Source organism: Callionymus lyra, unplaced genomic scaffold (genome assembly GCF_982586985.1).
Source record: "Callionymus lyra unplaced genomic scaffold, fCalLyr1.hap1.1 HAP1_SCAFFOLD_49, whole genome shotgun sequence".
Lineage (NCBI taxonomy): Eukaryota > Metazoa > Chordata > Actinopteri > Syngnathiformes > Callionymidae > Callionymus > Callionymus lyra.
Genome location: NW_028258563.1, coordinates 248,516 through 392,694, shown reverse-complemented (window position 1 = coordinate 392,694; position 144,179 = coordinate 248,516).

Here is a 144,179-nt window from a genome sequence, read left to right as displayed (position 1 = left end):
ACATGAGGACACATGAGACATGAAGACACATGAGGAGACTTGAGGACAAACAAGGACACATGAGGAGACATGAGTACACACGAGGACACATGAGGTGACATGAGACATGAGTACACATGAGGAGACATGAGGACACATGAGAACACATGAGGAGACATGAAGACACATGAGGAGACATGAGGAGACATGAGGACACATGAGGACATATGAGGAGACACGAGGAGACACGAGGACACATGACACATGAGGACAAATGAGGACACATGAGGAGACACGAGGACACATGAGGACAAATGAGGAGACACGAGGACACATGAGGAGACACGAGGACACATGACACATGAGGACAAATGAGGACACATGAGGAGACACGAGGACATATGAGGAGACATGAGGACACATGAGGACACATGAGGAGACACGAGGACACATGAGGAGACACGAGGACACATGACACATGAGGACACATGAGGAGACATGAGGACACATGAGGACATATGAGGAGACACGAGGACACATGACACATGAGGACAAATGAGGACACATGAGGAGACACGAGGACACATGAGGACACATGAGGACATATGAGGAGACATGAGGACACATGAGGACACATGAGGAGACACGAGGACACATGAGGAGACACGAGGACACATGACACATGAGGACACATGAGACACGAGGACACAAGACACATGAGGACACATGAGAAGACATGAGGAGACATGAGGACACATGAGACACGAGGACACATGAGGACATATGAGGACACATGAGGAGACACGAGGACATATGCGGAGACATGAGGACACATGAGGACATATGAGGACACATGAGGACACATGAGGACACATGAGGACACATGAGACATGAAGACACATGAGGAGACATGAGGACACATGAGGACACACGAGGACACACAAGGACACATGAGGAGACAGGAGAACACATGAGGAGACATGAGGACACATGAGGAGACATGAGGACACATAAGACATGAAGACACATGAGGAGACATGAGGACACATGAGACATGAAGACACATGAGGAGACATGAGGACACATGAGGACACACGAGGAGACATGAAGACACATGAGGAGACATGAGGACACATGAGGACACACGAGGACACACAAGGACACATGAGGAGACATGAGAACACATGAGGAGACATGAGGACACATGAGGAGACATGAGGACACATAAGACATGAAGACACATGAGGACACACGAGGAGACATGAGGACACATGAGGAGACATATGTACACACGAGGACACATGAGGAGACATGAGACATGAGTACACATGAGTAGACATGAGGACACATGAGAACACATGAGAAGACATGAGGACACATGAGGAGACATGAGGACACATGAGACATGAAGACACATGAGGAGACATGAGGACACATGAGGACACATGAGGACACACGAGGACACACGAGGACACATGAGACACGAGGACACATGAGGAGACATGAGGACACATGAGGAGACATGAGACATGAAGACACATGAGGAGACATGAGGACAAATGAGAACACATGAGGACACATGAGGACACATGAGGAGACATGAGAACACATGAGGAGACATGAGAACACATGAGGACTCATGAGGACACATGAGGAGACATGAGGAGACATGAGGACACATGAGACAAGAAGACACATGAGGACACATGGGAGACACAAGGACACATGAGGAGACACGAGAACACATGACACATGAGGACACATGAGACATGAAGACACATGAGGAGACATGAGGACACATGAGGACACACGAGGAGACAGGAGGACACATGAGGAGACAAGAGGACACATGAGGACACACGAGGACACACAAGGACACATGAGGAGACATGAGGACACATGAGGACACACGAGGAGACATGAAGACACATGAGGAGACATGAGGACACATGAGGACACACAAGGACACACAAGGACACATGAGGAGACATGAGAACACATGAGGAGACATGAGGACACATGAAGATACATGAGGACACATGAGACATGAAGACACATGAGGAGACATGAGGACACATGAGGACACACGAGGACACACAAGGAGACATGAGGACACATGAGGAGACATGAGTACACATGAGGAGACAAGAGGACACATGAGACATGAAGACACATGAGGAGACATGAGGACACATGAGGACACACGAGGACACACAAGGACACATGAGGAGACATGAGAACACATGAGGAGACATGAGGACACATGAAGATACATGAGGACACATGAGACATGAAGACACATGAGGAGACATGAGGACACATGAGGACACACGAGGACACACAAGGAGACATGAGGACACATGAGGAGACATGAGTACACATGAGGACACATGAGGAGACATGAGACATGAGTACACATGAGGAGACATGAGGACACATGAGAACACATGAGGAGACATGAGGACACATGAGGAGACATGAGGACACATGAGACATTTAGACACATGAGGAGACATGAGGACACATGAGGACACATGAGGACACACGAGGACACACGAGGACACTTGAGACATGAGGACACATGAGGAGACATGAGGACACATGAGGAGACATGAGACATGAAGACACATGAGGACACATGAGGAGACATGAGGACACATGAGGAGACATGAGGAGACATGAGGACACATGAGGACACATAAGACATGAAGACACATGAGGAGACATGAGGACACATGAGGACACACGAGGACAAATGAGGACACATGAGTAGACATGAGGACACATGAGAACACATGAGAAGACATGAGGACACATGAGGAGACATGAGGACACATGAGACATGAAGACACATGAGGAGACATGAGGACACATGAGGACACATGAGGAGACATGAGAACACATGAGGAGACATGAGGACACATGAGGACACATAAGACATGAAGACACATGAGGAGACATGAGGACACATGAGGACACACGAGGACACATGAGGACACATGAGTAGACATGAGGACACATGAGAACACATGAGAAGACATGAGGACACATGAGGAGACATGAGGACACATGAGACATGAAGACACATGAGGAGACATGAGGACACATGAGGACACACGAGGACACACGAGGACACATGAGACACGAGGACACATGAGGAGACATGAGGACACATGAGGAGACATGAGACATGAAGACACATGAGGAGACATGAGGACACATGAGAACACATGAGGACACATGAGGACGCATGAGGACACATGAGGAGACATGAGAACACATGAGGAGACATGAGGACACATGAGGAGACATGAGGACACATGAGGAGACATGAGAACACATGGGGACTCATGAGGAGACATGAGAACACATGAGGACACATGAGGACACATGAGACATGAAGACACATGAGGACACATGGGAGACACAAGGACACATGAGGAGACACGAGAACACATGACACATGAGGACACATGAGGAGACATGAGGACACATGAGGAGACATGAGGACACATGAGGACACATGAGGACACATGAGGAGACATGAGGAGACAAGAGGACACATGAGACATGAAGACACATGAGGAGACATGAGGACACATGAGTACACACGAGGACACACAAGGACACATGAGGAGACATGAGAACACATGAGGAGACATGAGGACACATGAGGACACACGAGGACACACAAGGAGACATGAGGACACATGAGGAGACATGAGTACACACGAGGACACATGAGGAGACATGAGACATGAGTACACATGAGGAGACATGAGGACACATGAGAACACATGAGGAGACATGAGGACACATGAGACATTAAGACACATGAGGAGACATGAGGACACATGAGGACACACGAGGACACACGAGGACACATGAGACATGAGGACACATGAGGAGACATGAGACATGAAGACACATTAGGACACATGAGGAGACATGAGGACACATGAGGAGACATGAGACATGAAGACACATGAGGACAAATGAGGAGACATGAGGACGCATGAGACATGAGGACACATGAGACATGAAGACACATGAGGACACATGAGGAGACATGAGGACACATGAGGACACTCAAGGACACATGAGGAGACATGAGGACACATGAGGACACATGAGGAGACATGAGGACACATGAGACATGAAGACACATGAGGACACATGAGGACACATGAGGAGACATGAGGACACATGAGGACACTCAAGGACACATGAGGAGACATGAGGACACATGAGGACACATGAGGAGACATGAGGACACATGAGACATGAAGACACATGAGGACACATGAGGAGACATGAGGACACATGAGACATGAAGACACATGAGGAGACTTGAGGACACACAAGGACACATGAGGAGACATGAGTACACACGAGGACACATGAGGAGACATGAGACATGAGTACACATGACACATGAGGACACATGAGGAGACATGAGGACACATGAGGACACATGAGGACACATGAGACATGAAGACACATGAGGACACATGAGGACACATGAGGAGACATGAGGACACATGAGGACACTCAAGGACACATGAGGAGACATGAGGACACATGAGGACACATGAGGAGACATGAGGACACATGAGACATGAAGACACATGAGGACACATGAGGAGACATGAGGACACATGAGAACACATGAGGAGACAAGAGGACACATGAGGAGACACGAGGACACATGAGGACACATGAGGACACATGAGGAGACACGAGAACACATGACACATGAGGACACATGAGGAGACATGAGGACACATGAGGACACATGAGGACACATGTGGAGACATGAGGACACATGAGGAGACATGAGGAGACACGAGAACACATGACACATGAGGACACATGAGGAGACATGAGGACACATGAGGACACATGAGGACACATGAGACATGAAGACACATGAGGACACATGAGGACACATGAGGAGACATGAGGACACATGAGGACACTCAAGGACACATGAGGAGACATGAGGACACATGAGGACACATGAGGAGACATGAGGACACATGAGACATGAAGACACATGAGGACACATGAGGAGACATGAGGACACATGAGAACACATGAGGAGACAAGAGGACACATGAGGAGACATGAGACATGAGGACACATGAGGAGACATGAGGACACATGAGGAGACATGAGGACACATGAGGACACATGAGGACACATGAGACATGAAGACACATGAGGAGACACAAGGACACATGAGGAGACACGAGGACACATGACACATGAGGACACATGAGGAGACATGAGGACACATGAGGACATATGAGGAGAAACGAGGACACATGACACATGAGGACAAATGAGGACACATGAGGAGACACGAGGACACATGAGGACACATGAGGACACATGAGGAGACACGAGAACACATGACACATGAGGACACATGAGGAGACATGAGGACACATGAGGACACATGAGGACACATGTGGAGACATGAGGACACATGAGGAGACATGAGGAGACACGAGAACACATGACACATGAGGACACATGAGGAGACATGAGGACACATGAGGACACATGAGGACACATGAGACATGAAGACACATGAGGACACATGAGGACACATGAGGAGACATGAGGACACATGAGGACACTCAAGGACACATGAGGAGACATGAGGACACATGAGGACACATGAGGAGACATGAGGACACATGAGACATGAAGACACATGAGGACACATGAGGAGACATGAGGACACATGAGAACACATGAGGAGACAAGAGGACACATGAGGAGACATGAGGACTCATGAGACATGAAGACACATGAGGAGACATGAGGACACATGAGGACACATGAGGAGACATGAGACATGAGGACACATGAGGAGACATGAGGACACATGAGGAGACATGAGGACACATGAGGACACATGAGGACACATGAGACATGAAGATACATGAGGAGACACAAGGACACATGAGGAGACACGAGGACACATGACACATGAGGACACATGAGGAGACATGAGGACACATGAGGACATATGAGGAGAAACGAGGACACATGACACATGAGGACAAATGAGGACACATGAGGAGACACGAGGACACATGAGGACACATGAGGACACATGAGGAGACACGAGAACACATGACACATGAGGACACATGAGGAGACATGAGGACACATGAGGACACATGAGGACACATGTGGAGACATGAGGACACATGAGGAGACATGAGGAGACACGAGAACACATGACACATGAGGACACATGAGGAGACATGAGGACACATGAGGACACATGAGGACACATGAGACATGAAGACACATGAGGAGACATGAGGACACATGAGGACACACGAGGACACACAAGGAGACATGAGGACACATGAGGAGACATGAGTACACACGAGGACACATGAGGAGACATGAGACATGAGTACACATGAGGAGACATGAGGACACATGAGAACACATGAGGAGACATGAGGACACATGAGGAGACATGAGGACACATGAGGAGACATGAGGACACATGAGACATTAAGACACATGAGGAGACATGAGGACACATGAGGACACATGAGGACACACGAGGACACACGAGGACACATGAGACATGAGGACACATGAGGAGACATGAGGACACATGAGGAGACATGAGACATGAAGACACATTAGGACACATGAGGAGACATGAGGACACATGAGAAGACATGAGACATGAAGACACATGAGGACACATGAGGAGACATGAGGACACATGAGGAGACACGAGGACACATGAGGAGACATGAGGACACATGAGGACACTCAAGGACACATGAGGAGACATGAGGACACATGAGGAGACATGAGGACACATGAGACATGAAGACACATGAGGACACATGAGGAGACATGAGGAGACATGAGGACACATGAGGACACTCAAGGACACATGAGGAGACATGAGGACACATGAGGACACATGAGGAGACATGAGGACACATGAGACATGAAGACACATGAGACATGAGGACACATGAGGACACTCAAGGACACATGAGGAGACATGAGGACACATGAGGAGACATGAGGACACATGAGACATGAAGACACATGAGGACACATGAGGAGACATGAGGAGACATGAGGACACATGAGGACACTCAAGGACACATGAAGAGACATGAGGACACATGAGGACACATGAGGAGACATGAGGACACATGAGACATGAAGACACATGAGGACACATGAGGAGACATGAGGACACACAAGGACACATGAGGAGACATGAGTACACACGAGGACACATGAGGAGACATGAGACATGAGTACACATGAGGAGACATGAGGACACATGAGAACACATGAGGAGACATGAGGACACATGAGACATGAAGACACATGAGGAGACATGAGGACACATGAGGACACATGAGGAGACATGAGACATGAGGACACATGAGGAGACATGAGGACACATGAGGAGACATGAGGACACATGAGGACACATGAGGAGACATGAGACATGAGGACACATGAGGAGACATGAGGACACATGAGGAGACATGAGAACACATGAGGACACATGAGGACACATGAGACATGAAGACACATGAGGACACATGAGGAGACACAAGGACGCATGAGGAGACACGAGGACACATGACACATGAGGAGACATGAGGACACATGAGGACATATGAGGAGAAACGAGGACACATGACACATGAGGACAAATGAGGACACATGAGGAGACACGAGGACACATGAGGACACATGAGGAGACATGAGGACACATGAGGACAAATGAGGAGACACGAGGATACATGAGGAGACACGAGGACACATGAGACATGAAGACACATGAGGAGACATGAGGACACATGAGGACACACGAGGACACATGAGACACGAGGACACATGAGGAGACATGAGGACACATGAGGAGACATGAGACATGAGGACACATGAGGAGACATGAGGACACATGAGGAGACATGAGAACACATGAGGACACATGAGGACACATGAGACATGAAGACACATGAGGACACATGAGGAGACACAAGGACACTTGAGGAGACACGAGGACACATGACACATGAGGACACATGAGGAGACATGAGGACACATGAGGACATATGAGGAGAAACGAGGACACATGACACATGAGGACAAATGAGGACACATGAGGAGACACGAGGACACATGAGGACACATGAGGAGACATGAGGACACATGAGGACAAATGAGGAGACACGAGGACACATGAGACATGAAGACACATGAGGAGACATGAGGACACATGAGGACACACGAGGACACACGAGGACACATGAGACACGAGGACACATGAGGAGACATGAGGACACATGAGGAGACATGAGACATGAAGACACATGAGGAGACATGAGGACACATGAGAACACATGAGGACACATGAGGACGCATGAGACATGAGGACACATGAGGAGACATGAGGACACATGAGGACATATGAGGAGAAACGAGGACACATGACATATGAGGACAAATGAGGACACATGAGGAGACACGAGGACACATGAGGACACATGAGGACACTCAAGGACACATGAGGAGACATGAGGACACATGAGGACACATGAGGAGACATGAGGACACATGAGACATGAAGACACATGAGACATGAGGACACATGAGACATGAAGACACATGAGGACACATGAGGACACATGAGGAGACATGAGGACACATGAGGACACTCAAGGACACATGAGGAGACATGAGGACACATGAGGACACATGAGGAGACATGAGGACACATGAGACATGAAGACACATGAGGACACATGAGGAGACATGAGGAGACATGAGGACACATGAGGACACTCATGGACACATGAGGAGACATGAGGACACATGAGGACACATGAGGAGACATGAGGACACATGAGACATGAAGACACATGAGGACACATGAGGAGACATGAGGACACACAAGGACACATGAGGAGACATGAGTACACACGAGGACACATGAGGAGACATGAGACATGAGTACACATGAGGAGACATGAGGACACATGAGAACACATGAGGAGACATGAGGACACATGAGACATGAAGACACATGAGGAGACATGAGGACACATGAGGACACATGAGGAGACATGAGACATGAGGACACATGAGGAGACATGAGGACACATGAGGACAAATGAGGAGACACGAGGATACATGAGGAGACACGAGGACACATGAGACATGAAGACACATGAGGAGACATGAGGACACATGAGGACACACGAGGACACATGAGACACGAGGACACATGAGGAGACATGAGGATACATGAGGAGACATGAGACATGAGGACACATGAGGAGACATGAGGACACATGAGGAGACATGAGAACACATGAGGACACATGAGGACACATGAGACATGAAGACACATGAGGACACATGAGGAGACACAAGGACACATTTGGAGACACGAGGACACATGACACATGAGGACACATGAGGAGACATGAGGACACATGAGGACATATGAGGAGAAACGAGGACACATGACACATGAGGACAAATGAGGACACATGAGGAGACACGAGGACACATGAGGACACATGAGGAGACATGAGGACACATGAGGACAAATGAGGAGACACGAGGACAAATGAGACATGAAGACACATGAGGAGACATGAGGACACATGAGGACACACGAGGACACACGAGGACACATGAGACACGAGGACACATGAGGAGACATGAGGACACATGAGGAGACATGAGACATGAAGACACATGAGGAGACATTAGGACACATGAGAACACATGAGGACACATGAGGACGCATGAGACATGAGGACACATGAGGAGACATGAGGACACATGAGGACATATGAGGAGAAACGAGGACACATGACACATGAGGACAAATGAGGACACATGAGGAGACACGAGGACACATGAGGACACATGAGGACACATGAGGAGACACGAGAACACATGACACATGAGGACACATGAGGAGACATGAGGACACATGAGGAGACATGAGACATGAGGACACATGAGGAGACATGAGAACACATGAGGACTCATGAGGACACATGAGGAGACATGAGGAGACATGAGGACACATGAGGACACATGAGACATGAAGACACATGAGGACACATGGGAGACACAAGGACACATGAGGAGACACGAGAACACATGACACATGAGGACACATGAGGAGACATGAGGACACATGAGGAGACATGAGGACACATGAGGACACATGAGGACACATGAGGAGACATGAGGACACATGAGGAGACATGAGGAGACAAGAGGACACATGAGACATGAAGACACATGAGGAGACATGAGGACACATGAGGACACACGAGGACACACAAGGACACATGAGGAGACATGAGAACACATGAGGAGACATGAGGACACATGAGGACACATGAGGACAAATGAGACATGAAGACAGATGAGGAGACATGAGGACACATGAGGACACACGAGGACACACAAGGAGACATGAGGACACATGAGGAGACATGAGTACACACGAGGACACATGAGGAGACATGAGACATGAGTACACATGAGGAGACATGAGGACACATGAGAACACATGAGGAGACATGAGGACACATGAGGAGACATGAGGACACATGAGAAATTAAGACACATGAGGAGACATGAGGACACATGAGGACACACGAGGACACACGAGGACACATGAGACATGAGGACACATGAGGAGACATGAGGACACATGAGGAGACATGAGACATGAAGACACATGAGGACACATGAGGAGACATGAGGACACATGAGGAGACATGAGACATGAAGACACATGAGGAGACATGAGGAGACATGAGGACACATGAGGAGACATGAGGACGCATGAGACATGAGGACACATGAGACATGAAGACACATGAGGACACATGAGGACACATGAGGAGACATGAGGACACATGAGGACACTCAAGGACACATGAGGACACATGAGGACACATGAGGAGACATGAGGACACATGAGACATGAAGACACATGAGGAGACTTGAGGACACACAAGGACACATGAGGAGACATGAGGACACATGAGGAGACATGAGTACACACGAGGAGACATGAGTACACACGAGGACACATGAGGAGACATGAGTAGACATGAGGACACATGAGAACACATGAGAAGACATGAGGACACATGAGGAGACATGAGGACACATGAGACATGAAGACACATGAGGAGACATGAGAACACATGAGGACTCATGAGGACACATGAGGAGACATGAGGACACATGAGGACACATGAGGACACATGAGACATGAAGACACATGAGGACACATGGGAGACACAAGGACACATGAGGAGACACGAGAACACATGACACATGAGGACACATGAGGAGACATGAGGACACATGAGGACACATGAGGACACATGAGGAGACATGAGGAGACATGAGGAGACAAGAGGACACATGAGACATGAAGACACATGAGGAGACATGAGGACACATGAGGACACACGAGGACACACAAGGACACATGAGGAGACATGAGAACACATGAGGAGACATGAGGACACATGAGGACACATGAGGACACATGAGACATGAAGACACATGAGGAGACATGAGGACACATGAGGACACACGAGGACACACAAGGAGACATGAGGACACATGAGGAGACATGAGGACACATGAGGAGACATGAGGACACATGAGACATGAAGACACATGAGGACACATGAGGACACATGAGGACACTCAAGGACACATGAGGAGACATGAGGACACATGAGGACACATGAGGAGACATGAGGACACATGAGACATGAAGACACATGAGGACACATGAGGAGACATGAGGACACATGAGACATGAAGACACATGAGGAGACTTGAGGACACACAAGGACACATGAGGAGACATGAGTACACACGAGGACACATGAGGAGACATGAGACATGAGTACACATGAGGAGACATGAGGACACATGAGAACACATGAGGAGACATGAGGACACATGAGACATGAAGACACATGAGGAGACATGAGGACACATGAGGACACATGAGGAGACATGAGACATGAGGACACATGAGGAGACATGAGGACACATGAGGAGACATGAGAACACATGAGGACACATGAGGACACATGAGACATGAAGACACATGAGGAGACACGAGGACACATGAGGACACATGAGGAGACACGAAAACACATGAGGAGACATGAGGAGACATGAGGACACATGAGGAGACATGAGGACACATGAGGACACATGAGGAGACATGAGGACACATGAGGAGACATGAGGAGACAAGAGGACACATGAGACATGAAGACACATGAGGAGACATGAGGACACATGAGGACACACGAGGACACACAAGGACACATGAGGAGACATGAGAACACATGAGGACACATGAGGACACATGAGGAGATATGAGGACACATGAGGACACACGAGGACACACAAGGAGACATGAGGACACATGAGGAGACATGAGTACACACGAGGACACATGAGGAGACATGAGTACACATGAGGAGACATGAGGACACATGAGAACACATGAGGAGACATGAGAACACATGAGGAGACATGAGGACACATGAGACATTAAGACACATGAGGAGACATGAGGACACATGAGGACACATGAGGACACACGAGGACACACGAGGACACATGAGACATGAGGACACATGAGGAGACATGAGGACACATGAGGAGACATGAGAGATGAAGACACATGAGGAGATATGAGGACACATGAGGACACACGAGGACACACAAGGAGACATGAGGACACATGAGGAGACATGAGTACACACGAGGACACATGAGGAGACATGAGTACACATGAGGAGACATGAGGACACATGAGAACACATGAGGAGACATGAGGACGCATGAGACATGAGGACACATGAGACATGAAGACACATGAGGACACATGAGGACACATGAGGAGACATGAGGACACATGAGGACACTCAAGAACACATGAGGAGACATGAGGACACATGAGGACACATGAGGAGACATGAGGACACATGAGACATGAAGACACATGAGGACACATGAGGAGACATGAGGAGACATGAGGAAACATGAGACATGAAGACACATGAGGAGACTTGAGGACACACAAGGACACATGAGGAGACCTGAGGACACATGAGGAGACATGAGTACACACGAGGAGACATGAGTACATACGAGGACACATGAGGAGACATGAGTAGACATGAGGACACATGAGAACACATGAGAAGACATGAGGAGACATGAGGAGACATGAGGACACATGAGGAGACATGAGGACACATGAGGACACACGAGGACACACAAGGAGACATGAGGACACATGAGAACACATGAGGAGACATGAGGACGCATGAGACATGAGGACACATGAGACATGAAGACACATGAGGACACATGAGGACACATGAGGAGACATGAGGACACATGAGGACACTCAAGAACACATGAGGAGACATGAGGACACATGAGGACACATGAGGAGACATGAGGACACATGAGACATGAAGACACATGAGGACACATGAGGAGACATGAGGACACATGAGACATGAAGACACATGAGGAGACTTGAGGACACACAAGGACACATGAGGAGACATGAGGACACATGAGGAGACATGAGTACACACGAGGAGACATGAGTACACACGAGGACACATGAGGAGACATGAGTAGACATGAGGACACATGAGAACACATGAGAAGACATGAGGAGACATGAGGACACATGAGACATGAAGACACATGAGGAGACATGAAGACACATGAGGACACATGAGGAGACATGAGGACACATGAGACATGAAGACACATGAGGAGACTTGAGGACACACAAGGACACATGAGGAGACATGAGGACACATGAGGAGACATGAGTACACACGAGGAGACATGAGTACACACGAGGACACATGAGGAGACATGAGTAGACATGAGGACACATGAGAACACATGAGAAGACATGAGGAGACATGAGGAGACATGAGGACACATGAGACATGAAGACACATGAGGAGACATGAGAACACATGAGGACACATGAGGACACATGAGGACACATGAGGACACATGAGGACACATGAGGACACATGAGACATGAAGACACATGAGGACACATGGGAGACACAAGGACACATGAGGAGACACGAGAACACATGACACATGAGGACACATTAGGAGACATGAGGACACATGAGGAGACATGAGGACACATGAGGACACATGAGGAGACATGAGGAGACAAGAGGACACATGAGACATGAAGACACATGAGGAGACATGAGGACACACGAGGACACACGAGGACACACAAGGACACATGAGGAGACATGAGAACACATGAGGAGACATGAGGACACATGAGGACACATGAGGACACATGAGACATGAAGACACATGAGGAGACATGAGGACACATGAGGACACACGAGGACACACAAGGAGACATGAGAACACATAAGGAGACATGAGTACACACGAGGACACATGAGGAGACATGAGACATGAGTACACATGAGGAGACATGAGGACACATGAGAACACATGAGGAGACATGAGGACACATGAGGAGACATGAGGACACATGAGACATTAAGACACATGAAGAGACATGAGGACACATGAGGACACATGAGGACACACGAGGACACACGAGGACACATGAGACATGAGGACACATGAGGAGACAAGAGACATGAAGACACATTAGGACACATGAGGAGACATGAGGACACATGAGGAGACATGAGACATGAAGACACATGAGGACACATGAGGAGACATGAGGACACATGAGGAGACATGAGGACGCATGAGACATGAGGACACATGAGACATGAAGACACATGAGGACACATGAGGACACATGAGGAGACATGAGGACACATGAGGACACTCAAGGACACATGAGGAGACATGAGGACACATGAGGACACATGAGGAGACATGAGGACACATGAGACATGAAGACACATGAGGACACATGAGGAGACATGAGGACACATGAGGAGACATGAGGACACATGAGGACACATGAGGAGACATGAGGACACATGAGACATGAAGACACATGAGGAGACTTGAGGACACACAAGGACACATGAGGAGACATGAGTACACACGAGGACACATGAGGAGACATGAGACATGAGTACACATGAGGAGACATGAGGACACATGAGAACACATGAGGAGACATGAGGACACATGAGGAGACATGAGGACACATGAGACATGAAGACACATGAGGACACATGAGGACACATGAGGAGACATGAGACATGAGGACACATGAGGAGACATGAGGACACAGGAGGAGACATGAGAACACATGAGGACACATGAGGACACATGAGACATGAAGACACATGAGGAGACACAAGGACACATGAGGAGACACGAGGACACATGAGGACACATGAGGAGACACGAGAACACATGACACATGAGGACACATGAGGAGACATGAGGACACATGAGGAGACATGAGGACACATGAGACATGAAGACACATGAGGAGACATGAGGACACATGAGGACACATGAGGAGACATGAGACATGAGGACACATGAGGAGACATGAGAACACATGAGGACACATGAGGACACATGGGACATGAAGACACATGAGGACACATGAGGAGACACAAGGACACATGAGGAGACACGAGGACACATGACACATGAGGACACATGAGGAGACATGAGGACACATGAGGACATATGAGGACACATGAGGAGACATGAGTACACACGAGGACACATGAGTACACACGAGGACACATGAGGAGACATGAGACATGAGGACACATGAGGAGACATGAGGACACATGAGACATGAAGACACATGAGGAGAAATGAGGACACACAAGGACACATGAGGAGACATGAGTACACACGAGGACACATGAGGAGACATGAGACATGAGTACACATGAGGAGACATGAGGACACATGAGAACACATGAGGAGACATGAGGACACATGAGGACACATGAGGACACATGAGGAGACATGAGTACACACGAGGACACATGAGGAGACATGAGACATGAGGACACATGAGGAGACATGAGGACACATGAGACATGAAGACACATGAGGAGACATGAGGACACACAAGGACACATGAGTACACACGAGGACACATGAGGAGACATGAGACATGAGTACACATGAGGAGACATGAGGACACATGAGAACACATGAGGAGACATGAGGACACATGAGGAGACATGAGGACACATGAGACATGAAGACACATGAGGAGACATGAGGACACATGAGGACACACGAGGACACATGAGACATGAGGACACATGAGGAGACATGAGACATGAGGACACATGAGGAGACATGAGGAGACATGAAGACACATGAGGACACATGAGGACACATGAGGAGACATGAGAACACATGAGGAGACATGAGGACACATGAGGACACATGAGGAGACATGAGAACACATGAGGACACATGAGGAGACATGAGGACACATGAGGACACATGAGACATGAAGACACATGAGGACACATGAGGAGACACAAGGACACATGAGGAGACACGAGGACACATGACACATGAGGACACATGAGGAGACATGAGGACACATGAGGACATATGAGGAGACACGAGGACACATGACACATGAGGACAAATGAGGACACAAGAGGAGACACGAGGACACATGAGGACATATGAGGAGACATGAGGACATATGAGGACACATGAGGAGACACGAGGACACATGAGGAGACACGAGGACACATGACACATGAGGACACATGAGACACGAGGACACAAGACACATGAGGACACATGAGGAGACATGAGGAGACATGAGGACACATGAGACACGAGGACACATGAGGACATATGAGGACACATGAGGAGACACAAGGACATATGCGGAGACATGAGGACACATGAGGACATATGAGGACACATGAGGACACATGAGGAGACATGAGGACACATGAGGAGACATGAGGACACATGAGGACACATGAGACATGAAGACACATGAGGAGACATGAGGACACATGAGGACACACGAGGAGACATGAGGACACATGAGGAGACAAGAGGACACATGAGACATGAAGACACATGAGGAGACATGAGGACACATGAGGACACACGAGGACACATGAGGAGACATGAGAACACATGAGGAGACATGAGGACACATGAGGAGACACGAGGAGACATGAGGACACATGAGACATGAAGACACATGAGGAGACATGAGGACACATGAGGACACACGAGGACACACGAGGACACACGAGGACACATGAGACATGAGGACACATGAGGAGACATGAGGACACATGAGGAGACATGAGACATGAGGACACATGAGGAGACATGAGGACACATGAGAACACATGAGGACACATGAGGACGCATGAGACATGAGGACACATGAGGACACATGAGACATGAAGACACATGAGGAGACATGAGGAGACATGAGGACACATGAGGACACACGAGGACACATGAGACATGAGGACACATGAGGAGACATGAGGACACATGAGGAGACATGAGACATGAAGACACATGAGGAGACATGAGGACACATGAGAACACATGAGGACACATGAGGACACATGAGACATGAGGACACATGAGGACACATGAGACATGAAGACACATGAGGACACATGAGGAGACATGAGGACACATGAGGACACACGAGGAGACATGAGGACACATGAGGAGACATGAGACATGAAGACACATGAGGAGACATGAGGAGACATGAGTACACATGAGGAGACATGAGGACACATGAGGACACATGAGGAGACATGAGGACACATGAGACATGAAGACACATGAGGAGACATGAGGATACACGAGGACACACGAGGACACATGAGACATGAGGACACATGAGGAGACATGAGGACACATGAGGAGACATGAGACATGAAGACACATGAGGAGACATGAGGACACATGAGAACACATGAGGACACATGAGGACGCATGAGACATGAGGACATATGAGGACACATGAGACATGAAGACACATGAGGACACATGAGGAGACATGAGGACACATGAGGACACACGAGGACACACGAGTAGACATGAGGACAAATGAGGAGACATGAGTACACACGAGGACACATGAGGAGACATGAGGACACACGAGGACACACGAGGAGACATGAAGACACATGAGGAGACATGAGTACACACGAGGACACATGGAGACATGAGGACGCATGAGACATGAAGACACATGAGGAGACATGAGGACACATGAGGACACATGAGGACACACGAGGACACACGAGGACACATGAGACATGAGGACACATGAGGAGACATGAGGACACATGAGGAGACATGAGACATGAAGACACATGAGGAGACATGAGGACACATGAGAACACATGACGACACATGAGGACGCATGAGACATGAGGACACATGAGGACACATGAGACATGAAGACACATGAGGACACATGAGGAGACATGAGGAGACATGAGAACACATGAGGAGACATGAGGACACACGAGGACACATGAGGAGACATGAGACATGAGTACACATGAGGAGACATGAGGACACATGAGAACACATGAGGAGACATGAGGACTAATGAGGAGACATGAGGACACATGAGACATGAAGACAATTGAGGAGACATGAGGACACATGAGGACACATGAGGACACACGAGGACACACAAGGACACATGAGGACACATGAGGAGACATGAAGACACATGAGGACACATGAGACATGAAGACACATGAGGAGACATGAGGACACATGAGGACACACGAGGACACACAAGGAGACATGAGGACACATGAGGAGACATGAGTACACACGAGGACACATGAGGAGACATGAGACATGAGTACACATGAGGAGACATGAGGACACATGAGAACACATGAGGAGACATGAGGACACATGAGGAGACATGAGGACACATGAGACATTAAGACACATGAGGAGACATGAGGACACATGAGGACACATGAGGACACACGAGGACACACGAGGACACATGAGACATGAGGACACATGAGGAGACATGAGGACACATGAGGAGACATGAGACATGAAGACACATGAGGACACATGAGGAGACATGAGGACACATGAGGACACATGAGACATGAAGACACATGAGGAGACATGAGGACACATGAGGAGACATGAGGAGACATGAGGACGCATGAGACATGAGGACACATGAGACATGAAGACACATGAGGACACATGCGGACACATGAGGAGACATGAGGACACATGAGGACACATGAGACATGAAGACACATGAGGACACATGAGGAGACATGAGGAGACATGAGGACACATGAGGACACTCAAGGACACATGAGGAGACATGAGGACACATGAGGACACAAGAGGAGACATGAGGACACATGAGACATGAAGACACATGAGGACACATGAGGAGACATGAGGACACATGAGACATGAAGACACATGAGGAGACTTGAGGACACATGAGGAGACATAAGGACGCATGAGACATGAGGACACATGAGACATGAAGACACATGAGGACACATGAGGACACATGAGGAGACATGAGGAGACATGAAGACACATGAGGACACATGAGGACACATGAGGAGACATGAGGACACATGAGGAGACATGAGGACGCATGAGACATGAGGACACATGAGACATGAAGACACATGAGGAGACATGAGGACACACGAGGACACATGAGGAGACATGAGGACACATGAGACATGAAGACACATGAGGAGACTTGAGGACACACAAGGACACATGAGGAGACATGAGTACACACGAGGACACATGAGGAGACATGAGACATGAGTACATATGAGGACGCATGAGACATGAGGACACATGAGGACACATGAGACATGAGGACGCATGAGACATGAAGACACATGAGGAGACATGAGGACACATGAGGACACATGAGGACACACGAGGACACACGAGGACACATGAGACATGAGGACACATGAGGAGACATGAGGACACATGAGGAGACATGAGACATGAAGACACATGAGGAGACATGAGGACACATGAGAACACATGACGACACATGAGGACGCATGAGACATGAGGACACATGAGGACACATGAGACATGAAGACACATGAGGACACATGAGGAGACATGAGGAGACATGAGAACACATGAGGAGACATGAGGACACACGAGGACACATGAGGAGACATGAGACATGAGTACACATGAGGAGACATGAGGACACATGAGAACACATGAGGAGACATGAGGACTAATGAGGAGACATGAGGACACATGAGACATGAAGACAATTGAGGAGACATGAGGACACATGAGGACACATGAGGACACACGAGGACACACAAGGACACATGAGGACACATGAGGAGACATGAAGACACATGAGGACACATGAGACATGAAGACACATGAGGAGACATGAGGACACATGAGGACACACGAGGACACACAAGGAGACATGAGGACACATGAGGAGACATGAGTACACACGAGGACACATGAGGAGACATGAGACATGAGTACACATGAGGAGACATGAGGACACATGAGAACACATGAGGAGACATGAGGACACATGAGGAGACATGAGGACACATGAGGACACATGAGGACACACGAGGACACACGAGGACACATGAGACATGAGGACACATGAGGAGACATGAGGACACATGAGGAGACATGAGACATGAAGACACATGAGGACACATGAGGAGACATGAGGACACATGAGGACACATGAGACATGAAGACACATGAGGAGACATGAGGACACATGAGGAGACATGAGGAGACATGAGGACGCATGAGACATGAGGACACATGAGACATGAAGACACATGAGGACACATGCGGACACATGAGGAGACATGAGGACACATGAGGACACATGAGACATGAAGACACATGAGGACACATGAGGAGACATGAGGAGACATGAGGACACATGAGGACACTCAAGGACACATGAGGAGACATGAGGACACATGAGGACACAAGAGGAGACATGAGGACACATGAGACATGAAGACACATGAGGACACATGAGGAGACATGAGGACACATGAGACATGAAGACACATGAGGAGACTTGAGGACACATGAGGAGACATAAGGACGCATGAGACATGAGGACACATGAGACATGAAGACACATGAGGACACATGAGGACACATGAGGAGACATGAGGAGACATGAAGACACATGAGGACACATGAGGACACATGAGGAGACATGAGGACACATGAGGAGACATGAGGACGCATGAGACATGAGGACACATGAGACATGAAGACACATGAGGAGACATGAGGACACACGAGGACACATGAGGAGACATGAGGACACATGAGACATGAAGACACATGAGGAGACTTGAGGACACACAAGGACACATGAGGAGACATGAGTACACACGAGGACACATGAGGAGACATGAGACATGAGTACATATGAGGACGCATGAGACATGAGGACACATGAGGACACATGAGACATGAAGACACATGAGGACACATGAGGAGACATGAGGAGACATGAGAACACATGAGGAGACATGAGGACACACGAGGACACATGAGGAGACATGAGACATGAGTACACATGAGGAGACATGAGGACACATGAGAACACATGAGGAGACATGAGGACACATGAGGAGACATGAGGACACATGAGACATGAAGACAATTGAGGAGACATGAGGACACATGAGGACACATGAGGACACACGAGGACACACGAGGACACATGAGGACACATGAGGAGACATGAAAACACATGAGGACACATGAGGACACATGAGACATGAAGACACATGAGGAGACATGAGGACACATGAGGACACACGAGGACACACAAGGAGACATGAGGACACATGAGGAGACATGAGTACACACGAGGACACATGAGGAGACATGAGACATGAGTACACATGAGGAGACATGAGGACACACGCAGGCTTCCGGTGAGCCTTTGATCGGCTGCTTGAAACGTGAGCTCCTGCAATAATTGCCAAAAACAGTCGTTTTAACGACTACTTGTCCGGATATTATGCTCATATCACTTAAGATATGTCTCAAGCATCTCGGATCTATGATCGTGATGCTCTTTTCAACATCAGAGAGTCGATGGAGGACTTCACTCGCGACCGTTACCAACGTCCGGTGAACGTGTTTCCGGCTCCGCTTCTCATCGACTCGGACTCTGTGGAATATCGTTTGATCTCTCGAGTACCGGGCGATTTCCACAAGGGATCGAGTCGGGCTGGAGTACAGGTCAGGATGAGACGTGCAGTTGCGATCGCTCGGAACAACTCTGACGTCATCGAACGTCATCGATATTTGATCGACATTCCTCTCACTGTGAGTGACGACACATCAGCGCTGCCGTCTGTCCAGACCTCAACGAAAGGTGGTAAGATTTTTTCATTTCCTCTCTTTAATTCGACTTTTACAACCGAGTTGAACTTCAGTGACAGCTGGTACCCACGTGACCGCTGTTCGCTTCAAAAGATCCCGCTCTGCGCGCCTGTCAGTGACGCGGCGTCGTCAGTGACGTCATCGGTGCTGAATGTGGGACTTCTTAATGTTCGCTCCATTACTAATAAATCCTTTATTCTTAATGATCTTTTCACAAGAGTTAATTTGGATTTATTATGTCTTTCTGAGACTTGGCAGAGAGAGGAAGAGTTTATTCATCTGAACGAACTCTGTCCAGTAGGGAGCGCTGTCCTGGGGAAGCCTCGCCTCTCTGGTCGTGGAGGAGGTCTTGCTACTGTTTTTAGGGAGAGTTGTTCTTGCAAAGTGATTCAGACACAGGAATTCACTTCTTTTGAGTCTCAGATGATCTTGGTTGGTTCTACAAGACCTTTCTATTGTGTGTCAATCTACCGTCCGCCTGGTCCTGCGGCGGTGTTCTTGAAAGACTTTAGTGACTTCTTATCTTCCATTATTCAGATGGAATCTGTTCTTATTCTTGGAGACTTTAATCTTCATGTTGATGACGTCACATCTTGTTCTGCTAAAGAACTTTTAACTTTAACTGAAGCCTTTAATTTTGAGCAACATGTTTCTGAACCCACTCATCAAAAAGGCCACATTTTAGACTTAGTTTTTACTCTTGGCCTGAACATTTCTAATGTATCTGTACATGATGTCCATCTGAGTGATCATTCTCTTGTCTTGTTTAACCTGGACTTCATCCCTGAACCTAAGCCTTTGAAAGTTAGGTCTCAGAGGCGTGTCATCTCAGCTGATACTGCAGACAGCTTTTCTGCTATGTTTGACCGTCTTTCCTTTGATGACTGTCCAGATGTGGACAGTTTGATTCACTGTTTTACTGATCATTGTGTTGAAATACTGGATCAAGTGGCACCTGTTAAATCGAACTTGAAAATTCATAAAAAACGGTGCCCTTGGACAAATGAAGATCTCCTGAGTCTGAAGAGACTTTGTCGAAAGACTGAGCGTCTCTGGAAGTCTACTAAACTTGAGGTGCACAGACTTCACCTCAGGGATCTGTTGACTTCTTACAATGAGATGGTAGAAACTGCTAGATCTGATTACATCAGAAAACTGGTAGCAGCAAATAGGAAAAACCCCAAAGTTTTGTTTGACACGATTAATTCTCTCGTGTCTCCTGCTCCTCAAATCACGCCGGTCTTCTGTGAAGCTGACAGCAATGCATTGTTGAGATTTTTCATTGACAAAATTAAATTGATCAAAGAGAAAATCTCTCCCCCTTTGTTGGGAACCCCTACTGTCTCTGAGCCCATCTCCTCCTCTTGGTCCTCCTTCACTGCTGTATCTTTGGGTGATATTTCAGCACTAGTGAACATGATGAAACCCTCCTCTTGCTCAGATGACGTCCTTCCTTGTAGGCTTTTTATCAAAGTATTTGATGTAATTGGCCCCTGGGTTACCAATATGGTGAACCTCTCCCTTTCCACAGGGGTTTTTCCCAATGCATTTAAACATGCCATTGTGGAGCCTCTGCTCAAAAAACCAGGCTTAGACCCAACTGACCTCAGTAATTTCAGGCCTATTTCTAAGCTCCCTTTCTTGTCCAAGATCTTGGAGAAGGTGGTGTCTGAGCAGCTGTCTTTGTTCTTGGATCAGAGCGACATCCATGAGAAGTTTCAGTCTGGCTTCCGTAAACATCACTCTACGGAGACAGCTTTACTGAAAGTGTCCAGTGACATCATGATGTCGGCTGACTCTGGTAAATTCACTGTTCTGGTTCTCTTGGATCTGTCGTCAGCCTTTGACACAGTTGATCACCAGATCCTGCTGAGAAGACTAAGGGATGAAGTGGGACTGTCTGGGTCTGTGTTAGAATGGTTCTCATCTTACCTTTCTGGGCGCAGTTTTAGTGTATCTGCCAATCAAATGAGGTCTGAATCGGCAGATCTGTTGTGTGGAGTCCCTCAAGGTTCTGTTCTGGGTCCTTTATTGTTTTTGCTGTACTTGATTCCCCTTGGTAAAATCATTCAGAGATTTCCAGATGTTTCTTATCACATTTTTGCTGATGACATCCAGCTCTACTGCTCTTTTGACCCAACTGAGCCCCAAAGGCTGAACAGCTTAGTCAATTGTTTGCTAGAAATCAAACAATGGCTGAGTGAAAACACTTTACAGCTTAATGTGGACAAAACTGAAACTCTGGTGATTGCTCCTGATGATACGATTCCAGGGTTGAGTCAGTACTTGGGTGACTTAGGTCAGTCTGTCAAACTGAGCCTGAGAAACCTGGGTGTTGTATTTGATAAAGACATGTCTCTTGTTCAACACTGTAGAAAACTGACCAGAAACTGTTTCCTTCAACTGAGAAAAATCTCTAAACTTAGGAAAATGCTGTCACAACATGATCTGGAGCTTGTAATCCATGCGTTTGTTTCTTCTCGTCTGGACTATTGTAACAGTTTGTTTTCATGTCTTAACAAGAAGGAGTTGTCTCGCCTGCAGTTGATTCAGAACTCTGCAGCGAGAATTCTGACCCGCTCTAGTAGAAGAACTCACATTTCTCCGGTCCTTAAAACTCTTCACTGGCTTCCAGTTTCTTTCAGGATCAACTTTAAAATTCTGGTTCTTACTTTCAGAGCTATTCATGGTCAGGCTCCTCCTTACATCACTGATCTGATCCAGCCTTACACCCCAGCTCGGGCTCTGAGGTCTGTGGATCAGAATCTACTTATGGTTCCACGCACACGGCTCAGGACCAGAGGAGAGAAATCTTTTCAGGCTGTTGCTCCTAAGCTTTGGAACAATCTTCCTCTCTCTTTGCGCTTGATGGAGTCTACTGACTCCTTTAAGAAACATCTTAAGACGTTTCTATTTGTTCAGGCTTTTCCTTGAATTTCTCGAACTCCTGTGTTGTTCTCGGTGTTGTCTTGATCTTTGAAGTATGTACTGTTTTGAGTATTGTTTTGATTGTTAAAGCGCTTTGTGACCCTGGTCTCGAAAAGCGCTATATAAATATATATTACTTACTTACTTACTTGACATGAAGACACATGAGGACACATGAGGAGACACAAGGACACATGAGGAGACACGAGGACACATGACACATGAGGACACATGAGGAGACATGAGGACACATGAGGACATATGAGGAGACACGAGGACACATGACACATGAGGACAAATGAGGACACATGAGGAGACACGAGGACACATGAGGACACATGAGGACACATGAGGACACACGAGGACACACGAGGACACATGAGACATGAGAACACATGAGGAGACATGAGGACACATGAGGAGACATGAGACATGAAGACACATGAGGACACATGAGGAGACATGAGGACACATGAGGACACATGAGACATGAAGACACATGAGGAGACATGAGGACACATGAGGAGACATGAGGAGACATGAGGACGCATGAGACATGAGGACACATGAGACATGAAGACACATGAGGACACATGCGGACACATGAGGAGACATGAGGACACATGAGGACACATGAGACATGAAGACACATGAGGACACATGAGGAGACATGAGGAGACATGAGGACACATGAGGACACTCAAGGACACATGAGGAGACATGAGGACACATGAGGACACATGAGGAGACATGAGGACACATGAGACATGAAGACACATGAGGACACATGAGGAGACATGAGGACACATGAGACATGAAGACACATGAGGAGACTTGAGGACACATGAGGAGACATGAGGACGCATGAGACATGAGGACACATGAGACATGAAGACACATGAGGAGACATGAGGACACACGAGGACACATGAGGAGACATGAGGACACATGAGACATGAAGACACATGAGGAGACTTGAGGACACACAAGGACACATGAGGAGACATGAGTACACACGAGGACACATGAGGAGACATGAGACATGAGTACATATGAGGAGACATGAGGACACATGAGAACACATGAGGAGACATGAGGAGACATGAGGAGACATGAGGACACATGAGGACATATGAGGAGACACGAGGAGACACGAGGAGACACGAGGACACATGACACATGAGGACAAATGAGGACACATGAGGAGACACGAGGACACATGAGGACAAATGAGGAGACACGAGGACACATGAGGAGACACGAGGACACATGACACATGAGGACAAATGAGACACGAGGTCACAAGACACATGAGGACACATGAGGACACATGAGGACACATGAGACACGAGGACACATGAGGACATATGAGGACATATGAGGACACATGAGGAGACACGAGGACATATGAGGACACATGAGGACACATGAGGACACATGAGACATGAAGACACATGAGGACACATGAGGAGACACAAGGACACATGAGGAGACACGAGGACACATGACACATGAGGACACATGAGGAGACATGAGGACACATGAGGACATATGAGGAGACACGAGGACACATGACACATGAGGACAAATGAGGACACATGAGGAGACACGAGGACACATGAGGACACATGAGGACATATGAGGAGACATGAGGACACATGAGGACACATGAGGAGACACGAGGACACATGAGGAGACACGAGGACACATGACACATGAGGACACATGAGACACGAGGACACAAGACACATGAGGACACATGAGGAGACATGAGGAGACATGAGGACACATGAGACACGAGGACACATGAGGACATATGAGGACACATGAGGAGACACGAGGACGTATGCGGAGACATGAGGACACAAGAGGACATATGAGGACACATGAGGACACATGAGGAGACATGAGGAGACATGAGGACACATGAGGACACATGAGACATGAAGACACATGAGGAGACATGAGGACACACGAGGAGACATGAGGACACACGAGGAGACAACAGGACACATGAGGAGACAACAGGACACATGAGACATGAAGACACATGAGGAGACATGAGGACACATGAGGACACACGAGGACACACAAGAACACATGAGGAGACATGAGACATGAAGACACATGAGGACACATGAGGAGACATGAGGACACATGAGGAGACATGAGGACGCATGAGACATGAGGACACATGAGACATGAAGACACATGAGGACACATGAGGACACATGAGGAGACATGAGGAGACATGAGGACACATGAGGACACATGAGGACACATGAGGAGACATGAAGACACATGAGGAGACAAGAGGACACATGAGGACACATGAGGAGACATGAGGACACATGAGACATGAAGACACATGAGGAGACTTGAGGACACAAAAGGACACATGAGGAGACATGAGTACACACGAGGACACATGAGGAGACATGAGACATGAGTACACATGAGGAGACATGAGGACACATGAGAACACATGAGGAGACATGAGGACACATGAGGAGACATGAGGACACATGAGACATGAAGACACATGAGGAGACATGAGGAGACATGAGGACACATGAGGACATATGAGGAGACACGAGGACACATGAGGACAAATGAGGACACATGAGGAGACACGAGGACACATGAGGCCAAATGAGGAGACACGAGGACACATGAGGAGACACGAGGACACATGACACATGAGGACAAATGAGACACGAGGTCACAAGACACATGAGGACACATGAGGACACATGAGACACGAGGACACATGAGGACATATGAGGAGACACGAGGACACATGAGGAGACATGAGGACACATGAGGACACATGAGACATGAAGACACATGAGGACACATGAGGAGACACAAGGACACATGAGGAGACACGAGGACACATGACACATGAGGACACATGAGGAGACATGAGGACACATGAGGACATATGAGGAGACACGAGGACACATGACACATGAGGACAAATGAGGACACATGAGGACACATGAGGACATATGAGGAGACATGAGGACACATGAGGACACATTAGGACATATGAGACACGAGGACACAAGACACATGAGGACACATGAGGAGACATGAGGAGACATGAGGACACATGAGACACGAGGACACATGAGGACATATGAGGACATATGAGGACACATGAGGAGACACAAGGACATATGCGGAGACATGAGGACACATGAGGACATATGAGGACACATGAGGACACATGAGGAGACATGAGGACACATGAGGACACATGAGGACACATGAGACATGAAGACACATGAGGAGACATGAGGACACATGAGGACACACGAGGACACACAAGGACACATGAGGAGACATGAGAACACATGAGGAGACATGAGGACACATGAGGACACATGAGGAGACATGAGGACACATAAGACATGAAGACACATGAGGAGACATGAGGACACATGAGGACACACGAGGAGACATGAGGACACACGAGGACACATGAGGAGACATGAGACATGAGTACACATGAGTAGACATGAGGACACATGAGAACACATGAGAAGACATGAGGACACATGAGGAGACATGAGGACACATGAGACATGAAGACACATGAGGAGACATGAGGACACATGAGGACACATGAGGACACACGAGGACACACGAGGACACATGAGACACGAGGACACATGAGGAGACAAGGACACATGAGACATGAAGACACATGAGGAGACATGAGGACACACAAGGACACATGAGGAGACATGAGAACACATGAGGAGACATGAGGACACATGAGGACACATAAGACATGAAGACACATGAGGAGACATGAGGACACATGAGGACACACGAGGAGACATGAGGACACATGAGGAGACATGAGTACACACGAGGACACATGAGGAGACATGAGACATGAGTACACATGAGTAGACATGAGGACACATGAGAACACATGAGAAGACATGAGGACACATGAGGAGACATGAGGACACATGAGACATGAAGTCACATGAGGAGACATGAGGACACATGAGGACACACGAGGACACACGAGGACACATGAGACACGAGGACACATGAGGAGACATGAGGACACATGAGGAGACATGAGACATGAAGACACATGAGGAGACATGAGGACACATGAGAACACATGAGGACACATGAGGACGCATGAGACATGAGGACACATGAGGAGACATGAGGACACATGAGGAGACATGAGACATGAGGACACATGAGGAGACATGAGAACACATGAGGACTTATGAGGACACATGAGGAGACATGAGGAGACATGAGGAGACATGAGACATGAGGACACATGAGGAGACATGAGAACACATGAGGACTTATGAGGACACATGAGGAGACATGAGGAGACATGAGGACACATGAGGACACATGAGACATGAAGACACATGAGGACACATGGGAGACACAAGGACACATGAGGAGACACGAGAACACATGACACATGAGGACACATGAGGAGACATGAGGACACATGAGGAGACATGAGGACACATGAGGAGACATGAGGACACATGAGGAGACATGAGGACACATGAGACATTAAGACACATGAGGAGACATGAGGACACATGAGGACACATGAGGACACACGAGGACACACGAGGACACATGAGACATGAGGACACATGAGGAGACATGAGGACACATGAGGAGACATGAGACATGAAGACACATGAGGACACATGAGGAGACATGAGGAGACATGAGGACACATGAGGACACTCAAGGACACATGAGGAGACATGAGGACACATGAGGACACATGAGGAGACATGAGGACACATGAGACATGAAGACACATGAGGACACATGAGGAGACATGAGGACACATGAGACATGAAGACACATGAGGAGACTTGAGGACACACAAGGACACATGAGGAGACATGAGGACACATGAGGAGACAAGAGTACACACGAGGAGACATGAGTACACACGAGGACACACGAGGACACATGAGACATGAGGAGACACATGAGGAGACATGAGGACACATGAGGACACATGAGGACACACAAGGACACATGGGGAGACATGAGAACACATGAGGAGACATGAGGACACATGAGGACACATAAGACATGAAGACACATGAGGAGACATGAGGACACATGAGGACACACGAGGACACATGAGGACACATGAGTAGACATGAGGACACATGAGAACACATGAGAAGACATGAGGACACATGAGGAGACATGAGGACACATGAGATATGAAGACACATGAGGAGACATGAGGACACATGAGGACACATGAGGAGACATGAGAACACATGAGGAGACATGAGGACACATGAGGACACATACGACATGAAGACACATGAGGAGACATGAGGACACATGAGGACACACGAGGACACATGAGGACACATGAGTAGACATGAGGACACATGAGGAGACATGAGACATGAAGACACATGAGGAGACATGAGGACACATGAGTAGACATGAGGACACATGAGAACACATGAGAAGACATGAGGACACATGAGGAGACATGAGGACACATGAGACATGAGGACACATGAGGAGACATGAGGACACATGAGGACACACGAGGACACATGAGACACGAGGACACATGAGGAGACATGAGGACACATGAGGAGACATGAGACATGAAGACACATGAGGAGACATGAGGACACATGAGAACACATGAGGACACATGAGGACGCATGAGGACACATGAGGAGACATGAGAAGACATGAGGAGACATGAGGACACATGAGGAGACATGAGGACACATGAGGAGACATGAGAACACATGAGGACTCATGAGGACACATGAGGAGACATGAGGACACATGAGGACACATGAGACATGAAGACACATGAGGACACATGGGAGACACAAGGACACATGAGGAGACACGAGAACACATGACACATGAGGACACATGAGGAGACATGAGGACACATGAGGAGACATGAGGACACATGAGGACACATGAGGACACATGAGGAGACATGAGGAGACAAGAGGACACATGAGACATGAAGACACATGAGGAGACATGAGGACACATGAGTACACACAAGGACACACAAGGACACATGAGGAGACATGAGAACACATGAGGAGACATGAGGACACATGAGACATGAAGACACATGAGGAGACATGAGGACACATGAGGACACACGAGGACACACAAGGAGACATGAGGACACATAAACAATTTCCCAAAGGAGACCTCCTGAGGGATCAATAAAGTTTTACCTTACCTTACCTTACCTTACATGAGGAGACATGAGTACACACGAGGACACATGAGGAGACATGAGACATGAGTACACATGAGGAGACATGAGGACACATGAGAACACATGAGGAGACATGAGGACACATGAGGAGACATGAGGACACATGAGACATTAAGACACATGAGGAGACATGAGGACACATGAGGACACACGAGGACACACGAGGACACATGAGACATGAGGACACATGAGGAGACATGAGACATGAAGACACATTAGGACACATGAGGAGACATGAGGACACATGAGGAGACATGAGACATGAAGACACATGAGGACGCATGAGACATGAGGACACATGAGACATGAAGACACATGAGGACACATGAGGAGACATGAGGACACATGAGGACACTCAAGGACACATGAGGAGACATGAGGACACATGAGGACACATGAGGAGACATGAGGACACATGAGACATGAAGACACATGAGGACACATGAGGACACATGAGGAGACATGAGGACACATGAGGACACTCAAGGACACATGAGGACACATGAGGAGACATGAGGACACATGAGACATGAAGACACATGAAGACACATGAGGACACATGAGGAGACATGAGGACACATGAGACATGAAGACACATGAGGAGACTTGAGGACACACAAGGACACATGAGGAGACATGAGTACACACGAGGACACATGAGGAGACATGAGACATGAGTACACATGAGGAGACATGAGGACACATGAGAACACATGAGGAGACAAGAGGACACATGAGGAGACATGAGGACACATGAGACATGAAGACACATGAGGAGACATGAGGACACATGAGGACACATGAGGAGACATGAGACATGAGGACACATGAGGAGACATGAGGACACATGAGGAGACATGAGGACACATGAGGACACATGAGACATGAAGACACATGAGGAGACACAAGGACACATGAGGAGACACGAGGACACATGACACATGAGGACACATGAGGAGACATGAGGACATATGAGGAGAAACGAGGACACATGACACATGAGGACAAATGAGGACACATGAGGAGACACGAGGACACATGAGGACACATGAGGACACATGAGGAAACACGAGAACACATGACACATGAGGACACATGAGGAGACATGAGGACACATGAGGACACATGAGGACACATGAGGAGACATGAGGACACATGAGGAGACATGAGGAGACAAGAGGACACATGAGACATGAAGACACATGAGGAGACATGAGGACACATGAGGACACACGAGGACACATGAGACATGAAGACACATGAGGAGACATGAGGACACATGAGGACACATGAGGAGACATGAGACATGATTACACTAAAGGCGCCGACGAGGACGGCTGCCTCTTCCAGTAGCTCCGCAGCAATTTCTATAATTTTCTGTTTTTTATTAATTTTTTACTATAATCTTTTTAAATGGATACTTTTGAACATGGAAAGAATCGTCTTGTTTACTCAAGAGAGGATCTACTGTCGCTGAAGTCAATGGCACGGGCTGGAGATCGCCACGAGATCCCGATCGAACTTCAGCGCCGTTACAGAGGCTGTCGGGCAGGGAAGAGACTAAAGGCTAAGCTAACGGACAATCGGAGACGTCACAGACCAACGATCCCAACGATCACGATGGGGAACGTCAATTCACTGACGAATAAGATCGACGAGCTGTCTGCCCTCAACAACCAGCGGATCTACAGAGAGAGCAGCTTGTTGATCTTCACGGAGACGTGGCACACTCAGCTGACTCCGGACTCACACGTGGAGCTGCCGGGTTTCAGCACCGTCAGAGCGGACAGAGACGCGCGCGCGTGTGGGAAGCGCAGAGGAGGAGGTCTGATCATGTACGTGAATAAACGCTGGTGTAGCCCGGGACACGTTACTGTGAAGAAAGTCTCTTGTTGTCAAGATTTAGAACTGTTGGCTGTCAGCATGCGTCCATATTATCTACCGCGTGAGTTCAGTCACGTGATCGCGCTGTGTGTCTACATTCCTCCGAGCGCTGCGGCTGCATCTGCCTGTGAGAAGATCCACACAATGACAGCTCGACTTCAGAATCAACATCCTGACGCGTTTATCATCATCTCTGGAGACTTTAATCATGCCAACCTGGACTCTACTCTGCCTACTTTCCATCAGGCCGTGGATTGTCCCACCAGGAATAACAGGACAATTGACCTTCTTTATTCCAACTTGAAGGACGCCTACAGAGCCAAACCTCTTCCTCCACTTGGAAGGTCCGATCACAACCTGGTCCACCTTCAGTCACAGTACACTCCTCTGGTGCAGAGACAGACTGTGACCACTAAGACAATCAGAAAGTGGACACCAGCTGTGGAGGACGCCATCAGAGACTGCTTTGAAACAACAGACTGGGATGTGCTGCTGAGGTCTCATGGTGAGGACATCGAGGGACAGACACACTGTCTAACAGATTATTTAAATTTCTGCTTGGACGTTGTCGCCCCTACTAAGACTGTCCGCTGTTACCCTAATAATAAACCATGGGTAACAAAGGAGGTCAAGGATGTCCTTAACAGGAAGAAAGTGGCATTCAGGAGCAGAGACAGGGACGCCATGAGGTCAGCTCAGCAGGAGGTGAAGCGATGCTTGAAGGAGGCAAAGGACACCTACAGGAGGAGGTTGGAGGAGAAGCTGAGCCGAGAAGAAATAAGAGAGGTCTGGGATGGTGTTAAAACCATCACTGGACACAAGACCAAGGCCTCTCTGACTGCAGTGGACACGGTGGATGAGGCAAATGGATTGAACAACTTTTTCAACAGGTTTGAGCAGGTCACCTCACCCTCACTGCTGCCCGCCTCAGGACCTGCCCCACCTTCTTGTGTCCCCCCCAGCTCCACAGAACCACTTCCCAGCTTCACCTCACTCCAGGTACAGGATGTACTTCGGAGGATTCGTCCAGGGAAGGCTGCTGGTCCTGATAAGGTGTCTGCTCGACTGCTAAAGACCTGCGCTGCTGAACTAGCTGAGCCACTCCAGCATGTCTTCAACCTCAGTCTACGGCTGGGGAAAGTACCAACTCTGTGGAAGACTTCCTGTATCGTTCCAGTCCCTAAAAAGATCCGACCGAGTGTGCTGAACGATTACAGACCGGTGGCACTGACTTCGCAGCTGATGAAGACACTGGAGCGGCTGGTCCTCAAACATCTCACGCCACAAGTCCAGCACGCGCAAGACCCCCTGCAGTTTGCCTACCAGCCAGCAGTTGGTGTGGAAGATGCCATCCTTCACCTCCTGCATCGGACCTACTCCCACTTGGATAAAGGAAGCGGTTCAGTGAGAATCCTGTTCCTGGACTTTTCTAGTGCCTTCAACACTATCCAACCCACTCTGCTGCAGGACAAACTGACTAAGATGCATGTGGACCCTGGTCTGGTCTCCTGGATTACGGACTACCTTACTGATCGACCACAGTATGTCAGGCTGAAGGACATCAAGTCTGACACTATGGTGTGCAGTACAGGAGCACCTCAGGGGACATTACTGGCCCCTCTCCTCTTCACCATCTACACTTCAGACTTCTGCTACAACTCAGAGCTGAGTCTCGTCCAGAAGTATGCTGACGACACTGCCATTGTTGGATGCATCAGGGACAACAGCGAAGACGAGTACAGGAGTCTGATACGTGACTTTGTGGACTGGAGTGAGAGGAACCACTTGCAGCTGAACACCTCAAAAACCAAGGAGCTGGTCTTGGATTTCGGGAGGTCCAGGACAAAGCCACGTCCAGTGTCCATCAGAGGCGACGAGGTGGAGATAGTGGACAACTATAAGTACCTCGGTGTGTGGATGGACAGTAAACTGGACTGGTCCTGCAACACAGACCATGTGTATAAGAAGGTTCAGAGTAGACTGTACTTTCTGAGGAGGCTTCGATCATTTAACATCTGCAAGAAGCTCCTCTGCATGTTCTACCAGTCTGTGGTGGCCAGTGTCCTGTTCTATGCTGTGGTGTGTTGGGGTGGAAATGTGTCCAAGAGGAGTGTCAACAGGTTGGACAGGTTGATCAGGAGGGCTGGTTCTGTGGTTGGAATGAAGCTGGACTCACTGGTGACAGTTGCTGAGAGGATATCATTGAACAAACTACTGTCCATCATGGATGATGACAGTCATCCTCTGAACACTGTCATCAGTGAGCAGAGAAGCAGAATGAGTGCACGAATGCTCCTACCCAGGTGCAAAACAAATAGACTCAGGGACTCATTCATCCCTCGGGCTATTAAATTGTACAATTCTGAGTTCGGGGGCAGGAGTGGAGTGAAAGTATCTGGATGTTCTGTACCATGTTAGTCTTTGTATCTTTGTCTTTGTTGTTTTTTTGATTTTTTTGTTTGTTTTTTTTTCCTTGACCTATGTTCTTTGTCTTTGTCTTTAGACTTAGATTGTGTCATCTTGTTCTTCCTCTTTATGTTCTTCTTACTTTATTTTTTATGTATTATTTTTTATTGTTTATGAAAAATTGCTGGCTATTGGTAAAAAACAATTTCCCAAAGGAGACCTCCTGAGGGATCAATAAAGTTTTACCTTACCTTACCTTACCTTACACAAGGACACATGAGGAGACATGAGAACACATGAGGACACATGAGGACACATGAGACATGAAGACACATGAGGAGACATGAGGACACATGAGGACACACGAGGACACACAAGGAGACATGAGGACACATGAGGAGACATGAGTACACACGAGGACACATGAGGAGACATGAGACATGAGTACACATGAGGAGACATGAGGACACATGACAACACATGAGGAGACATGAGGACACATGAGGAGACATGAGGACACATGAGGAGACATGAGGACACATGAGACATTAAGACACATGAGGAGACATGAGGACACATGAGGACACATGAGGACACACGAGGACACACGAGGACACATGAGACATGAGGACACATGAGGAGACATGAGGACACATGAGGAGACATGAGACATGAAGACACATTAGGACACATGAGGAGACATGAGGACACATGAGAAGACATGAGACATGAAGACACATGAGGACACATGAGGAGACATGAGGACACATGAGGAGACATGAGGACACATGAGGACACTCAAGGACACATGAGGAGACATGAGGACAAATGAGGACACATGAGGAGACTTGAGGACACACAAGGACACATGAGGAGACATGAGGACACATGAGGAGACATGAGTACACACGAGGAGACATGAGTACACACGAGGACACACGAGGACACATGAGACATGAGGAGACACATGAGGAGACATGAGGACACATGAGGACACATGAGGACACACAAGGACACATGAGGAGACATGAGAACACATGAGGAGACATGAGGACACATGAGGACACATAAGACATGAAGACACATGAGGACACATGAGGACACACGAGGACACATGAGGACACATGAGTAGACATGAGGACACATGAGAACACATGAGAAGACATGAGGACACATGAGGAGACATGAGGACACATGAGACATGAAGACACATGAGGAGACATGAGGACACATGAGGACACATGAGGAGACATGAGAACACATGAGGAGACATGAGGACACATGAGGACACATAAGACAAGAAGACACATGAGGAGACATGAGGACACATGCGGACACACGAGGACACATGAGGACACATGAGTAGACATGAGGACACATGAGAACACATGAGAAGACATGAGGACACATGAGGAGACATGAGGACACATGAGACATGAAGACACATGAGGAGACATGAGGACACACGAGGACACACGAGGACACACGAGGACACATGAGACACGAGGACACATGAGGAGACATGAGGACACATGAGGAGACATGAGACATGAAGACACATGAGGAGACATGAGGACACATGAGAACACATGAGGACACATGAGGACGCATGAGGACACATGAGGAGACATGAGAAGACATGAGGAGACATGAGGACACATGAGGAGACATGAGGACACATGAGGAGACATGAGAACACATGAGGACTCATGAGGACACATGAGGAGACATGAGGACACATGAGGACACATGAGACATGAAGACACATGAGGACACATGGGAGACACAAGGACACATGAGGAGACACGAGAACACATGACACATGAGGACACATGAGGAGACATGAGGACACATGAGGAGACATGAGGACACATGAGGACACATGAGGACACATGAGGAGACATGAGGAGACAAGAGGACACATGAGACATGAAGACACATGAGGAGACATGAGGACACATGAGTACACACGAGGACACACAAGGACACATGAGGAGACATGAGAACACATGAGGAGACATGAGGACACATGAGACATGAAGACACATGAGGAGACATGAGGACACATGAGGACACACGAGGACACACAAGGAGACATGAGGACACATGAGGAGACATGAGTACACACGAGGACACATGAGGAGACATGAGACATGAGTACACATGAGGAGACATGAGGACACATGAGAACACATGAGGAGACATGAGGACACATGAGGAGACATGAGGACACATGAGACATTAAGACACATGAGGAGACATGAGGACACATGAGGACACACGAGGACACACGAGGACACATGAGACATGAGGACACATGAGGAGACATGAGACATGAAGACACATTAGGACACATGAGGAGACATGAGGACACATGAGGAGACATGAGACATGAAGACACATGAGGACACATGAGGAGACATGAGGACGCATGAGACATGAGGACACAAGAGACATGAAGACACATGAGGACACATGAGGAGACATGAGGACACATGAGGACACTCAAGGACACATGAGGAGACATGAGGACACATGAGGACACATGAGGAGACATGAGGACACATGAGACATGAAGACACATGAGGACACATGAGGACACATGAGGAGACATGAGGACACATGAGGACACTCAAGGACACATGAGGACACATGAGGACACATGAGGACACATGAGGAGACATGAGGACACATGAGACATGAAGACACATGAGGACACATGAGGAGACATGAGGACACATGAGACATGAAGACACATGAGGAGACTTGAGGACACACAAGGACACATGAGGAGACATGAGTACACACGAGGACACATGAGGAGACATGAGACATGAGTACACATGAGGAGACATGAGGACACATGAGAACACATGAGGAGACAAGAGGACACATGAGGAGACATGAGGACACATGAGACATGAAGACACATGAGGAGACATGAGGACACATGAGGACACATGAGGAGACATGAGACATGAGGACACATGAGGAGACATGAGGACACATGAGGAGACATGAGGACACATGAGGACACATGAGGACACATGAGACATGAAGACACATGAGGAGACACAAGGACACATGAGGAGACACGAGGACACATGACACATGAGGACACGTGAGGAGACATGAGGACACATGAGGACATATGAGGAGAAACGAGGACACATGACACATGAGGACAAATGAGGACACATGAGGAGACACGAGGACACATGAGGACACATGAGGACACATGAGGAGACACGAGAACACATGACACATGAGGACACATGAGGAGACATGAGGACACATGAGGACACATGAGGACACATGAGGAGACATGAGGACACATGAGGAGACATGAGGAGACAAGAGGACACATGAGACATGAAGACACATGAGGAGACATGAGGACACATGAGGACACACGAGGACACACAAGGACACATGAGGAGACATGAGAACACATGAGGAGACATGAGGACACATGAGGACACATGAGGACACATGAGACATGAAGACACATGAGGAGACATGAGGACACATGAGGACACACGAGGACACACAAGGAGACATGAGGACACATGAGGAGACATGAGTACACACGAGGACACATGAGGAGACATGAGACATGAGTACACATGAGGAGACATGAGGACACATGAGAACACATGAGGAGACATGAGGACACATGAGGAGACATGAGGACACATGAGGAGACATGAGGACACATGAGACATTAAGACACATTAAGACACATGAGGAGACATGAGGAGACATGAGGACACACGAGGACACACGAGGACACATGAGACATGAGGACACATGAGGAGACATGAGGACACATGAGGAGACATGAGACATGAAGACACATTAGGACACATGAGGAGACATGAGGACACATGAGAAGACATGAGACATGAAGACACATGAGGACACATGAGGAGACATGAGGACACATGAGGAGACATGAGGACACTCAAGGACACATGAGGAGACATGAGGACACATGAGGACACATGAGGAGACATGAGGACACATGAGACATGAAGACACATGAGGACACATGAGGAGACATGAGGAGACATGAGGACACATGAGGACACTCAAGGACACATGAGGAGACATGAGGACACATGAGGACACATGAGGAGACATGAGGACACATGAGACATGAAGACACATGAGACATGAGGACACATGAGACATGAAGACACATGAGGACACATGAGGACACATGAGGAGACATGAGGACACATGAGGACACTCAAGGACACATGAGGAGACATGAGGACACATGAGGACACATGAGGAGACATGAGGACACATGAGACATGAAGACACATGAGGACACATGAGGAGACATGAGGAGACATGAGGAGACATGAGGACACATGAGGACACTCAAGGACACATGAGGAGACATGAGGACACATGAGGACACATGAGGAGACATGAGGACACATGAGACATGAAGACACATGAGGACACATGAGGAGACATGAGGACACACAAGGACACATGAGGAGACATGAGTACACACGAGGACACATGAGGAGACATGAGACATGAGTACACATGAGGAGACATGAGGACACATGAGAACACATGAGGAGACATGAGGACACATGAGACATGAAGACACATGAGGAGACATGAGGACACATGAGGACACATGAGGAGACATGAGACATGAGGACACATGAGGAGACATGAGGACACATGAGGAGACATGAGAACACATGAGGACACATGAGACATGAAGACACATGAGGACACATGAGGAGACACAAGGACGCATGAGGAGACACGAGGACACATGACACATGAGGACACATGAGGAGACATGAGGACACATGAGGACATATGAGGAGAAACGAGGACACATGACACATGAGGACAAATGAGGACACATGAGGAGACACGAGGACACATGAGGACACATGAGGAGACATGAGGACACATGAGGACAAATGAGGAGACACGAGGATACATGAGGAGACACGAGGACACATGAGACATGAAGACACATGAGGAGACATGAGGACACATGAGGACACACGAGGACACATGAGACACGAGGACACATGAGGAGACATGAGGACACATGAGGAGACATGAGACATGAGGACACATGAGGAGACATGAGGACACATGAGGAGACATGAGAACACATGAGGACACATGAGGACACATGAGACATGAAGACACATGAGGACACATGAGGAGACACAAGGACACATGAGGAGACACGAGGACACATGACACATGAGGACACATGAGGAGACATGAGGACACATGAGGACATATGAGGAGAAACGAGGACACATGACACATGAGGACAAATGAGGACACATGAGGAGACACGAGGACACATGAGGACACATGAGGAGACATGAGGACACATGAGGACAAATGAGGAGACACGAGGACACATGAGACATGAAGACACATGAGGAGACATGAGGACACATGAGGACACACGAGGACACACGAGGACACATGAGACAAGAGGACACATGAGGAGACATGAGGACACATGAGGAGACATGAGACATGAAGACACATGAGGAGACATGAGGACACATGAGAACACATGAGGACACATGAGGACGCATGAGACATGAGGACACATGAGGAGACATGAGGACACATGAGGACATATGAGGAGAAACGAGGACACATGACACATGAGGACAAATGAGGACACATGAGGAGACACGAGGACACATGAGACACGAGGACACATGAGGAGACATGAGGACACATGAGGAGACATGAGACATGAGGACACATGAGGAGACATGAGGACACATGAGGAGACATGAGAACACATGAGGACACATGAGGACACATGAGACATGAAGACACATGAGGACACATGAGGAGACACAAGGACACATGAGGAGACACGAGGACACATGACACATGAGGACACATGAGGAGACATGAGGACACATGAGGACATATGAGGAGAAACGAGGACACATGACACATGAGGACAAATGAGGACACATGAGGAGACACGAGGACACATGAGGACACATGAGGAGACATGAGGACACATGAGGACAAATGAGGAGACACGAGGACACATGAGACATGAAGACACATGAGGAGACATGAGGACACATGAGGACACACGAGGACACACGAGGAAACATGAGACACGAGGACACATGAGGAGACATGAGGACACATGAGGAGACATGAGACATGAAGACACATGAGGAGACATGAGGACACATGAGAACACATGAGGACACATGAGGACGCATGAGACATGAGGACACATGAGGAGACATGAGGACACATGAGGACATATGAGGAGAAACGAGGACACATGACACATGAGGACAAATGAGGACACATGAGGAGACACGAGGACACATGAGGACACATGAGGACACATGAGGAGACACGAGAACACATGACACATGAGGACACATGAGGAGACATGAGGACACATGAGGAGACATGAGACATGAGGACACATGAGGAGACATGAGAACACATGAGGACTCATGAGGACACATGAGGAGACATGAGGAGACATGAGGAGACATGAGGACACATGAGGACACATGAGGACACACGAGGAGACATGAGGACACATGAGGAGACATGAGGAGACAAGAGGACACATGAGACATGAAGACACATGAGGAGACATGAGGACACATGAGGACACACGAGGACACACAAGGACACATGAGGAGACATGAGAACACATGAGGAGACATGAGGACACATGAGGACACACGAGGACACACAAGGAGACATGAGGACACATGAGGAGACATGAGTACACACGAGGACACACGAGGACACACAAGGAGACATGAGGACACATGAGGAGACATGAGTACACACGAGGACACATGAGGAGACATGAGACATGAGTACACATGAGGAGACATGAGGACACATGAGAACACATGAGGAGACATGAGGACACATGAGGAGACATGAGGACACATGAGACATTAAGACACATGAGGAGACATGAGGACACATGAGGACACATGAGGACACACGAGGACACACGAGGACACATGAGACATGAGGACACATGAGGAGACATGAGGACACATGAGGAGACATGAGACATGAAGACACATGAGGACACATGAGGAGACATGAGGACACATGAGGAGACATGAGGACACATGAGGAGACATGAGGACACATGAGGAGACATGAGGACGCATGAGACATGAGGACACATGAGACATGAAGACACATGAGGACACATGAGGAGACATGAGGACACATGAGGACACTCAAGGACACATGAGGACACATGAGGACACATGAGGAGACATGAGGACACATGAGACATGAAGACACATGAGGACACATGAGGAGACATGAGACATGAAGACACACAAGGAGACATGAGGAAACATGAGGAGACATGAGTACACACGAGGAGACATGAGTACACATGAGGAGACATGAGGACACATGAGGAGACATGAGGACACATGAGGAGACATGAGACATGAAGACACATTAGGACACATGAGGAGACATGAGGACACATGAGAAGACATGAGACATGAAGACACATGAGGACACATGAGGAGACATGAGGACACATGAGGAGACATGAGGACACATGAGGACACTCAAGGACACATGAGGAGACATGAGGACACATGAGGACACATGAGGAGACTTGAGGACACACAAGGACACATGAGGAGACATGAGGACACATGAGGAGACATGAGTACACACGAGGAGACATGAGTACACACGAGGACACACGAGGACACATGAGACATGAGGAGACACATGAGGAGACATGAGGACACATGAGGACACATGAGGACACACAAGGACACATGAGGAGACATGAGAACACATGAGGAGACATGAGGACACATGAGGACACATAAGACATGAAGACACATGAGGACACATGAGGACACACGAGGACACATGAGGACACATGAGTAGACATGAGGACACATGAGAACACATGAGAAGACATGAGGACACATGAGGAGACATGAGGACACATGAGACATGAAGACACATGAGGAGACATGAGGACACATGAGGACACATGAGGAGACATGAGAACACATGAGGAGACATGAGGACACATGAGGACACATAAGACAAGAAGACACATGAGGAGACATGAGGACACATGAGGACACACGAGGACACATGAGGACACATGAGTAGACATGAGGACACATGAGAACACATGAGAAGACATGAGGACACATGAGGAGACATGAGGACACATGAGACATGAAGACACATGAGGAGACATGAGGACACACGAGGACACACGAGGACACACGAGGACACATGAGACACGAGGACACATGAGGAGACATGAGGACACATGAGGAGACATGAGACATGAAGACACATGAGGAGACATGAGGACACATGAGAACACATGAGGACACATGAGGACGCATGAGGACACATGAGGAGACATGAGAAGACATGAGGAGACATGAGAACACATGAGGACTCATGAGGACACATGAGGAGACATGAGGACACATGAGGACACATGAGACATGAAGACACATGAGGACACATGGGAGACACAAGGACACATGAGGAGACACGAGAACACATGACACATGAGGACACATGAGGAGACATGAGGACACATGAGGAGACATGAGGACACATGAGGACACATGAGGACACATGAGGAGACAAGAGGACACATGAGACATGAAGACACATGAGGAGACATGAGGACACATGAGTACACACGAGGACACACAAGGACACATGAGGAGACATGAGAACACATGAGGAGACATGAGGACACATGAGACATGAAGACACATGAGGAGACATGAGGACACATGAGGACACACGAGGACACACAAGGAGACATGAGGACACATGAGGAGACATGAGTACACACGAGGACACATGAGGAGACATGAGACATGAGTACACATGAGGAGACATGAGGACACATGAGAACACATGAGGAGACATGAGGACACATGAGGAGACATGAGGACACATGAGACATTAAGACACATGAGGAGACATGAGGACACATGAGGACACACGAGGACACACGAGGACACATGAGACATGAGGACACATGAGGAGACATGAGACATGAAGACACATTAGGACACATGAGGAGACATGAGGACACATGAGGAGACATGAGACATGAAGACACATGAGGACACATGAGGAGACATGAGGACGCATGAGACATGAGGACACATGAGACATGAAGACACATGAGGACACATGAGGACACATGAGGACACTCAAGGACACATGAGGAGACATGAGGACACATGAGGACACATGAGGAGACATGAGGACACATGAGACATGAAGACACATGAGGACACATGAGGACACATGAGGAGACATGAGGACACATGAGGACACTCAAGGACAAATGAGGACACATGAGGACACATGAGGACACATGAGGAGACATGAGGACACATGAGACATGAAGACACATGAGGACACATGAGGAGACATGAGGACACATGAGACATGAAGACACATGAGGAGACTTGAGGACACACAAGGACACATGAGGAGACATGAGTACACACGAGGACACATGAGGAGACATGAGACATGAGTACACATGAGGAGACATGAGGACACATGAGAACACATGAGGAGACAAGAGGACACATGAGGAGACATGAGGACACATGAGACATGAAGACACATGAGGAGACATGAGGACACATGAGGACACATGAGGAGACATGAGACATGAGGACACATGAGGAGACATGAGGACACATGAGGAGACATGAGGACACATGAGGACACATGAGGACACATGAGACATGAAGACACATGAGGAGACACAAGGACACATGAGGAGACACGAGGACACATGACACATGAGGACACGTGAGGAGACATGAGGACACATGAGGACATATGAGGAGAAACGAGGACACATGACACATGAGGACAAATGAGGACACATGAGGAGACACGAGGACACATGAGGACACATGAGGACACATGAGGAGACACGAGAACACATGACACATGAGGACACATGAGGAGACATGAGGACACATGAGACATGAAGACACATGAGGAGACATGAGGACACATGAGGACACACGAGGACACACAAGGACACATGAGGAGACATGAGAACACATGAGGAGACATGAGGACACATGAGGACACATGAGGACACATGAGACATGAAGACACATGAGGAGACATGAGGACACATGAGGACACACGAGGACACATGACACATGAGGACACATGAGGAGACATGAGGACACATGAGACATGAAGACACATGAGGAGACATGAGGACACATGAGGACACACGAGGACACACAAGGACACATGAGGAGACATGAGAACACATGAGGAGACATGAGGACACATGAGGACACATGAGGACACATGAGACATGAAGACACATGAGGAGACATGAGGACACATGAGGACACACGAGGACACACAAGGAGACATGAGGACACATGAGGAGACATGAGTACACACGAGGACACATGAGGAGACATGAGACATGAGTACACATGAGGAGACATGAGGACACATGAGAACACATGAGGAGACATGAGGACACATGAGGAGACATGAGGACACATGAGGAGACATGAGGACACATGAGACATTAAGACACATTAAGACACATGAGGAGACATGAGGAGACATGAGGACACACGAGGACACACGAGGACACATGAGACATGAGGAAACATGAGGAGACATGAGGACACATGAGGAGACAGGAGACATGAAGACACATTAGGACACATGAGGAGACATGAGGACACATGAGAAGACATGAGACATGAAGACACATGAGGACACATGAGGAGACATGAGGACACATGAGGAGACATGAGGACACATGAGGACACTCAAGGACACATGAGGAGACATGAGGACACATGAGGACACATGAGGAGACATGAGGACACATGAGACATGAAGACACATGAGGACACATGAGGAGACATGAGGAGACATGAGGACACATGAGGACACTCAAGGACACATGAGGAGACATGAGGACACATGAGGACACATGAGGAGACATGAGGACACATGAGACATGAAGACACATGAGACATGAGGACACATGAGACATGAAGACACATGAGGACACATGAGGACACATGAGGAGACATGAGGACACTCAAGGACACATGAGGAGACATGAGGACACATGAGGACACATGAGGAGACATGAGGACACATGAGACATGAAGACACATGAGGACACATGAGGAGACATGAGGACACATGAGGACACTCAAGGACACATGAGGAGACATGAGGACACATGAGGACACATGAGGAGACATGAGGACACATGAGACATGAAGACACATGAGGACACATGAGGAGACATGAGGACACACAAGGACACATGAGGAGACATGAGTACACACGAGGACACATGAGGAGACATGAGACATGAGTACACATGAGGAGACATGAGGACACATGAGAACACATGAGGAGACATGAGGACACATGAGACATGAAGACACATGAGGAGACATGAGGACACATGAGGACACATGAGGAGACATGAGACATGAGGACACATGAGGAGACATGAGGACACATGAGGAGACATGAGAACACATGAGGACACATGAGGACACATGAGACATGAAGACACATGAGGACACATGAGGAGACACAAGGATGCATGAGGAGACACGAGGACACATGACACATGAGGACACATGAGGAGACATGAGGACACATGAGGACATATGAGGAGAAACGAGGACACATGACACATGAGGACAAATGAGGACACATGAGGAGACACGAGGACACATGAGGACACATGAGGAGACATGAGGACACATGAGGACAAATGAGGAGACACGAGGATACATGAGGAGACACGAGGACACATGAGACATGAAGACACATGAGGAGACATGAGGACACATGAGGACACACGAGGACACATGAGACACGAGGACACATGAGGAGACATGAGGACACATGAGGAGACATGAGACATGAGGACACATGAGGAGACATGAGGACACATGAGGAGACATGAGAACACATGAGGACACATGAGGACACATGAGACATGAAGACACATGAGGACACATGAGGAGACACAAGGACACATGAGGAGACACGAGGACACATGACACATGAGGACACATGAGGAGACATGAGGACACATGAGGACATATGAGGAGAAACGAGGACACATGACACATGAGGACAAATGAGGACACATGAGGAGACACGAGGACACATGAGGACACATGAGGAGACATGAGGACACATGAGGACAAATGAGGAGACACGAGGACACATGAGACATGAAGACACATGAGGAGACATGAGGACACATGAGGACACACGAGGACACACGAGGACACATGAGACACGAGGACACATGAGGAGACATGAGGACACATGAGGAGACATGAGACATGAAGACACATGAGGAGACATGAGGACACATGAGAACACATGAGGACACATGAGGACGCATGAGACATGAGGACACATGAGGAGACATGAGGACACATGAGGACATATGAGGAGAAACGAGGACACATGACACATGAGGACAAATGAGGACACATGAGGAGACACGAGGACACATGAGACACGAGGACACATGAGGAGACATGAGGACACATGAGGAGACATGAGACATGAGGACACATGAGGAGACATGAGGACACATGAGGAGACATGAGAACACATGAGGACACATGAGGACACATGAGACATGAAGACACATGAGGACACATGAGGAGACACAAGGACACATGAGGAGACACGAGGACACATGACACATGAGGACACATGAGGAGACATGAGGACACATGAGGACATATGAGGAGAAACGAGGACACATGACACATGAGGACAAATGAGGACACATGAGGAGACACGAGGACACATGAGGACACATGAGGAGACATGAGGACACATGAGGACAAATGAGGAGACACGAGGACACATGAGACATGAAGACACATGAGGAGACATGAGGACACATGAGGACACACGAGGACACATGAGGAGACATAAGACATGAAGACACATGAGGAGACATGAGGACACATGAGAACACATGAGGACACATGAGGACGCATGAGACATGAGGACACATGAGGAGACATGAGGACACATGAGGACATATGAGGAGAAACGAGGACACATGACACATGAGGACAAATGAGGACACATGAGGAGACACGAGGACACATGAGGACACATGAGGACACATGAGGAGACACGAGAACACATGACACATGAGGACACATGAGGAGACATGAGGACACATGAGGAGACATGAGACATGAGGACACATGAGGAGACATGAGAACACATGAGGACTCATGAGGACACATGAGGAGACATGAGGAGACATGAGGACACATGAGGACACATGAGGACACACGAGGAGACATGAGGACACATGAGGAGACATGAGGAGACAAGAGGACACATGAGACATGAAGACACATGAGGAGACATGAGGACACATGAGGACACACGAGGACACACAAGGACACATGAGGAGACATGAGAACACATGAGGAGACATGAGGACACATGAGGACACATGAGGACAAATGAGACATGAAGACACATGAGGAGACATGAGGACACATGAGGACACACGAGGACACACAAGGAGACATGAGGACACATGAGGAGACATGAGTACACACGAGGACACATGAGGAGACATGAGACATGAGTACACATGAGGAGACATGAGGACACATGAGAACACATGAGGAGACATGAGGACACATGAGGAGACATGAGGACACATGAGACATTAAGACACATGAGGAGACATGAGGACACATGAGGACACATGAGGACACACGAGGACACACGAGGACACATGAGACATGAGGACACATGAGGAGACATGAGGACACATGAGGAGACATGAGACATGAAGACACATGAGGACACATGAGGAGACATGAGGACACATGAGGAGACATGAGACATGAAGACACATGAGGACACATGAGGAGACATGAGGACACATGAGGAGACATGAGGACGCATGAGACATGAGGACACATGAGACATGAAGACACATGAGGACACATGAGGACACATGAGGAGACATGAGGACACATGAGGACACTCAAGGACACATGAGGACACATGAGGAGACATGAGGACACATGAGACATGAAGACACATGAGGACACATGAGGAGACATGAGACATGAAGACACATGAGGAGACTTGAGGACACACAAGGACACATGAGGAGACATGAGGACACATGAGGAGACATGAGTACACACGAGGAGACATGAGTACACACGAGGACACATGAGGAGACATGAGTAGACATGAGGACACATGAGAACACATGAGAAGACATGAGGACACATGAGGAGACATGAGGACACATGAGACATGAAGACACATGAGGAGACATGAGAACACATGAGGACTCATGAGGACACATGAGGAGACATGAGGACACATGAGGACACATGAGGACACATGAGACATGAAGACACATGAGGACACATGGGAGACACAAGGACACATGAGGAGACACGAGAACACATGACACATGAGGACACATGAGGAGACATGAGGACACATGAGGACACATGAGGACACATGAGGAGACATGAGGAGACATGAGGAGACAAGAGGACACATGAGACATGAAGACACATGAGGAGACATGAGGACACATGAAGACACACGAGGACACACAAGGACACATGAGGAGACATGAGAACACATGAGGAGACATGAGGACACATGAGGACACATGAGGACACATGAGACATGAAGACACATGAGGAGACATGAGGAAACATGAGGACACACGAGGACACACAAGGAGACATGAGGACACATGAGGAGACATGAGGACACATGAGGAGACATGAGGACACATGAGACATGAAGACACATGAGGACACATGAGGACACTCAAGGACACATGAGGAGACATGAGGACACATGAGGACACATGAGGAGACATGAGGACACATGAGACATGAAGACACATGAGGACACATGAGGAGGCATGAGGACACATGAGACATGAAGACACATGAGGAGACTTGAGGACACACAAGGACACATGAGGAGACATGAGTACACACAAGGACACATGAGGAGACATGAGACATGAGTACACATGAGGAGACATGAGGACACATGAGAACACATGAGGAGACATGAGGACACATGAGACATTAAGACACATGAGGAGACATGAGGACACATGAGGACACATGAGGAGACATGAGACATGAGGACACATGAGGAGACATGAGGACACATGAGGAGACATGAGAACACATGAGGACACATGAGGTCACATGAGACATGAAGACACATGAGGAGACACAAGGACACATGAGGAGACACGAGGACACATGAGGACACATGAGGAGACACGAGAACACATGAGGACACATGAGGAGACATGAGGACACATGAGGAGACATGAGGACACATGAGGACACATGAGGACACATGAGGAGACATGAGGAGACAAGAGGACACATGAGACATGAAGACACATGAGGAGACATGAGGACACATGTGGACACACGAGGACACACAAGGACACATGAGGAGACATGAGAACACATGAGGAGACATGAGGACACATGAGGACACATGAGACATGAAGACACATGAGGAGATATGAGGACACATGAGGACACACGAGGACACACAAGGAGACATGAGGAAACATGAGGAGACATGAGTACACACGAGGACACATGAGGAGACATGAGTACACATGAGGAGACATGAGGACACATGAGAACACATGAGGAGACATGAGGACACATGAGGAGACATGAGGACACATGAGACATTAAGACACATGAGGAGACATGAGGACACATGAGGACACATGAGGACACACGAGGACACACGAGGACACATGAGACATGAGGACACATGAGGACACATGAGGAGACATGAGACATGAAGACACATGAGGAGATATGAGGACACATGAGGACACACGAGGACACACAAGGAGACATGAGGACACATGAGGAGACATGAGTACACACGAGGACACATGAGGAGACATGAGTACACATGAGGAGACATGAGGACACATGAGAACACATGAGGAGACATGAGGACGCATGAGACATGAGGACACATGAGACATGAAGACACATGAGGACACATGAGGACACATGAGGAGACATGAGGACACATGAGGACACTCAAGGACACATGAGGAGACATGAGGACACATGAGGACACATGAGGAGACATGAGGACACATGAGACATGAAGACACATGAGGACACATGAGGAGACATGAGGACACATGAGACATGAAGACACATGAGGAGACTTGAGGACACACAAGGACACATGAGGAGACATGAGGACACATGAGGAGACATGAGTACACACGAGGAGACATGAGTACACACGAGGAAACATGAGGAGACATGAGTAGACATGAGGACACATGAGAACACATGAGAAGACATGAGGACACATGAGGAGACATGAGGACACATGAGACATGAAGACACATGAGGACACATGGGAGACACAAGGACACATGAGGAGACACGAGAACACATGACACATGAGGACACATGAGAAGACATGAGGACACATGAGGAGACATGAGGACACATGAGGACACATGAGGAGACATGAGGAGACAAGAGGACACATGAGACATGAAGACACATGAGGAGACATGAGGACACACGAGGACACACGAGGACACACAAGGACACATGAGGAGACATGAGAACACATGAGGAGACATGAGGACACATGAGGACACATGAGGACACATGAGACATGAAGACACATGAGGAGACATGAGGACACATGAGGACACACGAGGACACACAAGGAGACATGAGGACACATGAGGAGACATGAGTACACACGAGGACACATGAGGAGACATGAGACATGAGTACACATGAGGAGACATGAGAACACATGAGGAGACATGAGGACACATGAGGAGACATGAGGACACATGAGACATTAAGACACATGACGACACATGAGGACACACGAGGACACACGAGGACACATGAGACATGAGGACACATGAGGAGACATGAGACATGAAGACACATTAGGACACATGAGGAGACATGAGGACACATGAGGAGACATGAGACATGAAGACACATGAGGACACATGAGGAGACATGAGGACACATGAGGAGACATGAGGACGCATGAGACATGAGGACACATGAGACATGAAGACACATGAGGACACATGAGGACACATGAGGAGACATGAGGACACATGAGGACACTCAAGGACACATGAGGACACATGACGACACATGAGGAGACATGAGGACACATGAGACATGAAGACACATGAGGACACATGAGGAGACATGAGGACACATGAGGAGACATGAGGACACATGAGGAGACATGAGGACACATGAGACATGAAGACACATGAGGAGACTTGAGGACACACAAGGACACATGAGGAGACATGAGTACACACGAGGACACATGAGGAGACATGAGACATGAGTACACATGAGGAGACATGAGGACACATGAGAACACATGAGGAGACATGAGGACACATGAGGAGACATGAGGACACATGAGACATGAAGACACATGAGGAGACATGAGGACACATGAGGACACATGACGAGACATGAGACATGAGGACACATGAGGAGACATGAGGACACATGAGGAGACATGAGAACACATGAGGACACATGAGGACACATGAGACATGAAGACACATGAGGAGACACAAGGACACATGAGGAGACACGAGGACACATGAGGACACATGAGGAGACACGAGAACACATGACACATGAGGACACATGAGGAGACATGAGGACACATGAGGAGACATGAGGACACTTGAGGACACATGAGGAGACATGAGGACACATGAGGAGACATGAGGAGACAAGAGGACACATGAGACATGAAGACACATGAGGAGACATGAGGTCACATGAGGACACACGAGGACACACAAGGACACATGAGGAGACATGAGAACACATGAGGAGACATGAGGACACATGAGGACACATGAAGACACATGAGGAGATATGAGGACACATGAGGACACACGAGGACACACAAGGAGACATGAGGACACATGAGGAGACATGAGTACACACGAGGACACATGAGGAGACATGAGTACACATGAGGAGACATGAGGACACATGAGAACACATGAGGAGACATGAGGACACATGAGGACACATGAGGACACACGAGGACACACGAGGACACATGAGACATGAGGACACATGAGGAGACATGAGGACACATGAGGAGACATGAGACATGAAGACACATTAGGACACATGAGGACACATGAGGAGACATGAGACATGAAGACACATGAGGAGACATGAGGACACATGAGGAGACATGAGGACGCATGAGACATGAGGACACATGAGACATGAAGACACATGAGGACACATGAGGACACATGAGGAGACATGAGGACACATGAGGACACTCAAGAACACATGAGGAGACATGAGGACACATGAGGACACATGAGGAGACATGAGGACACATGAGACATGAAGACACATGAGGACACATGAGGACACATGAGGAGACATGAGGAGACATGAGGACACATGAGGACACTCAAGGACACATGAGGAGACATGAGGACACATGAGGACACATGAGGAGACATGAGGACACATGAGACATGAAGACACATGAGGACACATGAGGAGACATGAGGACACATGAGACATGAAGACACATGAGGAGACTTGAGGACACACAAGGACACATGAGGAGACATGAGTACACACGAGGACACATGAGGAGACATGAGACATGAGTACACATGAGGAGACATGAGGACACATGAGAACACATGAGGAGACATGAGGACACATGAGGAGACATGAGGACACATGAGACATGAAGACACATGAGGAGACATGAGGACACATGAGGACACATGAGGAGACATGAGACATGAGGACACATGAGGAGACATGAGGACACATGAGGAGACATGAGAACACATGAGGACACATGAGGACACATGAGACATGAAGACACATGAGGACACATGAGGAGACACAAGGACACATGAGGAGACACGAGGACACATGACACATGAGGACACATGAGGACACATGAGGACACATGAGGACATATGAGGACACATGAGGAGACATGAGTACACACGAGGACACATGAGTACACACGAGGACACATGAGGAGACATGAGACATGAGGACACATGAGGAGACATGAGGACACATGAGACATGAAGACACATGAGGAGAAATGAGGACACACAAGGACACATGAGGAGACATAAATACACACGAGGACACATGAGGAGACATAAGTAAGTAAGTAAGTAATATATATTTATATAGCGCTTTTCGAGACCAGGGTCACAAAGCGCTTTAACAATCAAAACAATACTCAAAACAGTACATACTTCAAAGATCAAGACAACACCGAGAACAACACAGGAGTTCGAGAAATTCAAGGAAAAGCCTGGACAAATAGAAACGTCTTAAGATGTTTCTTAAAGGAGTCGGTAGACTCCATCAAGCGTAAAGAGAGAGGAAGATTGTTCCAATGAGAATGAGGACACATGAGGAGACATGAGACATGAGGACACATGAGGAGACATGAGGACACATGAGACATGAAGACACATGAGGAGACATGAGGACACACAAGGACACATGAGGAGACATGAGTACACACGAGGACACATGAGGAGACATGAGACATGAGTACACATGAGGAGACATGAGGACACATGAGAACACATGAGCAGACATGAGGACACATGAGGAGACATGAGGACACATGAGGACACATGAGGAGACATGAGAACACATGAGGACACATGAGGACACATGAGGAGACATGAGGACACATGAGGACACATGAGACATGAAGACACATGAGGACACATGAGGAGACACAAGGACACATGAGGAGACACGAGGACACATGACACATGAGGACACATGAGGAGACATGAGGACACATGAGGACATATGAGGAGACACGAGGACACATGACACATGAGGACAAATGAGGACACAAGAGGAGACACAAGGACACATGAGGACATATGAGGAGACATGAGGACATATGAGGACACATGAGGAGACACGAGGACACATGAGGAGACACGAGGACACATGACACATGAGGACACATGAGACACGAGGACACAAGACACATGAGGACACATGAGGAGACATGAGGAGACATGAGGACACATGAGACACGAGGACACATGAGGACATATGAGGACACATGAGGAGACACGAGGACATATGCGGAGACATGAGGACACATGAGGACATATGAGGACACATGAGGACACATGAGGAGACATGAGGACACATGAGGAGACATGAGGACACATGAGGACACATGAGACATGAAGACACATGAGGAGACATGAGGACACATGAGGACACACGAGGAGACATGAGGACACATGAGGAGACAAGAGGACACATGAGACATGAGGACACATGAGGAGACATGAGGACACATGAGGACACACGAGGACACATGAGGAGACATGAGAACACATGAGGAGACATGAGGACACATGAGGAGACATGAGGACACATGAGACATGAAGACACATGAGGAGACATGAGGACACATGAGGACACACGAGGACACACGAGGACACATGAGACATGAGGACACATGAGGAGACATGAGGACACATGAGGAGACATGAGACATGAGGACACATGAGGAGACATGAGGACACATGAGAACACATGAGGACACATGAGGACGCATGAGACATGAGGACACATGAGGACACATGAGACATGAAGACACATGAGGAGACATGAGGAGACATGAGGACACATGAGGACACATGAGGACACACGAGGACACATGAGACATGAGGACACATGAGGAGACATGAGGACACATGAGGAGACATGAGACATGAAGACACATGAGGAGACATGAGGAGACATGAGGAGACATGAGGACACATGAGGAGACATGAGACATGAAGACACATGAGGAGACATGAGGAGACATGAGGACACATGAGGAGACATGAGTACACACGAGGACACATGAGGAGACATGAGGAGACATGAGTACACATGAGGAGACATGAGGACACATGAGGACACATGAGGAGACATGAGGACACATGAGACATGAAGACACATGAGGAGACATGAGGACACACGAGGACACACGAGGAGACATGAGGACACATGAGGAGACAAGAGGACACATGAGGACACACGAGGACACACAAGGACACATGAGGAGACATGAGAACACATGAGGAGACATGAGGACACATGAGGACACATGAGGAGACATGAGGACACAAAAGACATGAAGACACATGAGGACACATGAGGACACATGAGACATGAAGACACATGAGGAGACATGAGGACACATGAGGACACACGAGGAGACATGAAGACACATGAGGAGACATGAGGACACATGAGGACACACGAGGACACACAAGGACACATGAGGAGACATGAGAACACATGAGGAGACATAAGGACACATGAGGACACATGAGGAGACATGAGGACACATAAGACATGAAGACACATGAGGAGACATGAGGACACATGAGGACACACGAGGAGACATGAGTACACACGAGGACACATGAGGAGACATGAGACATGAGTACACATGAGTAGACATGAGGACACATGAGAACACAGGAGAAGACATGAGGACACATGAGGAGACATGAGGACACATGAGACATGAAGACACATGAGGAGACATGAGGACACATGAGGACACATGAGGACACACGAGGACACACGAGGACACATGAGACACGAGGACACATGAGGAGACATGAGGACACATGAGGAGACATGAGACATGAAGACACATGAGGAGACATGAGGACACATGAGAACACATGAGGACACATGAGGACGCATGAGACATGAGGACACATGAGGACACATGAGGAGACATGAGGACACATGAGGAGACATGAGGAGACATGAGGACACATGAGGACACATGAGGAGACATGAGGACACATGAGGAGACATGAGGAGACAAGAGGACACATGAGACATGAAGACACATGAGGAGACATGAGGACACATGAGGACACACGAGGACACACAAGGACACATGAGGAGACATGAGAACACATGAGGAGACATGAGGACACATGAAGATACATGAGGACACATGAGACATGAAGACACATGAGGAGACATGAGGACACATGAGGACACACGAGGACACACAAGGAGACATGAGGACACATGAGGAGACATGACTACACATGAGGACACATGAGGAGACATGAGACATGAGTACACATGAGGAGACATGAGGACACATGAGAACACATGAGGAGACATGAGGACACATGAGGAGACATGAGGAGACATGAGGACACATGAGACATTTAGACACATGAGGAGACATGAGGACACATGAGGACACATGAGGACACACGAGGACACACGAGGACACATGAGACATGAGGACACATGAGGAGACATGAGACATGAAGACACATGAGGACACATGAGGAGACATGAGGACACATGAGGAGACATGAGACATGAAGACACATGAGGACACATGAGGAGACATGAGGACACATGAGGAGACATGAGGACACATGAGACATGAAGACACATGAGGACACATGAGGAGACATGAGGAGACATGAGGACACTCAAGGACACATGAGGAGACATGAGGACACATGAGGACACATGAGGAGACATGAGGACACATGAGACATGAAGACACATGAGGAGACATGAGGACACATGAGGACACATGAGGAGACATGAGACATGAGGACACATGAGGAGACATGAGGACACATGAGGAGACATGAGAACACATGAGGACACATGAGGACACATGAGACATGAAGACACATGAGGACACATGAGGAGACACAAGGACACATGAGGAGACACGAGGACACATGACACATGAGGACACATGAGGAGACATGAGGACACATGAGGACATATGAGGAGAAACGAGGACACATGACACATGAGTACAAATGAGGACACATGAGGAGACATGAGACATGAGTACACATGAGGAGACATGAGGACACATGAGAACACATGAGGAGACATGAGGACACATGAGGAGACATGAGGACACGAGACATGAAGACACATGAGGAGACATGAGGACACATGAGGAAACATGAGGAGACATGAGACATGAGGACACATGAGGAGACATGAGGACACATGAGGAGACATGAGAACACATGAGGACACATGAGGACACATGAGACATGAAGACACATGAGGACACATGAGGAGACACAAGGACACATGAGGAGACACGAGGACACATGACACATGAGGACACATGAGGAGACATGAGGACACATGAGGACATATGAGGAGAAACGAGGACACATGACACATGAGGACAAATGAGGACACATGAGGAGACACGAGGACACATGAGGACACATGAGGACATATGAGGAGACATGAGGACACATGAGGACAAATGAGGAGACACAAGGACACATGAGGAGACACGAGGACACATGAGGACAAATGAGACACGAGGACACAAGACAAATGAGGACACATGAGGACATATGAGACACGAGGACACATGAGGACATATGAGGACACATGAGGAGACACGAGGACATATGAGGAGACATGAGGACACATGAGGAGACATGAGGACACATGAGGAGAGATGAGTACACACGAGGACACATGAGGAGACATGAGACATGAGGACACATGAGGAGACATGAGGACACATGAGACATGAAGACACATGAGGAGACATGAGGACACACAAGGACACATGAGGAGACATGAGTACACACGAGGACACATGAGGAGACATGAGACATGAGTACACATGAGGAGACATGAGGACACATGAGAACACATGAGGAGACATGAGGACACATGAGTAGACATGAGGACACATGAGACATGAAGACACATGAGGAGACATGAGGACACATGAGGACACATGAGGAGACATGAGGACACATGAGGAGACATGAGGACACATGAGGACACATGAGACATGAAGACACATGAGGACACATGAGGAGACACAAGGACACATGAGGAGACACGAGGACACATGACACATGAGGACACATGAGGAGACATGAGGACACATGAGGACATATGAGGAGACACGAGGACACATGAGGACAAATGAGGACACATGAGGAGACACGAAGACACATGAGGACATATGAGGACACATGACGATACACGAGGACACATGAGGAGACACGAGGACACATGACACATGAGGACACATGAGACACGAGGACACAAGACACATGAGGACACATGAGGAGACATGAGGAGACATGAGGACACATGAGACACGAGGACACATGAGGACATATGAGGACACATGAGGAGACACAAGGACATATGCGGAGACATGAGGACACATGAGGACATATGAGGACACATTTGGACACATGAGGAGACATGAGGACACATGAGGAGACATGAGGACACATGAGGACACATGAGGACACATGAGACATGAAGACACATGAGGAGACATGAGGACAACATGAGGACACACGAGGAGACATGAGGACACATGAGGAGACAAGAGGACACATGAGACATGAAGACAAATGAGGAGACATGAGGACACATGAGGACACACGAGGACACACAAGGACACATGAGGAGACATGAGAACACATGAGGACACATGAGGAGACATGAGGACACATGAGACATGAAGACACATGAGGAGACATGAGGACACACGAGGAGACATGAGGACACATGAGGAGACATGAGTACACACGAGGACACATGAGGAGACATGAGACATGAGTACACATGAGGAGACATGAGGACACATGAGAACACATGAGGAGACATGAGGACACATGAGGAGACATGAGGACACATGAGACATGAAGACACATGAGGAGACATGAGGACACATGAGGACACACGAGGACACACGAGGACACATGAGACATGAGGACACATGAGGAGACATGAGGACACATGAGGACATATGAGGACACATGAGTAGACACGAGGACATATGCGGAGACATGAGGACACATGAGGACATATGAGGACACATGAGGACACATGAGGAGACATGAGGACACATGAGGACACATGAGACATGAAGACACATGAGGAGACATGAGGACACATGAGGACACACGAGGAGACATGAGGACACATGAGGAGACAAGAGGACACATGAGACATGAAGACACATGAGGAGACATGAGGACACATGAGGACACACGAGGACACACAAGGACACATGAGGAGACATGAGAACACATGAGGAGACATGAGGACACATGAGGAGACATGAGGACACATGAGACATGAAGACACATGAGGAGACATGAGGACACACGAGGACACACGAGGAGACATGAGGACACATGAGGAGACATGAGACATGAGTACACATGAGGAGACATGAGGACACATGAGGACACATGAGGAGACATGAGGACACATGAGACATGAAGACACATGAGGAGACATGAGGACACATGAGGACACACGAGGACACACGAGGACACATGAGACATGAGGACACATGAGGAGACATGAGGACACATGAGGAGACATGAGACATGAAGACACATGAGGAAACATGAGGACACATGAGAACACTTGAGGACACATGAGGACGCATGAGACATGAGGACACATGAGGACACATGAGACATGAAGACACATGAGGACACATGAGGAGACATGAGGACACATGAGGACACACGAGGACACACGAGGAGACATGAGGACACATGAGGAGACATGAGGACACACGAGGACACACGAGGAGACATGAGGACACATGAGGAGACATGAGTACACACGAGGACACATCAGGAGACATGAGGACACATGAGACATGAAGACACATGAGGAGACATGAGGACACATGAGGACACACGAGGACACACGAGGACACACGAGGACACACGAGGACACATGAGACATGAGGACACATGAGGAGACATGAGACATGAAGACACATGAGGAGACATGAGGACACATGAGAACACATGACGACACATGAGGACTCATGAGACATGAGGACACATGAGGACACATGAGACATGAAGACACATGAGGACACATGAGGAGACATGAGGAGACATGAGGAGACATGAGAACACCTGAGGAGACATGAGGACACATGAGGAGACATGAGGACACATGAGGACACATGAGGACACATGAGACATGAAGACACATGAGGAGACATGAGGACACATGAGGACACACGAGGAGACATGAGGACACATGAGGAGACAAGAGGACACATGAGACATGAAGACAAATGAGGAGACATGAGGACACATGAGGACACACGAGGACACACAAGGACACATGAGGAGACATGAAGACACATGAGGAGACATGAGGACACATGAGGACACACGAGGAGACATGAGGACACATGAGGAGACAAGAGGACACATGAGACATGAAGACACATGAGGAGACATGAGGACACATGAAGACACACGAGGACACACAAGGACACATGAGGAGACATGAGAACACATGAGGAGACATGAGGACACACGAGGACACATGAGGAGACATGAGTACACATGAGGACACATGAGGACACACGAGGACACACAAGGACACATGAGGAGACATGAGAACACATGAGGAGACATGAGGACACATGAGGAGACATGAGGACACATGAGACATGAAGACACATGAGGAGACATGAGGACACACGAGGACACACGAGGAGACATGAGGACACATGAGGAGACATGAGACATGAGTACACATGAGGAGACATGAGGACACATGAGGACACATGAGGAGACATGAGGACACATGAGACATGAAGACACATGAGGAGACATGAGGACACATGAGGACACACGAGGACACACGAGGACACATGAGACATGAGGACACATGAGGAGACATGAGGACACATGAGGAGACATGAGACATGAAGACACATGAGGAAACATGAGGACACATGAGAACACTTGAGGACACATGAGGACGCATGAGACATGAGGACACATGAGGACACATGAGACATGAAGACACATGAGGACACATGAGGAGACATGAGGACACATGAGGACACACGAGGACACACGAGGAGACATGAGGACACATGAGGAGACATGAGGACACACGAGGACACACGAGGAGACATGAGGACACATGAGGAGACATGAGTACACACGAGGACACATCAGGAGACATGAGGACACATGAGACATGAAGTCACATGAGGAGACATGAGGACACATGAGGACACATGAGGACACACGAGGACACACGAGGACACATGAGACATGAGGACACATGAGGAGACATGAGGACACATGAGGAGACATGAGACATGAAGACACATGAGGAGACATGAGGACACATGAGAACACATGACGACACATGAGGACTCATGAGACATGAGGACACATGAGGACACATGAGACATGAAGACACATGAGGACACATGAGGAGACATGAGGAGACATGAGGAGACATGAGAACACCTGAGGAGACATGAGGACACATGAGGAGACATGAGGACACATGAGGACACATGAGGACACATGAGACATGAAGACACATGAGGAGACATGAGGACACATGAGGACACACGAGGAGACATGAGGACACATGAGGAGACAAGAGGACACATGAGACATGAAGACAAATGAGGAGACATGAGGACACATGAGGACACACGAGGACACACAAGGACACATGAGGAGACATGAAGACACATGAGGAGACATGAGGACACATGAGGACACACGAGGAGACATGAGGACACATGAGGAGACAAGAGGACACATGAGACATGAAGACACATGAGGAGACATGAGGACACATGAAGACACACGAGGACACACAAGGACACATGAGGAGACATGAGAACACATGAGGAGACATGAGGACACATGAGGAGACATGAGGACACATGAGACATGAAGACACATGAGGAGACATGAGGACACACGAGGACACACAAGGAGACATGAGGACACATGAGGAGACATGAGTACACACGAGGACACATGAGGAGACATGAGACATGAGTACACATGAGGAGACATGAGGACACATGAGGACACATGAGGAGACATGAGGACACATGAGGAGACATGAGACATGAAGACACATGAGGAGACATGAGGACACATGAGAACACATGACGACACATGAGGACTCATGAGACATGAGGACACATGAGGACACATGAGACATGAGGACACATGAGGAGACATGAGGAGACATGAGGAGACATGAGGAGACATGAGAACACCTGAGGAGACATGAGGACACATGAGGAGACATGAGGACACATGAGGACACATGAGACATGAAGACACATGAGGAGACATGAGGACACATGAGGACACACGAGGAGACATGAGGACACATGAGGAGACAAGAGGACACATGAGACATGAAGACAAATGAGGAGACATGAGGACACATGAGGACACACGAGGACACACAAGGACACATGAGGAGACATGAAGACACATGAGGAGACATGAGGACACATGAGGACACACGAGGAGACATGAGGACACATGAGGAGACAAGAGGACACATGAGACATGAAGACACATGAGGAGACATGAGGACACATGAAGACACACGAGGACACACAAGGACACATGAGGAGACATGAGAACACATGAGGACACATGAGGAGACATGAGGACACATGAGACATGAAGACACATGAGGAGACATGAGGACACACGAGGACACACAAGGAGACATGAGGACACATGAGGAGACATGAGTACACACGAGGACACATGAGGAGACATGAGACATGAGTACACATGAGGAGACATGAGGACACATGAGGACACATGAGGAGACATGAGGACACATGAGACATGAAGACACATGAGGAGACATGAGGACACATGAGGACACACGAGGACACATGAGGACACATGAGACATGAGGAGACATGAGGACACATGAGGAGACATGAGACATGAAGACACATGAGGAGACATGAGGACACATGAGAACACATGAGGACACATGAGGACGCATGAGACATGAGGACACATGAGGACACATGAGACATGAAGACACATGAGGACACATGAGGAGACATGAGGACACATGAGGACACACGAGGACACACGAGGAGACATGAGGACACATGAGGAGACATGAGGACACACGAGGACACACGAGGAGACATGAGGACACATGAGGAGACATGAGTACACACGAGGACACATCAGGAGACATGAGGACACATGAGACATGAAGACACATGAGGAGACATGAGGACACATGAGGACACACGAGGACACACGAGGACACATGAGACATGAGGACACATGAGGAGACATGAGGACACATGAGGAGACATGAGACATGAAGACACATGAGGAGACATGAGGACACATGAGAACACATGACGACACATGAGGACGCATGAGACATGAGGACACATGAGGACACATGAGACATGAAGACACATGAGGACACATGAGGAGACATGAGGAGACATGAGGAGACATGAGAACACCTGAGGAGACATGAGGACACACGAGGACACATGAGGAGACATGAGACATGAGTACACATGAGGAGACATGAGGACACATGAGAACACATGAGGAGACATGAGGACACATGAGGAGACATGAGGACACATGAGACATGAAGACAATTGAGGAGACATGAGGACACATGAGGACACACGAGGACACACGAGGACACACGAGGACACACGAGGACACATGAGGACACATGAGGAGACATGAGGACACATGAGGACACATGAGACATGAAGACACATGAGGAGACATGGGGACACATGAGGACACACGAGGACACACAAGGAGACATGAGACATTAAGACACATGAGGAGACATGAGGACACATGAGGACACAAGAGGACACACGAGGACACATGAGACATGAGGACACATGAGGAGACATGAGGACACATGAGGAGACATGAGACATGAAGACACATGAGGACACATGAGGACACATGAGGAGACATGAGACATGAAGACACATGAGGACACATGAGGAGACATGAGGACACATGAGGAGACATGAGGACGCATGAGACATGAGGACACATGAAGAGACATGAGACATGAAGACACATGAGGAGACATGAGTACACACGAGGACAGATGAGGAGACATGAGACATGAGTACACATGAGGAGACATGAGGACACATGAGAACACATGAGGAGACATGAGGACACATAAGGAGACATGAGGACACATGAGACATTAAGACACATGAGGAGACATGAGGACACATGAGGACACACGAGGACACACGAGGACACATGAGACATGAGGACACATGAGGAGACATGAGGACACATGAGGAGACATGAGACATGTAGACACATGAGGAGACATGAGGACACATGAGGAGACATGAGACATGAAGACACATGAGGACACATGAGGAGACATGAGGACACATGAGGACACATGAGGAGACATGAGGACACATGAGACATGAAGACACATGAGGACACATGAGGACACATGAGGAGACATGAGGAGACATGAGGACACATGAGGACACTCAAGGACACATGAGGAGACATGAGGACACATGAGGACACATGAGACATGAAGACACATGAGGAGACTTGAGGACACACAAGGACACATGAGGAGACATGAGTACACACGAGGACACATGAGGAGACATGAGACATGAGACATGAGTACACATGAGGAGACATGAGGACACATGAGAACACATGAGGAGACATGAGGACACATGAGGAGACATGAGGACACATGAGGAGACATGAGGACACATGAGGAGACATGAGAACACATGAGGACACATGAGACATGAAGACACATGAGGACACATGAGGACACATGAGGACACATGAGGACACATGAGGAGACATGAGGACACATGAGGACACTCAAGGACACATGAGGAGACATGAGGACACATGAGGACACATGAGGAGACATGAGGACACATGAGACATGAAGACACATGAGGACACATGAGGAGACATGAGGACACATGAGACATGAAGACACATGAGGAGACTTGAGGACACACAAGGACACATGAGGAGACATGAGGACATATGAGGAGACATGAGTACACACGAGGAGACATGAGTACACACGAGGACACACGAGGACACATGAGACATGAAGACACATGAGGAGACATGAGGACACATGAGGACACATGAGGAGACACAAGGACACATGAGGAGACATGAGAACACATGAGGAGACATGAGGACACATGAGGACACATAAGACATGAAGACACATGAGGAGACATGAGGACACATGAGGACACACGAGGACACATGAGGACACATGAGTAGACATGAGGACACATGAGAACACATGAGAAGACATGAGGACACATGAGGAGACATGAGGACACATGAGACATGAAGACACATGAGGAGACATGAGGACACATGAGGACACATGAGGAGACATGAGAACACATGAGGAGACATGAGGACACATGAGGACACATAAGACATGAAGACACATGAGGAGACATGAGGACACATGAGGACACACGAGGACACATGAGGACACATGAGTAGACATGAGGACACATGAGAACACATGAGAAGACATGAGGACACATGAGGAGACATGAGGACACATGAGACATGAAGACACATGAGGAGACATGAGGACACATGAGGACACACGAGGACACACGAGGACACATGAGGAGACATGAGGACACATGAGGAGACATGAGACATGAAGACACATGAGGAGACATGAGGACACATGAGAACACATGAGGACACATGAGGACGCATGAGGACACATGAGGAGACATGAGAACACATGAGGAGACATGAGGACACATGAGACATGAAGACACATGAGGAGACATGAGGACACATGAGGACACATGAGGAGACATGAGGAGACATGAGGACACATGAGGAGACATGAGAACACATGAGGACACATGAGGACACATGAGACATGAAGACACATGAGGAGACACAAGGACACATGAGGAGACACGAGGACACATGAGGACACATGAGGAGACACGAGAACACATGACACATGAGGACACATGAGGAGACATGAGGACACATGAGGAGACATGAGGAGACATGAGGACACATGAGGACACATGAGGAGACATGAGGACACATGAGGAGACATGAGGAGACAAGAGGACACATGAGACATGAAGACACATGAGGAGACATGAGGACACATGAGGACACACGAGGACACACAAGGACACATGAGGAGACATGAGAACACATGAGGAGACATGAGGACACATGAGGACACATGAGGACACATGAGACATGAAGACACATGAGGAGATATGAGGACACATGAGGACACACGAGGACACACAAGGAGACATGAGGACACATGAGGAGACATGAGTACACACGAGGACACATGAGGAGACATGAGTACACATGAGGAGACATGAGGACACATGAGAACACATGAGGAGACATGAGGACACATGAGGAGACATGAGGACACATGAGACATTAAGACACATGAGGAGACATGAGGACACATGAGGACACATGAGGACACACGAGGACACACGAGGACACATGAGACATGAGGACACATGAGGAGACATGAGGACACATGAGGAGACATGAGACATGAAGACACATTAGGACACATGAGGACACATGAGGAGACATGAGACATGAAGACACATGAGGACACATGAGGAGACATGAGGACACATGAGGAGACATGAGGACGCATGAGACATGAGGACACATGAGACATGAAGACACATGAGGACACATGAGGACACATGAGGACACTCAAGAACATATGAGGAGACATGAGGACGCATGAGACATGAGGACACATGAGACATGAAGACACATGAGGACACATGAGGACACATGAGGAGACATGAGGACACATGAGGACACTCAAGGACACATGAGGAGACATGAGGACACATGAGGACACATGAGGAGACATGAGGACACATGAGACATGAAGACACATGAGGACACATGAGGAGACATGAGGACACATGAGACATGAAGACACATGAGGAGACTTGAGGACACACAAGGACACATGAGGAGACATGAGTACACACGAGGACACATGAGGAGACATGAGACATGAGTACACATGAGGAGACATGAGGACACATGAGAACACATGAGGAGACATGAGGACACATGAGGAGACATGAGGACACATGAGACATGAAGACACATGAGGAGACATGAGGACACATGAGGACACATGAGGAGACATGAGACATGAGGACACATGAGGAGACATGAGGACACATGAGGAGACATGAGAACACATGAGGACACATGAGGACACATGAGACATGAAGACACATGAGGACACATGAGGAGACACAAGGACACATGAGGAGACACGAGGACACATGACACATGAGGACACATGAGGAGACATGAGGACACATGAGGACATATGAGGACACATGAGGAGACATGAGTACACACGAGGACACATGAGGAGACATGAGTACACACGAGGACACATGAGTACACACGAGGACACATGAGGACACATGAGGAGACATGAGGACGCATGAGACATGAGGACACATGAGACATGAAGACACATGAGGACACATGAGGACACATGAGGACACATGAGGACACATGACACTCAAGGACACATGAGGAGACATGAGGACACATGAGGAGACATGAGACATGAGTACACATGAGGAGACATGAGGACACATGAGATCACATGAGGAGACATGAGGACACATGAGAACACACGAGGACACATGAGGACGCATGAGACATGAGGACACATGAGGACACATGAGACATGAAGACACATGAGGACACATGAGGACACATGAGGAGACATGAGAACACATGAGGACACAGGAGGACACATGAGACATGAGGACACACGAAGAGACATGAGAACACATGAGGACTCATGAGGACACATGAGGAGACATGAGGAGACATGAGGACACATGAGGACACATGAGACATGAAGACGCATGAGGACACATGAGGAGACACAAGGACACATGAGGAGACACGAGGACACATGAGGAGACATGAGGACACATGAGGAGACATGAGGACACATGAGGACACATGAGGAGACATGATGACACATGAGGACACATGAGGACACATGAGGAGACATGAGGACACATGAGGACACATGAGGACACATGACACTCAAGGACACATGAGGAGACATGAGGACACATGAGGACACATGAGGAGACATGAGGACACATGAGACATGAAGACACATGAGGAGACATGAGGACACATGAGGAGACATGAGGACACATGAGACATGAAGACACACGAGGAGACTTGAGGACACACAAGGACACATGAGGAGACATGAGGACACATGAGGACACATGAGGAGACATAAGACATGAGTACACATGAGGAGACATGAGGACACATGAGATCACATGAGGACACATGAGGACACATGAGGAGACATGAGGACACATGAGACATGAAGACACATGAAGACACATGAGGAGACATGAGGACACATGAGGACACATGAGGAGACATAAGACATGAGTACACATGAGGAGACATGAGGACACATGAGATCACATGAGGACACATGAGGACACATGAGGAGACATGAGGACACATGAGACATGAAGACACATGAAGACACATGAGGAGACATGAGGACACATGAGGACACATGAGGAGACATGAGGACACATGAGGAGACATGAGGACACATGAGGAGACATGAGAACACATGAGGACACATGAGACATGAAGACACATGAGGACACATGAGGAGACACAAGGACACATGAGGAGACACGAGGACACTTGACACATGAGGACACATGAGGACATATGAGGAGACACGAGGAGACACAAGGACACATGACACATGAGGACAAATGAGGACACATGAGGAGACACAAGGACACATGAGGAGACACGAGGACACTTGACACATGAGGACACATGAGGAGACATGAGGACACATGAGGAGACACGAGGACACATGAGACACGAGGACACAAGACACATGAGGACACATGAGGAGACATGAGGAGACATGAGGACACATGAGACACGAGGACACATGAGGACATATGAGGACACATGATGACGCATGAGACATGAGGACACATGAGACATGAAGACAAATGAGGACACATGAGGAGACACGAGGACACATGAGGACATATGAGGAGACATGAGGACACATGAGGACACATGAGGAGACACGAGAACACATGACACATGAGGACACATGAGGAGACATGAGGACACATGAGGACACATGAGGAGACATGAGGACACATGAGGAGACATGAGGAGACAAGAGGACACATGAGACATGAAGACACATGAGGAGACATGAGGACACATGAGGACACACGAGGACACACGAGGACACACAAGGACACATGAGGAGACATGAGAACACATGAGGAGACATGAGGACACATGAGGACACATGAGACATGAAGACACATGAGGAGATATGAGGACACATGAGGACACACGAGGACACACAAGGAGACATGAGGACACATGAGGAGACATGAGTACACACGAGGACACATGAGGAGACATGAGTACACATGAGGAGACATGAGGACACATGAGAACACATGAGGAGACATGAGGACACAAGAGGAGACATGAGGACACATGAGACATTAAGACACATGAGGAGACATGAGGACACATGAGGACACACGAGGACACACGAGGACACACGAGGACACATGAGACATGAGGACACATGAGGAGACATGAGGACACATGAGGAGACATGAGACATGAAGACACATTAGGACACATGAGGACACATGAGGAGACATGAGACATGAAGACACATGAGGACACATGAGGAGACATGAGGACACATGAGGAGACATGAGGACGCATGAGACATGAGGACACATGAGACATGAAGACACATGAGGACACATGAGGACACATGAGGAGACATGAGGACACATGAGGACACTCAAGGACACATGAGGAGACATGAGGACACATGAGGACACATGAGGAGACATGAGGACACATGAGACATGAAGACACATGAGGACACATGAGGAGACATGAGGACACATGAGACATGAAGACACATGAGGAGACTTGAGGACACACAAGGACACATGAGGAGACATGAGTACACACAAGGACACATGAGGAGACATGAGACATGAGTACACATGAGGAGACATGAGGACACATGAGAACACATGAGGAGACATGAGGACACATGAGGAGACATGAGGACACATGAGACATGAAGACACATGAGGAGACATGAGGACACATGAGGACACATGAGGAGACATGAGACATGAGGACACATGAGGAGACATGAGGACACATGAGGAGACATGAGAACACATGAGGACACATGAGGACACATGAGACATGAAGACACATGAGGACACATGAGGAGACACAAGGACACATGAGGAGACACGAGGACACATGACACATGAGGACACATGAGGAGACATGAGGACACATGAGGACATATGAGGACACATGAGGAGACATGAGTACACACGAGGACACATGAGGAGACATGAGTACACACGAGGACACATGAGTACACACGAGGACACATGAGGACACATGAGGAGACATGAGGACGCATGAGACATGAGGACACATGAGACATGAAGACACATGAGGACACATGAGGACACATGAGGACACATGAGGACACATGACACTCAAGGACACATGAGGAGACATGAGGACACATGAGGAGACATGAGACATGAGTACACATGAGGAGACATGAGGACACATGAGATCACATGAGGAGACATGAGGACACATGAGAACACACGAGGACACATGAGGACGCATGAGACATGAGGACACATGAGGACACATGAGACATGAAGACACATGAGGACACATGAGGACACATGAGGAGACATGAGAACACATGAGGACACAGGAGGACACATGAGACATGAGGACACACGAAGAGACATGAGAACACATGAGGACTCATGAGGACACATGAGGAGACATGAGGAGACATGAGGACACATGAGGACACATGAGACATGAAGACGCATGAGGACACATGAGGAGACACAAGGACACATGAGGAGACACGAGGACACATGAGGAGACATGAGGACACATGAGGAGACATGAGGACACATGAGGAGACATGAGGACACATGAGGACACATGAGGACACATGAGGAGACATGATGACACATGAGGACACATGAGGACACATGAGGAGACATGAGGACACATGAGGACACATGAGGACACATGACACTCAAGGACACATGAGGAGACATGAGGACACATGAGGACACATGAGGAGACATGAGGACACATGAGACATGAAGACACATGAGGAGACATGAGGACACATGAGGAGACATGAGGACACATGAGACATGAAGACACACGAGGAGACTTGAGGACACACAAGGACACATGAGGAGACATGAGGACACATGAGGACACATGAGGAGACATAAGACATGAGTACACATGAGGACACATGAGGACACATGAGATCACATGAGGACACATGAGGACACATGAGGAGACATGAGGACACATGAGACATGAAGACACATGAAGACACATGAGGAGACATGAGGACACATGAGGACACATGAGGAGACATGAGGACACATGAGGAGACATGAGGACACATGAGGAGACATGAGAACACATGAGGACACATGAGACATGAAGACACATGAGGACACATGAGGAGACACAAGGACACATGAGGAGACACGAGGACACTTGACACATGAGGACACATGAGGAGACATGAGGACACATGAGGACATATGAGGAGACACGAGGAGACACAAGGACACATGACACATGAGGACAAATGAGGACACATGAGGAGACACAAGGACACATGAGGAGACACGAGGACACTTGACACATGAGGACACATGAGGAGACATGAGGACACATGAGGAGACACGAGGACACATGAGACACGAGGACACAAGACACATGAGGACACATGAGGAGACATGAGGAGACATGAGGACACATGAGACACGAGGACACATGAGGACATATGAGGACACATGATGACGCATGAGACATGAGGACACATGAGACATGAAGACAAATGAGGACACATGAGGAGACACGAGGACACATGAGGACATATGAGGAGACATGAGGACACATGAGGACACATGAGGAGACACGAGGACACATGACACATGAGGACAAATGAGACACGAGGACACATGAGGACACATGAGGACACATGAGGAGACATGAGGACACATGAGACACGAGGACACATGAGGAGACACGAGGACACATGCCACATGAGGACACATGAGGAGACATGAGGACACATGAGGAGACATGAGGACACATGAGGACACATGAGGACACATGAGGAGACATGATGACACATGAGGACACATGAGACATGAAGACACATGAGGACACATGAGGACACATGAGGACACATGAGGAGACATGAGGACGCATGAGACATGAGGACACATGAGACATGAAGACACATGAGGACACATGAGGACACATGAGGAGACATGAGGACACATGAGGACACATGAGGACACATGAGGAGACATGAGGACACATGAGACATGAAGACACATGAGGAGACTTGAGGACACACAAGGACACATGAGGAGACATGAGTACACACGAGGACACATGAGGAGACATGAGACATGAGTACACATGAGGAGACATGAGGACACATGAGAACACATGAGGAGACATGAGGACACATGAGGAGACATGAGGACACATGAGACATGAAGACACATGAGGAGACATGAGGAGACATGAGGACACATGAGGACATATGAGGAGACACGAGGAGACACGAGGACACATGACACATGAGGACAAATGAGGACACATGAGGAGACACGAGGACACATGAGGACAAATGAGGAGACACAAGGACACATGAGGAGACACGAGGACACATGACACATGAGGACACATGTGTGTTTACATTAACAACGCGTGGTGTGGAGACATACAGACTGTTTATAAGCACTGTTCACCTGACGTGGAGTTTTTATTACTGAAATGCCGACCCTACTATCTACCGCGGGAGTTTACTGCTATGTTTTTGTCCGCTGTTTACATCACCCCACGGGCAAACTCTGACGCTGCACTCGGCACACTCCATGACGTCATCAGCGCGCTGGAGACGGCTCATCCCAACGCTGTCTTCATCACTGCTGGAGACTTTAACCAGTGCAACTTACGGACTGTATTCCCCAAATACCACCAGCATGTGAATATTCCCACCCGTGAAAAGAACACTCTGGACCATGTTTACAGCAACATTCGTGGTGGATACAGGGCTGCACCCCGCCCCCACTTTGGAAACTCTGACCACATATCATTGTTTATGTACCCTGCCTACAGACAAAGACTAAAACAATCAAACCCAGCCATAAAAGACATCAAACTCTGGAACCCAGAAACCGAAAACATCCTGCAAGACTGTTTTGCTACGACAGACTGGGATGTTTTTAAAACTGCAGCCACTCTGGAAGACTCCTCTGTCAGCGTACAGGACTACGCTGAGTATGTGACCGGGTACATCAGCACGTGTGTTGACAACATCGTCCCCACCATACATGTCAGGACATTCCCCAACCAGAAGCCCTGGGTGAACACTCAGGTACGAAGCATGCTGCGTGCTCGCTCCACTGCTTTTAAATCTGGCAACGAAGCTGAGTACAAAACTGCCAAGTACCAACTGAGACATGCCATCACAACAGCAAAGATACAGTATCGAGAGAAGTTGGACAGCTTCTACTCCACTGCTGACTCTGGGCGGATGTGGAGGTGCTTGCAGCACATCACAGACTACAAGACCAGCACCAGCATCATCAGTTCTACGGACAACCTGCCAGACGACCTCAACGCTTTCTACACACGCTTTGAGGCCACAATCAACAACACCGGAACAAACACACACACCTGGACTGCCGTACCCCCCTCACCACCACCAAAAGTCTCTTCAGGACAGGTACACAAAGAACTGAAGAAAATCAACCCCCACAAGGCAGCAGGACCAGACAACATCCCTGGCCGTGCACTCAAAGCATGTGCCAACGAGCTGGCTGACGTCTTCACCTCCATATTCAACCTCTCCCTAAGCCAGAGCACCGTTCCCACCTGCTTCAAAACTACAACAATCGTCCCCCTCCCTAAGAAGAGCCCACCCACCTGCCTGAATGACTACAGACCAGTAGCGCTCACTCCAATCATCATGAAGTGTTTCGAGAGAGTGGTGCTGGCTCACATTCAGAGCAGCATCCCAGACTCACTGGACCCCCTGCAGTATGCTTATCGACCCAACAGGTCCACCACCGACGCCATCTCAGCTGTCCTCCACCATTCCCTTTCCCACCTGGAAAACAAAGAGTCCTATATCAGGATACTCTTTGTGGACTACAGCTCCGCCTTCAACACAGTGATCCCTTACAAACTGACCCACAAGATGTCCACACTTGGCATCCACCCTACCCTCTGTGACTGGCTCCTTGACTTCCTGACTGGCAGACCCCAGACTGTCAGGATTGGCAAGAGAACATCAACCAGCATCATCACAAACGTTGGCACTCCACAAGGATGTGTCCTCAGCCCCATCCTCTACACCCTGTTCACACATGACTGTGTCGCCTCCCACAAAGACAACACCGTCCTAAAGTTTGCTGACGACACCGCAGTGATAGGATGCATCACCGCGGCGAACGAAGCGGCCTACAGGACAGAGGTGGACAGTCTGGTTTCCTGGTGTGAGGACAACAACCTCACCCTCAACACAGACAAGACAAAGGAGATGATAGTGGACATGAGGAAGGAGAGGAGACCTCACCAACCACTGTTTATCCGGGATCTTGAAGTGGAGCGGGTGAGCAGCTTTAAGTACCTCGGGGTCCACATCACTGAGGACTTAACGTGGGCCACCAACACAACACAGCTGGTCAAGAAGGCACAGCAACGGCTGTACTTTCTGAGGAGGCTGAGGAAGTTTGGCATGTCGACAAAGATCCTCAGAAACTTCTACAGCTGTGTCGTGGAGAGCAGTCTGACCAACTGCATCACTGCGTGGTACGGCAGCTCTACGGCCATGGACCGCAAACGTCTGCAGAGAGTGGTTAAGACAGCGGAGAGGATCACCAGGTCTCCACTGCCCTCTCTGCACAGCATCTACCACCACAGAGTCCACAGGAGAGCTGCCACCATCATCAAGGACAGTTCCCACCCACAACATGGACTGTTTACACTCCTGCCCTCGGGACGCAGGTACAGGAGTGCAAAATGCAGGACCACACGCCTGAGAAACTCTTTCTACCCCACTGCAATAAGAATCATGAACAGCTGAACACTGCACTGTTGTCACTTTAAATCCATTTCATGTACAGTTCCCCTCCCTTTCTTATATTATTATTATTATTATAATTTTTTTTTTTTTTTTTTTTTTATTGTTATTTCATCTTGACTTTTTTGCTATGTATATTTATATTTATTTTTATTTTTTTTGTTACGCCGATATTTGTGGAGGGACGGCAAAGAAAGAATTTCATTGCATAGGGAAACGTGTTTCTCGATGTATATGACAATAAACACTTTGAATCACATGAGACACGAGGACACAAGACACATGAGGACACATGAGGAGACATGAGGACATATGAGGACACATGAGGACACATGAGGACACATGAGGACACATGAGGACACATGAGACATGAAGACACATGAGGACACATGAGGAGACACAAGGACACATGAGGAGACACGAGGACACATGACACACGAGGACACATGAGGAGACATGAGGACACATGAGGACATATGAGGAGACACGAGGACACATGACACATGAGGACAAATGAGGACACATGAGGAGACATGAGGACACATGAGGACACATGAGGACATATGAGGAGACATGAGGACACATGAGGACACATGAGGAGACACGAGGACACATGAGGAGACATGAGGACACATGAGGACACATGAGACATGAGGACACATGAGGACACATGAGACATGAAGACACATGAGGACACATGAGGAGACACGAGGACACATGAGGAGACACGAGGACACATGACACATGAGGACACATGAGGAGACATGAGGACACATGAGGACATATGAGGAGACACGAGGACACATGACACATGAGGACAAATGAGGACACATGAGGAGACACGAGGACACATGAGGACACATGAGGACATATGAGGAGACATGAGGACACATGAGGAGACACGAGGACACATGAGGAGACACGAGGACACATGACACATGAGGACACATGAGACACGAGGACACAAGACACATGAGGACACATGAGGAGACATGAGGACACATGAGACACGAGGACACATGAGGACATATGAGGACACATGAGGAGACACGAGGACATATGCGGAGACATGAGGACACATGAGGACATATGAGGACACATGAGGACACATGAGGACACATGAGGACACATGAGGACACATGAGACATGAATACACATGAGGAGACATGAGGACACATGAGGACACAAGAGGAGACATGAGGACACATGAGGAGACAAGAGGACACATGAGGACACACGAGGACACACAAGGACACATGAGGAGACATGAGAACACATGAGGAGACATGAGGACACATGAGGACACATGAGGAGACATGAGGACACATAAGACATGAAGACACATGAGGAGACATGAGGACACATGAGACATGAAGACACATGAGGAGACATGAGGACACATGAGGACACACGAGGAGACATGAAGACACATGAGGAGACATGAGGACACATGAGGACACACGAGGACACACAAGGACACATGAGGAGACATGAGAACACATGAGGAGACATGAGGACACATGAGGACACATGAGGAGACATGAGGACACATAAGACATGAAGACACATGAGGAGACATGAGGACACATGAGGACACACGAGGAGACATGAGGACACATGAGGACACATGAGGAGACATGAGACATGAGTACACATGAGTAGACATGAGGACACATGAGAACACATGAGAAGACATGAGGACACATGAGGAGACATGAGGACACATGAGAAATGAAGACACATGAGGAGACATGAGGACACATGAGGACACATGAGGACACACGAGGACACACGAGGACACAAGAGACACGAGGACACATGAGGAGACATGAGGACACATGAGGAGACATGAGACATGAAGACACATGAGGAGACATGAGGACACATGAGAACACATGAGGACACATGAGGACGCATGAGACATGAGGACACATGAGGACACATGAGGAGACATGAGGACACATGAGGAGACATGAGGAGACATGAGGACACATGAGGACACATGAGGAGACATGAGGACACATGAGGAGACATGAGGACACATGAGGAGACATGAGGAGACAAGAGGACACATGAGACATGAAGACACATGAGGAGACATGAGGACACATGAGGACACACGAGGACACACAAGGACACATGAGGAGACATGAGAACACATGAGGAGACATGAGGACACATAAAGATACATGAGGACACATGAGACATGAAGACACATGAGGAGACATGAGGACACATGAGGACACACGAGGACACACAAGGAGACATGAGGACACATGAGGAGACATGAGTACACATGAGGACATATGAGGAGACATGAGACATGAGTACACATGAGGAGACATGAGGACACATGAGAACACATGAGGAGACATGAGGACACATGAGGAGACATGAGGACACATGAGACATTTAGACACATGAGGAGACATGAGGACACATGAGGACACATGAGGACACACGAGGACACACGAGGACACATGAGACATGAGGACACATGAGGAGACATGAGGACACATGAAGAGACATGAGACATGAAGACACATGAGGACACATGAGGAGACATGAGGACACATGAGGAGACATGAGACATGAAGACACATGAGGACACATGAGGAGACATGAGGACACATGAGGAGACATGAGGACACATGAGACATGAAGACACATGAGGACACATGAGGAGACATGAGGAGACATGAGGACACTCAAGGACACATGAGGAGACATGAGTACACACGAGGACACATTTGGAGACATGAGACATGAGTACACATGAGGAGACATGAGGACACATGAGAACACATGAGGAGACATGAGGACACATGAGGAGACATGAGTACACACGAGGACACATTTGGAGACATGAGACATGAGTACACATGAGGAGACATGAGGACACATGAGAACACATGAGGAGACATGAGGACACATGAGGAGACATGAGGACACATGAGACATGAAGACACATGAGGAGACATGAGGAGACATGAGGACACATGAGGACATATGAGGAGACACGAGGAGACACGAGGAGACACGAGGACACATGAGGACAAATGAGGACACATGAGGAGACACGAGGACACATGAGGACAAATGAGGAGACACGAGGACACATGAGGAGACACGAGGACACATGACACATGAGGACAAATGAGACACGAGGTCACAAGACACATGAGGACACATGAGGACACATGAGGACACATGAGACACGAGGACACATGAGGACATATGAGGAGACACGAGGACACATGAGGACACATGAGGACACATGAGACATGAAGACACATGAGGACACATGAGGAGACACAAGGACACATGAGGAGACACGAGGACACATGACACATGAGGAGACATGAGGACACATGAGGACCTATGAGGAGACACGAGGACACTTGACACATGAGGACAAATGAGGACACATGAGGACACATGAGGACATATGAGGAGACATGAGGACACATGAGGACACATGAGGAGACACGAGGACACATGAGGAGACACGAGGACACATGACACATGAGGACACATGAGACATGAGGACACAAGACACATGAGGACACATGAGGAGACATGAGAAGACATGAGGACACATGAGACACGAGGACACATGAGGACATATGAGGACATATGAGGACACATGAGGAGACACGAGGACATATGCGGAGACATGAGGACACATGAGGACATATGAGGACACATGAGGACACATCATGAGGAGACATGAGGACACATGAGGACACATGAGACATGAAGACACATGAGGAGACATGAGGACACATGAGGACACACGAGGACACACAAGGACACATGAGGAGACATGAGAACACATGAGGACACATGAGGACACATGAGGAGACATGAGGACACATGAGGAGACATGAGGACGCATGAGACATGAGGACACATGAGACATGAAGACACATGAGGACACATGAGGACACATGAGGAGACATGAGGAGACATGAGGACACATGAGGAGACATGAGGACACATGAGACATGAAGACAAATGAGGAGACATGAGGACACATGAGGACACATGAGGACACATGAGGAGACATGAGGACACATGAGACATGAAGACACATGAGGAGACTTGAGGACACACAAGGACACATGAGGAGACATGAGTACACACGAGGACACATGAGGAGACATGAGACATGAGTACATATGAGGAGACATGAGGACACATGAGAACACATGAGGAGACATGAGGAGACATGAGGAGACATGAGGACACATGAGGACATATGAGGAGACACGAGGAGACACGAGGAGACACGAGGACACATGACACATGAGGACAAATGAGGACACATGAGGAGACACGAGGACACATGAGGACAAATGAGGAGACACAAGGACACATGAGGAGACACGAGGACACATGACACATGAGGACAAATGAGACACGAGGTCACAAGACACATGAGGACACATGAGGACACATGAGGACACATGAGACACGAGGACACATGAGGACATATGAGGACATATGAGGACACATGAGGAGACACGAGGACATATGAGGAGACATGAGGACACATGAGGACACATGAGACATGAAGACACATGAGGACACATGAGGAGACACAAGGACACATGAGGACACATGAGGAGACATGAGGACACATGAGGACATATGAGGAGACACGAGGACACATGACACATGAGGACAAATGAGGACACATGAGGAGACACGAGGACACATGAGGACACATGAGGACATATGAGGAGACATGAGGACACATGAGGACACATGAGGAGACACGAGGACACATGAGGAGACACGAGGACACATGACACATGAGGACACATGAGACACGAGGACACAAGACACATGAGGACACATGAGGAGACATGAGGAGACATGAGGACACATGAGACACGAGGACACATGAGGACATATGAGGACACATGAGGAGACACGAGGACATATGCGGAGACATGAGGACACATGAGGACATATGAGGACACATGAGGACACATGAGGAGACATGAGGAGACATGAGGACACATGAGGACACATGAGACATGAAGACACATGAGGAGACATGAGGACACACGAGGAGACATGAGGACACATGAGGAGACAACAGGACACATGAGACATGAAGACACATGAGGAGACATGAGGACACATGAGGACACACGAGGACACACAAGAACACATGAGGAGACATGAGACATGAAGACACATGAGGACACATGAGGAGACATGAGGACACATGAGGAGACATGAGGACGCATGAGACATGAGGACACATGAGACATGAAGACACATGAGGACACATGAGGACACATGAGGAGACATGAGGAGACATGAGGACACATGAGGACACATGAGGACACATGAGGAGACATGATGACACATGAGGAGACATGAGGACACATGAGGACACATGAGGACACATGAGGAGACATGATGACACATGAGGACACATGAGACATGAAGACACATGAGGACACATGAGGACACATGAGGAGACATGAGGACACATGAGGAGACATGAGGACGCATGAGACATGAGGACACATGAGACATGAAGACACATGAGGACACATGAGGACACATGAGGAGACATGAGGAGACATGAGGACACATGAGGACACATGAGGAGACATGAGGACACATGAGACATGAAGACACATGAGGAGACATGAGGACACATGAGGACACATGAGGACACATGAGGAGACATGAGGACACATGAGACATGAAGACACATGAGGAGACTTGAGGACACACAAGGACACATGAGGAGACATGAGTACACAAGAGGACACATGAGGAGACATGAGACATGAGTACATATGAGGAGACATGAGGACACATGAAACATGAGGACAAATGAGGACACATGAGGAGACACGAGGACACATGAGGACAAATGAGGAGACACGAGGACACATGAGGAGACACGAGGACACATGACAGATGAGGACAAATGAGACACGAGGTCACAAGACACATGAGGACACATGAGGACACATGAGACACGAGGACACATGAGGACATATGAGGACATATGAGGACACATGAGGAGACACGAGGACATATGAGGAGACATGAGGACACATGAGGACACATGAGACATGAAGACACATGAGGACACATGAGGAGACACAAGGACACATGAGGAGACACGAGGACACATGACACATGAGGACACATGAGGAGACATGAGGACACATGAGGACATATGAGGAGACACGAGGACACATGACACATGAGGACAAATGAGGACACATGAGGAGACACGAGGAGACATGAGGACACATGAGGACATATGAGGAGACATGAGGACACATGAGGACACATGAGGAGACACGAGGACACATGAGGAGACACGAGGACACATGACACATGAGGACACATGAGACACGAGGACACAAGACACAAGAGGACACATGAGGAGACATGAGGACACATGAGGACACATGAGACACGAGGACACATGAGGACATATGAGGACACATGAGGAGACACGAGGACATATGCGGAGACATGAGGACACATGAGGACATATGAGGACACATGAGGACACATGAGGAGACATGAGGACACATGAGGACACATGAGGACACATGAGACATGAAGACACATGAGGAGACATGAGGACACACGAGGAGAAATGAGGACACATGAGGAGACAACAGGACACATGAGACATGAAGACACATGAGGAGACATGAGGACACATGAGGACACACGAGGACACACAAGGAGACATGAGGACACATGAGGAGACATGAGTACACACGAGGACACATGAGGAGACATGAGACATGAGTACACATGAGGACATATGAGGACACATGAGGACACATGAGGAGACATGAGGAGACATGAGGACACATGAGGACACATGAGACATGAAGACACATGAGGAGACATGAGGACACACGAGGAGACATGAGGACACATGAGGAGACAACAGGACACATGAGACATGAAGACACATGAGGAGACATGAGGACACATGAGGACACACGAGGACACACAAGGAGACATGAGGACACATGAGGAGACATGAGTACACACGAGGACACATGAGGAGACATGAGACATGAGTACACATGAGGAGACATGAGGACACATGAGAACACATGAGGAGACATGAGTACACACGAGGACACATGAGGAGACATGAGACATGAGTACACATGAGGAGACATGAGACATGAAGACACATGAGGACACATGAGGAGACATGAGGACACATGAGGAGACATGAGGACGCGTGAGGACACTCAAGGACACATGAGGAGACATGAGGACACATGAGGACACATGAGGAGACATGAGGACACATGAGACATGAAGACACATGAGGACACATGAGGAGACATGAGGACACTCAAGGACACATGAGGAGACATGAGGACACATGAGGACACATGAGGAGACATGAGGACACATGAGACATGAAGACACATGAGGACACATGAGGAGACATGAGGACACATGAGGAGACATGAGGCGACAAGAGGACACATGAGACATGAAGACACATGAGGAGACATGAGGACACATGAGGACACACGAGGACACACAAGGACACATGAGGAGACATGAGAACACATGAGGAGACATGAGGACACATGAGGACACATGAGGACACATGAGACATGAAGACACATGAGGAGACATGAGGACACATGAGGACACACGAGGACACACAAGGAGACATGAGGACACATGAGGAGACATGAGTACACACGAGGACACATGAGGAGACATGAGACATGAGTACACATGAGGAGACATGAGGACACATGAGAACACATGAGGAGACATGAGGACACATGAGGAGACATGAGGACACATGAGGACACATGAGGACACATGAGACATTAAGACACATGAGGAGACATGAGGACACATGAAGACACATGAGGACACACGAGGACACACGAGGACACATGAGACATGAGGACACATGAGGAGACATGAGGACACATGAGGAGACATGAGACATGAAGACACATTACGACACATGAGGAGACATGAGGACACATGAGAAGACATGAGACATGAAGACACATGAGGACACATGAGGAGACATGAGGACACATGAGGAGACATGAGGACACATGAGGAGACATGAGGACACTCAAGGACACATGAGGAGACATGAGGACACATGAGGACACATGAGGAGACATGAGGACACATGAGACATGAAGACACATGAGGACACATGAGGACACATGAGGAGACATGAGGAGACATGAGGACACATGAGGACACTCAAGGACACATGAGGAGACATGAGGAAACATGAGGAGACATGAGGACACATGAGACATGAAGACACATGAGAAATGAGGACACATGAGACATGAAGACACATGAGGACACATGAGGACACATGAGGACACATGAGGACACTCAAGGACACATGAGGAGACATGAGGACACATGAGGACACATGAGGAGAACTGAGGACACATGAGACATGAAGACACATGAGGAGACATGAGGAGACATGAGGACACATGAGGACACTCAAGGACACATGAGGAGACATGAGGACACATGAGGACACATGAGGAGACATGAGGACACATGAGACATGAAGACACATGAGGACACATGAGGAGACATGAGGACACACAAGGACACATGAGGAGACATGAGTACACACGAGGACACATGAGGAGACATGAGGAGACATGAGGACACATGAGAACACATGAGGAGACATGAGGACACATGAGACATGAAGACACATGAGGAGACATGAGGACACATGAGGACACATGAGGAGACATGAGACATGAGGACACATGAGGAGACATGAGGACACATGAGGAGACATGAGAACACATGAGGACACATGAGGACACATGAGACATGAAGACACATGAGGACACATGAGGAGACACAAGGACGCATGAGGAGACACGAGGACACATGACACATGAGGACACATGAGGAGACATGAGGACACATGAGGACATATGAGGAGAAACGAGGACACATGACACATGAGGACAAATGAGGACACATGAGGAGACACGAGGACACATGAGGACACATGAGGAGACATGAGGACACATGAGGACAAATGAGGAGACACGAGGACACATGAGGAGACACGAAGACACATGAGACATGAAGACACATGAGGAGACATGAGGACACATGAGGACACACGAGGACACATGAGACACGAGGACACATGAGGAGACATGAGGACACATGAGGAGACATGAGACATGAGGACACATGAGGAGACATGAGGACACATGAGGAGACATGAGAACACATGAGGACACATGAGACATGAAGACACATGAGGACACATGAGGAGACACAAGGACACATGAGGAGACACGAGAACACATGACACATGAGGACACATGAGGAGACATGAGGACACATGAGGACATATGAGGAGAAACGAGGACACATGACACATGAGGACACATGAGACATGAAGACACATGAGGAGACATGAGGACACATGAGGACACATGAGGAGACATGAGACATGAGGACACATGAGGACACATGAGACATGAAGACACATGAGGAGACACAAGGACACATGACACATGAGGACACATGAGGAGACATGAGGACATTTGAGGAGAAACGAGGACACATGACACATGAGGACAAATGAGGACACATGAGGAGACACGAGGACACATGAGGACACATGAGGAGACACGAGAACACATGACACATGAGGACACATGAGGAGACATGAGGACACATGAGGACACATGAGGACACATGAGGAGACATGAGGACACATGAGGAGACATGAGGAGACAAGAGGACACATGAGACATGAAGACACATGAGGAGACATGAGGACACATGAGGACACACGAGGACACACAAGGACACATGAGGAGACATGAGAACACATGAGGAGACATGAGGACACATGAGGACACATGAGGACACATGAGACATGAAGACACATGAGGAGACATGAGGACACATGAGGACACACGAGGACACACAAGGAGACATGAGGACACATGAGGAGACATGAGTACACACGAGGACACATGAGGAGACATGAGACATGAGTACACATGAGGAGACATGAGGACACATGAGAACACATGAGGAGACATGAGGACACATGAGGAGACATGAGGACACATGAGGACACATGAGGACACATGAGACATTAAGACACATGAGGAGACATGAGGACACATGAAGACACATGAGGACACACGAGGACACACGAGGACACATGAGACATGAGGACACATGAGGAGACATGAGGACACATGAGGAGACATGAGACATGAAGACACATTAGGACACATGAGGAGACATGAGGACACATGAGAAGACATGAGACATGAAGACACATGAGGACACATGAGGAGACATGAGGACACATGAGGAGACATGAGGACACTCAAGGACACATGAGGAGACATGAGGACACATGAGGACACATGAGGAGACATGAGGACACATGAGACATGAAGACACATGAGGACACATGAGGACACATGAGGAGACATGAGGAGACATGAGGACACATGAGGACACTCAAGGACACATGAGGAGACATGAGGAAACATGAGGACACATGAGGAGACATGAGGACACATGAGACATGAAGACACATGAGAAATGAGGACACATGAGACATGAAGACACATGAGGACACATGAGGACACATGAGGACACATGAGGACACATGAGGACACTCAAGGACACATGAGGAGACATGAGGACACATGAGGACACATGAGGAGAACTGAGGACACATGAGACATGAAGACACATGAGGAGACATGAGGACAAATGAGGACACATGAGGACACTCAAGGACACATGAGGAGACATGAGGACACATGAGGACACATGAGGAGACATGAGGACACACAAGGAGACATGAGTACACACGAGGACACATGAGGAGACATGAGGAGACATGAGGAGACACAAGGACGCATGAGGAGACACGAGGACACATGACACATGAGGACACATGAGACATGAAGACACATGAGGAGACATGAGGACACATGAGGACACATGAGGAGACATGAGACATGAGGACACATGAGGAGACATGAGGACACATGAGGAGACATGAGAACACATGAGGACACATGAGGACACATGAGACATGAAGACACATGAGGACACATGAGGAGACACAAGGACGCATGAGGAGACACGAGGACACATGACACATGAGGACACATGAGGAGACATGAGGACACATGAGGACATATGAGGAGAAACGAGGACACATGACACATGAGGAGACATGAGGACACATGAGGAGACACGAGGACACATGAGGACACATGAGGAGACATGAGGACACATGAGGACAAATGAGGAGACACGAGGACACATGAGGAGACACGAGGACACATGACACATGAGGACACATGAGACACGAGGACACAAGACACAAGAGGACACATGAGGAGACATGAGGACACATGAGGACACATGAGACATGAGGACACATGAGGACACATGAGGACACATGAGGAGACATGAGAACACATGAGGACACATGAGGACACATGAGACATGAAGACACATGAGGACACATGAGGAGACACAAGGACACATGAGGAGACACGAGGACACATGACACATGAGGACACATGAGGAGACATGAGGACACATGAGGACATATGAGGAGAAACGAGGACACATGACACATGAGGACAAATGAGGACACATGAGGAGACACGAGTACACATGAGGACACATGAGGAGACATGAGGACACATGAGGACAAATGAGGAGACACGAGGACACATGAGACATGAAGACACATGAGGAGACATGAGGACACATGAGGACACACGAGGACACACGAGGACACACGAGGACACATGAGACACGAGGACACATGAGGAGACATGAGGACACATGAAGAGACATGCGACATGAAGACACATGAGGAGACATGAGGACACATGAGAACACATGAGGACACATGAGGACGCATGAGACATGAGGACACATGAGGAGACATGAGGACACATGAGGACATATGAGGAGAAACGAGGACACATGACACATGAGGACAAATGAGGACACATGAGGACACATGAGGACACATGAGGACACATGAGGACACATGAGGACACATGAGGAGACACGAGAACACATGACACATGAGGACACATGAGGAGACATGAGGACACATGAGGAGACATGAGACATGAGGACACATGAGGAGACATGAGAACACATGAGGACTCATGAGGACACATGAGGAGACATGAGGAGACATGAGGACACATGAGGACACATGAGACATGAAGACACATGAGGACACATGGGAGACACAAGGACACATGAGGAGACACGAGAACACATGACACATGAGGACACATGAGGAGACATGAGGACACATGAGGACACATGAGGACACATGAGGAGACATGAGGACACATGAGGACACACGAGGACACACAAGGACACATGAGGAGACATGAGGACACATGAGGACACATGAGGACAAATGAGACATGAAGACACATGAGGAGACATGAGGACACATGAGGACACACGAGGACACACAAGGAGACATGAGGACACATGAGGAGACATGAGTACACACGAGGACACATGAGGAGACATGAGACATGAGTACACATGAGGAGACATGAGGACACATGAGAACACATGAGGAGACATGAGGACACATGAGGAGACATGAGGACACATGAGACATTAAGACACATGAGGAGACATGAGGACACATGAGGACACACGAGGACACACGAGGACACATGAAACATGAGGACACATGAGGAGACATGAGGAGACATGAAGACACATGAGGACACATGAGGAGACATGAGGACACATGAGGAGACATGAGGACGCATGAGACATGAGGACACATGAGACATGAAGACACATGAGGACACATGAGGACACATGAGGAGACATGAGGACACATGAGGACACTCAAGGACACATGAGGACACATGAGGACACATGAGGAGACATGAGGACACATGAGACATGAAGACACATGAGGACACATGAGGAGACATGAGGACACATGAGGAGACATGAGTACACACGAGGAGACATGAGTACACACGAGGACACATGAGGTGACATGAGTAGACATGAGGACACATGAGAACACATGAGAAGACATGAGGACACATGAGGAGACATGAGGACACATGAGACATGAAGACACATGAGGAGACATGAGAACACATGAGGACTCATGAGGACACATGAGGACACATGAGGACACATGACGACACATGAGGACACATGAGACATGAAGACACATGAGGACACATGGGAGACACAAGGACACATGAGGAGACACGAGAACACATGACACATGAGGACACATGAGGAGACATGAGGACACATGAGGAGACATGAGGACACATGAGGACACATGAGGACACATGAGGAGACATGAGGAGACATGAGGAGACAAGAGGACACATGAGACATGAAGGCACATGAGGAGACATGAGGACACATGAGGACACACGAGGACACACAAGGACACATGAGGAGACATGAGGACACATGAGGAGACATGAGGACACATGAGGAGACATGAGGACACATGAGACATGAAGACACATGAGGAGACATGAGGACACATGAGGACACACGAGGAGACATGAGGACACATGAGGACATATGAGGAGACACGAGGACACATGACACATGAGGACAAATGAGGACACATGAGGAGACACGAGGACACATGAGGACATATGAGGAGACATGAGGACACATGAGGACACATGAGGAGACACGAGGACACATGAGGACACACGAGGACACATGACACATGAGGACACATGAGGACACACGAGGACACATGACACATGAGGACACATGAGACACGAGGACACAAGACAAATGAGGAGACATGAGGACACATGAGGACACATGAGACACGAGGACACATGAGGACATATGAGGACATATGAGGACACATGAGGAGACACGAGGACATATGCGGAGACATGAGGACACATGAGGACATATGAGGACACATGAGGACACATGAGGAGACATGAGGACACATGAGGACACATGAGACATGAAGACACATGAGGAGACATGAGGACACATGAGGACACACGAGGAGACATGAGGACACATGAGGAGACAAGAGGACACATGAGACATGAAGACACATGAGGAGACATGAGGACACATGAGGACACACGAGGACACACAAGGACACATGAGGAGACATGAGAACACATGAGGAGACATGAGGACACATGAGGACACATGAGACATGAGGACACATGAGACATGAAGACACATGAGGAGACATGAGGACACATGAGGACACACGAGGAGACATGAGGACACATGAGGAGACATGAGTACACACGAGGACACATGAGGAGACATGATACATGAGTACACATGAGGAGACATGAGGACACATGAGAACACATGAGGAGACATGAGGACACATGAGGACACATGAGGACACATGAGGACACATGAGACATGAGGACACATGAGGAGACATGAGGACACATGAGGACACATGAGACATGAAGACACATGAGGACACATGAGGACACATGAGGAGACATGAGGACACATGAGGAGACATGAGGACGCATGAGACATGAGGACACATGAGACATGAAGACACATGAGGACACATGAGGACACATGAGGAGAGATGAGGAGACATGAGGAGACATGAGGACACATGAGGAGACATGAGGACACATGAGGACACATGATGACACATGATGACACATGAGGACACATGAGACATGAAGACACATGAGGACACATGAGGACACATGAGGACACATGAGGACACATGAGGAGACATGAGGACACATGAGACATGAAGACACATGAGGAGACATGAGGAGACATGAGGACACATGAGGAGACATGAGGACACATGAGACATGAAGACACATGAGGAGACTTGAGGACACACAAGGACACATGAGACATGAAGACACATGAGGAGACTTGAGGACACATGAGGACACACGAGACATGAGTACACATGAGGAGACATGAGGACACATGAGAACACATGAGGAGACATGAGGACACATGAGGAGACATGAGGACACATGAGACATGAAGACACATGAGGAGACATGAGGAGACATGAGGACACATGAGGACATATGAGGAGACACGAGGAGACACGAGGAGACATGAGGACACATGACACATGAGGACAAATGAGGACACATGAGGAGACACGAGGACACATGAGGACAAATGAGGAGACACGAGGACACATGAGGAGACACGAGGACACATGACACATGAGGACAAATGAGACACGAGGTCACAAGACACATGAGGACACATGAGGACACATGAGGACATATGAGGACATATGAGGACACATGAGGAGACACGAGGACATATGAGGAGACATGAGGACACGTGAGGACACATGAGACATGAAGACACATGAGGACACATGAGGAGACACAAGGACACATGAGGAGACATGAGGACACATGAGGACACATGAGGACACATGAGGACACATGATGACACATGAGGAAACATGAGACATGAAGACACATGAGGACACATGAGGACACATGAGGAGACATGAGGACACATGAGGAGACATGAGGACGCATGAGACATGAGGACACATGAGACATGAAGACACATGAGGACACATGAGGACACATGAGGAGACATGAGGAGACATGAGGACACATGAGGACACATGAGGACACATGAGGAGACATGAGGACACATGAGACATGAAGACACATGAGGAGACATGAGGACACATGAGGACACATGAGGAGACATGAGGACACATGAGACATGAAGACACATGAGGAGACTTGAGGACACACAAGGACACATGAGGAGACATGAGTACACACGAGGACACATGAGGAGACATGAGACATGAGTACATATGAGGAGACATGAGGACACATGAGAACACATGAGGAGACATGAGGAGACATGAGGAGACATGAGGACACATGAGGACATATGAGGAGACACGAGGAGACACGAGGAGACACGAGGACACATGACACATGAGGACAAATGAGGACACATGAGGACACACGAGGACACATGAGGACAAATGAGGAGACATGAGGACACATGAGGAGACACGAGGACACATGAGGACAAATGAGACACGAGGTCACAAGACACATGAGGACACATGAGGACACATGAGGACACATGAGACACGAGGACACATGAGGACACATGAGGAGACACGAGGACATATGAGGAGACATGAGGACACATGAGGAGACACAAGGACAGATGAGGAGACACGAGGACACATGACACATGAGGACAAATGAGGACACATGAGGAGACACGAGGACACATGAGGACACATGAGGACATATGAGGAGACATGAGGACACATGAGGACACATGAGGAGACACGAGGACACATGAGGAGACACGAGGACACATGACACATGAGGACACATGAGACACGAGGACACAAGACACATGAGGACACATGAGGAGACATGAGGAGACATGAGGACACATGAGACACGAGGACACATGAGGACATATGAGGACACATGAGGAGACACGAGGACATATGCGGAGACATGAGGACACATGAGGACATATGAGGACACATGAGGACACATGAGGAGACATGAGGAGACATGAGGACACATGAGGACACATGAGACATGAAGACACATGAGGAGACATGAGGACACACGAGGAGACATGAGGACACATGAGGAGACATGAGGACACATGAGGAGACATGAGGACGCATGAGACATGAGGAGACATGAGACATGAAGACACATGAGGACACATGAGGACACATGAGGAGACATGAGGACACATGAGGAGACATGAAGACACATGAGGAGACATGAGGACACATGAGGACACATGAGGAGACATGAGGACACACAAGGACACATGAGGAGACATGAAGACACATGAGGAGACATGAGGACACATGAAGACACATGAGGAGACTTGAGGACACACAAGGACACATGAGGAGACATGAGTACACACGAGGACACATGAGGAGACATGAGACATGAGTACACATGAGGAGACATGAGGACACATGAGAACACATGAGGAGACATGAGGACACATGAGGAGACATGAGGACACATGAGACATGAAGACACATGAGGAGACATGAGGAGACATGAGGACACATGAGGACATATAAGGAGACACGAGGAGACACGAGGAGACACGAGGACACATGAGGACAAATGAGGACACATGAGGAGACACGAGGACACATGAGGACAAATGAGGAGACACGAGGACACATGAGGAGACACGAGGACACATGACACATGAGGACAAATGAGACACGAGGTCACAAGACACATGAGGACACATGAGGACACATGAGACACGAGGACACATGAGGACATATGAGGAGACACGAGGACACATGAGGAGACATGAGGACACATGAGGACACATGAGACATGAAGACACATGAGGACACATGAGGAGACACAAGGACACAACTGGAGACACGAGGACACATGACACATGAGGACACATGAGGAGACATGAGGACACATGAGGACATATGAGGAGACACGAGGACACATGACACATGAGGACAAATGAGGACACATGAGGACACATGAGGACATATGAGGAGACATGAGGACACATGAGGACACATGAGGAGACACGAGGACACATGAGGAGACACGAGGACACATGACACATGAGGACACATGAGACACGAGGACACAAGACACATGAGGACACATGAGGAGACATGAGGAGACATGAGGACACATGAGACACGAGGACACATGAGGACATATGAGGACACATGAGGACACATGAGGAGACACGAGGACATATGCGGAGACATGAGGACACATGAGGACATATAAGGACACATGAGGACACATCATGAGGAGACATGAGGACACATGAGGACACATGAGGACACATGAGACATGAAGACACATGAGGAGACATGAGGACACATGAGGACACACGAGGACACACAAGGACACATGAGGAGACATGAGAACACATGAGGAGACATGAGGACACATGAGGACACATGAGGAGACATGAGGACACATAAGACATGAAGACACATGAGGAGACATGAGGACACATGAGGAGACATGAGTACACACGAGGACACATGAGGAGACATGAGACATGAGTACACATGAGTAGACATGAGGACACATGAGAACACATTAGAAGACATGAGGAGACATGAGGACACATGAGACATGAAGACACATGAGGAGACATGAGGACACATGAGGACACACGAGGACACACGAGGACACATGAGACACGAGGACACATGAGGAGACAAGGACACATGAGACATGAAGACACATGAGGAGACATGAGGACACACAAGGACACATGAGGAGACATGAGAACACATGAGGAGACATGAGGACACATAAGACATGAAGACACATGAGGAGACATGAGGACACATGAGGACACACGAGGAGACATGAGGACACATGAGGAGACATGAGTACACACGAGGACACATGAGGAGACATGAGACATGAGTACACATGAGTAGACACATGAGGACACATGAGAACACATGAGAAGACATGAGGACACATGAGGAGACATGAGGACACATGAGACATGAAGTCACATGAGGAGACATGAGGACACATGAGGACACACGAGGACACATGAGACATGAGGACACATGAGGAGACATGAGGACACATGAGGAGACATGAGACATGAAGACACATGAGGAGACATGAGGACACATGAGAACACATGAGGACACATGAGGACGCATGAGACATGAGGACACATGAGGAGACATGAGGACACATGAGGACATATGAGGAGAAACGAGGACACATGACACATGAGGACAAATGAGGACACATGAGGAGACACGAGGACACATGAGGACACATGAGGAGACACGAGAACACATGACACATGAGGACACATGAGGAGACATGAGGACACATGAGGAGACATGAGACATGAGGACACATGAGGAGACATGAGAACACATGAGGACTTATGAGGACACATGAGGAGACATGAGGAGACATGAGGACACATGAGGACACATGAGACATGAAGACACATGAGGACACATGGGAGACACAAGGACACATGAGGAGACACGAGGACACATGACACATGAGGACAAATGAGACACGAGGACACAAGACAAATGAGGACACATGAGGACACATGAGACACGAGGACACATGAGGAGACATGAGGACACATGAGACATGAAGACACATGAGGAGACATGAGGACACACAAGGACACATGAGGAGACATGAGTACACACGAGGATACATGAGGAGACATGAGACATGAGGACACATGAGGAGACATGAGGACACATGAGACATGAAGACACATGAGGAGACATGAGGACACACAAGGACACATTAGGAGACATGAGTACACACGAGGACACATGAGGAGACATGAGACATGAGTACACATGAGGAGACATGAGGACACATGAGAACACATGAGGAGACATGAGGACACATGAGGAGACATGAGGACACATGAGACATGAAGACACATGAGGAGACATGAGGACACATGAGGACACACGAGGACACATGAGGAGACACAAGGACACATGAGGAGACACGAGGACACATGACACATGAGGACACATGAGGAGACATGAGGAGACACGAGGACACATGAGGACATATGAGGAGACATGAGTACACATGAGGACAAATGAGGAGACACGAGGACACATGAGGAGACACGAGGACACATGACACATGAGGACTAATGAGACACGAGGACACAATACAAATGAGGACACATGAGGACACATGAGACACGAGGACACATGAGGACATATGAGGACACATGAGGAGACACGAGGACATATGAGGAGACATGAGGACACATGAGGAGACATGAGTACACACGAGGACACATGAGGAGACATGAGACATGAGGACACATGAGGAGACATGAGGACACATGAGACATGAAGACACATGAGGAGACATGAGGACACACAAGGACACATGAGGAGACATGAGTACACACGAGGACACATGAGGAGACATGAGACATGTGGACACATGAGGAGACATGAGGACACATGAGACATGAAGACACATGAGGAGACATGAGGACACACAAGGACACATGAGGAGACTTGAGTACACACGAGGACACATGAGGAGACATGAGACATGAGTACACATGAGGAGACATGAGGACACATGAGGAGACATGAGTACACACGTGGACACATGAGGAGACATGAGACATGAGGACACATGAGGAGACATGAGTACACACGAGGACACATGAGGAGACATGAGACATGAGAACACATGAGGAGACATGAGGAGACATGAGGAGACATGAAGACACATGAGGAGACATGAGGACACATGAGGACACACGAGGACACACGAGGACACATGAGACATGAGGACACATGAGGAGACATGAGGAGACATGAGACATGAGGACACATGAGGAGACATGAAGACACATGAGGACACATGAGGACACATGAGGAGACATGAGAACACATGAGGAGACATGAGGACACATGAGGACACATGAGGAGACATGAGGACACATGAGGAGACATGAGAACACATGAGGACACATGAGGAGACATGAGGACACACGAGGACACATGACACATGAGGACACATGAGGAGACATGAGGACATATGAGGAGACACGAGGACACATGACACATGAGGACAAATGAGGACACATGAGGAGACACGAGGACATATGAGGACACATGAGGAGACACGAGGACACATGAGGAGACACGAGGACACATGACACATGAGGACACATGAGACACGAGGACACAAGACACATGAGGACACATGAGGCTTGATGGAGTCTACTGACTCCTTTAAGAAACATCTTAAGACGTTTCTATTTGTGCAGGCTTTTCCTTGAATTTCTCGAACTCCTGTGTTGTTCTCGGTGTTGTCTTGATCTTTGAAGTATGTACTGTTTTGAGTATTGTTTTGATTGTTAAAGCGCTTTGTGACCCTGGTCTCGAAAAGCGCTATATAAATATATATTACTTACTTACTTACTTACTTACATGAGGAGACATGAGGACACATGAGACACGAGGACACATGAGGACACATGAGGACACATGAGGACACACGAGGACACATGAGGACACATGAGTAGACATGAGGACACATGAGAACACATGAGAAGACATGAGGACACATGAGGAGACATGAGGACACACGAGGAGACATGAGGAGACAAGAGGACACATGAGACATGACGACACATGAGGAGACATGAGGACACATGAGGACACACGAGGACACACAAGGACACATGAGGAGACATGAGAACACATGAGGACACATGAGGACACATGAGGACAAATGAGACATGAAGACACATGAGGAGACATGAGGACACATGAGAACACATGAGGAGACATGAGGACACATGAGGAGACATGAGGACACATGAGACATTAAGACACATGAGGAGACATGAGGACACATGAGGACACATGAGGACACACGAGGACACACGAGGACACATGAGACATGAGGACACATGAGGAGACATGAGGACACATGAGGAGACATGAGACATGAAGACACATGAGGACACATGAGGAGACATGAGGACACATGAGGAGACATGAGACATGAAGACACATGAGGACACATGAGGAGACATGAGGACACATGAGGACACATGAGGACACACGAGGACACACGAGGACACATGAGACATGAGGACACATGAGGAGACATGAGGACACATGAGGAGACATGAGGACACATGAGGACACTCAAGGACACATGAGGAGACATGAGGACAAATGAGGACACATGAGGAGACAGGAGGACACATGAGACATGAAGACACATGAGGACACATGAGGAGACATGAGGACACATGAGGAGACATGAGGACACATGAGGAGACTTGAGGACACACAAGGACACATGAGGAGACATGAGGACACATGAGGAGACATGAGTACACACGAGGAGACATGAGTACACACGAGGACACACGAGGACACATGAGACATGAAGACACATGAGGAGACATGAGGACACATGAGGACACATGAGGACACACGAGGACACACGAGGACACATGAGACACGAGGACACATGAGGAGACAAGGACACATGAGACATGAAGACACATGAGGAGACATGAGGACACACAAGGACACATGAGGAGACATGAGAACACATGAGGAGACATGAGGACACATGAGGACACAAAAGACATGAAGACACATGAGGAGACACGAGGACACATGAGGACACACGAGGACACATGAGGACACATGAGTAGACATGAGGACACATGAGAACACATGAGAAGACATGAGGACACATGAGGAGACATGAGGACACATGAGACATGAAGACACATGAGGAGACATGAGGACACATGAGGACACATGAGGACACACGAGGACACACGAGGACACATGAGACACGAGGACACATGAGGAGACATGAGGACACATGAGGAGACATGAGACATGAAGACACATGAGGAGACATGAGGACACATGAGAACACATGAGGACACATGAGGACGCATGAGGACACATGAGGAGACATGAGAACACATGAGGAGACATGAGGACACATGAGGAGACATGAGGACACATGAGGAGACATGAGAACACATGAGGACTCATGAGGACACATGAGGAGACATGAGGACACATGAGGACACATGAGACATGAAGACACATGAGGACACATGGGAGACACAAGGACACATGAGGAGACATGAGAACACATGACACATGAGGACACATGAGGAGACATGAGGACAAATGAGGAGACATGAGGACACATGAGGACACATGAGGAGACATGAGGAGACATGAGACATGAAGACACATGAGGAGACATGAGGACACATGAGTACACAAGAGGACACACAAGGACACATGAGGAGACATGAGAACACATGAGGAGACATGAGGACACATGAGGACACATGAGGACACATGAGGACACATGAGGACACATGAGACATGAAGACACATGAGGAGACATGAGGACACATGAGGACACACGAGGACACACAAGGGGACATGAGGACACATGAGGAGACATGAGTACACACGAGGACACATGAGGAGACATGAGACATGAGTACACATGAGGAGACATGAGGACACATGAGAACACATGAGGAGACATGAGGACACATGAGGAGACATGAGGACACATGAGACATTAAGACACATGAGGAGACATGAGGACACATGAGGACACACGAGGAAACACGAGGACACATGAGACATGAGGACACATGAGGAGACATGAGACATGAAGACACATTAGGACACATGAGGAGACATGAGGACACATGAGGAGACATGAGACATGAAGACACATGAGGACACATGAGGAGACATGAGGACACATGAGGAGACATGAGGACGCATGAGATATGAGGACACATGAGACATGAAGACACATGAGGACACATGAGGAGACATGAGGACACATGAGGACACTCAAGGACACATGAGGAGACATGAGGACACATGAGGACACATGAGGAGACATGAGTACACACGAGGACACATGAGGAGACATGAGACATGAGGACACATGAGGAGACATGAGGACACATGAGACATGAAGACACATGAGGAGACATGAGGACACATGAGGACACATGAGGAGACATGAGGACACATGAGGAGACATGAGGACACATGAGGACACATGAGACATGAAGACACATGAGGACACATGAGGAGACACAAGGACACATGAGGAGACACGAGGACACATGACACATGAGGACACATGAGGAGACATGAGGACACATGAGGACATATGAGGAGACACGAGGACACATGACACATGAGGACAAATGAGGACACATGAGGAGACACGAAGACACATGAGGACATATGAGGACACATGAGGATACACGAGGACACATGAGGAGACACGAGGACACATGACACATGAGGACACATGAGACACGAGGACACAAGACACATGAGGACACATGAGGAGACATGAGGAGACATGAGGACACATGAGACACGAGGAAACATGAGGACATATGAGGACACATGAGGAGACACAAGGACATATGCGGAGACATGAGGACACATGAGGACATATGAGGACACATGAGGACACATGAGGAGACATGAGGACACATGAGGAGACATGAGGACACATGAGGACACATGAGGACACATGAGACATGAAGACACATGAGGAGACATGAGGACAACATGAGGACACACGAGGAGACATGAGGACACATGAGGAGACAAGAGGACACATGAGACATGAAGACAAATGAGGAGACATGAGGACACATGAGGACACACGAGGACACACAAGGACACATGAGGAGACATGAGAACACATGAGGACACATGAGGAGACATGAGGACACATGAGACATGAAGACACATGAGGAGACATGAGGACACACGAGGAGACATGAGGACACATGAGGAGACATGAGTACACACGAGGACACATGAGGAGACATGAGACATGAGTACACATGAGGAGACATGAGGACACATGAGAACACATGAGGAGACATGAGGACACATGAGGAGACATGAGGACACATGAGACATGAAGACACATGAGGAGACATGAGGACACATGAGGACACACGAGGACACACGAGGACACATGAGACATGAGGACACATGAGGAGACATGAGGACACATGAGGACATATGAGGACACATGAGTAGACACGAGGACATATGCGGAGACATGAGGACACATGAGGACATATGAGGACACATGAGGACACATGAGGAGACATGAGGACACATGAGGACACATGAGACATGAAGACACATGAGGAGACATGAGGACACATGAGGACACACGAGGAGACATGAGGACACATGAGGAGACAAGAGGACACATGAGACATGAAGACACATGAGGAGACATGAGGACACATGAGGACACACGAGGACACACAAGGACACATGAGGAGACATGAGAACACATGAGGAGACATGAGGACACATGAGGAGACATGAGGACACATGAGACATGAAGACACATGAGGAGACATGAGGACACACGAGGACACACGAGGAGACATGAGGACACATGAGGAGACATGAGACATGAGTACACATGAGGAGACATGAGGACACATGAGGACACATGAGGAGACATGAGGACACATGAGACATGAAGACACATGAGGAGACATGAGGACACATGAGGACACACGAGGACACACGAGGACACATGAGACATGAGGACACATGAGGACACATGAGGACACATGAGGAGACATGAGACATGAAGACACATGAGGAAACATGAGGACACATGAGAACACTTGAGGACACATGAGGACGCATGAGACATGAGGACACATGAGGACACATGAGACATGAAGACACATGAGGACACATGAGGAGACATGAGGACACATGAGGACACACGAGGACACACGAGGAGACATGAGGACACATGAGGAGACATGAGGACACACGAGGACACACGAGGAGACATGAGGACACATGAGGAGACATGAGTACACACGAGGACACATCAGGAGACATGAGGACACATGAGACATGAAGACACATGAGGAGACATGAGGACACATGAGGACACATGAGGACACACGAGGACACACGAGGACACATGAGACATGAGGACACATGAGGAGACATGAGGACACATGAGGAGACATGAGACATGAAGACACATGAGGAGACATGAGGACACATGAGAACACATGACGACACATGAGGACTCATGAGACATGAGGACACATGAGGACACATGAGACATGAAGACACATGAGGACACATGAGGAGACATGAGGAGACATGAGGAGACATGAGAACACCTGAGGAGACATGAGGACACATGAGGAGACATGAGGACACATGAGGACACATGAGGACACATGAGACATGAAGACACATGAGGAGACATGAGGACACATGAGGACACACGAGGAGACATGAGGACACATGAGGAGACAAGAGGACACATGAGACATGAAGACAAATGAGGAGACATGAGGACACATGAGGACACACGAGGACACACAAGGACACATGAGGAGACATGAAGACACATGAGGAGACATGAGGACACATGAGGACACACGAGGAGACATGAGGACACATGAGGAGACAAGAGGACACATGAGACATGAAGACACATGAGGAGACATGAGGACACATGAAGACACACGAGGACACACAAGGACACATGAGGAGACATGAGAACACATGAGGAGACATGAGGACACACGAGGACACATGAGGAGACATGAGACATGAGTACACATGAGGACACATGAGGACACACGAGGACACACAAGGACACATGAGGAGACATGAGAACACATGAGGAGACATGAGGACACATGAGGAGACATGAGGACACATGAGACATGAAGACACATGAGGAGACATGAGGACACACGAGGACACACGAGGAGACATGAGGACACATGAGGAGACATGAGACATGAGTACACATGAGGAGACATGAGGACACATGAGGACACATGAGGAGACATGAGGACACATGAGACATGAAGACACATGAGGAGACATGAGGACACATGAGGACACACGAGGACACACGAGGACACATGAGACATGAGGACACATGAGGAGACATGAGGACACATGAGGAGACATGAGACATGAAGACACATGAGGAAACATGAGGACACATGAGAACACTTGAGGACACATGAGGACGCATGAGACATGAGGACACATGAGGACACATGAGACATGAAGACACATGAGGACACATGAGGAGACATGAGGACACATGAGGACACACGAGGACACACGAGGAGACATGAGGACACATGAGGAGACATGAGGACACACGAGGACACACGAGGAGACATGAGGACACATGAGGAGACATGAGTACACACGAGGACACATCAGGAGACATGAGGACACATGAGACATGAAGTCACATGAGGAGACATGAGGACACATGAGGACACATGAGGACACACGAGGACACACGAGGACACATGAGACATGAGGACACATGAGGAGACATGAGGACACATGAGGAGACATGAGACATGAAGACACATGAGGAGACATGAGGACACATGAGAACACATGACGACACATGAGGACTCATGAGACATGAGGACACATGAGGACACATGAGACATGAAGACACATGAGGACACATGAGGAGACATGAGGAGACATGAGGAGACATGAGAACACCTGAGGAGACATGAGGACACATGAGGAGACATGAGGACACATGAGGACACATGAGGACACATGAGACATGAAGACACATGAGGAGACATGAGGACACATGAGGACACACGAGGAGACATGAGGACACATGAGGAGACAAGAGGACACATGAGACATGAAGACAAATGAGGAGACATGAGGACACATGAGGACACACGAGGACACACAAGGACACATGAGGAGACATGAAGACACATGAGGAGACATGAGGACACATGAGGACACACGAGGAGACATGAGGACACATGAGGAGACAAGAGGACACATGAGACATGAAGACACATGAGGAGACATGAGGACACATGAGAACACATGAGGACACATGAGGACGCATGAGGACACATGAGGAGACATGAGGACACATGAGGAGACATGAGGACACATGAGACATGAAGACACATGAGGAGACATGAGGACACACGAGGACACACAAGGAGACATGAGGACACATGAGGAGACATGAGTACACACGAGGACACATGAGGAGACATGAGACATGAGTACACATGAGGAGACATGAGGACACATGAGGACACATGAGGAGACATGAGGACACATGAGGAGACATGAGACATGAAGACACATGAGGAGACATGAGGACACATGAGAACACATGACGACACATGAGGACTCATGAGACATGAGGACACATGAGGACACATGAGACATGAAGACACATGAGGACACATGAGGAGACATGAGGAGACATGAGGAGACATGAGAACACCTGAGGAGACATGAGGACACATGAGGAGACATGAGGACACATGAGGACACATGAGACATGAAGACACATGAGGAGACATGAGGACACATGAGGACACACGAGGAGACATGAGGACACATGAGGAGACAAGAGGACACATGAGACATGAAGACAAATGAGGAGACATGAGGACACATGAGGACACACGAGGACACACAAGGACACATGAGGAGACATGAAGACACATGAGGAGACATGAGGACACATGAGGACACACGAGGAGACATGAGGACACATGAGGAGACAAGAGGACACATGAGACATGAAGACACATGAGGAGACATGAGGACACATGAAGACACACGAGGACACACAAGGACACATGAGGAGACATGAGAACACATGAGGACACATGAGGAGACATGAGGACACATGAGACATGAAGACACATGAGGAGACATGAGGACACACGAGGACACACAAGGAGACATGAGGACACATGAGGAGACATGAGTACACACGAGGACACATGAGGAGACATGAGACATGAGTACACATGAGGAGACATGAGGACACATGAGGACACATGAGGAGACATGAGGACACATGAGACATGAAGACACATGAGGAGACATGAGGACACATGAGGACACACGAGGACACACGAGGACACATGAGACATGAGGAGACATGAGGACACATGAGGAGACATGAGACATGAAGACACATGAGGAGACATGAGGACACATGAGAACACATGAGGACACATGAGGACGCATGAGACATGAGGACACATGAGGACACATGAGACATGAAGACACATGAGGACACATGAGGAGACATGAGGACACATGAGGACACAAGAGGACACACGAGGAGACATGAGGACACATGAGGAGACATGAGGACACACGAGGACACACGAGGAGACATGAGGACACATGAGGAGACATGAGTACACACGAGGACACATCAGGAGACATGAGGACACATGAGACATGAAGACACATGAGGAGACATGAGGACACATGAGGACACACGAGGACACACGAGGACACATGAGACATGAGGACACATGAGGAGACATGAGGACACATGAGGAGACATGAGACATGAAGACACATGAGGAGACATGAGGACACATGAGAACACATGACGACACATGAGGACGCATGAGACATGAGGACACATGAGGACACATGAGACATGAAGACACATGAGGACACATGAGGAGACATGAGGAGACATGAGGAGACATGAGAACACCTGAGGAGACATGAGGACACACGAGGACACATGAGGAGACATGAGACATGAGTACACATGAGGAGACATGAGGACACATGAGAACACATGAGAAGACATGAGGACACATGAGGAGACATGAGGACACATGAGACATGAAGACAATTGAGGAGACATGAGGACACATGAGGACACACGAGGACACACGAGGACACACGAGGACACACGAGGACACATGAGGACACATGAGGAGACATGAGGACACATGAGGACACATGAGACATGAAGACACATGAGGAGACATGGGGACACATGAGGACACACGAGGACACACAAGGAGACATGAGACATTAAGACACATGAGGAGACATGAGGACACATGAGGACACAAGAGGACACACGAGGACACATGAGACATGAGGACACATGAGGAGACATGAGGACACATGAGGAGACATGAGACATGAAGACACATGAGGACACATGAGGACACATGAGGAGACATGAGACATGAAGACACATGAGGACACATGAGGACACATGAGGACACATGAGGAGACATGAGGACGCATGAGACATGAGGACACATGAAGAGACATGAGACATGAAGACACATGAGGAGACATGAGTACACACGAGGACAGATGAGGAGACATGAGACATGAGTACACATGAGGAGACATGAGGACACATGAGAACACATGAGGAGACATGAGGACACATAAGGAGACATGAGGACACATGAGACATTAAGACACATGAGGAGACATGAGGACACATGAGGACACACGAGGACACACGAGGACACATGAGACATGAGGACACATGAGGAGACATGAGGACACATGAGGAGACATGAGACATGTAGACACATGAGGAGACATGAGGACACATGAGGAGACATGAGACATGAAGACACATGAGGACACATGAGGAGACATGAGGACACATGAGGACACATGAGGAGACATGAGGACACATGAGACATGAAGACACATGAGGACACATGAGGACACATGAGGAGACATGAGGAGACATGAGGACACATGAGGACACTCAAGGACACATGAGGAGACATGAGGACACATGAGGACACATGAGACATGAAGACACATGAGGAGACTTGAGGACACACAAGGACACATGAGGAGACATGAGTACACACGAGGACACATGAGGAGACATGAGACATGAGACATGAGTACACATGAGGAGACATGAGGACACATGAGAACACATGAGGAGACATGAGGACACATGAGGAGACATGAGGACAGATGAAGAGACATGAGGACACATGAGGAGACATGAGAACACATGAGGACACATGAGGAGACATGAGGACACATGAGGACACATGAGGACACATGAGGAGACATGAGGACACATGAGACATGAAGACACATGAGGACACATGAGGAGACATGAGGACACATGAGACATGAAGACACATGAGGAGACTTGAGGACACACAAGGACACATGAGGAGACATGAGGACATATGAGGAGACATGAGTACACACGAGGAGACATGAGTACACACGAGGACACACGAGGACACATGAGACATGAAGACACATGAGGAGACATGAGGACACATGAGGACACATGAGGACACACAAGGACACATGAGGAGACATGAGAACACATGAGGAGACATGAGGACACATGAGGACACATAAGACATGAAGACACATGAGGAGACATGAGGACACATGAGGACACACGAGGACACATGAGGACACATGAGTAGACATGAGGACACATGAGAACACATGAGAAGACATGAGGACACATGAGGAGACATGAGGACACATGAGACATGAAGACACATGAGGAGACATGAGGACACATGAGGACACATGAGGAGACATGAGAACACATGAGGAGACATGAGGACACATGAGGACACATAAGACATGAAGACACATGAGGAGACATGAGGACACACGAGGACACACAAGGAGACATGAGGACACATGAGGAGACATGAGTACACACGAGGACACATGAGGAGACATGAGACATGAGTACACATGAGGAGACATGAGGACACATGAGGACACATGAGGAGACATGAGGACACATGAGGAGACATGAGACATGAAGACACATGAGGAGACATGAGGACACATGACGACACATGAGGACTCATGAGACATGAGGACACATGAGGACACATGAGACATGAAGACACATGAGGACACATGAGGAGACATGAGGAGACATGAGGAGACATGAGAACACCTGAGGAGACATGAGGACACATGAGGAGACATGAGGACACATGAGGACACATGAGGACACATGAGACATGAAGACACATGAGGAGACATGAGGACACATGAGGACACACGAGGAGACATGAGGACACATGAGGAGACAAGAGGACACATGAGACATGAAGACAAATGAGGAGACATGAGGACACATGAGGACACACGAGGACACACAAGGACACATGAGGAGACATGAAGACACATGAGGAGACATGAGGACACATGAGGACACACGAGGAGACATGAGGACACATGAGGAGACAAGAGGACACATGAGACATGAAGACACATGAGGAGACATGAGGACACATGAAGACACACGAGGACACACAAGGACACATGAGGAGACATGAGAACACATGAGGAGACATGAGGACACATGAGGAGACATGAGGACACATGAGACATGAAGACACATGAGGAGACATGAGGACACACGAGGACACACAAGGAGACATGAGGACACATGAGGAGACATGAGTACACACGAGGACACATGAGGAGACATGAGACATGAGTACACATGAGGAGACATGAGGACACATGAGGACACATGAGGAGACATGAGGACACATGAGACATGAAGACACATGAGGAGACATGAGGACACATGAGGACACACGAGGACACACGAGGACACATGAGACATGAGGAGACATGAGGACACATGAGGAGACATGAGACATGAAGACACATGAGGAGACATGAGGACACATGAGAACACATGAGGACACATGAGGACGCATGAGACATGAGGACACATGAGGACACATGAGACATGAAGACACATGAGGACACATGAGGAGACATGAGGACACATGAGGACACACGAGGACACACGAGGAGACATGAGGACACATGAGGAGACATGAGGACACACGAGGACACACGAGGAGACATGAGGACACATGAGGAGACATGAGTACACACGAGGACACATCAGGAGACATGAGGACACATGAGACATGAAGACACATGAGGAGACATGAGGACACATGAGGACACACGAGGACACACGAGGACACATGAGACATGAGGACACATGAGGAGACATGAGGACACATGAGGAGACATGAGACATGAAGACACATGAGGAGACATGAGGACACATGAGAACACATGACGACACATGAGGACGCATGAGACATGAGGACACATGAGGACACATGAGACATGAAGACACATGAGGACACATGAGGAGACATGAGGAGACATGAGGAGACATGAGAACACCTGAGGAGACATGAGGACACACGAGGACACATGAGGAGACATGAGACATGAGTACACATGAGGAGACATGAGGACACATGAGAACACATGAGGAGACATGAGGACACATGAGGAGACATGAGGACACATGAGACATGAAGACAATTGAGGAGACATGAGGACACATGAGGACACACGAGGACACACAAGGACACACGAGGACACACGAGGACACATGAGGACACATGAGGAGACATGAGGACACATGAGGACACATGAGACATGAAGACACATGAGGAGACATGGGGACACATGAGGACACACGAGGACACACAAGGAGACATGAGACATTAAGACACATGAGGAGACATGAGGACACATGAGGACACAAGAGGACACACGAGGACACATGAGACATGAGGACACATGAGGAGACATGAGGACACATGAGGAGACATGAGACATGAAGACACATGAGGACACATGAGGACACATGAGGAGACATGAGACATGAAGACACATGAGGACACATGAGGAGACATGAGGACACATGAGGAGACATGAGGACGCATGAGACATGAGGACACATGAAGAGACATGAGACATGAAGACACATGAGGAGACATGAGTACACACGAGGACAGATGAGGAGACATGAGACATGAGTACACATGAGGAGACATGAGGACACATGAGAACACATGAGGAGACATGAGGACACATAAGGAGACATGAGGACACATGAGACATTAAGACACATGAGGAGACATGAGGACACATGAGGACACACGAGGACACACGAGGACACATGAGACATGAGGACACATGAGGAGACATGAGGACACATGAGGAGACATGAGACATGTAGACACATGAGGAGACATGAGGACACATGAGGAGACATGAGACATGAAGACACATGAGGACACATGAGGAGACATGAGGACACATGAGGACACATGAGGAGACATGAGGACACATGAGACATGAAGACACATGAGGACACATGAGGACACATGAGGAGACATGAGGAGACATGAGGACACATGAGGACACTCAAGGACACATGAGGAGACATGAGGACACATGAGGACACATGAGACATGAAGACACATGAGGAGACTTGAGGACACACAAGGACACATGAGGAGACATGAGTACACACGAGGACACATGAGGAGACATGAGACATGAGACATGAGTACACATGAGGAGACATGAGGACACATGAGAACACATGAGGAGACATGAGGACACATGAGGAGACATGAGGACACATGAGGAGACATGAGGACACATGAGGAGACATGAGAACACATGAGGACACATGAGACATGAAGACACATGAGGACACATGAGGACACATGAGGACACATGAGGACACATGAGGAGACATGAGGACACATGAGGACACTCAAGGACACATGAGGAGACATGAGGACACATGAGGACACATGAGGAGACATGAGGACACATGAGACATGAAGACACATGAGGACACATGAGGAGACATGAGGACACATGAGACATGAAGACACATGAGGAGACTTGAGGACACACAAGGACACATGAGGAGACATGAGGACATATGAGGAGACATGAGTACACACGAGGAGACATCAGTACACACGAGGACACACGAGGACACATGAGACATGAAGACACATGAGGAGACATGAGGACACATGAGGACACATGAGGACACACAAGGACACATGAGGAGACATGAGAACACATGAGGAGACATGAGGACACATGAGGACACATAAGACATGAAGACACATGAGGAGACATGAGGACACATGAGGACACACGAGGACACATGAGGACACATGAGTAGACATGAGGACACATGAGAACACATGAGAAGACATGAGGACACATGAGGAGACATGAGGACACATGAGACATGAAGACACATGAGGAGACATGAGGACACATGAGGACACATGAGGAGACATGAGAACACATGAGGAGACATGAGGACACATGAGGACACATAAGACATGAAGACACATGAGGAGACATGAGGACACATGAGGACACACGAGGACACATGAGGACACATGAGTAGACATGAGGACACATGAGAACACATGAGAAGACATGAGGACACATGAGGAGACATGAGGACACATGAGACATGAAGACACATGAGGAGACATGAGGACACATGAGGACACACGAGGACACACGAGGACACATGAGGAGACATGAGGACACATGAGGAGACATGAGACATGAAGACACATGAGGAGACATGAGGACACATGAGAACACATGAGGACACATGAGGACGCATGAGGACACATGAGGAGACATGAGAACACATGAGGAGACATGAGGACACATGAGGAGACATGAGGACACATGAGAACACATGAGGACTCATGAGGAGACATGAGGACACATGAGGACACATGAGACATGAAGACACATGAGGACACATGGGAGACACAAGGACACATGAGGAGACACGAGAACACATGACACATGAGGACACATGAGGAGACATGAGGACACATGAGGAGACATGAGGACACATGAGGACACATGAGGACACATGAGGAGACATGAGGAGACAAGAGGACACATGAGACATGAAGACACATGAGGAGACATGAGGACACATGAGTACACACGAGGACACACAAGGACACATGAGGAGACATGAGAACACATGAGGAGACATGAGGACACATGAGGACACATGAGGACACATGAGACATGAAGACACATGAGGAGACATGAGACATGAGTACACATGAGGAGACATGAGTACACATGAGGAGACATGAGGACACATGAGGACACATGAGGAGACATGAGGACACATGAGACATTAAGACACATGAGGAGACATGAGGACACATGAGGACACACGAGGACACACGAGGACACATGAGACATGAGGACACATGAGGAGACATGAGACATGAGGACACATTAGGACACATGAGGAGACATGAGGACACATGAGGAGACATGAGACATGAAGACACATGAGGACACATGAGGAGACATGAGGACACATGAGGAGACATGAGGACGCATGAGACATGAGGACACATGAGACATGAAGACACATGAGGACACATGAGGAGACATGAGGACACATGAGGACACTCAAGGACACATGAGGAGACATGAGGACACATGAGGACACATGAGGAGACATGAGGACACATGAGACATGAAGACACATGAGGACACATGAGGACACATGAGGAGACATGAGGACACATGAGGACACTCAAGGACACATGAGGAGACATGAGGACACATGAGGAGACATGAGGACACATGAGACATGAAGACACATGAGGACACATGAGGAGACATGAGGACACATGAGACATGAAGACACATGAGGAGACTTGAGGACACACAAGGACACATGAGGAGACATGAGTACACACGAGGACACATGAGGAGACATGAGACATGAGTACACATGAGGAGACATGAGGACACATGAGAACACATGAGGAGACAAGAGGACACATGAGGAGACATGAGGACACATGAGACATGAAGACACATGAGGAGACATGAGGACACATGAGGACACATGAGGAGACATGAGACATGAGGACACATGAGGAGACATGAGGACACATGAGGACACATGAGGACACATGAGGACACATGAGGACACATGAGACATGAAGACACATGAGGAGACACAAGGACACATGAGGAGACACGAGGACACATGACACATGAGGACACATGAGGAGACATGAGGACACATGAGGACATATGAGGAGAAACGAGGACACATGACACATGAGGACAAATGAGGACACATGAGGAGACACGAGGACACATGAGGACACATGAGGAGACACGAGAACACATGACACATGAGGACACATGAGGAGACATGAGGACACATGAGGACACATGAGGACACATGAGGAGACATGAGGACACATGAGGAGACATGAGGAGACAAGAGGACACATGAGACATGAAGACACATGAGGAGACATGAGGACACATGAGGACACACGAGGACACACAAGGACACATGAGGAGACATGAGAACACATGAGGAGACATGAGGACACATGAGGACACATGAGGACACATGAGACATGAAGACACATGAGGAGACATGAGGACACATGAGGACACACGAGGACACACAAGGAGTCATGAGGACACATGAGGAGACATGAGTACACACGAGGACACATGAGGAGACATGAGACATGAGTACACATGAGGAGACATGAGGACACATGAGAACACATGAGGAGACATGAGGACACATGAGGAGACATGAGGACACATGAGGAGACATGAGGACACATGAGACATTAAGACACATGAGGAGACATGAGGACACATGAGGACACATGAGGACACACGAGGACACACGAGGACACATGAGACATGAGGACACATGAGGAGACATGAGGACACATGAGGAGACATGAGACATGAAGACACATTAGGACACATGAGGAGACATGAGGACACATGAGAAGACATGAGACATGAAGACACATGAGGACACATGAGGAGACATGAGGACACATGAGGACACTCAAGGACACATGAGGAGACATGAGGATACATGAGGACACATGAGGAGACATGAGGACACATGAGACATGAAGACACATGAGGACACATGAGGAGACATGAGGAGACATGAGGACACATGAGGACACTCAAGGACACATGAGGAGACATGAGGATACATGAGGACACATGAGGAGACATGAGGACACATGAGACATGAAGACACATGAGGACACATGAGGAGACATGAGGACACACAAGGACACATGAGGAGACATGAGTACACACGAGGACACATGAGGAGACATGAGACATGAGTACACATGAGGAGACATGAGGACACATGAGAACACATGAGGAGACATGAGGACACATGAGACATGAAGACACATGAGGAGACATGAGGACACATGAGGACACATGAGGAGACATGAGACATGAGGACACATGAGGAGACATGAGAACACATGAGGACACATGAGGACACATGAGACATGAAGACACATGAGGACACATGAGGAGACACAAGGACGCATGAGGAGACACGAGGACACATGACACATGATGACACATGAGGAGACATGAGGACACATGAGGACATATGAGGAGAAACGAGGACACATGACACATGAGGACAAATGAGGACACATGAGGAGACACGAGGACACATGAGGACACATGAGGAGACATGAGGACACATGAGGACAAATGAGGAGACACGAGGATACATGAGGAGACACGAGGACACATGAGACATGAAGACACATGAGGAGATATGAGGACACATGAGGACACATGAGACACGAGGACACATGAGGAGACATGAGGACACATGAGGAGACATGAGACATGAGGACACATGAGGAGACATGAGGACACATGAGGAGACATGAGAACACATGAGGACACATGAGGACACATGAGACATGAAGACACATGAGGACACATGAGGAGACACAAGGACACATGAGGAGACACGAGGACATATGACACATGAGGACACATGAGGAGACATGAGGACACATGAGGACATATGAGGAGAAACGAGGACACATGACACATGAGGACAAATGAGGACACATGAGGAGACACGAGGACACATGAGGAGACATGAGGACACATGAGGACACACGAGGACACACGAGGACACATGAGACACGAGGACACATGAGGAGACATGAGGACACATGAGGAGACATGAGACATGAAGACACATGAGGAGACATGAGGACACATGAGAACACATGAGGACACATGAGGACGCATGAGACATGAGGACACATGAGGAGACATGAGGACACATGAGGACATATGAGGAGAAACGAGGACACATGACACATGAGGACAAATGAGGACACATGAGGAGACACGAGGACACATGAGGACACATGAGGAGACACGAGAACACATGACACATGAGGACACATGAGGAGACATGAGGACACATGAGGAGACATGAGACATGAGGACACATGAGGAGACATGAGAACACATGAGGACTCATGAGGACACATGAGGAGACATGAGGAGACATGAGGACACATGAGGACACATGAGACATGAAGACACATGAGGACACATGGGAGACACAAGGACACATGAGGAGACACGAGAACACATGACACATGAGGACACATGAGGAGACATGAGGACACATGAGGAGACATGAGGACACATGAGGACACATGAGGACACATGAGGAGACATGAGGACACATGAGGAGACAAGAGGACACATGAGACATGAAGACACATGAGGAGACATGAGGACACATGAGTACACACGAGGACACACAAGGACACATGAGGAGACATGAGAACACATGAGGAGACATGAGGACACATGAGGACACATGAGGACAAATGAGACATGAAGACACATGAGGAGACATGAGGACACATGAGGACACACGAGGACACACAAGGAGACATGAGGACACATGAGGAGACATGAGTACACACGAGGACACATGAGGAGACATGAGACATGAGTACACATGAGGAGACATGAGGACACATGAGAACACATGAGGAGACATGAGGACACATGAGGAGACATGAGGACACATGAGACATTAAGACACATGAGGAGACATGAGGACACATGAGGACACATGAGGACACACGAGGACACATGAGACATGAGGACACATGAGGAGACATGAGGACACATGAGGAGACATGAGACATGAAGACACATGAGGACACATGAGGAGACATGAGGACAGATGAGGAGACATGAGACATGAAGACACATGAGGACACATGAGGAGACATGAGGACACATGAGGAGACATGAGGACGCATGAGACATGAGGACACATGAGACATGAAGACACATGAGGACAAATGAGGACACATGAGGAGACATGAGGACACATGAGGACACTCAAGGACACATGAGGACACATGAGGACACATGAGGAGACATGAGGACACATGAGACATGAAGACACATGAGGACACATGAGGAGACATGAGGACACATGAGACATGAAGACACATGAGGAGACATGAGGACACATGAGGAGACATGAGTACACACGAGGAGACATGAGTACACACGAGGACACATGAGGAGACATGAGGAGACATGAGGACACATGAGACATGAAGACACATGAGGAGACATGAGAACACATGAGGACTCATGAGGACACATGAGGAGACATGAGGACACATGAGGACACATGAGGACACATGAGACATGAAGACACATGAGGACACATGGGAGACACAAGTACACATGAGGAGACATGAGGACACATGAGGAGACATGAGGACACATGAGACATTAAGACACATGAGGAGACATGAGGACACATGAGGACACATGAGGACACACGAGGACACACGAGGACACACGAGGACACACGAGGACACATGAGACATGAGGACACATGAGACATGAAGACACATGAGGAGACTTGAGGACACACAAGGACACATGAGGAGACATGAGGACACACGAGGACACATGAGGAGACATGAGACATGAGTACACATGAGGAGACATGAGGACACATGAGAACACATGAGGAGACATGAGGACACATGAGGAGACATGAGGACACATGAGACATGAAGACACATGAGGAGACATGAGGACACATGAGGACACATGAGGAGACATGAGGAGACATGAGGACACATGAGGAGACATGAGAACACATGAGGACACATGAGGACACATGAGACATGAAGACACATGAGGAGACACAAGGACACATGAGGAGACACGAGGACACATGAGGACACATGAGGAGACACGAGAACACATGACACATGAGGACACATGAGGAGACATGAGGACACATGAGGAGACATGAGGAGACATGAGGACACATGAGGACACATGAGGAGACATGAGGACACATGAGGAGACATGAGGAGACAAGAGGACACATGAGACATGAAGACACATGAGGAGACATGAGGACACATGAGGACACACGAGGACACACAAGGACACATGAGGAGACATGAGAACACATGAGGAGACATGAGGACACATGAGGACACATGAGGACACATGAGACATGAAGACACATGAGGAGATATGAGGACACATGAGGACACACGAGGACACACAAGGAGACATGAGGACACATGAGGAGACATGAGTACACACGAGGACACATGAGGAGACATGAGTACACATGAGGAGACATGAGGACACATGAGAACACATGAGGAGACATGAGGACACATGAGGAGACATGAGGACACATGAGACATTAAGACACATGAGGAGACATGAGGACACATGAGGACACATGAGGACACACGAGGACACACGAGGACACATGAGACATGAGGACACATGAGGAGACATGAGGACACATGAGGAGACATGAGACATGAAGACACATTAGGACACATGAGGACACATGAGGAGACATGAGACATGAAGACACATGAGGACACATGAGGAGACATGAGGACACATGAGGAGACATGAGGACGCATGAGACATGAGGACACATGAGACATGAAGACACATGAGGACACATGAGGACACATGAGGACACTCAAGAACATATGAGGAGACATGAGGACGCATGAGACATGAGGACACATGAGACATGAAGACACATGAGGACACATGAGGACACATGAGGAGACATGAGGACACATGAGGACACTCAAGGACACATGAGGAGACATGAGGACACATGAGGACACATGAGGAGACATGAGGACACATGAGACATGAAGACACATGAGGACACATGAGGAGACATGAGGACACATGAGACATGAAGACACATGAGGAGACTTGAGGACACACAAGGACACATGAGGAGACATGAGTACACACGAGGACACATGAGGAGACATGAGACATGAGTACACATGAGGAGACATGAGGACACATGAGAACACATGAGGAGACATGAGGACACATGAGGAGACATGAGGACACATGAGACATGAAGACACATGAGGAGACATGAGGACACATGAGGACACATGAGGAGACATGAGACATGAGGACACATGAGGAGACATGAGGACACATGAGGAGACATGAGAACACATGAGGACACATGAGGACACATGAGACATGAAGACACATGAGGACACATGAGGAGACACAAGGACACATGAGGAGACACGAGGACACATGACACATGAGGACACATGAGGAGACATGAGGACACATGAGGACATATGAGGACACATGAGGAGACATGAGTACACACGAGGACACATGAGGAGACATGAGTACACACGAGGACACATGAGTACACACGAGGACACATGAGGACACATGAGGAGACATGAGGACGCATGAGACATGAGGACACATGAGACATGAAGACACATGAGGACACATGAGGACACATGAGGACACATGAGGACACATGACACTCAAGGACACATGAGGAGACATGAGGACACATGAGGAGACATGAGACATGAGTACACATGAGGAGACATGAGGACACATGAGATCACATGAGGAGACATGAGGACACATGAGAACACACGAGGACACATGAGGACGCATGAGACATGAGGACACATGAGGACACATGAGACATGAAGACACATGAGGACACATGAGGACACATGAGGAGACATGAGAACACATGAGGACACAGGAGGACACATGAGACATGAGGACACACGAAGAGACATGAGAACACATGAGGACTCATGAGGACACATGAGGAGACATGAGGAGACATGAGGACACATGAGGACACATGAGACATGAAGACGCATGAGGACACATGAGGAGACACAAGGACACATGAGGAGACATGAGGACACATGAGGACACATGAGGACACATGAGGAGACATGATGACACATGAGGACACATGAGGACACATGAGGAGACATGAGGACACATGAGGACACATGAGGACACATGACACTCAAGGACACATGAGGAGACATGAGGACACATGAGGACACATGAGGAGACATGAGGACACATGAGACATGAAGACACATGAGGAGACATGAGGACACATGAGGAGACATGAGGACACATGAGACATGAAGACACACGAGGAGACTTGAGGACACACAAGGACACATGAGGAGACATGAGGACACATGAGGACACATGAGGAGACATAAGACATGAGTACACATGAGGAGACATGAGGACACATGAGATCACATGAGGACACATGAGGACACATGAGGAGACATGAGGACACATGAGACATGAAGACACATGAAGACACATGAGGAGACATGAGGACACATGAGGACACATGAGGAGACATGAGGACACATGAGGAGACATGAGGACACATGAGGAGACATGAGAACACATGAGGACACATGAGGAGACATGAGGACACATGAGGAGACATGAGGACACATGAGGAGACATGAGAACACATGAGGACACATGAGACATGAAGACACATGAGGACACATGAGGAGACACAAGGACACATGAGGAGACACGAGGACACTTGACACATGAGGACACATGAGGACATATGAGGAGACACGAGGAGACACAAGGACACATGACACATGAGGACAAATGAGGACACATGAGGAGACACAAGGACACATGAGGAGACACGAGGACACTTGACACATGAGGACACATGAGGAGACATGAGGACACATGAGGAGACACGAGGACACATGAGACACGAGGACACAAGACACATGAGGACACATGAGGAGACATGAGGAGACATGAGGACACATGAGACACGAGGACACATGAGGACATATGAGGACACATGATGACGCATGAGACATGAGGACACATGAGACATGAAGACAAATGAGGACACATGAGGAGACACGAGGACACATGAGGACATATGAGGAGACATGAGGACACATGAGGACACATGAGGAGACACGAGAACACATGACACATGAGGACACATGAGGAGACATGAGGACACATGAGGACACATGATGAGACATGAGGACACATGAGGAGACATGAGGAGACAAGAGGACACATGAGACATGAAGACACATGAGGAGACATGAGGACACATGAGGACACACGAGGACACACGAGGACACACAAGGACACATGAGGAGACATGAGAACACATGAGGAGACATGAGGACACATGAGGACACATGAGACATGAAGACACATGAGGAGATATGAGGACACATGAGGACACACGAGGACACACAAGGAGACATGAGGACACATGAGGAGACATGAGTACACACGAGGACACATGAGGAGACATGAGTACACATGAGGAGACATGAGGACACATGAGAACACATGAGGAGACATGAGGACACAAGAGGAGACATGAGGACACATGAGACATTAAGACACATGAGGAGACATGAGGACACATGAGGACACACGAGGACACACGAGGACACACGAGGACACATGAGACATGAGGACACATGAGGAGACATGAGGACACATGAGGAGACATGAGACATGAAGACACATTAGGACACATGAGGACACATGAGGAGACATGAGACATGAAGACACATGAGGACACATGAGGAGACATGAGGACACATGAGGAGACATGAGGACGCATGAGACATGAGGACACATGAGACATGAAGACACATGAGGACACATGAGGACACATGAGGACACTCAAGAACATATGAGGAGACATGAGGACGCATGAGACATGAGGACACATGAGACATGAAGACACATGAGGACACATGAGGACACATGAGGAGACATGAGGACACATGAGGACACTCAAGGACACATGAGGAGACATGAGGACACATGAGGACACATGAGGAGACATGAGGACACATGAGACATGAAGACACATGAGGACACATGAGGAGACATGAGGACACATGAGACATGAAGACACATGAGGAGACTTGAGGACACACAAGGACACATGAGGAGACATGAGTACACACGAGGACACATGAGGAGACATGAGACATGAGTACACATGAGGAGACATGAGGACACATGAGAACACATGAGGAGACATGAGGACACATGAGGAGACATGAGGACACATGAGACATGAAGACACATGAGGAGACATGAGGACACATGAGGACACATGAGGAGACATGAGACATGAGGACACATGAGGAGACATGAGGACACATGAGGAGACATGAGAACACATGAGGACACATGAGGACACATGAGACATGAAGACACATGAGGACACATGAGGAGACACAAGGACACATGAGGAGACACGAGGACACATGACACATGAGGACACATGAGGAGACATGAGGACACATGAGGACATATGAGGACACATGAGGAGACATGAGTACACACGAGGACACATGAGGAGACATGAGTACACACGAGGACACATGAGTACACACGAGGACACATGAGGACACATGAGGAGACATGAGGACGCATGAGACATGAGGACACATGAGACATGAAGACACATGAGGACACATGAGGACACATGAGGACACATGAGGACACATGACACTCAAGGACACATGAGGAGACATGAGGACACATGAGGAGACATGAGACATGAGTACACATGAGGAGACATGAGGACACATGAGATCACATGAGGAGACATGAGGACACATGAGAACACACGAGGACACATGAGGACGCATGAGACATGAGGACACATGAGGACACATGAGACATGAAGACACATGAGGACACATGAGGACACATGAGGAGACATGAGAACACATGAGGACACAGGAGGACACATGAGACATGAGGACACACGAAGAGACATGAGAACACATGAGGACTCATGAGGACACATGAGGAGACATGAGGAGACATGAGGACACATGAGGACACATGAGACATGAAGACGCATGAGGACACATGAGGAGACACAAGGACACATGAGGAGACACGAGGACACATGAGGAGACATGAGGACACATGAGGAGACATGAGGACACATGAGGAGACATGAGGACACATGAGGACACATGAGGACACATGAGGAGACATGATGACACATGAGGACACATGAGGACACATGAGGAGACATGAGGACACATGAGGACACATGAGGACACATGACACTCAAGGACACATGAGGAGACATGAGGACACATGAGGACACATGAGGAGACATGAGGACACATGAGACATGAAGACACATGAGGAGACATGAGGACACATGAGGAGACATGAGGACACATGAGACATGAAGACACACGAGGAGACTTGAGGACACACAAGGACACATGAGGAGACATGAGGACACATGAGGACACATGAGGAGACATAAGACATGAGTACACATGAGGAGACATGAGGACACATGAGATCACATGAGGACACATGAGGACACATGAGGAGACATGAGGACACATGAGACATGAAGACACATGAAGACACATGAGGAGACATGAGGACACATGAGGACACATGAGGAGACATGAGGACACATGAGGAGACATGAGGACACATGAGGAGACATGAGAACACATGAGGACACATGAGACATGAAGACACATGAGGACACATGAGGAGACACAAGGACACATGAGGAGACACGAGGACACTTGACACATGAGGACACATGAGGAGACATGAGGACACATGAGGACATATGAGGAGACACGAGGAGACACAAGGACACATGACACATGAGGACAAATGAGGACACATGAGGAGACACAAGGACACATGAGGAGACACGAGGACACTTGACACATGAGGACACATGAGGAGACATGAGGACACATGAGGAGACACGAGGACACATGAGACACGAGGACACAAGACACATGAGGACACATGAGGAGACATGAGGAGACATGAGGACACATGAGACACGAGGACACATGAGGACATATGAGGACACATGATGACGCATGAGACATGAGGACACATGAGACATGAAGACAAATGAGGACACATGAGGAGACACGAGGACACATGAGGACATATGAGGAGACATGAGGACACATGAGGACACATGAGGAGACACGAGGACACATGACACATGAGGACAAATGAGACACGAGGACACATGAGGACACATGAGGAGACATGAGGACACATGAGACACGAGGACACATGAGGAGACACGAGGACACATGCCACATGAGGACACATGAGGAGACATGAGGACACATGAGGAGACATGAGGACACATGAGGACACATGAGGACACATGAGGAGACATGATGACACATGAGGACACATGAGACATGAAGACACATGAGGACACATGAGGACACATGAGGACACATGAGGAGACATGAGGACGCATGAGACATGAGGACACATGAGACATGAAGACACATGAGGACACATGAGGACACATGAGGAGACATGAGGACACATGAGGACACATGAGGACACATGAGGAGACATGAGGACACATGAGACATGAAGACACATGAGGAGACTTGAGGACACACAAGGACACATGAGGAGACATGAGTACACACGAGGACACATGAGGAGACATGAGACATGAGTACACATGAGGAGACATGAGGACACATGAGAACACATGAGGAGACATGAGGACACATGAGGAGACATGAGGACACATGAGACATGAAGACACATGAGGAGACATGAGGAGACATGAGGACACATGAGGACATATGAGGAGACACGAGGAGACACGAGGACACATGACACATGAGGACAAATGAGGACACATGAGGAGACACGAGGACACATGAGGACAAATGAGGAGACACAAGGACACATGAGGAGACACGAGGACACATGACACATGAGGACACATGTGTGTTTACATTAACAACGCGTGGTGTGGAGACATACAGACTGTTTATAAGCACTGTTCACCTGACGTGGAGTTTTTATTACTGAAATGCCGACCCTACTATCTACCGCGGGAGTTTACTGCTATGTTTTTGTCCGCTGTTTACATCACCCCACGGGCAAACTCTGACGCTGCACTCGGCACACTCCATGACGTCATCAGCGCGCTGGAGACGGCTCATCCCAACGCTGTCTTCATCACTGCTGGAGACTTTAACCAGTGCAACTTACGGACTGTATTCCCCAAATACCACCAGCATGTGAATATTCCCACCCGTGAAAAGAACACTCTGGACCATGTTTACAGCAACATTCGTGGTGGATACAGGGCTGCACCCCGCCCCCACTTTGGAAACTCTGACCACATATCATTGTTTATGTACCCTGCCTACAGACAAAGACTAAAACAATCAAACCCAGCCATAAAAGACATCAAACTCTGGAACCCAGAAACCGAAAACATCCTGCAAGACTGTTTTGCTACGACAGACTGGGATGTTTTTAAAACTGCAGCCACTCTGGAAGACTCCTCTGTCAGCGTACAGGACTACGCTGAGTATGTGACCGGGTACATCAGCACGTGTGTTGACAACATCGTCCCCACCATACATGTCAGGACATTCCCCAACCAGAAGCCCTGGGTGAACACTCAGGTACGAAGCATGCTGCGTGCTCGCTCCACTGCTTTTAAATCTGGCAACGAAGCTGAGTACAAAACTGCCAAGTACCAACTGAGACATGCCATCACAACAGCAAAGATACAGTATCGAGAGAAGTTGGACAGCTTCTACTCCACTGCTGACTCTGGGCGGATGTGGAGGTGCTTGCAGCACATCACAGACTACAAGACCAGCACCAGCATCATCAGTTCTACGGACAACCTGCCAGACGACCTCAACGCTTTCTACACACGCTTTGAGGCCACAATCAACAACACCGGAACAAACACACACACCTGGACTGCCGTACCCCCCTCACCACCACCAAAAGTCTCTTCAGGACAGGTACACAAAGAACTGAAGAAAATCAACCCCCACAAGGCAGCAGGACCAGACAACATCCCTGGCCGTGCACTCAAAGCATGTGCCAACGAGCTGGCTGACGTCTTCACCTCCATATTCAACCTCTCCCTAAGCCAGAGCACCGTTCCCACCTGCTTCAAAACTACAACAATCGTCCCCCTCCCTAAGAAGAGCCCACCCACCTGCCTGAATGACTACAGACCAGTAGCGCTCACTCCAATCATCATGAAGTGTTTCGAGAGAGTGGTGCTGGCTCACATTCAGAGCAGCATCCCAGACTCACTGGACCCCCTGCAGTATGCTTATCGACCCAACAGGTCCACCACCGACGCCATCTCAGCTGTCCTCCACCATTCCCTTTCCCACCTGGAAAACAAAGAGTCCTATATCAGGATACTCTTTGTGGACTACAGCTCCGCCTTCAACACAGTGATCCCTTACAAACTGACCCACAAGATGTCCACACTTGGCATCCACCCTACCCTCTGTGACTGGCTCCTTGACTTCCTGACTGGCAGACCCCAGACTGTCAGGATTGGCAAGAGAACATCAACCAGCATCATCACAAACGTTGGCACTCCACAAGGATGTGTCCTCAGCCCCATCCTCTACACCCTGTTCACACATGACTGTGTCGCCTCCCACAAAGACAACACCGTCCTAAAGTTTGCTGACGACACCGCAGTGATAGGATGCATCACCGCGGCGAACGAAGCGGCCTACAGGACAGAGGTGGACAGTCTGGTTTCCTGGTGTGAGGACAACAACCTCACCCTCAACACAGACAAGACAAAGGAGATGATAGTGGACATGAGGAAGGAGAGGAGACCTCACCAACCACTGTTTATCCGGGATCTTGAAGTGGAGCGGGTGAGCAGCTTTAAGTACCTCGGGGTCCACATCACTGAGGACTTAACGTGGGCCACCAACACAACACAGCTGGTCAAGAAGGCACAGCAACGGCTGTACTTTCTGAGGAGGCTGAGGAAGTTTGGCATGTCGACAAAGATCCTCAGAAACTTCTACAGCTGTGTCGTGGAGAGCAGTCTGACCAACTGCATCACTGCGTGGTACGGCAGCTCTACGGCCATGGACCGCAAACGTCTGCAGAGAGTGGTTAAGACAGCGGAGAGGATCACCAGGTCTCCACTGCCCTCTCTGCACAGCATCTACCACCACAGAGTCCACAGGAGAGCTGCCACCATCATCAAGGACAGTTCCCACCCACAACATGGACTGTTTACACTCCTGCCCTCGGGACGCAGGTACAGGAGTGCAAAATGCAGGACCACACGCCTGAGAAACTCTTTCTACCCCACTGCAATAAGAATCATGAACAGCTGAACACTGCACTGTTGTCACTTTAAATCCATTTCATGTACAGTTCCCCTCCCTTTCTTATATTATTATTATTATTATAATTTTTTTTTATTTTTTTTTTTTATTGTTATTTCATCTTGACTTTTTTGCTATGTATATTTATATTTATTTTTATTTTTTTTGTTACGCCGATATTTGTGGAGGGACGGCAAAGAAAGAATTTCATTGCATAGGGAAACGTGTTTCTCGATGTATATGACAATAAACACTTTGAATCACATGAGACACGAGGACACAAGACACATGAGGACACATGAGGAGACATGAGGACATATGAGGACACATGAGGACACATGAGGACACATGAGGACACATGAGGACACATGAGACATGAAGACACATGAGGACACATGAGGAGACACAAGGACACATGAGGAGACACGAGGACACATGACACACGAGGACACATGAGGAGACATGAGGACACATGAGGACATATGAGGAGACACGAGGACACATGACACATGAGGACAAATGAGGACACATGAGGAGACATGAGGACACATGAGGACACATGAGGACATATGAGGAGACATGAGGACACATGAGGACACATGAGGAGACACGAGGACACATGAGGAGACATGAGGACACATGAGGACACATGAGACATGAGGACACATGAGGACACATGAGACATGAAGACACATGAGGACACATGAGGAGACACGAGGACACATGAGGAGACACGAGGACACATGACACATGAGGACACATGAGGAGACATGAGGACACATGAGGACATATGAGGAGACACGAGGACACATGACACATGAGGACAAATGAGGACACATGAGGAGACACGAGGACACATGAGGACACATGAGGACATATGAGGAGACATGAGGACACATGAGGAGACACGAGGACACATGAGGAGACACGAGGACACATGACACATGAGGACACATGAGACACGAGGACACAAGACACATGAGGACACATGAGGAGACATGAGGACACATGAGACACGAGGACACATGAGGACATATGAGGACACATGAGGAGACACGAGGACATATGCGGAGACATGAGGACACATGAGGACATATGAGGACACATGAGGACACATGAGGACACATGAGGACACATGAGGACACATGAGACATGAATACACATGAGGAGACATGAGGACACATGAGGACACAAGAGGAGACATGAGGACACATGAGGAGACAAGAGGACACATGAGGACACACGAGGACACACAAGGACACATGAGGAGACATGAGAACACATGAGGAGACATGAGGACACATGAGGACACATGAGGAGACATGAGGACACATAAGACATGAAGACACATGAGGAGACATGAGGACACATGAGACATGAAGACACATGAGGAGACATGAGGACACATGAGGACACACGAGGAGACATGAAGACACATGAGGAGACATGAGGACACATGAGGACACACGAGGACACACAAGGACACATGAGGAGACATGAGAACACATGAGGAGACATGAGGACACATGAGGACACATGAGGAGACATGAGGACACATAAGACATGAAGACACATGAGGAGACATGAGGACACATGAGGACACACGAGGAGACATGAGGACACATGAGGACACATGAGGAGACATGAGACATGAGTACACATGAGTAGACATGAGGACACATGAGAACACATGAGAAGACATGAGGACACATGAGGAGACATGAGGACACATGAGAAATGAAGACACATGAGGAGACATGAGGACACATGAGGACACATGAGGACACACGAGGACACACGAGGACACAAGAGACACGAGGACACATGAGGAGACATGAGGACACATGAGGAGACATGAGACATGAAGACACATGAGGAGACATGAGGACACATGAGAACACATGAGGACACATGAGGACGCATGAGACATGAGGACACATGAGGACACATGAGGAGACATGAGGACACATGAGGAGACATGAGGAGACATGAGGACACATGAGGACACATGAGGAGACATGAGGACACATGAGGAGACATGAGGACACATGAGGAGACATGAGGAGACAAGAGGACACATGAGACATGAAGACACATGAGGAGACATGAGGACACATGAGGACACACGAGGACACACAAGGACACATGAGGAGACATGAGAACACATGAGGAGACATGAGGACACATAAAGATACATGAGGACACATGAGACATGAAGACACATGAGGAGACATGAGGACACATGAGGACACACGAGGACACACAAGGAGACATGAGGACACATGAGGAGACATGAGTACACATGAGGACATATGAGGAGACATGAGACATGAGTACACATGAGGAGACATGAGGACACATGAGAACACATGAGGAGACATGAGGACACATGAGGAGACATGAGGACACATGAGACATTTAGACACATGAGGAGACATGAGGACACATGAGGACACATGAGGACACACGAGGACACACGAGGACACATGAGACATGAGGACACATGAGGAGACATGAGGACACATGAAGAGACATGAGACATGAAGACACATGAGGACACATGAGGAGACATGAGGACACATGAGGAGACATGAGACATGAAGACACATGAGGACACATGAGGAGACATGAGGACACATGAGGAGACATGAGGACACATGAGACATGAAGACACATGAGGACACATGAGGAGACATGAGGAGACATGAGGACACTCAAGGACACATGAGGAGACATGAGTACACACGAGGACACATTTGGAGACATGAGACATGAGTACACATGAGGAGACATGAGGACACATGAGAACACATGAGGAGACATGAGGACACATGAGGAGACATGAGTACACACGAGGACACATTTGGAGACATGAGACATGAGTACACATGAGGAGACATGAGGACACATGAGAACACATGAGGAGACATGAGGACACATGAGGAGACATGAGGACACATGAGACATGAAGACACATGAGGAGACATGAGGAGACATGAGGACACATGAGGACATATGAGGAGACACGAGGAGACACGAGGAGACACGAGGACACATGAGGACAAATGAGGACACATGAGGAGACACGAGGACACATGAGGACAAATGAGGAGACACGAGGACACATGAGGAGACACGAGGACACATGACACATGAGGACAAATGAGACACGAGGTCACAAGACACATGAGGACACATGAGGACACATGAGGACACATGAGACACGAGGACACATGAGGACATATGAGGAGACACGAGGACACATGAGGACACATGAGGACACATGAGACATGAAGACACATGAGGAGACACAAGGACACATGAGGAGACACGAGGACACATGACACATGAGGAGACATGAGGACACATGAGGACCTATGAGGAGACACGAGGACACTTGACACATGAGGACAAATGAGGACACATGAGGACACATGAGGACATATGAGGAGACATGAGGACACATGAGGACACATGAGGAGACACGAGGACACATGAGGAGACACGAGGACACATGACACATGAGGACACATGAGACATGAGGACACAAGACACATGAGGACACATGAGGAGACATGAGAAGACATGAGGACACATGAGACACGAGGACACATGAGGACATATGAGGACATATGAGGACACATGAGGAGACACGAGGACATATGCGGAGACATGAGGACACATGAGGACATATGAGGACACATGAGGACACATCATGAGGAGACATGAGGACACATGAGGACACATGAGACATGAAGACACATGAGGAGACATGAGGACACATGAGGACACACGAGGACACACAAGGACACATGAGGAGACATGAGAACACATGAGGACACATGAGGACACATGAGGAGACATGAGGACACATGAGGAGACATGAGGACGCATGAGACATGAGGACACATGAGACATGAAGACACATGAGGACACATGAGGACACATGAGGAGACATGAGGAGACATGAGGACACATGAGGAGACATGAGGACACATGAGACATGAAGACAAATGAGGAGACATGAGGACACATGAGGACACATGAGGACACATGAGGAGACATGAGGACACATGAGACATGAAGACACATGAGGAGACTTGAGGACACACAAGGACACATGAGGAGACATGAGTACACACGAGGACACATGAGGAGACATGAGACATGAGTACATATGAGGAGACATGAGGACACATGAGAACACATGAGGAGACATGAGGAGACATGAGGAGACATGAGGACACATGAGGACATATGAGGAGACACGAGGAGACACGAGGAGACACGAGGACACATGACACATGAGGACAAATGAGGACACATGAGGAGACACGAGGACACATGAGGACAAATGAGGAGACACAAGGACACATGAGGAGACACGAGGACACATGACACATGAGGACAAATGAGACACGAGGTCACAAGACACATGAGGACACATGAGGACACATGAGGACACATGAGACACGAGGACACATGAGGACATATGAGGACATATGAGGACACATGAGGAGACACGAGGACATATGAGGAGACATGAGGACACATGAGGACACATGAGACATGAAGACACATGAGGACACATGAGGAGACACAAGGACACATGAGGACACATGAGGAGACATGAGGACACATGAGGACATATGAGGAGACACGAGGACACATGACACATGAGGACAAATGAGGACACATGAGGAGACACGAGGACACATGAGGACACATGAGGACATATGAGGAGACATGAGGACACATGAGGACACATGAGGAGACACGAGGACACATGAGGAGACACGAGGACACATGACACATGAGGACACATGAGACACGAGGACACAAGACACATGAGGACACATGAGGAGACATGAGGAGACATGAGGACACATGAGACACGAGGACACATGAGGACATATGAGGACACATGAGGAGACACGAGGACATATGCGGAGACATGAGGACACATGAGGACATATGAGGACACATGAGGACACATGAGGAGACATGAGGAGACATGAGGACACATGAGGACACATGAGACATGAAGACACATGAGGAGACATGAGGACACACGAGGAGACATGAGGACACATGAGGAGACAACAGGACACATGAGACATGAAGACACATGAGGAGACATGAGGACACATGAGGACACACGAGGACACACAAGAACACATGAGGAGACATGAGACATGAAGACACATGAGGACACATGAGGAGACATGAGGACACATGAGGAGACATGAGGACGCATGAGACATGAGGACACATGAGACATGAAGACACATGAGGACACATGAGGAGACATGAGGAGACATGAGGACACATGAGGACACATGAGGACACATGAGGAGACATGATGACACATGAGGAGACATGAGGAGACATGAGGACACATGAGGACACATGAGGACACATGAGGAGACATGATGACACATGAGGACACATGAGACATGAAGACACATGAGGACACATGAGGACACATGAGGAGACATGAGGACACATGAGGAGACATGAGGACGCATGAGACATGAGGACACATGAGACATGAAGACACATGAGGACACATGAGGACACATGAGGAGACATGAGGAGACATGAGGACACATGAGGACACATGAGGAGACATGAGGACACATGAGACATGAAGACACATGAGGAGACATGAGGACACATGAGGACACATGAGGACACATGAGGAGACATGAGGACACATGAGACATGAAGACACATGAGGAGACTTGAGGACACACAAGGACACATGAGGAGACATGAGTACACAAGAGGACACATGAGGAGACATGAGACATGAGTACATATGAGGAGACATGAGGACACATGACACATGAGGACAAATGAGGACACATGAGGAGACACGAGGACACATGAGGACAAATGAGGAGACACGAGGACACATGAGGAGACACGAGGACACATGACAGATGAGGACAAATGAGACACGAGGTCACAAGACACATGAGGACACATGAGGACACATGAGACACGAGGACACATGAGGACATATGAGGACATATGAGGACACATGAGGAGACACGAGGACATATGAGGAGACATGAGGACACATGAGGACACATGAGACATGAAGACACATGAGGACACATGAGGAGACACAAGGACACATGAGGAGACACGAGGACACATGACACATGAGGACACATGAGGAGACATGAGGACACATGAGGACATATGAGGAGACACGAGGACACATGACACATGAGGACAAATGAGGACACATGAGGAGACACGAGGAGACATGAGGACACATGAGGACATATGAGGAGACATGAGGACACATGAGGACACATGAGGAGACACGAGGACACATGAGGAGACACGAGGACACATGACACATGAGGACACATGAGACACGAGGACACAAGACACAAGAGGACACATGAGGAGACATGAGGACACATGAGGACACATGAGACACGAGGACACATGAGGACATATGAGGACACATGAGGAGACACGAGGACATATGCGGAGACATGAGGACACATGAGGACATATGAGGACACATGAGGACACATGAGGAGACATGAGGACACATGAGGACACATGAGGACACATGAGACATGAAGACACATGAGGAGACATGAGGACACACGAGGAGACATGAGGACACATGAGGAGACAACAGGACACATGAGACATGAAGACACATGAGGAGACATGAGGACACATGAGGACACACGAGGACACACAAGGAGACATGAGGACACATGAGGAGACATGAGTACACACGAGGACACATGAGGAGACATGAGACATGAGTACACATGAGGAGACATGAGGACACATGAGAACACATGAGGAGACATGAGTACACACGAGGACACATGAGGAGACATGAGACATGAGTACACATGAGGAGACATGAGACATGAAGACACATGAGGACACATGAGGAGACATGAGGACACATGAGGAGACATGAGGACGCATGAGGACACTCAAGGACACATGAGGAGACATGAGGACACATGAGGACACATGAGGAGACATGAGGACACATGAGACATGAAGACACATGAGGACACATGAGGACACATGAGGAGACATGAGGACACTCAAGGACACATGAGGAGACATGAGGACACATGAGGACACATGAGGAGACATGAGGACACATGAGACATGAAGACACATGAGGACACATGAGGAGACATGAGGACACATGAGGAGACATGAGGCGACAAGAGGACACATGAGACATGAAGACACATGAGGAGACATGAGGACACATGAGGACACACGAGGACACACAAGGACACATGAGGAGACATGAGAACACATGAGGAGACATGAGGACACATGAGGACACATGAGACATGAAGACACATGAGGAGACATGAGGACACATGAGGACACACGAGGACACACAAGGAGACATGAGGACACATGAGGAGACATGAGTACACACGAGGACACATGAGGAGACATGAGACATGAGTACACATGAGGAGACATGAGGACACATGAGAACACATGAGGAGACATGAGGACACATGAGGAGACATGAGGACACATGAGGACACATGAGGACACATGAGACATTAAGACACATGAGGAGACATGAGGACACATGAAGACACATGAGGACACACGAGGACACACGAGGACACATGAGACATGAGGACACATGAGGAGACATGAGGACACATGAGGAGACATGAGACATGAAGACACATTACGACACATGAGGAGACATGAGGACACATGAGAAGACATGAGACATGAAGACACATGAGGACACATGAGGAGACATGAGGACACATGAGGAGACATGAGGACACATGAGGAGACATGAGGACACTCAAGGACACATGAGGAGACATGAGGACACATGAGGACACATGAGGAGACATGAGGACACATGAGACATGAAGACACATGAGGACACATGAGGACACATGAGGAGACATGAGGAGACATGAGGACACATGAGGACACTCAAGGACACATGAGGAGACATGAGGAAACATGAGGAGACATGAGGACACATGAGACATGAAGACACATGAGAAATGAGGACACATGAGACATGAAGACACATGAGGACACATGAGGACACATGAGGACACATGAGGACACTCAAGGACACATGAGGAGACATGAGGACACATGAGGACACATGAGGAGAACTGAGGACACATGAGACATGAAGACACATGAGGAGACATGAGGAGACATGAGGACACATGAGGACACTCAAGGACACATGAGGAGACATGAGGACACATGAGGACACATGAGGAGACATGAGGACACATGAGACATGAAGACACATGAGGACACATGAGGAGACATGAGGACACACAAGGACACATGAGGAGACATGAGTACACACGAGGACACATGAGGAGACATGAGGAGACATGAGGACACATGAGAACACATGAGGAGACATGAGGACACATGAGACATGAAGACACATGAGGAGACATGAGGACACATGAGGACACATGAGGAGACATGAGACATGAGGACACATGAGGAGACATGAGGACACATGAGGAGACATGAGAACACATGAGGACACATGAGGACACATGAGACATGAAGACACATGAGGACACATGAGGAGACACAAGGACGCATGAGGAGACACGAGGACACATGACACATGAGGACACATGAGGAGACATGAGGACACATGAGGACATATGAGGAGAAACGAGGACACATGACACATGAGGACAAATGAGGACACATGAGGAGACACGAGGACACATGAGGACACATGAGGAGACATGAGGACACATGAGGACAAATGAGGAGACACGAGGACACATGAGGAGACACGAAGACACATGAGACATGAAGACACATGAGGAGACATGAGGACACATGAGGACACACGAGGACACATGAGACACGAGGACACATGAGGAGACATGAGGACACATGAGGAGACATGAGACATGAGGACACATGAGGACACATGAGGAGACATGAGGACACATGAGGAGACATGAGAACACATGAGGACACATGAGACATGAAGACACATGAGGACACATGAGGAGACACAAGGACACATGAGGAGACACGAGAACACATGACACATGAGGACACATGAGGAGACATGAGGACACATGAGGACATATGAGGAGAAACGAGGACACATGACACATGAGGACACATGAGACATGAAGACACATGAGGAGACATGAGGACACATGAGGACACATGAGGAGACATGAGACATGAGGACACATGAGGACACATGAGACATGAAGACACATGAGGAGACACAAGGACACATGACACATGAGGACACATGAGGAGACATGAGGACATTTGAGGAGAAACGAGGACACATGACACATGAGGACAAATGAGGACACATGAGGAGACACGAGGACACATGAGGACACATGAGGAGACACGAGAACACATGACACATGAGGACACATGAGGAGACATGAGGACACATGAGGACACATGAGGACACATGAGGAGACATGAGGACACATGAGGAGACATGAGGAGACAAGAGGACACATGAGACATAAAGACACATGAGGAGACATGAGGACACATGAGGACACACGAGGACACACAAGGACACATGAGGAGACATGAGAACACATGAGGAGACATGAGGACACATGAGGACACATGAGGACACATGAGACATGAAGACACATGAGGAGACATGAGGACACATGAGGACACACGAGGACACACAAGGAGACATGAGGACACATGAGGAGACATGAGTACACACGAGGACACATGAGGAGACATGAGACATGAGTACACATGAGGAGACATGAGGACACATGAGAACACATGAGGAGACATGAGGACACATGAGGAGACATGAGGACACATGAGGACACATGAGGACACATGAGACATTAAGACACATGAGGAGACATGAGGACACATGAAGACACATGAGGACACACGAGGACACACGAGGACACATGAGACATGAGGACACATGAGGAGACATGAGGACACATGAGGAGACATGAGACATGAAGACACATTAGGACACATGAGGAGACATGAGGACACATGAGAAGACATGAGACATGAAGACACATGAGGACACATGAGGAGACATGAGGACACATGAGGAGACATGAGGACACATGAGGAGACATGAGGACACTCAAGGACACATGAGGAGACATGAGGACACATGAGGACACATGAGGAGACATGAGGACACATGAGACATGAAGACACATGAGGACACATGAGGACACATGAGGAGACATGAGGAGACATGAGGACACATGAGGACACTCAAGGACACATGAGGAGACATGAGGAAACATGAGGACACATGAGGAGACATGAGGACACATGAGACATGAAGACACATGAGAAATGAGGACACATGAGACATGAAGACACATGAGGACACATGAGGACACATGAGGACACATGAGGACACATGAGGACACTCAAGGACACATGAGGAGACATGAGGACACATGAGGACACATGAGGAGAACTGAGGACACATGAGACATGAAGACACATGAGGAGACATGAGGACACATGAGGACACATGAGGACACTCAAGGACACATGAGGAGACATGAGGACACATGAGGACACATGAGGAGACATGAGGACACATGAGACATGAAGACACATGAGGACACATGAGGAGACATGAGGACACACAAGGAGACATGAGTACACACGAGGACACATGAGGAGACATGAGGAGACATGAGGAGACACAAGGACGCATGAGGAGACACGAGGACACATGACACATGAGGACACATGAGACATGAAGACACATGAGGAGACATGAGGACACATGAGGACACATGAGGAGACATGAGACATGAGGACACATGAGGAGACATGAGGACACATGAGGAGACATGAGAACACATGAGGACACATGAGGACACATGAGACATGAAGACACATGAGGACACATGAGGAGACACAAGGACGCATGAGGAGACACGAGGACACATGACACATGAGGACACATGAGGAGACATGAGGACACATGAGGACATATGAGGAGAAACGAGGACACATGACACATGAGGACAAATGAGGACACATGAGGAGACACGAGGACACATGAGGACACATGAGGAGACATGAGGACACATGAGGACAAATGAGGAGACACGAGGACACATGAGGAGACACGAGGACACATGACACATGAGGACACATGAGACACGAGGACACAAGACACAAGAGGACACATGAGGAGACATGAGGACACATGAGGACACATGAGACATGAGGACACATGAGGACACATGAGGACACATGAGGAGACATGAGAACACATGAGGACACATGAGGACACATGAGACATGAAGACACATGAGGACACATGAGGAGACACAAGGACACATGAGGAGACACGAGGACACATGACACATGAGGACACATGAGGAGACATGAGGACACATGAGGACATATGAGGAGAAACGAGGACACATGACACATGAGGACAAATGAGGACACATGAGGAGACACGAGTACACATGAGGACACATGAGGAGACATGAGGACACATGAGGACAAATGAGGAGACACGAGGACACATGAGACATGAAGACACATGAGGAGACATGAGGACACATGAGGACACACGAGGACACACGAGGACACACGAGGACACATGAGACACGAGGACACATGAGGAGACATGAGGACACATGAAGAGACATGAGACATGAAGACACATGAGGAGACATGAGGACACATGAGAACACATGAGGACACATGAGGACGCATGAGACATGAGGACACATGAGGAGACATGAGGACACATGAGGACATATGAGGAGAAACGAGGACACATGACACATGAGGACAAATGAGGACACATGAGGACACATGAGGACACATGAGGACACATGAGGACACATGAGGACACATGAGGAGACACGAGAACACATGACACATGAGGACACATGAGGAGACATGAGGACACATGAGGAGACATGAGACATGAGGACACATGAGGAGACATGAGAACACATGAGGACTCATGAGGACACATGAGGAGACATGAGGAGACATGAGGACACATGAGGACACATGAGACATGAAGACACATGAGGACACATGGGAGACACAAGGACACATGAGGAGACACGAGAACACATGACACATGAGGACACATGAGGAGACATGAGGACACATGAGGACACATGAGGACACATGAGGAGACATGAGGACACATGAGGACACACGAGGACACACAAGGACACATGAGGAGACATGAGGACACATGAGGACACATGAGGACAAATGAGACATGAAGACACATGAGGAGACATGAGGACACATGAGGACACACGAGGACACACAAGGAGACATGAGGACACATGAGGAGACATGAGTACACACGAGGACACATGAGGAGACATGAGACATGAGTACACATGAGGAGACATGAGGACACATGAGAACACATGAGGAGACATGAGGACACATGAGGAGACATGAGGACACATGAGACATTAAGACACATGAGGAGACATGAGGACACATGAGGACACACGAGGACACACGAGGACACATGAAACATGAGGACACATGAGGAGACATGAGGACACATGAGGAGACATGAGACATGAAGACACATGAGGACACATGAGGAGACATGAGGACACATGAGGAAACATGAGGACGCATGAGACATGAGGACACATGAGACATGAAGACACATGAGGACACATGAGGACACATGAGGAGACATGAGGACACATGAGGACACTCAAGGACACATGAGGACACATGAGGACACATGAGGAGACATGAGGACACATGAGACATGAAGACACATGAGGACACATGAGGAGACATGAGGACACATGAGGAGACATGAGTACACACGAGGAGACATGAGTACACACGAGGACACATGAGGTGACATGAGTAGACATGAGGACACATGAGAACACATGAGAAGACATGAGGACACATGAGGAGACATGAGGACACATGAGACATGAAGACACATGAGGAGACATGAGAACACATGAGGACTCATGAGGACACATGAGGACACATGAGGACACATGAGGACACATGAGGACACATGAGACATGAAGACACATGAGGACACATGGGAGACACAAGGACACATGAGGAGACACGAGAACACATGACACATGAGGACACATGAGGAGACATGAGGACACATGAGGAGACATGAGGACACATGAGGACACATGAGGACACATGAGGAGACATGAGGAGACATGAGGAGACAAGAGGACACATGAGACATGAAGGCACATGAGGAGACATGAGGACACATGAGGACACACGAGGACACACAAGGACACATGAGGAGACATGAGGACACATGAGGAGACATGAGGACACATGAGGAGACATGAGGACACATGAGACATGAAGACACATGAGGAGACATGAGGACACATGAGGACACACGAGGAGACATGAGGACACATGAGGACATATGAGGAGACACGAGGACACATGACACATGAGGACAAATGAGGACACATGAGGAGACACGAGGACACATGAGGACATATGAGGAGACATGAGGACACATGAGGACACATGAGGAGACACGAGGACACATGAGGACACACGAGGACACATGACACATGAGGACACATGAGGACACACGAGGACACATGACACATGAGGACACATGAGACACGAGGACACAAGACAAATGAGGAGACATGAGGACACATGAGGACACATGAGACACGGGGACACATGAGGACATATGAGGACATATGAGGACACATGAGGAGACACGAGGACATATGCGGAGACATGAGGACACATGAGGACATATGAGGACACATGAGGACACATGAGGAGACATGAGGACACATGAGGACACATGAGACATGAAGACACATGAGGAGACATGAGGACACATGAGGACACACGAGGAGACATGAGGACACATGAGGAGACAAGAGGACACATGAGACATGAAGACACATGAGGAGACATGAGGACACATGAGGACACACGAGGACACACAAGGACACATGAGGAGACATGAGAACACATGAGGAGACATGAGGACACATGAGGACACATGAGACATGAGGACACATGAGACATGAAGACACATGAGGAGACATGAGGACACATGAGGACACACGAGGAGACATGAGGACACATGAGGAGACATGAGTACACACGAGGACACATGAGGAGACATGATACATGAGTACACATGAGGAGACATGAGGACACATGAGAACACATGAGGAGACATGAGGACACATGAGGACACATGAGGACACATGAGACATGAGGACACATGAGGAGACATGAGGACACATGAGGACACATGAGACATGAAGACACATGAGGACACATGAGGACACATGAGGAGACATGAGGACACATGAGGAGACATGAGGACGCATGAGACATGAGGACACATGAGACATGAAGACACATGAGGACACATGAGGACACATGAGGAGAGATGAGGAGACATGAGGAGACATGAGGACACATGAGGAGACATGAGGACACATGAGGACACATGATGACACATGATGACACATGAGGACACATGAGACATGAAGACACATGAGGACACATGAGGACACATGAGGACACATGAGGACACATGAGGAGACATGAGGACACATGAGACATGAAGACACATGAGGAGACATGAGGAGACATGAGGACACATGAGGAGACATGAGGACACATGAGACATGAAGACACATGAGGAGACTTGAGGACACACAAGGACACATGAGACATGAAGACACATGAGGAGACTTGAGGACACATGAGGACACACGAGACATGAGTACACATGAGGAGACATGAGGACACATGAGAACACATGAGGAGACATGAGGACACATGAGGAGACATGAGGACACATGAGACATGAAGACACATGAGGAGACATGAGGAGACATGAGGACACATGAGGACATATGAGGAGACACGAGGAGACACGAGGAGACATGAGGACACATGACACATGAGGACAAATGAGGACACATGAGGAGACACGAGGACACATGAGGACAAATGAGGAGACACGAGGACACATGAGGAGACACGAGGACACATGACACATGAGGACAAATGAGACACGAGGTCACAAGACACATGAGGACACATGAGGACACATGAGGACATATGAGGACACATGAGGAGACACGAGGACATATGAGGAGACATGAGGACACGTGAGGACACATGAGACATGAAGACACATGAGGACACATGAGGAGACACAAGGACACATGAGGAGACATGAGGACACATGAGGACACATGAGGACACATGAGGACACATGATGACACATGAGGAAACATGAGACATGAAGACACATGAGGACACATGAGGACACATGAGGAGACATGAGGACACATGAGGAGACATGAGGACGCATGAGACATGAGGACACATGAGACATGAAGACACATGAGGACACATGAGGACACATGAGGAGACATGAGGAGACATGAGGACACATGAGGACACATGAGGACACATGAGGAGACATGAGGACACATGAGACATGAAGACACATGAGGAGACATGAGGACACATGAGGACACATGAGGAGACATGAGGACACATGAGACATGAAGACACATGAGGAGACTTGAGGACACACAAGGACACATGAGGAGACATGAGTACACACGAGGACACATGAGGAGACATGAGACATGAGTACATATGAGGAGACATGAGGACACATGAGAACACATGAGGAGACATGAGGAGACATGAGGAGACATGAGGACACATGAGGACATATGAGGAGACACGAGGAGACACGAGGAGACACGAGGACACATGACACATGAGGACAAATGAGGACACATGAGGACACACGAGGACACATGAGGACAAATGAGGAGACATGAGGACACATGAGGAGACACGAGGACACATGAGGACAAATGAGACACGAGGTCACAAGACACATGAGGACACATGAGGACACATGAGGACACATGAGACACGAGGACACATGAGGACACATGAGGAGACACGAGGACATATGAGGAGACATGAGGACACATGAGGAGACACAAGGACAGATGAGGAGACACGAGGACACATGACACATGAGGACAAATGAGGACACATGAGGAGACACGAGGACACATGAGGACACATGAGGACATATGAGGAGACATGAGGACACATGAGGACACATGAGGAGACACGAGGACACATGAGGAGACACGAGGACACATGACACATGAGGACACATGAGACACGAGGACACAAGACACATGAGGACACATGAGGAGACATGAGGAGACATGAGGACACATGAGACACGAGGACACATGAGGACATATGAGGACACATGAGGAGACACGAGGACATATGCGGAGACATGAGGACACATGAGGACATATGAGGACACATGAGGACACATGAGGAGACATGAAGAGACATGAGGACACATGAGGACACATGAGACATGAAGACACATGAGGAGACATGAGGACACACGAGGAGACATGAGGACACATGAGGAGACATGAGGACACATGAGGAGACATGAGGACGCATGAGACATGAGGAGACATGAGACATGAAGACACATGAGGACACATGAGGACACATGAGGACACATGAGGAGACATGAGGACACATGAGGAGACATGAGGACACATGAGGACACATGAGACATGAAGACACATGAGGACACATGAGGACACATGAGGAGACATGAGGACACATGAGGAGACATGAGGACGCATGAGACATGAGGACACATGAGACATGAAGACACATGAGGACACATGAGGACACATGAGGAGAGATGAGGAGACATGAGGAGACATGAGGACACATGA